This window comes from Populus alba, chromosome 10 (assembly GCF_005239225.2).
Source record: "Populus alba chromosome 10, ASM523922v2, whole genome shotgun sequence".
Taxonomy (NCBI): Eukaryota; Viridiplantae; Streptophyta; class Magnoliopsida; order Malpighiales; family Salicaceae; genus Populus; species Populus alba.
The window spans coordinates 10043253-10187431 of record NC_133293.1 but is presented as its reverse complement, the minus strand read 5'-3'; the positions used below and the strand labels follow the sequence as shown (position 1 = coordinate 10187431).

Genomic DNA, 144179 nt, shown 5'->3' with positions numbered 1-144179 from the left:
TAATGAATTACTATATCACATGATCCACTATTTATAACCAAAGTAAAAGTTCATAATATATGGAAACTTCTGTTTATTTAAAGAATTATTTAAAGTTCAATCTTTCGTAATCCTTTATATCTTGTTTTGGTATATTGGTTAAATCTAAAATACTGTGTTTAAATTGAATGAACTTAATTACTTGTTCTCTCTTTTCTTTCATCTAATCTAAACAATAAATAAATAAACTTTTGTTTAATAATGGATTGGTAGACAGTGTTTAAGGATTCAAATAAAAAAAAAAAAAATCAGTCCCATCTCAAGCATTAATAATATTTAAGGATGTCTCATTTTTTGTGTATCTATTACTAACAAAGGATCGATTAATTATAATTTTTTTCATTTTCTTTAAATATAGGATGTTTCTGAAATGATAAAAAGTAGCAGCAAAGTGAAGTTGGGCAACCTGATCGGCTACGTTATCTTCCCCTTCACCATTGGATTACGAAAGGATGTATTGGATCATGTTCGAAGTGCTAAGGCAACAGGAAAGAGGAAGAAAGCTTCTCTTGAAGCATTATACACATATTTAATGGCAAAATTCTTTATCAAATTCTTCAGTGCTAAGGTACAATAAATCTGCTAGAACACTCGACCCTTTATTATAATTAGTAGAGCTATGCTGATGATCCATTTCTTCCTTGCGAGGCTTCAAATGTTTTTTCTAGTCTCATTTCCAGTATCAATAGTTGTATTGGGGCTAAAAATAAATAAATAAATCCTATTTATTGTCGCAGTGGGCAAGCTTTCCAACTCAAACTACATTGTGGTACTCAAACGTGCCTGGCCCTCAAGAAGAAGTCACTTGTTTCGGCCATCAAGTGTCCTACGTGGCTCCTACCTGCTATGGGCAACCTAATGTGAGTAACATCATATTTTGAATTTTATTTTTATTTAAAATATATATATTTTTTATTTTTTATGGTTGTTTTTAATATGTTTGTGTTAAAAATAATTTTTTTAAAATAAAAAATTATTTTAATAATTTTCTAATTAAAAAATATTTTAAACTGTTGCAACTATCACAATTCCAAGCATATACCTTCCGAGACACCAAAACTAAAATGGCTATTTGTTTTTATTTTATTTAAGTATTAATAAACTATATTTCTATATTGCCAAATAAGATGATCCTAGACAGAACTTTTTTACGTTTTTGAATGTCTCATTTCATTATTTTTCAGGCAAAACTTCATTTACTTAACAGAGTTCTATAATCATTAATAAAATTTGACTATTATAAAAAATAAAATGGTCCCCAGACGTGTGTTCTAAAATTTGAATTTAGAAAATTATATGTATAAACTATCATTAACGTGTGTTCTAAAATTTGAAAGACACAAATGAGATGCAATTAACCTCTAACTTGAAGCAGAAAGAGTCTCGTAAATTGATCGTTACTATTTTTAAGAATATCCTCAGTTTAATATTGTTATATATGTTTGGTTTCAGGCATTAATGTTTCATGTTGTGAGTTATGTCAACAAAATGAAAATCATCGTATCAGTTGACGAAGGGGTAGTTCCTGATCCTCATCAACTCTGCGATGATATGGAAGAATCTCTTAAGCTGATCAAAAACGCTGTCATAGAGCAAGGGCTGGTAGATTGTTATGATTACTAATTAAATGTTGCTATGATTAATGACAATAAATTATTGAATGCACCATTGTACTATTTATTCTTATAATTTATGTGATTTTCACTCGTGGTAACCCGAGTGTGAAGGAATATTATAATATAAGTATTTTAGATTATCACTTATTGAATATTGATAATTAGATGTATACTTAGTATATATCAGCCGTGGTATGCTAAGATAATTTTTAAAAATATAATAAAAAGTATAGAAAATTATTTAATATTATTATTATAGTCATTTCTGGTTAACTTTGAAATTTCTAGATGCTACTCCTTATCTACCTTCAATTTAAAATTAAATCATTTTAAAATTATCTTAATATGATCTAATCAACTTAACCAATCCATATACAAACCAACCAACTTGTAAAAAATATCTGATGTTCAAATTAAGAGAAAAGGAAAAAAAAAGTGACAAAACAACCTATCAACTCAACTCTTTACCTAGCCGAATTTAAAATTAAATGGTATGAGAGTTTCCTTGATATAACCCAATTAACTTTACTTGTCTAAGAACAACTTAGTTAATTGGTAAAAAACTATTGAGGATGAAATTGACATAACAAAAAATACCACAACTAGACTCCGTGCCCAACCTAGGTTTAATTTTAAACCATGAAGAAGTTGGCCCGATATTATTTGATTGACTTGGTCTGTCTAAATGCATCATGAACAACCATTAAAATAAAATAAAATTAAGGATGAAAGTAAGACTATAAAGAATGAAAAAAAATAAAAAATAAATAAAAAAGGAGAAAATAAGAGGGCACCTGCTTCACTATTCAAATGAACAATGAAGCAGGTGCATTGCAACCTAAATCTAATAATAAATATAGGTAATAAGTAATGTTTTGTTAATGTTTTGAGAAAATAAAATGAAGATAATTAAGATAAAGAATCTATGACAAATCACATGAGATAGGCACAAAGTTGTATTTGATATTGGTATATAAAATAAGGTAAATATCTCTAACAAATGAAAGACAAGATATAACAAAATATAGAAAAGCATGTTATACACTTGATATATATTACAATCAACTTGCAATGATTACAATAATAATAAATATCATTACATTGAATTTAATTTATAATTAGCCTTGGTTACTGCTGAGGCCAAATTATTTTTTTATATAAAAAATAATAATTAAATGTTAAAATGGAGTTAAAAAATGATATAACAACTGGTCACGACGTATAATGCTAATTAGGGCTCAGCCAAAACAAGATATCCCACAAAACCCACAACTTGTATTATATGATTGAAATAACCTGATAAAAAAAATATATAATTTTTTTTTAATATGATAACTTTGTAAATCTAGGACCCGAGTCATTAGACCCGAAGTATCCAATCTAGAAAAATAATAAAATCCAATTTCTAATAAAATAAATATTAAAATATAAATTAAAAAAAATCAATCATACGAAAAGATTTTAAGAAATAGTAATTAAAAGCACCACCACCACCACCATTATTATTATTATTATAAAAACTTTGAACTTGATTTGAATGATAAAATTTAAAACTATAAACATTTGACAAAAAGACCAATGAAAACAATAAGAAATTTTTTTAAAAATAGACCATATTGAAATCATTATTATTATCATTGAAAAAACAAAAAATCATAAATTTGATTTGAAAGATAAAATTGAAAGTAATAAAAAATTTGACAAAAAAACAAAGAAAAAGAATAAAAAATTATAAGATGAACGACCAAATTGAAACATATTTTATATACAAATTAGAAACAAAAAAAATCTTTCACAAAAGGAAAAATGACCAAGATACTAAAATAAAAAATAAAAGGACTAAATTTGAATTTCAATAATAATGAGGTTCATAGTGCTTTTATAAGGGTAGGAGAGAGAAATAAAGAGAAAAAGAAAAGATCAACGATAATAAATTAGCCATATTTTTAATACACACATCACTAATTATAGAAGAGAAGACGACGAGGCATCAAATCATACATTGAAAGGCTGATTTTTACCACTGTAAGCTACCACACATGCTACCCAAAGTACATGGTGGCTCCCACACGCTGATACGTGTGCACAACACGTCAATAGCTTTTCTATATATATATATATATATATATATATATATATATATATGTTAAATTATACAACTACCCTTAATCAAATCAATAATTAACAAAAAAAAAAAAGAGTATGACCCTAATACCATTGAACTCAATGAATTAAATTACTTAGATCCAAAAGTACATATGTAATTCTATTATGTATTAAAAATCATAAATACCTACATACACCTACCCGAAGCTATTGATTTTTTTGACTCATGGGGTACTTTTGTTATTTTATTGTTTATTAAAATATTGAAAAATATAAAAATGTCCTCAAACAAATCAATAACGACTAATACATTACATGAAAATATCAAAATACCCCTGAATCAAAGGCAAGCTTTTTTTTTTTTTTTTTTTTCTCAAGGCTATTTTCACACATGTGCGGCGCCGCGACGATCGTCCACCCTCTCAAGGAAAGGAAGATGTAAAGGTCTATCTGGTAAAATACGAAGAGACAAGGAATTCTTGTCCCTTAGCAGTAAAATATGGTCTGTGAGTCACCACCTAGTATTCTGGTCACTAGAAACCCTAACTAGTTTCAAATATAGGGTACGAAGAATGGTTGCGTAAATGGAAGGTATTAACACCCCAAATACGCCCTACCTAAGATAGGTTGCATTGTTTTAATGTCTGATAAAATCTAAGGTTTTGTTGTAGTTTCTAATTGTTGGTTCAGTCTATTTAACATTTAAGAAAAGCCATCCTCTATAAGGAGATTCTTATCTTAATGGGGTAAAACTCAACTGTTCTATGTTGTCAACAAAAATACCCTTTTAATATCAGAAATATATTTTATGTATAAATTCATAATCCCTGATAGTAAAACAAAACAAAATAAAAATTTTGTTGTTTTTGGAATTTTGACCAATGTTCTATTGACTTTAATAAACTGGTTATTACAACCAAAATGCATGCTAAAACATTGTTTTTTGGTGTATGAAACACAATATGATTATTTAGTTTTGAGACGTTTGGACGTATGCATAAAAACATTTTTTTTTTTTTGTATTTTGGAAGTTTTGACGAAAACCAAGTATTGTAATGCCGAATTTGTATTTTTTTGAAATGACAAAAAAGCAGACTGAGATTAAACAAAACAGAGTAAAACAATACACGCGAGGAAATCACAAATATTGAAAAATATTTTTTAATTATTTTGTTTTTAGAAATGGACCGGACCCGACATAAATGCATGGGCTGGGCCAAACTTGGCCCAACCACGTGTGAATAGTGCCCTCCACTGTTCACGCACCTAAGTTGTGTATTATTATTACATTCTGCCAACTTGCTGGTCATCTAGGAAAATATTGATTTCTAGCTTAATTTTCATTAAAAAAAAAAACATGAAAACACTCCACTCAACATTATAAATATAAAGTTAACATTATAAACCATTTTAAAATAACTAATCAACACATAAAATCAATTTTAAACTTAACTAAGTTTATTTGAATATGCTTTTATGCGTGAGTGCTGTATTAGATTAAAGCTTAACTGAGTGGCTCCCAAATTCTCATAGAGAAGTGTAGGTGAGTGTAGTAAAGAGAACTTCATCTCGTGAAAGAGGGAAAGCAGCCACATGGACTTTGCTGCAACAGTGGCTAAGGCCCTGTATTCAGCTTTTGTGGATGACCTAACAATGGCATGTTGTTTTTTTGAGCTCCATGAGATAGGGGTTGGACCAAGAAAAATAATATAAGCTGAAGTAAATTTCCTATCATCCAAGCAACCAGCCCAATCAACATCCGAGAAACATGTCAAGACCGAAGTTGAAGTGTTCCTGATATTTATGCCATGAAAGATTGTGTTCTTAATGCAGCAGTCGTTTGGTGGCGGTCCAGTGAATCTGTGTTGGACGATGCATGAATTGTGAAAGTTTATTGACTGCAAAACTGATATCAGGACGAGTTAGGCTGAGGTATTGGAATGCACCAATCACTCGTCGATATTCTGTGGCATCAACTGGTGGGGAGCCATCTGCCAGCTTTAAAGGAATCGAGACAGAGTGAGGAGTTGTGACATCCTTAGCTCCATCCATATTGGTTTTAGTAAGTAAAGCGCGAATATATTAATGCTGAGTGAGAAACAAGCCATCTGTAGTAGGGATAACTTCAACTCCAAGGAAAAAATGTAAGGGCCCCAAATCTTTGATGGAGAATTTCTGGTCAAGCTGTGTAATAATACTTGCAACAAATGACATGTTGTTTCTAGTAAGGATCAAATCATCAACATAAATGCGACAATATGCAAGTATTAAGCCATCAAAAAACACAAAGAGAGATGAATCAGATTTAGCATTGACGAAACCAAATTCTAAGAGGGCTATTTTGATAGCAGAATACTAAGCACGAGGTGCTTGTTTGAGTCCGTATATTGCTCTTGTAAGACAACAAACGTGATGGGGGTGTTCCAAACTCTTGAAGCCATGCGGTTACTGCATATAGACTTTCTTAGTAAGATGCCCATAAAGAAAAGCATTGTTTACGTCTAATTGCCTGAGGGATCATCCTTGCATAATTGCAATGGTTAAGACAACACGAATTGTCACTGGTTTTACAATTGGACTGGACGTCTCTTTGTAATCCAGGCCTGGTCTCTAATGGAACCCTTTGGCTACTAATCTAGCCTTAAACCGATCAACTGAACCATCTACATGCTTTTTGACCCGAAACACCCATTTTCAGCCAACAATATTACACTAGGGGGGAGGTGGAACAAGATGCTAGGTATTGTGAGACATTAACACAGTCAATTCAGAGGACATGGCAGTGCACCAGTTAGAATCAGTGAGTGCTTCAAAAATAGTCGTAAGTTCCAAGCAAGGTGGAAGAGGGTTTTTTGTGACAACGAAGGATTTTTTCGGTTTGTAAATATCATTCATGGAATGAATTGTCATTGTGTGGGTGCGCACGTTAGTGTGCTCAGAAACAGTGGTAGCAGACACTTCTAATGGAGGAATATGGATAGAAAGTAAAGTAGGAGAGCAAAGAGTACTTATTTGGGAAGGAAAAGATGGAGGGGATGATTCATTCGCAGACAATGGATAGGCAGCAGTACCCAGTTCCAGAGATTCTGTTGGATAACGAGAAGGTAGGGAGACTAGTGGCAAGGAAACTGGAACATAAGAGTCTTTAGTTGCTGATGAAGGTAAGATGAGCATGGAGTTGATAGAGGATGATGTCTCAAAAGGGAAGGTCCCTTCGTGGAAAATGACATGTCGGGAGTGAAAAAACTTTTTGGTTTTTGGCTCAAGACAAAGATAAGCATTTTGAGAGAGTGAGTAACCCACAAATATGCATGGTATGGCCTTGGGTTCCAGCTTATGTTTATTATAAGGTCTAGTTAAAGGATAACATAGGAAACCAAATTGCTTGAGTTTGAGATAATTTGGAGTTTGTTGAAACAATTTTTCAAACGAGGATTTATTATTTAAAGTGGAGACGGGCATTCGATTTATGAGGTAGGTTGCACAATGAAAGGCGTATGGCCAATATGAGATGTGCATGTGAGCATCTGTGTGTAAGGTGAGACTAGTCTTAACAATGTGTCGATGACATCTTTCAGACATCCCGTTTTGTTGTGGGGTATAGGGAGAGGTTGTATACTGACCGATGCCATGAACTGATAGGTAGGATTTGAGACCGATATATTCGCCACCATTGTTAGAATAAAGACTCTTGATTTTGGTATTAAATTTATTTTCCACAAGATTTCTGAATTGCAGAAAAGTTGTTTGAACTGTTGATTTATGAGTCATAGGATAGAGCCAAGTATCTTTGGTATAGTGATCAACAAAAATAAGATAATATTTAGAGCCATCAATACCAATGACATGGGATGGACCCCAAACATCTGTATAAATCAAATCCAATGGAGCAGTGCTAGTGAGGCCATGATTATGAGAAGTTTGTCGATGGGCTTTATTTTATGAACAAGAAGAACAAAGTGATAAGGATTCATTCTTATTTATGGGAAAAGAAAAGGTGCGAATTAAATGATGGACCAATTTGGATGATGGATGACCAAGTATTTTATGCCAACCATTGGTGGTGGTGCGTTCATGGACATAGGCAACAATATTTTTTGGAGGTAGATCTTCTGGAAATGGGTACACACCGTCTACACAATCGTCTTTGAGTAGTGTCGCCCCCGTGATCCGATCCTTCACCAAAAAATAAGTAGGATGAAATTCAAGATAAACATTATTATGTTTGGTGAAATGATGAACAAAAATAAGGTTTTTTTGAATTGTAGGAACACAAATAGTATTACATAATTGAAAGACACGTTTAGGCGATGGAATAGATAATGAACCAATATGAGACACATGCAAACTTGAACCATCTCCAATAACCACCTCATCAATACCATCATATTCAGAATTAATTGTCAATTGTGAGAGATTAGTGCTCATATTATAAAATGTCGCGGAATCAAACAACCACTTTTGTTTCTTCTCTTTAACGGATACTGCATAATTTGCAGTAAATTCAGCAGAAGGCATTTTTGGTCATATGGCCCACTTGATCACACCACTAGCACTTAGGCTTGAATTTCTTATAGCTAGAAGGAGAAGGCCAATTTTTGTTGGACCTATTTATGCTTCGATTCTTAGGAAAGAAAGGCTTATTACTTGATTTATACTGCTCGCTCCTTGCCGATGAGAGTAATTTGTAGTGGGAATAAAGTTGGCTGCCGACTGGATTTCCAACCGTCAAAGATAATTTTCATGACCTACAAGAAGATCATGCAGATCTTCAAATTTAAGGTGTCACGAGCACGAATGGGTGCTACAATTTCTCTGAATTCGAGACCCAATCCATTAAGGATGTTGAGGGTTAGATCATTGTTTGAAACCGAATGATCGATGATTGCAAGTTCGTCAACAAGCATTTTAATTGCTTGAAGAAACTTAGTAACGGTGCGATTTCCACGAGTGCTCAAGGTTAAATCTTCCTTGAGCTGCATCGTCCGTGTTCTGGATTTTCCAGCATTAAGGTGGGTAAGTGTTGTCCAAGCCTCATGAGATGTTTTGTATGAAGTAAGAAGTGGAGTGATATTTGTGGAGGTGGAGGCAAGAATGGCATGGAGGATGAGTTTGTCTTGGTGAACCTAGTGGGAGTTCGCAGCTATGGAGGCAGAGTTGGTTGTATCAATGGCAAGGCATACTTTTGAACCAGTGACAAAATCAATAATATCATAACCAATAAGTAATCCCTCAAATTGAGCTCTCCATTGAGAAAAGGTGGAAGGGGTGAGTTTTGCGTTGATAATGGTGGCAGTATTGAGAGTGATGATAGGTGAATCAATGGTAGATGTAGAGATGACAACCATTTTGCAGAAAAAAAGAACTCGTTAGAGATTATAGCTCTGATACCATAAAGCGGATACAAAAACTATTGTAATTATTCTTGCTACAAAGGCACACACATCTCTATACATTTTTCATATCTTTATACAACCCAAAACCTTAAGTTTAGGCAATCAAAGATATGGAACAGAAAAAAAAGAAGAAACTAATTCTAAAATCATGGGAATACACAAAAATCATGGGAATACACAAATATGGTATTGACATAAATGATGATAGCTATACTGAAGGTGGCATTGGTGTGATTGCTTTAGTTTCCTTAATAATGCGCGCGCGCGCATATATATATATATATTGAAGGATGTAGAAAACTAAACTTAGCTAATCCTAATGGGTTTTGTATAATAAACCCTAATATAATAGATACAATACTAATAATACAATTGATATCTAGACATGGATCTAGAATTATGTTTGATTATATTAATTCAATATCCCCCCGCAAGTTGAATAGGAAAGCAATAACATTGAAGTTGTATCGTACAAATGTAAATTAAGATGATGAGTGGTTTAGTGAGAACATCGATAATTTGATCATTATAAGTAATAAATTGAACCTGTTAGCGCCCACATTAAGGATGAAATGAAAATCAATCTCCTCGTGTTTTATGCGAACATGGAGTACTAGATTCAATGTTAGATAAGTGAGTCATAAGTTATAACACCGTACTAGAAGAGTAGTTGTACAAGAAATTCCAAGTGTAAGAAGTAGAGACTAGACCTATTGTAATTCTACAACAACATTAGCAATGGTTTTATATTCTGCCTTTGTAAAAGACCAAACTAACAATGCATTGTTTACTAGATTTTTAAGAGATCAAGTTTTGAACAAGAAAAATAGCACTATCACTAGTAGAATTTCATTTATTAACACTACTAGCTCAATGAGAATCGCTAAACCCATTGAGAGAGAGATCACTCTTAACATGTCAAGTGCAAACTAAAAGGTGAAGTACTACGTACATAATGCAAGATATATTTAATTGACAGCAAATGAATATCAATTAGAGAATGCATAGATTAACATACCTTGTAAACCACATAGCAAATGTCAGGTTATACGAATGTGAGATACTGGAGAGCATCGTCTAATTGTCTGAATTGGTTAGGATCCAGATGAGGAGAACCAATTGATCTGAATAAATGAGAACCTACTATAATTGGAGTAGCAATTGGTTTACACTCAGACATTCCAGCTTTCTTTAGAAACTCAACAATGTATCATTGCTTTGAAAAAAGTAAGCCATCAGTAGTGGAAGAAACTTCAATACCATGAAAATAGTAAAATGGACATATATTATGATAAGTATTGCGGGTTGGACCATGACTATGTTGTTGATGACCTTTTTCACGATTATGAAAACCTCCACAATCACCAAAGAAAGTATTCTAGAGTAGGGGCGCTCACCATTATAGGAAAAGATAGATCATCCTTGGGCTTATTGGGGTATAGTAAGATGAGCTACTAGGTAGAGGGTCTCGAAATCACTCTCTTACCAAATAGAAAGGTGCTAAAAAGTGTTTCTATATATAAAATCATGGCTTAACAATAAAAAATGCAATTCAATAAAGGATACCGATTCTACTCGATCCGTAAGAGTAGCTACAAGAGACTTAGACTCTACACGAAGCCTTCTAAATAGGTAAAGGTTGAAATATGAAGGATTAAGATGTTTATCAATAGTTGTGAGTTCATCATTAGAGGCTTTTTCATGTTGAAAACAAGTTGTGACACTTTCATCAGGCTCTTAACGAAATTCAACCAAGGCAGAATGTGTACACATAATATGTGTTGCAGAGATAGAGGCCAGGCTGATGCTAGAATGGTTCAAATGACAAGAGATGTGGTACAACAATAAGTAAAGACAGCAACTTAATGGAAAGGGAGGCAATTAGTGTGCTCATGAGTAATTAATCCTGTTGTACTTGCTATTTCTAACAAGTTCTGTAACAATAACTTCTAATATAATGAATAAACACATAATTATTTTTTAGCTTAGAGTTATATTTGATTATATTACCCATTTGATATTTGCTTGAGGTTTAACTTAGTATATGAGAAATCAACTGACTCAATACATTTTAGCATTCATTAGAGGAAATGGGTCTACAAGAGAGTTAAGAGACAGATCAAGATTGAAAACTTCGTCATGTTTCCAAAACTTTTTGGCACAGTTCATGTGAAGTTGTTCTAAGAAATATCAAGTTTCTGGTGCCTCAAAATTTCCAAGAAAACTTGGGATTATTCCCGTCAATGCTTTGTGGCCCAGTTCACGATAAACCAGCTCTGGAGCTAGGGAGGCTACTGAATTTGGTAATTTACCAGAAAATTTGTTATGGGAAAGTTCAATAATCCCAAGGTCAGTGAACGGTGAGAAAACATCAGGCATGGGGCCAGTGAGTTTCTTATTAATTTCGTTGACTAAGAAAACCCAGCCTTTTTAGCTTGCAAATTCCAAGAGGAATTTGAGCAGAGTCAGCTCGGTTAACTCCGATACCGGACTCGGTATTTACCCCGTGAATTGGTTGCCTTATAAACAAAGGGCCTCCAGTTGGGCCATCTTGTTGTTTTCTATATCCACAGAATGTTGTATTCGAGTTTGGGCAACCCGAATAAAAGATCCGGGAATTTACCCGTAATGTTATGGTTTTGAAAATACAAATACCATCAAGGTTCAGGACTTCGACTAGAGATGATGAGATTGTACCTGTTCAGTACCTCTTTGGTTCGTCGGGTAGCCCATGGAGTGATATGGTGTTAACCCGGTTGTCGATGGTGCAAGTTAAGCCATCCCAGGCAGGGGCGGAGCTGGTAGTATTTAATAGGTTTGTCGGGTAGCCCATGGGTTATAACCGGCTTGAATGCCAATAGACTCCATTGATGTTCGAGGCAGGCAGCTGGTGCGGATTGGAAGATGAATACGGAGACGAGGAGAACATAGAGGTGCTTCACGTTGTTTTTTAGAGGAACAAAAATGCAAAGAGGTGCTTGGCAGGGCTAAGATGGGGATTTATAAAATTTCAACGTTCATGGGTCCTCTTATTCTGGGCTCAAGCATCACCCATGCGCCGTTAGAGATGGGCATAGGCGAGGGAGGGGGGGGCTGGCAGGGGCCTTGGCCCCTGCAAAGAAATGCCCCTCCCTTATAAATATTTGTGACAAAGGAATAGATTTTCTTAGCTCCCTTCTAGTTTATAACCTGGCCCCTCCTAATTTTTTTGTCTTGTTCCGTAGAGAAATGGAATAAAGTCTCCTTTGCGGAAGTTAAAGACGCTGAGAAAATGCTGCTGTTTACCAAATGAAAAGGAAAATGTTGCTGTTTACTAAAATAAAAATATATTATTTTAAAAAATAACTATTACCGTAACCTCAAACATTTCATTAATTTTTTCTTAAAAAAAACGAAAGTGATAAGAAAATGAGCTGTGCACATACACAAAAGACTACATTCCGTAAAGGGCTTTACGACATAGTTCATCCCTGTACTCACTATTACAAAGTACTTTACAACCCTATTCATCCCTGTATTATTAACACATTACAAAGTATTCAACTAATAAATCCATACACCAACAAAGGTTTGATTGTGTCCCTCTTCATCAACAAATTGCATAATATCAATCCTCTGTTAATTAAGTTGTTAGCGATCGAGGAACAACTATCCTCTTCATTATGTGATTGGAGTCTGTTGCCTTGCTTGTGAGAGAAGATGATTTCTTGCATCCTCGAATGGAATTTCCCCATAAAAATTGAAAGAGATGAGTCGATTTGCTTACGAGTTTTATGATAGTATTCGCTTGTGAGAGAAGATGATTTCTTGCATCCTCAAATGGAATTTCCCCATAAAAAATGAAAGAGATGAGTCGATTTGTTTACGAGTTGTATGATAGTATTCGCTTGTGAGAGAAGATGATTTCTTGCATCCTCGAATGGAATTTCCCCATAAAAAAAAGAAAAAGAGATAAGTCAATTTGCTTACTGGTTGTATGATAGTAATTTATGTCATTTGATAATGATACAAGATGATGTAAATTTTGATTAAGAGTTTAATGGTGACAAATTGCAAGAGCATTAATGGTGGCAGGTTTGGTGTTGGGTGAGTTAATTAGTGTTTTACAAGTAGTACAAAAAAAAAATAACAAATAGATGATTATTGTGATGGGTTACACATAAAAAAAAAATCTTCATAATCTTCTTCATAAATACATTAAAAAATTGAGAATTTTAAATAAAAAAATGTGTAGTCAATTGACTCACGGCTCGCTACAAATTGGATCAAATATCTTTAAATACAAAAATAAAAGTATAGTCATTTCCAACACATTTTTTTATGTAAAAACAAATTTAATTATGAATCAAAAGTCTAATTTATATATTTAATTAAATACATCAAGAATAATATGTACAATATAAAAAAGAGTTATCAAGACTAACCAAAGACTAAATTAAAAAATTAAAAGATAGATGGAGATGAAAACATCTAATTAATCTCATTTAATGACTATATATAAACTCAATTGGGTTTACTATTTTTTAAAATAAAGTTTATTTAATTAAAAAAATTAAAAATCTTAAGAAAGTGATTAAATAAAATTCAAGGAAAAAAGATATTATTGTATATAAAAAATATTGACTAATATTAGAAAAACATTATATTCAAAACCATGAAATATTAAAAGTTATTTTATAAAAAAAAATATAACAAAAAAATTAATTAAAATTAAACGCTAGGCATACCATCCATTTACTCAACTAAAATATTTTTAATTAATCTAAGTTTAAGTAAAAGTAAAATAAATAAATAATAAAGGTTAAAAGGGTTCAAATTCTAATCTTTAATTATTTTTCTGTATAGAACAGATGACTTGTTGTTAGTATCTTTTTTCTTTTTTTTTTTAAAAGTCAATGATGCATCATTCATCTGCCTAATTTTCTACTATACCATTGTAGTGACTCGAAATGGGTTTTTTTTACCCAAAAAATCTAATTTTTAATTTATTTTCAACTATAAACATAAAAAATAAATCCTTAAACCAAAATAAAAAAAAACTTAGAATCAATAAAAAAAACAATTTAGTAAGAAAAACCTCCTTCATCACCAATCTATTTTTTACATCTACATGGAACATTTAAAAACACCTCAATGGCATTTATCTTGTCTATGAAAATACTTTGACACAAAACTTACCTTTTTTTTTTTTCTAGAATCGGCCTCTTTCACTCTCCTTCACCATTTTATAATGACTCTCTTCTCTGTTAAATTTAGGGACTAAATTGTGCATAAAATAAGTTTTATACCAAAACATATAATTGTAAAACTAGAAGGATTGAAAATGATTTTTTGATATTGTTTTAGGCTAGAAGGTGATGAAACTATTTTTTTTAAAAAGGTTGCCATTCTTTTTCTTTTTAAATTTTGGTCTCATAACTCTAAATCTTGTTTAAACAACAAAATTGTTTTATATATATATATATATATAATTAAATATAAACTAAAAACCAAGATATTTTTTTGTGATTGCGACAACCCAATATAAATAAAATCAAAATAAATTATTAAAGTAAATTTTAAAAAGAAAACAATGTCAATGTCCATAAAAATGTTAATGTGAAGAAGACGAAAATTAGTTTTCAAGAAGAGAAATTTATTTCTTCATAATTTTAGATTTGGGTATAATATTAATATCAAACCCTGTTATTGATGTCCATCGATAGAAGACTAGATTCATGAAAAATGTGAAAAACACCACCTCCATTGATTATAAATCGTCCTTGAAACGTCGAAATTGATTTCATGACCACGACCGAACATCAGGCTGTCTCGTGGCTGGTTGATGAAAATTAAAGCTAGATGTCCAGGTGGCGTTTAATGTTGACAAAGAACTTCAACTTTATTGCCACTACGGTAATAATTTCATACATAAAATATATCAAAAAGATTCCCATACATTATCATTTTCAATCGTGAAGTAACAAAAGTAAAATAATTTCATTGAAAAAAAGTGAAGAAATAAAAAATAATGGCATCTAGTGTAGTGATTCTTTGGCCCTCGCCTTAGTGCTCGTTTGGCATTATGGCCAAACCGGTTTTTTAAAAAAAGTCAAATATTTTGTTTTTTGCTAAAATTGAATGCGGTTTGTATTTTTTGGATCGTTTTGATGTGCTGATGTCAAAAATAATTTTTTAAAAATAAAAAAATATTATTGGCATGCTTTTCGGCACAAAAAGTTATTTGAAAAGCAACCGCTACCACACTCCCAAACACCCTCTTAACATGGATAGCTGCGTTTCCAATCTTTTCCTCGATATAAAAGTTTTCATGATAATTTTAAAAGTATTTTTTAAAAAATTTAAAATTTAAAATTTTTTTATTTACTTTAAATTAATATATTTTTAATATTGTCAAATTATTTTAATATATTAATATCAAAAATAATTTTTTTTTAAAAAATAATATTATAATATATATTTTTATATAAAATATTATTTAAAAAACAATTATAAAGACTCCTCCATTAAAATATGTAAACTGATGTCTTGACAGTAATAAATCCAGAAGTCTCCATGATAAAGTTGATGTCTAGTCCTTGTCAAGTCTCTCGAGGACGATACCGTTTTAAACGAGTTTCACGACATTTTCCACAAAGGTTCTCTCATACACGACTCTTTTATGTCGGTTTAGCGAAAAAAATAATTTCACTGGAAATGAGCCGAAACCTTGAAACGTTTTTACACCTTCAATTTGGATTGTTGTAGTTATTCTAATTATATTTCTTTTTATTATGTTTAAATGAAAATAATAATAGATATCATATTTAAGAAAAATTCTTAACCCAAGTTTTGTTTAATTTTTATAGCTTCCTTTATTTTTGTTACAATTTAGTGTTGATGTATATTGTTTGTTATTGATTGACAATAAATAAAGAAATCTATCTTAAAACTGAAATAAATAATTAATACGAGTTTTGAAAAATATATGATATATTTAAAATTCTCCATTTATGTTGAATTTAAAATTTTAATTATTTTCCATTTTTTAAAAAAGAAAAACAAATTGCATCACTTTATTTCATTATTTTATTAAAAATTATTAATTAAAAAAAAATAAAGATCCAGATCATATATAATACATCTACTATATTGTCATAAGCTTTTGAACAATTTAAAGGACATTGTAGTAGAATGATATAGTACTGTATAGATAGTTTTTTTTTTTTTTTTTCATTATTGTTTTATGTTATATTTTATAAAAACAATATTCCATATGCTTCTTGTTGATCACCCAGGTAATCTTCTAATTAATAAACTATACTTAATCGTTTCTACCTTTTAAGGTAGAGAAACTACTTAATAAGAACTTAATATCAAGAAAAGATGGGTAGAAATCTTGAAAAATCAGTGTATGAGGATTTAAAACCTCGAACCCTATAAAAAGATTCTATGCTCTTAGTTAATACAACACAAGAAAAAAAACAAGTTTTTTTTTTAAGAAGGAGAGGGATTATTGGCATTAAAGTGTAGGAAATCAAGTGGATAAATTGCAGAAAGCATGTAAATAAATAAAAATGATAAACTAAATAAATTAAAGGATTGAAATCATACATGTGGGGCTGGCCATCTTTTACAGTTACTATGTGACCCTTTATATATCGGTAAAAATATTGAATTCTATCTAAACATGTAAATCCTAATCATATACAAATGTTCATATGAAGTAAGGGTTTTTTATTTAATCCTAATGGAAACTAAACCCCTTTTTAATTGATATTGTTGCTATCCAATTTTTGACCCATGTTTTTGATAAATTTTCAGTAAAAATAAAAAATAGCAAAAAACAATGAAAACCCCAAAAAATGTATTTTTGATATATTTACATTATTTTTAGCATTTTCAATGTCATTTGAGAATAATTTAAATTTTCAAAGGTATTTTAAACGCGTTCAACTTTTAACGCGTTGATTTTACAATCACTGATTTTCCTTATAGAGTTAACATTGATACTGCTCGCTTTAAAAAATACAAAAAAAAAAAAAAAATCAAAGTTGACAAAAAATAAAGAAGTTGAGGGACCAATGTGTTTTGGGGACCAAGCCACTTTATCTATAAATAGAGGTTACAACATATACAAAAGGGGGGAGAAAATGGACAAAGGGGAGCAATTTTTTTAGAAAAGAAAATTATGGTAACAAAAAAAAACCTAAACTTAAAAGCTATCTCTCCCAAACAGCAACTCAAGCCCCCTTCCCCCCACCTTTTTCCCTATCTTCTTCTCCTCCCAGACCCCCACACACCCAGCTCCTCCACCCAACAACCCCACAGCTGGTCCATTCCTCCCCATCTCCAAAAGACACCAGTTGACTGCCACACACTCCTTTCATCCTCATCTAGTAGAACCAAAGAAAGAACCTCCAACCACTACTTCCACTCATCTCCTCTCTCGACCAACCGAGATCATTTGCCTAACCAGACTCGTCATTACCCACTGACATAGGAGACCAGCCCCACAACCGCTCCTTTTTTCCTTAGGTCGAATGATTAGTACTTAAAAGTGTATTTTTTATCAAGGTTTTATATCATCATTTCGCACTTGAAGTATCAATAACTTCTTAACTAAAACATGTTTTATAATAACATACCTGATAATATAAGATACCTTTAATTTATGATAAATGTTCATCTTAAATGCAAGCCTATCACATAAATGAAAGGATTGATTGATGAGTTTAAGTATTGAAATTGAAAGGACAAAGAGAGGGCCAAACTTAGAAAAGAGATGTTGGTGCAGTTCAAACTAGAACACTGTTTGGTAATTGGGTCATATCTGGAGTTGTAGATCTTGGATTTTAGAAATTGTCCTCCATGATGCAGGAGTCATTTACCCCATCACGGACAGTGAATTGGTGGCGCCTATCTTTTTGGTGCCCAAAAAGATTGGAATTACATTGGAAGAAATACAAAATGATGCTTATGAGAATGCAATGATTTACAAAGAAAAGACTAAGAGTCTCCATGACCGAATGATTACAAGAAAAGAGTTTAATGTTGGAGACAAAGTCCTTCTTTATCATTTGCGTTTGAAACTTTTTCTTGGAAAGTTGCGCTCTCGTTGGATTGGACCCTTTGTTGTTTCTAATATTTTTCCTTATGGTGTAGTTAAAATTATAAGTTTAGAAACCAACAAAGTACTCAAGGTCAATGGGCATCGCTTGAAACCTTTCTATAAAGGTTGGACGGCAGAACTCATTGCTTCTACAGAGTTAGCTGAACCAATCTATGAAGAATGAGCATGCAACATGTCAAGCCAATGACACAAAACAAAAGCGCTTACTGGGAGGCAACCCAGCACATAAAAAAAAAAAAAAACAGATTTGCTTTCTTTTTCCCTTATCTTTTATTTTTCACATTTTACTTTTTTCATTCTCCTATAGTCATTTTCTTTTATTTCAACATTGAGGGAAATGTTGTATTTTAAGTGTGGGGGTACTGAGAGAATATTGGTTTTCTTATTTTGATTTTCTTTGTTGTTTAAAAAAAAAAACAAATTTCTATGTTTGATCTTTTGAACTCCTATTAGTTTATGAGAATGTGAGTATTATATATGAGAATTAATTGAGATAGATGGAGATATGAATCGAATGAAGGAGTATGCATGTAAGTTGTAAGGTTTAATTGGTTTAGGGATTGACTTTGAGAATATGCCATGTTGACTTTATAGTTAGCTGAACCAATCTATGAAGAATGAGCATGCAACATGTCAAGCCAATGACACAAAACAAAAGCGCTTACTGGGAGGCAACCCAACACAAAAAAAAAACAGATTTTCTTTCTTTTTCCCTTATCTTTTATTTTTCGCATTTTTCTTTTGTCATTCTCCTATAATCATTTTCTTTTATTTCAACATTGAGGGAAATGTTGTATTTTAAGTGTGGGGGTACTGGGAGAATATTGGTTTTCTTATTTTGATTTTCTTTGTTGTTCTAAAAAAAAACAAATTTCTATGTTTGATCTTTTGAACTCCTATTAGTTTATGAGAATGTGAGTATTACATATGTGAATTAACTGAGATAGATATAGAGATGAATCGAATGAAGGAGTGTGCATGTAAGCTAAAAGGTTTAATTGGTCTAGGGATTGACTTTGAGAATATGCCATGTTGACTTTATAGTGTTATACCAATGCAAGCTTTTGAGCCTTGAACATTATATTCTTTGATTGTGCATTCTTTCAATGATATGTATCTCTAGAACTTGCTTCATATCTTGTTGAGATTACATTCGTATTACACATATACATGAAGATGATAAAGGCATCAGGAATTTTAACCTCTTGAGCCAAAAAGCCAACCTAAAGCATATTATCTTTAGTGAACCCCTTTTGAGCTTGTTTATCTTTTCTTTGCTTTATCCATGTATAAGCCTTAACTTTATATATGTTTTCCTTTTCCCCCCGGCCAAGGATTAGTAGAGCATATACTTGTGATATTTCATGGAATTATATGAAAAGAAAGAAGAAGTGATGCTTGATGAAAAGATGGGCAAAGTTGCGAAAAAGAAAAAGAAAAGGAAAAGGAAAAGGAAAAGAAAAAAAAAAGAAAAAAAAAAGTTCCTTTATGTTCTTAAGATTTTATGTTGAAAAAGCTTGAAATCAAAAGAAGTTAAGCATTGGTGATTAAAAATGGAAAATTTATGTGCTTTGATGGAATATCTTGTTTGAAATATTATTTTTCAGAATGCTCTACTTTCTTTGGTTTAAACCTTTTCTTTTACTCTCTTTTACCTCACCTTAACCTTAGCCCTATTACAACCAGAAAATAAGACCTTTTGATTCATGCATTGTTTGTAATATTTTAGTAATGGAGATGAGATTAAAGAGTAAGCTTATGGTAGAACATATTCATTGATTGAATTTGAGAGATTTAAACACATAAGCCTTAAACACATGAGTGTTGGAGTGAATATCAATGAGAGGACCTATCACTTTGGCATGACATAGATTTCATTTAAATCCCAACGATTAATTGAGTTTTGAAGTTTGCATGTAAATAAATTCATGAAAATTTATACTCTTTATCCTTCTTAATTGTGCTCTTGTTTATAATGCAGATATTCTTGGATATTGATGGGAGATTAGGAGATTGGTCATAGTGATTTGGTTTAATTTAACTTCAATTTGATTTTACCTATCCTTTCTCGAGGACGAGCAAGAGCTAAGTGTGGGGGTATTTGATGCAACCATATTATTCGATAGTTTCACCCATATTTAACTAGTGTTTTGCATATGTTTTATATATAAAATGCATTGATATTCTTTGTTTTATGTTTTGAAGGCACTTTTAGATGAAAGATGTAAAAAGGAGTAAATTGGAGGTAATTGACATATTTGACCTTCAATTGATGTTTTGTGCAGAGAGTGAGCTCTAAAGGTCAAAATGAAGTGATTCGAGTGGCATTAAAAAACAAACATCCATACCTTTCTGGACATCTAAGGCAAGACAATAAAATAAGGAAGAGCATGGAAATCGCAACTTTCAAAGTCAAATTTTGCAATCTGCCAGTGTTGACCTTCGGTCATTCCGACTTGAATATCTAGAGCTAAAGAAGTCCAATTGATGCAAAATTAATTTTGTTGGATTCCTGACTCAAAGACCTATAAACGCTCCAAATTTTAAGAAAAAAACTATGTCATATGAGGGAGATATGAGTTTTCAAAGATGACAACTGAATTCTGCTAGCAAACAGGTTTCGTGAAGAAACGAGTCCAAATTACATTCCAAAGCATCTAAACTGATATCCAAGTTTTTATTTCAGCAATTTAGCTCCTCTAAGTCAAAGCTTGAAAATTTCATGCAAGACTATTTCTTCATTTTTAGGAAAATAGTTATTGAAGTACTTAAATGTAAACAGTCTACTAAAGAGAGGACTATTTTGTAAAATAGAGACTAGGGTTTCATAGGATATAAAATGAATGAGAGAAGAGAAGGGGGGGCAGCCAGCCAAGAGGAGAAAAATGCCTCCCCTACTCTAAGAAACCTAAAATCATACATTCCTCCATCTTTTTGATTTAGTTATTCAACAAACATGCAAGACTAAACTTGTTTTCTTGGTTGCAAGGACACAAAAACCTTAAGATTTTAAGAACTATGAGATTTATTTTACCTTTTCTTTTCAGTTTATATGATGAATATGTTTGTTCTCCTATGCTTATTTTTCCTATGATTGTTTATTTTAATTGCTAGAGTGGACTCTAAGTTTTTATTGTAGACAATCTATTGCTAAGTTTGATATCAAAACCGGAGTTGTGGTATATGAACTTGTGAAGTAACCGAGTTTAATAATTATGGCAGATCTATGTTATTAATCTTAGGGAGAACATTCAATCAAATCAAACATAGACTGCAGAGAGTTATGCTTTATTGATTAATAAACTTATCTAGTTCTTAAGGCTGCCATTGAATTAAATTACTAGTGCGGACACTGTGGTTGTTTGATGGTTAGGGTTAGTTATACAACGGATTCATTAACTAACCAATGTTAAGAAGAGATAATTATTCAAAATATAAATTGATGTTTCGTTTCCATGATCAGTTCTGATTTCTAAAGGTGGATGTGTGCTTGCGACCAAGGTTTGTTCTCTTGATAATTTTCTGATTTTATTAAATTTTGTTTGATAGTTTTCTGTTTTTGCTTAAGCCTAGATAATCTCCAACCCCCCCCCCCCTAAAATTGCATATCATCTAGCATAAAAATCTAACTTGAACCTTCATCGTGGGATCGACCCCTTGTTTGCTCTATACTATTTTGTGTGTTGTGGTTGAAGCTAGGGTAATTAATTTGTGCGACCGCAACATCGCAACATCAGCATTAAAATGCAAAAGTAAGGAGAAAAGGCATACTTGAACTGAAAAACATGAAGAAGACTGAAACTTTAATAGAGCAAAACTCCCTCTACAAGTGTCTGTTTCCTGCATTGTTAGTGAGGAATCAAAGAGATAATAGAGGACTTTCAGATTCATTAGGTTCTCCCTTAATAGAGATAATGCATGATTTCATACGTCGGTAATGGTCGTGCCACATGTTTCCAAGAGCTGCCAAGATTACCTAACTATTGGAAGGTTTTCCAACAACCCTCAACCAACCACAAAATATTGGAAGATTAACATGATGTTGTAAATATTGTTGAAAGAATTGAATGAGATATGAAGAAGTGAAAGATCGAATGTTTTGCCATGGATTCTAGAACAATAATGAGAGATGAATAAGAAGATGGCTCTGAAGGTGAGAAACCTTAGTTGTGTGTGATTAGTACTTAAAAGTGCATGTTATCAAGGTTTTATATCATCATTTTGCACTTGAAGTATTAATAACTCCTTAACTAAAACAAGTTTTATAATAACAAGTTTGATACTATAAGATACCTTAATTTATGGTAAATGCTCATCTTAAATGCAGGTCTATCACATAAATGAAAGGATTGATTGATGAGTTTAAGTATTAAAAGTGAAAGGACAAAGAGAAGTCCAAACTTAGAAAAGAGATGCTGGTGCAGTCTAAACCGGAACATTTCTCGGTAATTGGATCATATCTGGAGCTCTAGATCTCGAATTTAGGTCCATTTTATATGGATTGAAAGGTAAGACATATGCCTACAACTTTCATGCGGATCCCAAGATTTAAAAAGGCCGTTTTGAAGTCCAAATTGTAGGAACAACGAAGAAGTCCGAATCTGTCTTGCAGTCCAAACACTGTTCAGTGTTCAGCCCATATCTTGAGTTCTAGAAGTCCAAATGACCTCATCCTTTTTTTGTTGGAAAGATGAGATAATTTACTAGAACTTTCCTAAGGATTCTGTGAAAATTATGATGTTAGCAATGACATCTTGTTCAGACAAGAAGATAAGGATTGTCACCAAGTCAAGATGTGGCCACCCACTCATCAATTAGTCAACAAATCAATAGTTCCAAATTTTGACCTATAAAAGGAGGCATTTACCATGTATTGAGGCATCTTGGTATTCAGATCAAGATCATGCTCTTGCTGTCTTTCTTTGTATTTTGTAATGTTTAAGTTTTATTTGATGTTATATTAATCTCTTGTTTATGCTCTTCATTTCCTTTCCTTTATTTGTATAATTATGTTCTTATCTTGTTTATTTATGTTTCTTTCTTTCATTATGTTTAGCTAAATCTATTATGTCAAGGTGAAAAGGTTACACTAATGGTGTAAGAATAAGTATAATATAAGCTTAAGATGGACTTTAATGCTTGATATTAACATGTTTTATATTTATTATCTTGCTCACTCTTAATACCTTGCTTGTTAAATGGTTAATCTAGATTTGTGTTGAACAACCCTTGATACAACAAATGCTTGACACTTTCAAAGCCCAACTGTATGGTATAACCTACACCTGTGCTATGAAAGGAACTTGATTTGTTGTTAATATAAGTTATCACCATGAATACCTGATAATATTTACAAGTATTGGCATTACTCGAATAAGATAATTAATGTAATCATGTTAACAATTATAATCTGATTGGAACCTCCTTTGTGTATGGTTTCCAGTTGAGTAATAAGAGTTTATATTATACTTGTTTGAAGTACCATTAGAGGATCCTCTAACCTTGACATTTGTTTTTATCATTGTTTAAACCTTACATTAATCTTCCATCTCAAAGTTCTCATTAACTTCTTCCTCTTCTTTTATTATCACTACTACTACTACTACTACTACTATTATTATTTACATTCTTATTATAATTTATGTACATTAAGTATGCTCTGTGTTTGATCAAGGATCTTGACATTGTTGGTCTTGCCTTGTTCATTCGCATCAGAAATCTATTTATATTATATAATATATCTATTTGATCTTTTCATAAACTCAGTATATAGGCTGAAAACCTGTGACCCGATCTTTTAGATCATTCTCAGGTATAACAACGCCACGTACTGAGTATTATTATTATTATTATTATTGTTATTATTGTTGTTAATATTATTGTTGTTGTATTGTTATTTATAATTTATACAATTAACCTCTCTGTGGTTTGACCCCGATCTTGTCGGGTTATTTATTACTTCGACACTCTTACACTTGGGAGAAGACGTCAAGCTTTTGGCCGTGTTAGTGTGCCAGGTCTTATTATAGCATAAACTTGTTTTCGTCAAGATTAACATCCCTCTACCACTTGAGTTTGTTGACTAGCATGTGCCAGGTTCCAGATTTGTTACCCCTATTTCAACAAATTTCATGCAACCACTGTGGTATAATTCAGACGAGATGTGAATATCATGTTGGGTTCCTAGGCCATTTTAGCTGAACAGATGCAAGAGTTTCAAGAATCAAACTCGGTTTATGAAAGATCATGTCATTTGTCGCACGTCAAAATCCGTGCGGCGTCTGCTAGCGATTTTTTTTTTATTTGTGTTTTGCTTGGTTCGTTGGAGTCACAACCTAGTATTATGGTCACTAGGAACCTATGGTCTGCGAGAGTCTGAGTAAGGGACTGGTTGTGCAAGGGGAAGACGCATCACCCCCAGTGCAACCTACCTAAGGTAAGCTGCATTATTGTTTGATTGTTTTTCTAGGTCGAGTTTCTAGTCGTTGGTCTTTCTAAGGTTCAAGGTAGATCTATCTTCATGAGAAAGTCTATACCTTATTGAATTAAATCCTAACCGTTCTAAAGTTTGAATGACACTTATTTACACCTTGTATCTTTAATACTTGAGGGTGTACCTTATCATATAATTTTACACCTTTCAAATATTAAAGTCTACATTTGGATCCTAGAAAAAAAAGATTGGAAAAAGGTTTTTGATATTTTGGCCAAACCCTAATGGATAATCATAAACTAGTTATGATATCCATTTTTTTGGATTTTCAAAACGTGAGAAAGATGCAATTTTTTTTGAAAAAAAACATGCTCGGAAAATTTTTAGGACTTGGCCGTATGCGATAAAATATTTTTTTTCTTTTTGAAATTTTTTTTTAATATTTCAAAAAAATCGGGTATTTTAATACCGGACTTGTATCTTACAATGTAAGTATACAACCCAATATTAAGCAAACTTGGTGGAAAAATATTTAAGAAAACCACAATTTTTTTATATGATTTTTTTTGAATATTTTTGAAATTATTTTTAAAAAAAGGGATATCATATACTGCATGAACAATAGACATGAATTATAATTCACGTCTACTGTTCATGCGTGAACAGTCCACTGTTCACTCAGCAGAGACGGCGAAAAAGAAGGGGAAGGTGAGCAGACCACCTGGCGTGGCGACGATGGCTGGCTGGAGGAGGAGGACCTAAAGCTGGTGGTGGAAACAGCGGTGGAGTTGGCTGGAGCGGCTGCAGCTGGAAGAGGAAGAAAAGAAGAAAATCTGCAGCAGGAAAAGGGAGGAAGGCTGGTTTTTTGGCTTACTTTGGACCCGATTTTTTCCTCCCTCAGGCGATCAAATCTGACTCTATTTATAGGAAGTGGAAGAGGGCAATCTTTTATACATTGGGGAAAAATTTCAGCCCTTGATTCAGTTGGGAAGCATCCCAACCGTTGGCTCAAAGTGTGCACCTCGAGCTGGAAGAAAATCTGCAGCAGGAAAAGGAAGGCTGGTTTTTTGGCTTACTTTGGACCCAATTTTTTCCTCCCTCAGGCGATCAAATCCGACTCTATTTATAGGAAGTGGAAGAGGGAAATCTTGTATACATTGAGGAAAAATTTCAGCCCTTGATTCAGTTGGGAAGCATCCCAACCGTTGGCTCAAAGTGTGCACCTCGAGCTGCCGAATTTGGCAATCCAAGGCTGCAGACTACCCGAGGTGGCCACTTTGGGCCAATAAACAGAGGCGTTTCAAAGTTTGTCGACCTGACCGGACCATTCCCCGGGATAAAGGGGTTTCAGGTGGACATGTTGGTGCACGTTTTGTTGGTTTTGGGGGCCATACGAGTCAGAAAACGCACCTGGAAAGCAGCTCCTTGGGCAGCTTTGTGGGGAAGAAATGAACAGTAACCAACCGAATTTTTTTTTTTTTCAATTTAGTCCGTGTTCTTTCAAATTAGTTCAATAGAACCCCTAATTGACCCTAAACCTTTGATTTAATGCAATTTTGACCCCTAATTTCAATCAATTCACTTGGTAAAAATTAAATTTGGTCTCTTAAACTTTCAATCTTTTCAATTAAGTCCAAATTAGGCTCCCAAACTTAATTTTTCACCAATTAAGCCCCAAATAAAATTAATTTGACCCATTTAAAGTATAATTAAGTCCTTGCACTTAATTAAATCCTTCAATTGGACACAAATTAATTCTTAAACATAATTAAAATTTAATTTGGCCCATGATTAAATCAAATTGGCCTATTAAAAATTTAATTATGTGATTGGACTTAATTTTTATGCAAATTCATCCAATAATCATTTCATTTGACCTTGTCTTTGCATTTTGTTTCTCCATTTTTGGTCATAATGGGGTACAATTTGGTCTTGAAATTCCTCTAAAAATTGCAGCTTGATTTCCCAGTCTGCTCTCTTCACGTTGCTAGCCTTTATTTTATTTTTTGATTTTTATTTTGAAAAAAAAATTGATTTTTGGGGAATAACCCAGAATTGAGTTATGACATCATCAATCATTTTGTCACTAGAACATCCTCAGAATGACAAGTAATCAGAATTGATTGGCAAAACACAGATATTATTAGAGAAGCTGACTAAAAAGGGGTTAATTGTCAATCATCTTTTCTATGGATTTTTGCCATTTTGCATTTTGTTTTGGGATCACATCTCATCCTTTAACGAAACATGTCTTTTTTTTTTTGTCTCTTTGTTATTTTGAAAGCATAAGATGTTTATTTCAAAGGTTATTTTAACAAAATATTTTTGATCAAACTCCAACATGCAAAGTTTAATCCTGAAGATTAAAAGTATTTTGATTACAGAAATGACTCGATGCTTGAAAATCTTATGAGGTGACCAAATAATTTTGAACTCATACATGAAACTAACCACACATCATATAGCTAAGTTTTAACAGTATGGATAATGACATGGAATGGATTCAATTGTTATAGACTCGTGAATCATGACTCTTACAAGTCCTAACCCTTACACGAGATGAGGTCAAAATTTATCGTTTCTAATCGAACTTGCTTGAAAGGAGAAAAGGCCATTTTTGTTATCCCTACACTCTCTTGAAATATATCCCTTGCAATCCCATTTTTAGCCTGATAGAATGTTTCTTTTCATAAAAACCCTGACTAGGATCTCACCCCACATTAGGCGCAATGAGAGTTATGTTATTGGGAAGGATGAAGACACTGATAGAATCAATGGTAAAGGGAATGTTAAGAATAAAAGTCCAATGTGTGAGAGAGGGCTAAAAGAAAGAAACCATAGACTTGGAGCACGTGAGAAAACTTTAAGGAAGGCTATGGAAAAAAAAGTGAAAATTGCCTACATTTAAAAGCAAGTCAAAATGGAATGGAAGGAGAATACCTATCAATTCTAAGAGGGATAAAAGAAGTTTCAATTGAAGAAAGACACAACAAATGCCAAAAGTAAAAAAAATAATAATCAAGCTTCATGTCTTTTGATGTGTCTATGAAAAAGCCTTTAGTGTCTTGAAAAAGATTAGATTAATTATTCATCAAAGAAAAAGTTTGATTTGCATTATGACCTATGTTAAGAGAATTCTGATCTTTGAGATTAATAAGGTTATATGTCACTTTCTCTACAAAGACAATAAGAAAAAAAGTTGATGAATAGTTGATGTTGATCCTAGGTCTTTGAAACCCTGAAACACTTTTTGAGCTTGTGAAATTTGTTTCTTTCATACCCATAAACCATAGCCCGCATTACGTGATTTAAAAGTCCTTTTTAATCAAGAAATAATCTGAACTGATAAATGGTGATCTCAAAACTTGAAGAGTTGTTCCATAAGAGTCATGGCTTCATGAATTACGCTACTGATTATTATGCATGGTGATAAAATTGGTGCTGAGAAAAAGAAACAATCTTTCTTCATAAAGCCTCGAGTTTTGACTCGGGCACCTTGTTTTTCTTGAAATTCACAAAAAGGTCACCTTATTCATAGACCATCAAATGATATACCCAAGATCAAAGATTAAAACTGATAGAAAGAACCATGAAAAAAGCTGTTTTAATCTTACAATTGGTCAATTTCTGTTTTCAAAATACAAGACAATCAAAGGACTATATTGAATAACGTGTGTTGGATCTTTGATTGAAGAAGCTTGATTTTCAAAAATACTTTCAAAAATTGACATCTCTTTGATTTCATTTCAACAATTAGAGTTGAATAGACATAACCTTTGAAATATGAGATTTGACTCCAGAACAAGAAAGATTATCAAACAAGAACATCAGTTGAATTTGCAACAGTTCTCGACACTCTTTGAAAAGTTGACCATCTGGAGGCAATACAGTGGACCTTGAGAAGGAAAACAATTAGTATGTAGATAAGTTAGGGGACAATGAAAGATAATTAATGGATGAATCAGTGAGTTGAGGACAATGGTGTTCAAAGAAAGATATGTAATGAACGAGCACATTCAAATCATATTAGGGGCAATGTTGTTCAAAGACAGTCCATGATCTAAGTGAACTTTAATAATAATTAAGAGTAAAGATGTGCTTGAAGGACATCTTCATACTTTCACCTGAGTTTATCATCTCCAACATGGCTATTACTTTTGATCAGGGTTATCACATAGTTGCATTTGAATGAATTTTGGAAGGATGCACCCACCAAGACTAACTATAGGACGATATGTTTTAAAGCTCAAAGGTGCACTTCACTGAATGAAAATGGGTGATAAAGTGAACATCATTAATAGTACCATGCATTTCTTTCCATGATATGATTTAACAAGATGAGAGGAGTCTATTAAGAAGAACATGGAGCCTACGACTATAAGCCTTTTAATGCAGCTATAAGATCCATGTCTGAACGACTTGATAGTTCTATGAAGGCTGATGATAACATATACTTGAAGAGTATTGTTTCAACTTGAGGCAAGTCCATGGCTGATTAGCAATCTAAGATGAGGACAACACTAGAAAACCTCTTTATGGTTGTTGGCAAGATGCACACAACCAATGAAAGAGTAGTTTTTGATAGAATCTAGAAGATGAATGACTTGTTAAACTCCTTCATGGTGAGTCAAGCAACACCACACTTGGGGGCAAAGTCAAGGTTGATAAACAACGAGAACAGTAACCATCAAAGACAGCCTAAGATAGGCATTGCATTTACAAATGAGTGATGGCTATCACATGAATGAGTCAATGCATCGAAAGAACAAAGAAGACTTTGGAATGCAAACAAAAGCACCTATGACGATAGAGCATCAAAGAAGGGGGGTCCTATATTTCAAATTAGATAAGGATGCATGCATGTCATCTAACATCAGAGCATTGCACATATTTGTGATTTGTTACAGGAAAATCCCCAATGAAGTCCAGCAAGATTGTGGACAAAAAAAGAATCATTAAGTTGATGATAACAAAGAATCGGTTTAGATCCTGGAACAAGAAGAGAATGAGATGAACCCTGCCAATAAAGAAATCTCAAAGAAACAAAGAGATCATCCCTGTCATCAAGAGGAGTCTTCAAGTCAACCCTACAATTAGAAAGCGTCGTTTGTCAGCCTTATCCTATTAGGACTTCGCATGACATTTGCCAAGTAAGCCATATTTTTCCATCTGGGTAGGTCACCCATAACAATGAGACCACTTTCCACTCTTTAACTGGGTAGGTCACCTATTACAATCAGACCACTTCACATTTTTTCCATCTTCCATTTGGGTAGATCACCCATCATAATGAGACAATCATCTTCTATATAGGTAGGTCACCCATCATAATGAGACCATCATCTTCCATCTAGGTTGGTCACCTATCACAATAAGACCATAATTTTTTCTAGGTAGGTCACCCATTACAATGAGACCACACACACATCTTTGTATCGGTTCTGATTAAAAGAAATTGCCAAATGGGATCTCAGGTTAACCCAACCACACACATAGTTTAGCTTTGGTTAAAGGGAATCACTAGATAGGATTTCAGGTTGACAGAACTATACATTGACTTTTGGTTATGGTTAGAGGAGATTGCCAGATAGGATCTCAGGTTAACCCAACCACACACAGAATTTAGTTTTGGTTAAAGGAATCGCCAGATGGGATTTCAGGTTGACCGAGTTACACACCAATTTTGGCTATGGTTAAAGGAGATCGCCAGATAGGATCTTAGGTTAACCTAACCATGCACCGAGTTTAGCTTTGGTTAAACAGAATCGCCGGATGGGATTTCAGGTTGACTGAGCTACACACTGATTTTGGTTTTGGTTAAAAGAGATTGCCAGATGGGATCTAAGGTAACCCAAAAGAAAAGAAAAAAGAAGAAGAAAGAGAGAGAGATAAAGAAAAAAGAAAGAAAAGAAAAGAAAAGACAAAGTTATAACATGAGTGGATCACTCAACAAGTTAGGAAGACCTTAAGTTTTCTTTACAAAGCTTACTATGCAAAACATTGAGGATGTTTAGCTTCATAAGCATTGTAAAAAGGGGGATCTGTTGCTACCCAATTTTTTAGCAATGTTTTTGATAAATTTTTAGAAAAAATAAAAAATAGCAAAACAATAATAAAAACCCCCAAAAATGTGTTTTTGATATATTTGTATCATTTTTAGCATTTTTAACGTCATCTCAGAAGAATTTAAATTTTCTAAGTTATTTTGAACGCGTTCAACTTTTAACACGATAATTGTATAATCACTGATTTTCCTTGTTGAGACAACGTTGATATTACTCGCTTTTAAAAATACAAAAAAAAAAAATCAAAATTGATAAAAAAATAAAGAAGTTGAGGGACCAATGTGTTTTGGGGACCAAGCCACTTTGCCTATAAATAGAGGTCACAACAGACACAAAAGGGAGGAGAAAATGGACAAAGGGGAGTAATTTTTTTAAAAGATAAAATTATGGTAACAAAAAAAAAAACTTAAACCTAAAAGCTATCTCTCCCAAACAGCCGCTCAAGCCCCTTTCCCCCCACCTTTTTCCATATCATCTTCTCCTCCCATACCCCCACACACCCAACTACTCCACCCAACAGCCCCACAGCCGATCCATTCCTCCCCATCTCCAGAAGACACCACCCGGCCACCACACACTCCTTTCATCCTCACCTGGTAGAACTAGAGAAAGAACCTCCAACCACTGCTTCCACCCATCTCCTTTCTCAACCAATCAAGTTCATTTGCCTGACTAGAATCACCGCTGCCCACTAACATAGGAGACCAGCCCCACAATAGCTCTTTTCTTCTTTAGGCCGAATAAACACAACAGCAACCTCCGTTGTCTTCTTACTAGTCTTCTCTCAGTCCCACTACGACAACAGCACCATAGCAACACCTCAATGCCACCTTCAACTCTAGTATTGCCAAGGCCACCGCCAGTAATCCAAGCACGATAGAACCGAGCCCGCCGCCTGGACCACCACTTCCATCTCCACTAGCCAGACCTGACAAAAGCCTAGCAGCTGGCGACCCCCTTGGTATTGCCGCCACCTGAATCTGAGAAGAATGAGAAAGAAAAAGAAAATAACAGATATGTAGAGAGAAGCAGATCCAAAATGGAGAAGAAGAGAAAGAAAAACAGATCTATGAACAATAAACAAAAACTAAAATCAACTGCTTGCTGCATTTTTGGGTGTTTTGCAGGTCACTGCCGGTGAGGAAGGGAAGAGGGGAGGAAGTCGTTCCAGATCCACCCCTCCCTTGGTTTTTTCTTATGGTGGCGGCTCGTGGAGAAGACGCGCCGCCATTGTTCCTGCGTTCCCAGAAGTCCTTCTCAGCAATTCCTGGAGTTTTGGGGGCCTATTTTGTAATTTTTTAATTGTATTTGGTATATCTAAATTTTTTGTTATTTTGGAACATGTAAAAATGATGTATGCAAGTGTGAGTGTGTGAGTAAACATGCTAAAAGGTGATGTATGTGCGTTTGTATTTTTTATATGTATGTTTTCTTTTAATGTTAAAATTAAAAAGGACAAAAATAATTAAAAGAAGAAAAAAGAATTAAGTGTTAATTTGTATATGGTCAAGTATTTTAAGGACAAATAAAATCATGTTGTACTTCCTGTGAAAATGTAAGAATACGTTTCTACATATATTTTTGGATTTAATTATTGATTTATTAAAGCATTAAGAATTTGACTAATATTTTAAATTTTCAAATCACATCAAATCGCAAAGTAGCTTACCTCAGGTAGGGTATGCTACGGGTGCTAATATCTTCCCTAGTCACAACCAGTTCCTTGTGAATATTTGACAAGACCAGTACATTTGGGTTTCCTAGTAACCTTCAATCAAATACTAGGTTGCGACTCCCAAGAACAAGCAAACTAACGAAAATCACCATTGGATGCCGCGTTGGGGATGTGTGATAGATATCATGTGAATCTTGAGCTAATCTTGTGATTTTTAATTAATTATGTATTGAAGATTCTCACTTTTAATAAAACTAAGCTTTTTGGTTCTTTTTCCAGGTTCAAACTCTTGTAGTTGATCGCTTTCTTTTGGTCAATCATGGCTCCTAATTACTTGGTCGAGTTGTCAATTACTTCCTTAAATTGCCTAATCTATTAGGACTCTTTTATTGTAGTTGATTCCATTATATTTGATCAATCTCATCTTTATTTTCCTGTTTGCTCTTAACAATAATTGTTCTTCAACATTTAGCATATGGATATTTAATTTTACGTAAAAAATGCCTTTTATATTTTGTTATTTTCTAAATAAAAAATATTTTTTTCAATATTTATATATGAAATCAATTGATAAAATTAACTAAATATGATGTGGCAAGCCACACCATTAAACTAAAATCATCAATCATGTTTTGAAACATGTTTGAGATGTGATTAGTACTTAAAAATGCATATTTATCAAGGTTTTATATCATCATTTTGCACTTAAAGTATCAATAACTCCTTAACTAAAGCATGTTTTATAATAACAAGTCTAATACTATAAAATGCGTTAATATATGGTAAATGTTCATCTTAAATACAGGCCTATCACATAAATCAAAGGATTGATTGATGAATTCAACTATTGAAATTTGTGAAGATAAAGAGAGGGTGAAACTTAGAAAAGAGATGTTGGTGCAGTCCAAACTGGAACACTGTTTGGTAATTGGGTCATATCTCAAGTTCTAGATGTCGAAATGACCTCAAAGTTTTACATAGATTTAGTAAGACATAGGCCTACAACTTTCATGTTTTCATCAAGATCTAAAAAGGCCGTTTTCAAGTCCAAATTAAAGCAACAACGGAGAAGTCCGAATCTGTCCTGCAACCCGAACACTGTTAAGTGTTTGGACCATATCTGGAGGTCTAGATGTCCAAATGACCTCCATTTTTTTTTCCTGGAAAGCAGAGTCAATTTCCTACAACTTTCATGTTTTCCAATGGACCCAGTTCGGATGGTAGCATTTTTTTTTTATTCAGACAAGAAGATAAGGATTTTCACCAAGTCAAAAGTTGGCCACCCACTCAACAATTAGTCATCAAATCAATAATTCCGAATTTTGGCCTATAAAAGGAGGCATTTGCCATGCATTTGGGGGCTTGGTTGTTCAGATCAAGTTCATGCTCTTTATTTCTCTCTTTATATTTTTTTTTGTAATTTTTAAGTTTTGCTTTCATTAATATCTTGTTTATGCTTTTCATTTCCTTTACTTTCCTTAGTTAACTTGTATCTTATTTATGTTCTTGTTTTCTTTATTTATGTTTCTCTTCTTCATTATGTTTAACTAAGTTTATTATGTCAAGGTGAAAAGGTTACACTAATGGTATAAGAATAAGTATGGTGTAAACTCAACATGGACCTTAATGTTTAATATTAACATGTCTTATCTTTCTATCTTACTAATTCTTAATACCTTGCTTGTTAAATGGTTAATCTAGATTTGTGTTGTATAACACTTGGTACAACAAATGCTTGGCACTCTCATAGCCCAACCGTATGGTATTACCTACACCTGGGCTATGAAAGGAACTTGATTTGTTGTTAACATCAGTTAACATCATGAATTCCTGACAATATTTAAAAGTTTGGTGTTATGTAAATAAGATAATTAATATGATCATGTTAATAATTTATAATGAACTATTAATGACAAATCATCTGATTGGAACCTCCTTCGTTTGTGGTTTCCAAATTGAGTAATAAGAGTTTATACTATACTTGTTTGAAATACCATTGGTGGATCCTCTAACCTTGACGTTTGTTTTTATCATTGTTTAATCCTTACATTAATCTTTTATCTCAAAGTTCTCATTAATTTCTTCATCTTCTTCTTTTATTATTATTATTATTATTATTAGTATTAGTATTACTACTACGACTACTACTACTACTACTATTATTACTACTACTACTACTACTACTACTACTACTATTGTTACTATTACTATTACTATTATTATTATTATTATTATTATTATTATTATTATTTGAGTAATATCGTTTGTGGTTTCCACATTGAGTAATAAGAGTTTATACTATACTTATTTGAAATACCATTGGTGGATCCTCTAACCTTGACATTTGTTTTTTATCATTGTTTAATCCTTACATTAATCTTTCATCTCAAAGTTCTCATTAATTTCTTCATCTTCTTCTTTTATTATTATTATTACAACAACTACAACTACTACTACTACTACTACTACTACTACTATTATTATTTACATTCTGTTTATATTATATATATATATCTTTTTGATCTTTTCATAAACTCAGTATATAGGCTGGAAACCTGTGACTCGGTCTTTTAGATCATTCTTAGGTATAATAACGCCACGTACTGAGTATTATTATTATTATTACTATTACTATTACTATTATTGTTATTGTTGTTGTTATTATTGTTGTTATTATTGTTATTGTTGTTGTTATTATTGTTGTTGTTGTTGTTGTCTTATTATTTATAATTTATATAATTAACCTCTCTGTGGTTCAACCTCGATCTTGCCGGGTTATTTATTACTTCGATACTCTTACACTTGGGAAAAGACATCAATCTTTTGGTCGTGTCAAGTTTTTGGCGCTGTTGCCGGGGAGGTAAATTCTTGTACAAATTATAGTATTTATTTTGTTTTCTCTTTTCACTTTTCTTATATCTAACTTTGTTTTTTTTGTTTTGTTTATTTTTGTTTTGTTTTCTTCTTCTTTTTATTCTTTTTCTACACGTGCATGAGTGTTTGGTCACGTACATTAAGTGGTAGACTTTGTAGGGTATCCTCATCATTTTCAAAAAATATGGTCGAAGAAGATAACCAATCACTTCATAATGAGAATAATGAGAATAACCATGTTAGGACACTTAGAGACCAAATGAATCGCACAAGAACAAGTGCACCCTCATGCATAGTTTTCCCTCCTGATGCATCCCATTTTAATTTTAAGCTAGGTATTATTCAACTTTTACCTTTTTTTCATGGCTTAGATCTAGAAAATCCATACTTGCATTTGAGAGAATTTGAAGAAGTTTGTAACACCTATAATGACTTAAATTGTAGCATGAATACCATTAAATTAAAGCTTTTTCCTTTTTCATTAAAAGATAAAGCTAAAACATGGCTACAAAATCTTAGGTCAGGATCCATTCGTGCTTGGGATGAAATGCAACAACAATTTTTAAAGAAGTTTTTTCCATCTCATAGAACCAACTCTTTCAAAAAACAAATCACCACTTTCACCCAAAAACCAGGTGAAACATTTTACCAATGTTGGGATAGGTATCGAGACTTGCTTAATACTTGCCCTCATCATGGTTTTGAAACATGGAGATTGGTTTCACAATTTTATGAAGGGTTAACACCTAAAGATAGGCAAATGGTTGAATTGATGTGGAATGGAACTTTTGAAGATAAAGACTCTAATGAAGCAATGGAGTACCTAGACTTGCTAGTTGAAAATGCGTAAAATTGGGACACTACGGGCACTTATAAGGCACCAAGTAAAACCCAACCTCATACATCTAGTGGAGGTATGTATAACCTTAGGGAAGATCATGACCTCCAAGCCAAGTTTACATCTTTAGCTAGAAAAGTTGAGACACTAGAATTGAAAAAGAGTGGTCAATTAAAATATGTTCAAGACATTGTGTGTCAAATATGTGAAACAAATAAACATGCAACCAATGACTGTCTAACTTTTCCTTCTTTCAAGGAATGCCTCCATGAACAACCCTGGTTGGAGAAATCACCCGAATTTCAGTTGGAAGAGTGATAACAACAGTGCACAAACTTCATAACCACCATTTCAAGCACACCATAATTTCCAAAATTCTCATAGATATGCACCTCCTTATGCTCCACCTCCTAGAAGAAATCTTAAGGAAACATTGCATGCATTCATTGAAAAGCAAGAGACAATCAACACTCAACACTCAACTTACTCAAAGCATGACAAATATTAAAGATGCTCTTGCAAAATTCACATCTGCTCTTAGTTTTCAAGAGAAAGGTAAGTTTCCATCTCAACCACAGCAAAATCCAAAGGGGCAATACAATGCAAATGCAAGTAGTTCCGGAAGCCAACACATGGATCAAGTCAAATCAGTCATCACTTTTCGTAATGGTAAGGTTATTGAAAAACCCACTCTTGAACCTTGTGAGAAAGATGATGAGTCAATCTCTAAGGGTAAGGAAGGCGTTGAATTTGAACATTGTCAAGAAAAGACTGATTCTCCGCCAGCACTTCCATTTCCTCATAACATGACCAAACAAAGGAAAGTCAATCACAACTCTGAAATCCTTGAAACTTTCAAACAAGTAAGGATCAATATACCTTTGTTGGATGCTATTAAATAGGTACCTTCCTATGCTAAATTTTTGAAAGATCTATGCACTGTGAAGAGAAAACTGAATGTGAAAAAGAAAGCCTTTTTAGCCGAACAAGTAAGTGCTATTCTTCAGAATAATAATGCTTTGAAATATAAAGACCCTGGTTGTCCTACCATTTCTTGCTTTATTGGAGAACATAAAATTGAAAGAGCTTTACTTGATCTTGGAGCTAGTGTGAATTTACTTTCATATTCGGTTTTTCAAAGTCTCAATCTAGGTGAGTTAAAACCAACTTCTGTAACTCTTTTACTTGTTGATAGATCTGTAAAAGTGCCTAGAGGAATAGTTGAGGATGTGTTAGTACAAGTTGATAAATTCATTTACCCCGTAGATTTTATTGTCTTGGATACATAACCTGTTGAAGCATGTAATTCAATTCCTGTTATTTTAGGACGTCCATTTCTTGCAACTTCTAATGCATTGATTAATTGTAGGAATGGACTGATGAAGCTATCATTTGGAAACATGACATTGGAGATGAATATTTTCAACATTTACAAGCAACCTGGAGATGATAATGATTTACAAGAAGTGGACTTTATTGAAAAATTAGTTCATGATCAATTTCAAACCACTTCCAGTGAAATGGAGATTGATGAACCTGACGAGTTGCAAATGGTTTATTTTCAGGAAGAAGCAAAGGCATGTAATTGGAGACCAAAAATTGAAGAATTGCCACCATGATCAATTGAGTCTATACCTTCAAGTGTTCAACCACCAAAACCTGATTTGAAGCCATTACCATTCAATCTTAAATACTCATTTTTGGGAGAAAATGAAACTTTTTCAGTAATAATCTCTTTCGAACTTAATGCACATCAAGAAGGTAAGTTATTACAAACTCTAAAAATGCACAAAAATGTATTAGGATGGACCATAGCTGACATAATAGGAATTAGTCCTTTGATTTGCACACACGGGATTTATTTGGAGGAAAATGCTAAACCATCTAGAGAAATGCAACGAAGACTTAATCCTAATATGAAAGAAGTAGTGAAAAATGAAGTCATTAAGCTTCTAGATAATGGAATCATTTATCCTATTTCTGACAGCAAATGGGTAAGTCCTACCCAAGTTGTACCCAAAAAGTCTGGAGTCACTGTGATAACAAATGACAAAAATGAGTTAATTTCAACTCGGACTATTACTAGTTGGCGCATGTGCATTGACTATAGGAAACTTAATTTAATGACTATAAAAGATCATTTTCCTTTACCTTTCATGGATCAAATCCTAGAAAGAGTTACAGGTCATGAATTTTATTGTTTCCTAGATGGCTATTCAGGTTACAATCAAATTGAAATTGCATTGGAAGATCAAGAGAAGACTACTTTCACATGTCCATTTGGTACTTTTGCATATCGAAGAATTCCTTTTAGGTTCTGTAATGCACTAGCCATGTTTCAAAGATGCATGCTTAGCATATTCAGTGATATGGTTGAACGTTTTCTTGAGATTTTTATGGATGATTTTTCTGTTTTTGGTGATTCATTTGATGATTGTTTAACTAACTTGGAAAAGGTTTTGAGCAAGTGTGAAGAGAAGAATCTTGTACTGAATTGGGAAAAATGTCACTTTATGGTAACAAACGGCATTGTACTTGGTCACATTGTTTCATCGAAAGGAATTGAGGTTGACAAATCTAAAATCGAGCTAATTGTCAACTTACCAACACCAAAATCTGTTAAAGATGTTAGATCATTCTTAGGACATGCTAGTTTTTACAGAAGGTTCATTAAAGATTTTAGTGTAATATCTAAACCATTGTGTAACCTTCTAACAAAGGAAAATGTTTTTGAATGGACTGAACAATGTGAAAAAGCCTTTGTGAAACTTAAAAGCTTGCTTACTTCTGCTCTTGTCATTCAACCTCCTGATTGGTCACTACCTTTTGAAATAATGTGTGACGCTAGTGATTATGCCGTGGGTACTGTCTTGGGACAAAGAAAAGATAAGAAACCTTATGTGATTTACTATGCAAGTAAAACTTTAAATAGTGCTCAAATGAATTACACTACCATTGAAAAAGAATTACTTGCAGTAGTATTTGCATGTGACAACTTCAGATCTTATCTTGTTGGCTCACCTGTTGTTGTTTTTAGTGATCATGCAGGATTGAAATATCTTCTCTCTAAGAAAGATTCTAAGGCTAGATTGGTGCGGTGGATTTTGTTACTTCAAGAATTTGATATCACAATCAAAGACAAGAAAGGCACCGAAAATGTTGTCGCAGATCATTTGTCAAGATTGACAACCGATTCGAGATCTGACATCACACCAATCGATGACTACTTTCCTGATGAATCTTTATTTTCTATCTCTACAATGCCTTGGTTTGCTAATATTGTTAATTTTCTTGTTTCAGGACAATTGCCAGCTCATTGGAGTACCCAAGACAGAAGAAAGTTCTTGAACGAAGTAAAGAACTTTTATTGGGATGACCCTTATTTATTCAAGTATTGTCTTGATCAAATATTTCAAAGATGCATTCCTGACTATGAGGTAAGTATTGTCATTAAATTTTGTCATTCTAAGGCATGTGGGGGTCATTTCTCATCAAGAAAGACAACTGCAAAAATCTTACAAAGTGGATTTTACTGGCCCACCATGTTCAAAGACTCACATGCATTCTGCAAAACTTGTGAAAATTGTCAAAAGTTGGGATCTATTTCAAAACGTCACATGATGCCTTTAAATCCTATTCTTGTCATTGAGATCTTTGATTGTTGGGGTATAGATTTTATGGGTCCATTTCCTCCATCATTTGGTTTCTTGTATATATTGGTCGCAGTAGATTATGTTTCAAAATGGATAGAGGCAATTCCAAGTTGAACCAATGATCACAAACAGTGATAAAGTTTTTGAAAGAAAACATTTTAAGTCGAGCCATGATAAGTGATGGTGGAACACATTTCTGCAACAAGCCATTTGAGTCTTTAATGAAGAAATATGGAATCACACACAAAGTTGCCACCCCTTATCACCTTCAGACGAGTGGACAGGTAGAACTTGCTAATAGGGAGATCAAACAGATCTTAGAGAAAACGGTGAACCCTAATCGGAAAGACTGGTCTTTAAGACTTAATGATGCACTTTGGGCTTATCGAACTGCGTATAAAACATCATTAGGTATGTCACCTTATAGACTAGTATATGGAAAACCTTGTCACTTGCCTGTGGAAATTGAACATAAAGCTTATTGGGCTATTAAAGCTTTCAATTCAAACATTGATGATGCTAGTTAGCTGTGAAAATTGCAAATAAATGAGCTTAAGGAAATAAGAAATGATGCATATGAGAATTCAAGAATTCATAAAGCAAGAATCAAAGAGTTTCATGACAAGAAAATACTGAGAAAAACATTCAATGTTGCTCAAAAAGTCTTGCTTTATAATTCTCGACTCCATTTATTTCCTGGAAAACTAAGATCAAGATGGAGCGGTCCTTTTATTGTGAAACATGTGTATCCATATGGGGCTTGTGATATCGAAAATCCAAAGAATGGTAATGTTTTCAAGGTAAATGACCATCGTTTGAAAGTTTATTTTGATAATTTTTCAGTTGAAAATGACTATTGAATTGGTTGATCCTGTATATAAAGATTGATTCTTTTTCTCATATTATTTTTGTGTGACTTTTGTTTTGCTAGTTTCTCTCACCCTTGTCAAATGGCGGATAACAGTACTCCGTGACTCTTAAGTCGGTTCTTTTAGTTTCCCATGATAACTGATATCTGTTTATATATTTGTGCAATTCTCTGCTCTTTCTTCTTTCTTTGAATCTCTCATCCAATTCTCATTTGAAAATGGACACCACTCTTGAAAAATTAAAAAAGTATTTTCCCGCTCTGCCTTAGAATGCGATTACAAAAATTTACCGTGCTAGATGTGCAAGATTGAGGTTGTTAATGAACCATGGAATTCCTGAAGATATTCGTTGGCTGATTAAAGCAAAGGTCCGGTTATCAGGTGAGTCCTCCAATTCTTTCATTTCACACATGCCTGGAACAGGTAAAAGCACTTTTGCAAAGAAACGTCGTATAAAACGACTGAAAGTCTGTCACAGATGTGCCAGATGGACTTGTAATGTGACATGTCGTTCTTTAGGAATGGTATCTATAAACCATGAAGATAAAATACAATTCATTAAGGATGGCCTGAGTAAGGGGTCTTTAGATAATCTTCTATTATCTCTTGAGACGCACCCTAGTGGAGATGTGCATCATGCAATTTATGATTTATAGCCCCAATTCCATAAATAACATGCTCAACTTAGTCTTGGGAATCTGACTAAAAAAGACCCTGTTTGCCAGTTTTTAAGAAAACTGGATGAGAAGCCTATCCCCGACCCATAGAGGGCGTTTAAGCCGTTCTTGGATGTAAAACCAAGGAAAGATGTGAGCCACATCACAACTACCTGTACATACACCTGCTTTTTCAAAATAAATAAATAAATAAAGAGAGAGAAAGAGAGTGTGTGTGTGAGACTACAGTTGGCCTACATATAGGTGGTATGATTGCATTTTCAATTTCTCATCTATAAATTCTTCTCTTCCTTCCCTTCGTTTCTACTCAACCCATACATTCATCAAATACAGACGTGTGTAGAAATGGAAGGTTCCTCAAGTAATCACATAAACAATATATGTGTTTTCGGTGGATCCAATCCTGGAAAAGAAAAGGAGTTTTTAGAATCAGCAAATCATCTTGGTCAGGTACTAGCTGAGCGAAAGATTCATTTAGTGTATGGAGGAGGCAGCCTTGGGTTAATGGGGGGAGTGTCAATAGCTGCATCTTTAGGAGGTAGTCAAGTTTTGGGGGTTGTCCCCAAAGCTTTAGCACAAGGGGACATTATTGAAAAAACAATTGGAGAGGAATTATAGGTCCCCACAATGTCTGATCGACTGAATGCAATGTTTAACCATGCTGATGCCTTCATTGCCTTACCAGGTGGTTTGGGCACATTGGAAGAGATCTTTCATATTTCCTCTTGAGCCCAACTGAACATTCACCATAAACCCATGGGTTTGTTAAATGTTAATGGGTTTTATGATAGTTGTTGTCTTTTCTTGATCATGTTGTGGAACCCATAGGTTTCTTGATCTCTGCTGCTATTGCTGAACAATTGATTGACCAATTACAATCTTTCATCCCAGTAATTAATCTCTCCATGAGTCGCATAAATTGGTCAACTAAGGAAAGCCGTAAAAAGCTTAGATTGGATTTGAGTCTTCGTTTGTAAAAACTTTATGTCTTTTGGTTTTATTATTGTGTTTTGATGTTTCTTATATTTGTTTAAGTGTGTTTCAGGTTTATCAATGTTCGTTATTTCAGGTGATGTCTTTTATACTCTATCTTTCTACCTTAAGACATTGAGGACAAAATCTTATTTTGGTTGGGGGGAAAGGGTAGTGGTTGATATTTTTTTTTTAAAAAAAAAACCTGTGTTTTCTATTTCATAAACTATTTGCAAAACTGTTGTTACTAGGATGGCAGAGTAAAAGGAGTTCTTTTGTTAAAGTGACTCTTGAGATGCATCTTAGTAAACATTCTTAACAGGGTCTATCAGAATACTTCTTGAAATATTCAGGTTTACAGACTCTCGTATTGGTAGCACTTGATTCTGCTCATATGCTCATTTAACAAGTATTTTTAAATCTTCATTTTCACACACACACTTTATCATATGATTGTGGATTGCACATTGGATTAATACATTATTTATGTTCTTTTGTTAAAGGTAACAACTAAGGAAAAGGGATAGTACATAATTTGCAAAAAAAAAAAATAATGATAATAAAAAGTTAGATAAGTTTGGTTTCGTAGCCTCCCTAACCTAAGCAATTAAGCCCGAAGGGGTGTTTTAACACTTAATACCCTAAAGTCAACTAACTTGGGAGTTATTGGCCCAACGCTTGTTACATAGGTTGAGAAGAAAAGTTTAAGGGAATCAAACATTGCACTATCTACATATCAGTATCTGTAACCCGAGTTGCTAAGCTCATAGGGGTGTCTCAACACCTAATGCCCTAAGACCAACTAGACTGGGAGTCATTAGCCTAAAACTCGTTACATGGGTTAAAGATGCATTGTGTTTCAAATTGTATGTGTATATAAATAAATAAATAAAAAAAGAAAAAGAAAAAAAAATAATAATCCCAACCTAAGGAAGTTAGCCTTAAACATTAGAACAAAAATTTGTTTTTCTTCCAAGTAAAGCCCCATAACTATATGTTGATATTTTGAGCATAAAAGAAAGGTTTAGTAATATCTTGTTTAAGAGGTATTGAGCAGATATATGAATTTAATGAGAGTTTGTTTATCTGGATAAATTAAAGTAAGTTGAATGATGAATGCCTTGCTTTATGGAATTTGCAAATTGTTTTTCTATTTTAATGCTTTGATTACTAGGGACTAGTAATAAGCTAGTTGGGGGGTGTGATTAGTACTTAAAAGTGCATATTTATCAAGGTTTTATATCATTATTTTGCACTTAAAGTATCAATAACTCCTTAACTAAAGCATGTTTTATAATAACAAGTCTAATACTATAAAATGCCTTAATATATGGTAAATGTTCATCTTAAATGCAGGCCTATCACATAAATCAAAGGATTGATTGATGAATTCAACTACTGAAATTTGTGAAGATAAAGAGAGGGTGAAACTTAGAAAAGAGATGTTGGTGTAGTCCAAACTAGAACACTGTTTGGTAATTGGGTCATATTTCGAGTTCAAGATGTCCAAATGACCTCAAATTTTTACACAGATTCAGTAAGACATAGACCTACAACTTTCATGTTTTCATCAAGATCTAAGAAGGCCGTTTTACTGTTCAGTGTTTGGCCCATATCTAGAGTTCTAGAAGTCCAAATGACCTCCATTGTTCTTTCCTGGAAAGCTGAGTCAATTTCCTACAACTTTCATGTTTTCCAGTGGACCCAGTTCGGATGGTAGCATTTTTTTTTTATTCAGACAAGAAGATAAGGATTTTCACCAAGTCAAAAGTTGGCCACCCACTCAACAATTAGTCATCAAATCAATAATTCCGAATTTTGGCCTATAAAAGAAGGCATTTGCCATGCATTTGGGGGCTTGGTTGTTCAGATCAAGTTCATGCTCTTTATTTCTCTCTTTATATTTTTTTTGTAATTCTTAAGTTTTGCTTTCATTAATATCTTGTTTATGCTTTTCATTTCCTTTCCTTTCCTTAGTTAACTTGTATCTTATTTATGTTCTTGTTTTGTTTATTTATGTTTGTCTTCTTCATTATGTTTAGCTAACTTCATTATGTCAAGGTGAAAAGGTAACACTAATGGTGTAAGAATAAGTATGGTGTAAACTCAACATGGACCTTAATGTTTAATATTAACATGTCTTATCTTTTTATCTTACTAATTCTTAATACCTTGCTTTTTAAATGGTTAATATAGATTTGTGTTGTACAACACTTGGTACAACAAATGCTTGGTACTCTCATAGCCCAACCATATGGTATTACCTACACCTGGGCTATGAAAGGAACTTGATTTGTTGTTAACATCAGTTAACATCATGAATTCCTGACAATATTTAAAAGTTTGGTGTTATGTAAATAAAATAATTAATATGATCATGTTAATAATTTATAATGAGCTATTAATAACAAATCATCCGATTGGATCCTCCTTCGTTTGTGGTTTCCAAATTGAGTAATAAGAGTTTATACTATACTTGTTTGAAATACCATTGGTGGATCCTCTAACCTTGACGTTTGTTTTTATCATTGTTTGATCCTTACATTAATCTTTCATCTCAAAGTTCTCATTAATTTCTTCATCTTCTTCTTTTATTATTATTATTATTAATTTCTCATTATTTGTGTGTTATTGTTTAAGTAAAAAGGTTCCTAATTTATTTTTTGCCATTTATAAAAAAAGGGTTCATTTAACTTAAATAAGTAGTTGTACTTAATTGATTAAATAACTAGTTGTACTTAATTGACTAATATAAATTATTGTTTTAAAGGAACAATCCTGAACTTAAGATAAAAATGAAATCAAACCTAGCTAAAAGGCCTAAAATGGCTAAGGTTCTTGTTTACAAAAGAATGTGATATGTATGATTAATGGTTGAAAGATATAAGATAAATTATTCATATATAGAAATCTTTTAGAATTGACACCTTAACTTTTTCATTTTAATAATTGATCTAATTATTCCAAATTATACCTTGTGCTTCAATTGTGGACTTTGCACCATTATTACGAGACTTTAAAGATTTCCTCATCTTTTGTTTTTTTTTTTGTTTTTTTTTTTATCATTTTCATTTCACATGTTGTTCAATTTCTTGGTCTCTTTTATAACATTTTTATCCATTTTTTTTATTTTTTAAAAAATTACATTTATTATATAAAAACTTCTAAAACTTGCTTTTAGTATGAAAGTTGATCTTATTCTGGCTTATTATCCAAGAAACATATTTTAGGCTAAAAGAAGAACTACAAGGGATATATATATAAAAGGATATATCCAAGATTATCTTTTTTCACCTCAAAGTCAAACGTGCTCATGTTGACAACATCTTAGTCTTAATTCATTGATAAGGAAAACCATGAGTTTAACCTTAAAGAAAAAGTGGTTGGATAGGTCCGGTCATAAATCAAATGCAAACTATCTATCATTATTTAAGTTATCAACTCTTTTGATCATTATTTAAGTTATTAATCATTAGATTCTATTTTGGGCATGATTGTGTTATTTTAAGCAAGACTTTTCCTTTATGAAATAAGGTAGGTGTCATAACCCATTTTTAGATTATTCTCCAAATTCACCTTTTCTCTTCCAAAAATAAAAAAAAAATTCGGACTAAAAATAAAAAAATCCAAAAAAAAATAGAAATGAGAAGAGGATGTTGGAGCTCCTAGAAAATGGCTAGAAATTGGTTGAGGAGGTTTGATAATACAAAGATTGAAATTTGACAATATATTTTTGCCAGATGAAGAGCCCTGTTGATAAAGAAAATTTAATTTGAAGAAAAAATGTCTAAAAACAACTATTTATAGACTCAATTAAATTTTATTGAAGGTTTAATTGAATTTATATAGGGTTTGATTGCAAGAAAAAAATGATTTTTAAGTCAATTTGGGCTTTAAATGAAAGAAATTAAAGTTCAGGGGTCAAATTTCAATTTTTAAGAGTTTATTTGGTCAAATCAAGAGTTTAATTGCATAAATATTGAAGTTTGAAGGCCAATTAGAGATTTGATTGAAAACATCCAAAACCAAGGACCAAACTGTAAAAGGAACGAAAATCTAGGGTTTGAATTGAATTTTGCAGGGGTAAAATTAAAAAAAATTAAAATTTTGAAGCCAATCAAGAGTGAAATGGATCAAAATTTGAAAGTTTAAGGCCATCAAGGGTGTAATTAGAGATAAATCACAAATTAAAGGACTAAAGCGTAATTTTCAAAAAATATACCATTCATCTTCTTCTCCAGTGAGGCTAGTTGGCCACCTTCCCAAGGCATTTGATGCCTCGTTCCTTCACCAAATTAAACAAAACAAACATGTAAACAATCACGTGACACCTGACTAAATGCCAATGTAAACTATTTGGTTTGATCGAGGCTTCAGAGGTGGTGGCATCACCCTAAATTGGCCAACCTGATTTGCCATTTTCCTGCACAAAACTGACAGTTCATCATTGCTTCTTTGAACCAATGGTTGAGATGCTTTTGGGTCAAATTAGGGGCTGGGATTTGGCACTATAAGAGACAAAGTGTCCCTCTTCCACCGCCTATAAATAGATTTGATTTTCATGCTCCAGGGGTGGAGAAATTTGGATCCAAAATCAGCCAAAAACCAGCCTTCAATACCCAATTTCTGCCATTGTGTGTGTGTGTGTGTGTGTGTGTAGTTCCAGCCGTCATAACACATTACCATTAGCCTGTCCGACACCTTATCCACTACCAAGAACAGACACCAATATCATCATGAGCCACGTCCTCCATTGTTCTAAGTGAATAGTGGAGAGTTCTCCAATGTTCACTAGGCTGGGCAGTGTCGGCCCAAGCCAAAATTGTTGGGTCGGGTCCAGTCCGGTCAAAAATTTCCAAAAAAAATTCCTTTCAAAAAATTTCTTGATTTTCCCGCGTACTTTTTTTTTTTTTATCAATTTTGCTTAATATTGGTTTGTATTTTTATAATGTAAAGATACAAATATGGTATTAAAATACCTGGTTTTCATCAAAACATTGCAAAAAATTATAAAACAAAAAGTATATTTTGCTTTCATGCATACGGCTAAGTCTTTAAAAGATAAAAAAAAAATCATATCATTTTTTCATACGGAAATCACATAAAAATTCAAAATATATTTTGGCATGCATTTTGGCTTTAATAACAAGTTTATTATAGTCATGAGAACTAGACCAATATTTCAAAAATTTCAAAAAAATATATTTTGTTTTCTTTTAATATATAGGATTATGAATTTTACACGTCAAATATATTCCCGATAGTAAAAAGGTATTTCTTTTGTTAACATAGAACGATTAGGGTTTTTTACCTCATAAGATAAGGATCTCCTTATCGAGGAATTTTCTTAAACCCTTGATAGACCAACAATTAGAAAACACGACAATTCCTTAGTTTTTTTTTTTTTTTTATCAAACAATCAAATAATGCATCTTACCTTAGGTTAGGGGTGCTAATACCTTTTCTTCAAGCAACCAGTCTCTGTACTCGATTTCTGAGACCAGTTAGGGTTCCTAATGACCAAAATACTAGGTGGCGACTCCTATTCCCGTTTTTCATTGATAAAAGACAAGAATTCCTTGTCTACCCCATTTTCCCAATATCTCAACACTTAATGCTGAAGTGGAAATTTCACTGCGACGCCGCACACGTGCGACATTAGGAGTGAAATAAAAGGGACTATCAAGACTTTTTCCTTTAAAGGCTTATTGAAAGTGGAAAAGAAACTATAGGATTAAAAAGAGAAGAGATATCTTGGACTCTTCCTTCTTAGATTTATCAAGATTTGATTTGAAGGGTAAAATCAATTATTATTATTAACTTGGGTTCGACATCCCCTTCCAGACCAAAGAAATGTGAGGCCAGAAAGGGACGCATGATCCAAGTTTCTTAGGTTTGATTGGGGTGCAGACCCAACTCTGTTGGATCTTGCAATCCCACCTGACCCAAGGCTCTAGGGTCCGACATCCGGACCCAAGGATGATACGTCTGGTGTTATAGCTAGACCCAAGGCTTTTGAGTATGATGTTTAAGAGGGGCGCACTGCTTTTGGTTCTGGTGTTGCAGTAGACCCACTTAAACTTGGGTCAGACAAGTTAAATATTATTATTATTATTATTAAAAATTTTATTATTTGTGTTAAAATTTTTATTATAATAAAAATTAAAATTTTATTACTTTTATTATAATTAATATTATTAATATAATAATTAATAAATTTGAAAAAATATTTTTAATATTGAAAATAACCATAGATTTGATTTGAATGGTAAAATTCAGAATTATCATCATTGTTGTAACCCATTTTTGGGCTAAATAAATAAATAGCCGAAGAAGGTTAGAAAAATAACAAGAGGCATAAGCGCTCAGAAAATGGTCGAAAGATTGGTCAAGGAGGTTAAAAAATACAGAGATTGGATTTTGGCAGTATTTTCTTGAAGGATGAGAGCCCTGTTGAGAAGGAAAATGTAAATTTTTGAGGAGAAAAGCCCAAATTTAGATGTTTATGGACTTAATTGGATTTTATTTGAATTTATAGAGGATTGGAGTGCAAGAAAAATTGATTTTTAAGTCAATTTGGGCTTTAATTAGAAGAAATTTAAGTTCTGGGGCCAAAATATATTTTTTAGGAATTTATTGGGTCAAATCAGGGGCTTAATTGCATAAATATTGAAGTTTAATGGACAATTAGGGGTTTAATTGTGAAAATCCGAAACCAGGGACCAATTTGGAAAAAGCGGGTAAATATGGGGGGCTGTCTTGATTTGATCCAGGGGCGTAATTGAAGAAATTGGAAGTTTATTGATCAATTGAGGGCTTAATTGCGTAAATCAGAGGCCAAGGACCAAGATGAAAAACGCGGCCAACTATGGGGGCGAGGACCGAATTTGGCAGGGACGTAATTGAAAGAATCAAAAGATAATTGAGGGCTGAGTTGAAATTTTGCGTATTCTGGCACCATTTTTTAAATGAAACGGCGCGTTTTCCCCAAAACGACGCCGTTTCATACACAAAAAAAAAAAAAAAAAAGGACCGAACGGTGCCGTTTTGAACGGCACTATTCCCCTTTCTTCTTCCTCCTAGAACGTGCAGCAGCATGGACGAAACCTTTGTTTAATCAGTCGGTGCCCCTCTCTCCTCGCGTGCGCTGACAGACCAAGCCCATGCACCTCGGACGATGCGAAGCCAGGAGGGCCACGCCGTGATCGACCACGCTCACCGACCAGCCGACCGGCGCTGCCCCCCACGTTGCCCCAGCTCAACCCACCTTGTTCTGCTCCCCACGCTGCCCATGCAGCCCCGCTCCTTTGCCCGCCTATAAAAGAAGAGGAAAGATGTGAAGCACGAGGGAGAAAAAAACCGAAACCAAGAGAGAGAGAGAAACTGAAGGAGAGAGAAACAGTGGACCTAAAGAAATAAACACCTAAAACTCAAGAAAACGAAACTGAGAAAAGGGAGAAGAGGACAGAAGCCGTGGGAGAGTTTAAAGAAAACGTTAACCGAACACGACCCGAGAGGACACACCCGAACTGTTGGGAACCGTCGTTCTGAGCCGCCGACCTCCGCTGCAACACCGTCAACCCGTACGTTCGACCAGCAGCCTCACCTCCGCCGTGCCAGGTATTTTTTCTTTCCCCCCCCTACGTTTTCATTTTATGTTTGTTATCCTCCTGCATGCAGAATCGTTCTGCATGCAGGAGGTAGGGGAAGGGAAAATAATTCCCTTCCCCGTGGGTTTTTAAACTGGGCCGGGTTTCCGGCCCAGTTTTGTTATTATTTATTTTGGGCCAGACCGAGTCTGGCCCAGTCTAAAGAGTTTTTTTGTTGGGCCGAGATCGGCCCGTCCTCCTTGCGGGCCGAGATCGGCCCGTCCTCCTTGCGGGCCGAGATCGGCCCGATTCTAGCTAGGTTGGGTTCGGCCCATTCATTTGGGCCGGCCCAACCCGAATTGTTATTATTATATATATTATGAATTATAGTATATTATTATATATATGTGTGTGTATATTGTATATATATATATATATATATATATATATATATATATATATATTATATATAAAAAAAAATATATTTCAAAAAATCTTAAAAAAATATTGTTGATTTCCCTGAATAGTTTTGGCAAAATGGGTTAATGTTGGTTGGTATTTTTATACTGTAAAGATACCAAACCAGTGCTAAAAATACCCGGTTTTCGTAAAAATATCAAAGATTTTCCGAATAAGAAATGTTTTTGCTTTCAAAAAATACCTAAAAAATGTTGTTGATTTTTCTGCATTTTTTATTAAAGTGTAATAATATTGGGTTGTATTTTTATACCGTAAGGATACAAGCTCAGTATTTAAATACCTGATTTACGTAAAAAAAAAAAAAAAAAAAAAAGAATTGATAATAATAATATTTCCAAAAAAATTTTGTTTTGTTTTAAAATACGGCCTAGTCTCTCCAATATATATATATAAATATTATAACATCATATTTTCACACAACAAAGGAAATTTTCAAAACAATATGTGTATTATCATGCATTTTGGCTTTAATAACCAGTTTATTCAAGCCATGAGAACTAGGCCAATATTTCAAAAATTCTAAAAAATCTTTTTGGTGCTATTAGTAGTATTTGGGATTACGAATTTATACGTAAAACGTATTCCTAAATAGTATTAATAAAGTTTTGGTATAGACATTAGAACGGTTAGGATTTTACCCGATAAGATAAAGACCTTCTTACCGAGGAGGATTTTTCTTGAACCATAGACAGACCAACAACTAGAAAAACACGAAAATACCTTAGATTTTATCAGACAATAAAACAATGCAGCTTACCTTAGGTAGGGCGTATTTGGGGTGCTAATACCTTCCCTTTACGCAACCAGTCCCCGTACCCGATCTTTGAGACCAGTTAGGGTTCCTAGTGACCAAAATACTAGGTGGCGAATCCCTTTCCATTTTCCACCCATAAAAGACAATATTTTCTTGTTTCCCCATAGATATAGATAGATTTACATTGTAGATAAGAAAATGGAACAACCAATATATTTTTTCGCCGCGACGTCGCACACGTGCGACAGAATGGCGACTCCACTGGGGACCTTGTAGACTAAGCTTTGTTTTTGTCTGATTTGTTTTTGTTTTCGTGTGTTTATTGTTAATATGCCTTTCCATTTATTTGCATATTTGTTTTTTATTTTTTTTACGCGTATTATTTATGCATTGTATAAAATTGTCTCATGCATCACTTGCTTTTATTTTGAGAAGCACACACAAGCTTTAAGTTAAGTGGGGAATTAGCGATTTACCCTAAGACTATTGGTCAGGGTTTAAATGCGTGAAACACCCAACTCATATCTGAGTGCCTGCTTGGTAATGGTGGGCATACGTGTCTTAACTGTTCCTTGCAACGCCCCCATACTTCTTTACGAAGAACGTCACTGGGCAGATATGAGACCCTTTCAGACCAGATAGAAAAACTACCCACTCTCACTGATAATTAGAGCTTGTCCTTAGGTTGCGAATCTTACTTTCATTTTGCATCACGATTAATAATTCGAATTCATCAACCCAGGTTTTTGAGCTGAAATCATGACTAAGTACCTCTCTTTCCAAGAATATGGACAAGAGTCTGAGTTGGCTCAGATTGCCGAAGGAAAATGCCCAAGAATCGATACTAGTGGTTTACCATGCATTACCAAGGTAAATCACATGGTCAACGACTTAGGAAAGTTGCTGCCTATCATGGAATATGTCGACGAGACTTTGTTTGAAAGGAGATATGGGAGAATTGCACAGATAATGAGGTTACCTGTACAAGCAGCGGCGATCAAAGCCCTTCTGAGTTTTTGGGATCCAAGTTATCGGTGTTTTACCTTTGGAAACATCGATATGACACCCACCTTGGAAGAATATGAGAGAATTCTGGACTTTCCAAATGACAGCCACAGAATCTACCACCGACGCAGATTTGAAGACACAGCTTCGGAAGTAGTCAACTTATTAAGCTTAGGAAAGATCAGCCAGTGTAGAGTCGCTGAAGGGGGTTTTAAATGGAAGGTCATTGAAGCCCGAATGAAGAAAAATGCCGAAGAAGGCAAGTTGGGAGACGAGCGTTATAGGTTGGTGGCCTTCGCCATTTTTGGGCTAGTGTTGTTCCCTTCCGAAACTGGGGTCATCAGTTTAGAAGCAGCAAGTGTCTTCGTCGAGTATGAGCGTGACCGGATCAATCCTTCCTCAGCCATCTTGGGGGAAACCATGTTATCTCTTAGTCACTGCCGGACACATGGAAAAGGGGCAATGAGATGCTGCGTCCCTATGTTGTACCTATGGATAATTAGTCATATCGAAGCACCGAGAGACATCTTCAACAACTTTTGGTGGTTTGACTTGCGACCATTAAAGATTACCATAGATGAGACTTGGAAGAATTGGGATGAGAAGGCATGGAGGGATAAGTATGCAACATTGCCAAGTAGCAACTTCAAATGGAAGGCACCGTGGATGAACAACGTTATTTGCACAATGAGCTGCGGAAACAAGACATGGGTTCCTCTAATTGGTGTAACCGGTTACATTAGCTATGCGCCCGCCCTCGTAACAAGGCAGTTTGGCGGAATGCAATATACGCCAAGAACCTTGGGTTTAGCTGATTTCATTGGGTTATTCAAGCACCAACCGTTCATCCAAGAAATGGAGCTTATCCGACAGGATTGGGAAAGACCCGTGAAGGTGAAAAGAGAAGAAGGAAGCAGTTTTGAAACCTCATTCAGCCATAATTATATAGTTTGGAGGAATGAAGATTTTTCTGAAGTGAAGGGTCTCTCTACACAAGAACAGTCTGAGGCGGCTATGGAACCACATAAAAGGGAAAGAAAGGATGATTTAAGAAAGCAGTTAGACCAGTGTATAATAGAACTCAACAGAAGTAAGGGGCGACAACAACTGTTAGAGAACCAGCTAGAGGAGGAAAATACGATGAGAGTTTTCCTGAATCAGCGGTTAGAAAAACAAGAGAAGCAGCTAATGTCTCTAAAGGAATGGCAGAAAAAGGCTGAGGTAGCTGAAGAGATAACAGCAGGGGTCCAGGCTGAGTTGAGGAGTCGAATAGCTGATTATGATGAGTTGGTCAAGAAGAATGGGATAGCAGAAAAAGAATTGGCTAAGGTTAGGAGGGCAACAAAAGGCGTGAATGTTGATAAGGAGACGATGGATTCTTTGAAGAAGGGAAGGAAACTTCTTTTAAAGAAAATAGAAGTTGAAAAGGAGAAGAATCGTCTAGCCAACCTCGATATAGAAGAAGGAAGGAAGGTTAGAGCTCAATACATGGTGCAACTAGAGGAAGAAAGAAATGCGAGAAGGGCCGCTGAGTCTGACATGAGAGATTACCAGAAGAGAGCTGAGTCTTCAAAAGGAAGAATAAGGGCTTTACAATCGGAGATCGAGGTACGAGAAGAAGAGTTAAGGGAGTTGAGAAGCCACTACTTCGAGATGGAAGAAGAGATGAGCAAGGCTAAGCAAGAGCGTCAAGAATGCCAAGACTACATGGACAGCTTCGCAGTTCAAATCAATTCTAAAATAGCAGAGCTGGACATCGAAAAGGAGGAGCTACAGAGCACAAGAGATAAGTTGGCACAATCAGAGAATATGGTGCGAGTATTGGAAAGAAGCAATGAAGCATTAGGAGCCAGCAACGAAGCAATAATCGGAGATAACGCTGTATTCCATGATAAGATAAGACATATGTCAAAACAGGTTGAGCACGTAGCCCGTTGTGCGGAAAGGTTGCAACAGCAAGCCACCGAAGTTGGAAATGACGGTTCAAAGTATCGAGAATACATGGGGGCCATGGTCTGTTTTATTAGGGATTTAGCTAATAGGGGAAACGCCTTTTAGAAGTAGCAATGTATAGGACTTCTCTTTTCCATTATTGTTTTGTATGAGCAACTATGTTATCTATAAGAAGTCCATGACGTATTTCCTTTCTTAATGTGTTGAGTAAGCCACTATGATAAGAACTTGGCAAACCCTCCTTTATGGTAATCCGGTCAACTCAGAAATCTTGTTTAAAGGTTGCGAAAGTCATGAATTGGCTCATAATATTATATATATATATATATATATATATATATATATATATATATATACACATTACATATGCATCGCATTCTCATCATACATTTTGTTTTTTAATTCATCATATGCATGCCAGATCGTGAAACATAGGTCCCATATCCAGAGTCCACCAAACCCGGTCAAGATCAAGAATGGAAAACGAGGAAAGAGCTCAATTAGAGTCGCACTACCAGACCGAGTTGGAATCAGTGAAAAATGAAGTTTCTCGACTGACCAGCCTGCTTGAGCAACTGTTAAGAACCAAGAACGGAGAAGGAACGTCTACCCAACCACCCATAGGAGCACCGTCAGTTCATGTCCCGGGGTTATCTCAGAACTTAGGGGCAGATTCAGCGACGGGGCAGCACTTTGCACCTGCTATTCCCATTCAGCCCCCTCAAGCTCGCACCACTGTAGATTTAACAGCCGAGGGGCCTTCCGATAATAGGTCCACTGGTTCTGTGAACGAGGACAAAATATCAGCATTAGAAGAAAGGTTAAGAGCAGTTGAGGGAAATGATTGGTTTGACCCCATGCGGGCGTCGGAAATATGCTTGGTACCAAACCTTACGGTACCAAAAGATTTTAGGATACCGGAGTTTATAAGGTACACTGGGTTGGAATGCCCGAACACTCATCTCCGATCTTATTGCAATAAGATGACTGAGGTGATTCATGACGATAAGTTAATGATCTACTTTTTCCAAGACAGTCTATCGGGGTCTGCGCTAAGTTGGTACATGAGGCTGGATAATGTCAAGATTAAGAAATGGAAGGACTTAGTGGAGGCTTTCCTAAAGCAATACAAGTTCAATTTAGAAATTGCTCCAGATCGAACGAGCCTCATGTCACTGGAAAAGAGAAGCCAAGAGTCAGTGAGGGCTTATGCGCAAAGATGGAGGGACGAGGCCACGCATGTGCAACCCCCGTTAATAGAAACAGAGATGGTGACTTTGTTCGCCAATACATTCAAGGCACCTTACTATAAGCATTTAATGGGTAGCTCATCCCAACATTTCTATGATGTTGTACGCGTGGCCGAAAGAATAGAGCAAGGAATTAAAGCTGGGCGCATAGCGGAGCCTTTAGAAAAGAAAGGTTTTGTTGGGAGGAAAAGAGAAGGTGACGTTAACAATTTGGAGGATGGGTACAAAGGCAAGAAAGTAAATTTTCGTAGTCCACAAGCACCTACCGCTCAAGTCTCACGCATAAACTTTAACCAATCTTTTTCACCTAACCGAACAAATAACCAACCAAACTACCAAAATCACTACCAAGATCACTACCAAAGACCACACCCAAAATACACTTCAGAACAACTGCCGCCTTTACCCATGCCATTGAAAGACATGTATGCCAAGCTGTTGAGCATTGGACAAGTAGCTCCTATCCCTACCCTACCACTACAACCACCATTCCCAATTTGGTACAAGCCTGAGTTGTCTTGCGAGTACCATGGGGGCAATCCTGGGCATGGGATTGAAACCTGCTATGCCTTCAAGAAGAGGTTATTGGAGCTTATTAAGACAGGATGGGTATCCTTTGAAGACAAGCCCAATGTTAATTCAAACCCATTGCCTAAGCATGCTCCAAATAGTGGTGGAATAGGCATGATCGAAGTGGGAAATCAAGGCAAGGTTTTGAAGGTGCCGATGAAAAGGTTGTACGACATGTTAGTACAATCAGGACTTCTAGAGGCAAAGGTGGTAAGGCAATCGGAGAGAGGTGACTACTGTGAGTTCCACGAAAGAGATGGACATCACATTGAGGATTGTGCAGAGTTTTGCAAAAAGATCGCAAAAATGTTGAAGATGGGACAATTGAGGATTGAACCCATGGAGAGCAGGCGTGAGGTAAGCATGATGGAAGGCCAAGATGAGATGGCAGGAGTTTGCAGGATCCAACAGACTGCAAATGGGCCCCCAAGGCTGGTCTTGACTAAACCGTCCTGCACAAAAGAGAATCACAAGTCCATGCCGTATAATTATGGGTATGCCTCCGATGTTCGAGCGACTCTTCCTTTGTTCCAGACGGAGATAAGTGGTTTGACCAGGAGTGGTCGTTGCTTTACGCCTGAAGAATGGAGAAAGGAAAAGGGTAAGGAAGTGGTAGACCTGGACAAAGCTCCCGAAGTTAATAAGCCGGTAACGGAAGAGGAGTCGAATGAGTTTTTGAAGTTGATCAAGCATAGCGAATATTGCATAGTGGATCAACTAAAAAAGACTCCAGCGCGGATCTCCCTTATGTCTTTGATACTCAGCTCTAAGCTGCATCGAAATGCCTTGCAAAAGGTATTGAATGAGGCATATGTACCTCAAGACATTGAGCATAAAACCATGGAGCATTTAGTAGGGAGGATCCATGCAACTAATTACCTCTACTTCACGGCTGATGAGCTTGATGCTGAAGGTACTGGACACAACAAGCCTTTATACATTACTGTTAGGTGCAAAGACTGTATTGTAGGGAAGGTGCTCGTCGATAATGGCTCAGCCCTCAACGTGTTGCCAAAGAACATTCTGGAGGAAATGCCGATTGATAAATCTCATATGAAGCCAAGTACTATGATGGCCCGAGCGTATGATGGCTCACCTAGGCCAATACTTGGGACTTTAGAAGTGGAGCTATATGTGGGACCGCAAATGTTCCTAGTGACACTTCAGGTTATGGATATCCACCCTTCCTATAGTATGTTGTTGGGAAGACCTTGGATCCACGCAGCGGGGGCAGTAGCTTCGTCATTGCACCAATGCCTGAAGTATATCATGAATGGGATGTTGGTAACTGTAAAGGCCGAGGAGGCAATATCCTTGATAAAGAATGTGGCTGTGCCTTTCATCGAAGTGGAAGATTGCAAGGATAACAATATCCATGCTTTCGAGATCGTGAACACCGACTGGGTGCCAGAGAACACCGTGCTAAGAAGGCCAAGGATCTCAGAAGCAGCCAGGATGGCAAGCCTATGCTTCTTAGAACGCGGGATCCCATTTCAGTATAACTTTACTGGCAGGATACCAGAAGGGGTTAAGTCGGCGAGTTTGGAAAATGCTGCTCAAAGATTTGGGTTAGGGTATCAACCTAACCAAAAGGATTATCGGTGGGCTGCTGGTCGGAGAAGGGCAAGAAGGATGGCTAGAATTAAAGGAAGAGAGCCTGAGGAAGAAAAGCTAGAAATCCCTCACCTTAGCGTGTATCGTTCACAAAAGCTGCATTCATAATGCAACCTGATAAAGGAGCCGGAAGCCTGGGTCTAGAACTGGCTCATATGAGCATAAACACCTTGGAGGGAAACGAGAAGAAAAGGGATGACGTGAAAGCAGTCGCGGGAAAAGAAGATGAAGCGCTGCCACAGCTGACGATCCATACGCTAGAAGAAGTCTCCGCCAAGACCGTTGTACGCAAGCTGGCTCCAGGCGAAAAGTTTCAGAATTGGGTGACACAAGAAGCTCCAGTGGTTTTCAAAATGTAAACCAACTTTTGTTTGCCTTAGCATGTTTTTGTCATTGCCTATGTTTGCTTTGTTTTCTCTAGTTGACAATCAAGGCTCATGATGTCAGCTAGATTCTATATTTGTCGTAGAGCCCACCTTTTTTTCCTTTGAATGAATGTGAGATCATGCACTTTTTCAGAAATTGTTTTATATATATATATGCATTTACACCAAGCACTTCCCGCTTTCAGGAATCCTGAAAGCGGATCTCCAACGACATCACATACATTTAGCATCAAGAATAAATGGCCAAACTTGAACGAGCATGTAATAGCTATGGAAGAAGAAGAGTGGGATGAAAGCAATATCAGTGAATTCACCAGGCTAGTAGAACAACAGGAACATACTTGGAAGCCTGCCACCGAGAAACTCGAAACCATCAATGTGGGCATGGTCAGCTCAAGAAAGAGTTGAAAATAGGTACCCTAAATTACTTCTGAACAAAGGATAAAAATGATCACCCTATTACAAGAGTATTCAGATGTCTTTGCTTGGTCCTATGAAGATATGCCCGGTTTGGATACAAGTATTGTAGAGCACAAGATACCGTTGGAAGAAGGTTATAAGCCAGTCAAGCAGAAGCTAAGGAGGGCCCACCCGGACGTCTGGATCAAGGTCAAGGCAGAACTCGAAAAGCAGTGGGATGCTGGTTTTTTAGAAGTAGTTAGATACCCACAATGGGTGTCTAACATTGTTGTGGTGCCTAAGAAGGAAGGGAAGATTCGAGTTTGTGTGGATTTTCGGAATTTGAATAAAGCTAGCCCTAAGGATGATTTTCCCCTACCACACATAGATGTTTTAGTGGATAATGCTGCCGAAGTTCCACTTATTCCTTTATGGACGGTTTTTTCAGGATACAACCAAATAAAAATGGCTTTAGAGGATAAGGCGAAAACAACTTTTGTCACACCTTGGGGGACCTACTGCTACAAGGTCATGCCATTTGGGTTAAAGAACGCGGGTGCAACATATCAAAGAGCAATGGTGACTCTATTCCACGACATGATGCACAAAGAAATTGAGGTGTATGTAGATGATATGATTGCCAAGTCTAAAAAGGAACAAGATCATGTGGAAGTTTTGAGGAAGTTATTTGGGAGGTTGAGGAAGTATGAGCTAAGGCTTAATCCTGCAAAATGTTCATTCGGAGTTAAATCGGGCAAGCTGTTGGGATTTGTGGTAAGTATAGAGGTATAGAGGTGGATCCGGATAAAGTAAGGGCCATCCAGGCCATGTCGTCCCCTAAGACGGAGAAAGAAGTAAGAGGATTCTTGGGAAGGTTGAATTACATTGCTCGGTTTATAGCTCAGCTAACAACAACATGCGAGCCTATATTTCGGCTACTAAGGAAAAAGAATCCCGGAACTTGGAATGAGGAGTGTGAGGAGGCATTCAATAAAATCAAGCATTATTTACAAAATCCACCTTTACTGGTTCCTCCTGTATCAGGAAAACCTTTAGTATTATATCTAACTGTTACTGAGGTAGCCATGGGTTGTGTATTGGGTCAGCATGACGAAACCGGAAGGAAGGAAAGAGCTATTTATTACTTGAGTAAGAAATTCACTGAATGTGAGTCCAGATACACGGAGATAGAAAGGCTCTGTTGTGCGTTGGTGTGGGCGGCAAAGAGGTTGCGACATTACATGTTATACTATACCACTTGGTTGATTTCAAAGTGGATCCTCTGAGGTATATATGTAATAAGCCTTTCCTCTCAAGTAGGATTGCCAGGTGGCAAGTTTTATTAGCAGAATATGACATAGTGTATATGACAAGGAAAGCCGTAAAAGGGAGTGCAATCGCAGACCATCTGGCCGATAATGCTATTGAAGATTACGAACCTTTGGATTTTGAGTTCCCTGATGAAGATATATTGTCAATAGAAAAGGAAGAAGAAAAGACAGATTGGTGGACCATGTTTTTTGATGGGGCAGTAAATGTATATGGTAACGGGGCAGGGGCGGTGATAATCTCTCCTGATAAGAAACAATACCCAGTTTCGGTCAAACTACACTTCGAGTGCACCAACAATACAGCTGAGTATGAAGCTTGTATCCTCGGTTTAGAAGCAGCATTGGAGTTGAAAATAAAGAAGATTGATGTATATGGGGACTCAATGTTGATCATTTTGCCAGGTAAAAGGGGAATGGCAAACCAAAGAAGAAAAATTGAGACCTTACCAGGAATACCTATCCATGCTAGCAAAGGAATTTGAAGAAATTAGATTCACCCATCTGGGAAGGGAGGGGAACCATTTTGCGGATGCTTTGGCCACATTAGCTGCTATGACTACCATTGATCTCAAGTGCAAGGTACAACCGGTACACATTGATATTAGAAATGATCCAGCTCACTGTTGTTTAGTTGAGGGAGAGATAGACGGACAACCTTGGTATTACGATATCAAGAATCTTGTGCAGAATCAGGAATATCCGGTGGGAGCTTCTAAGACGGATAAGAAAACCTTGAGAAGGTTGGCTATAGACTTCTATTTAGATGGAGAGATTTTATATAAAGGTCATTTGATGGAACCTTGTTAAGGTGTTTAGATGAGGCAGATGCTAGAAGGGCATTAAGAGAGGTCCATGAGGGGATTTGCTCAACCCATGCTAGCGGACATATGATGGCAAGAAAAATCCAAAGGGCTGGTTATTTTTGGATGACACTAGAAAAAGACTGTATAGACTATGTCAGAAAATGTCACAAATGTCAAATTTACAGTGACAAGGTCAATATGCCACCCGCTCCTCTGTTTAGCTTAACATCTCCATGGCCCTTCGCGATGTGGGGAATTGATGTGATTGGACCTGTAAACCCAAAAGCGAGCAATGGTCATAGATTTATCCTCGTGGCTATTGACTACTTCACAAAATGGGTAGAAGCCGGGTCATTTGCTCATGTGACGCAAAAAGTGGTGAAGAAATTTATTGAGAGGGATTTGATATGTCGGTATGGTCCACCAGAAAAGATTATAACTGATAATGCCCAGAACTTTCAACGGCAAGATGATTAATAGAGCTTTGCACGAAATGGAAAATCAAGCATTCCAATTCTTCGCCATATAGACGAAATGAACGGGGCGGTAGAAGCTGCTAACAAGAATATCAAAAAGATTATTCAGAAGATGGTAGTCACCTATAGGGATTGGCATGAGATGTTGCCATTTGCCCTTCATGCATATCGCACTGCAGTTCGAACCTCGACAGGGTCTACACCATATTCTCTGGTATACGGTATGGAAGCAGTGATGCCCTTGGAAGTAGAAATCCCGTCGTTAAGAGTGTTAATAGATTCTGAGTTAGAAGAGGCCGAGTGGGCAAAGTGAGACACGAGCAACTGAACCTGATCAGTGAAAAAGAGGATGGCTGCAATATGTCATCACCAGCTTTACCAGAAACGAATGGCTAAGGCGTATGATAAGAAGGTTAGACCGCGGATGTTTCAAGAAGGGGATCTGGTATTAAAGAAAATGTTGTCATTACCCGGAGATGATCAAAGCAAATGGGCACCAAATTACGAGGGTCCTTATGTAGTAACAAAGGCATTCTCAGGAGGAGCATTGAAGTTAGCTAGAATGGATGGAGAAGACTTAGCTAGGCCTGTGAATTCTGACTCTGTAAAAAGATATTATGCTTGATGTAAGCCCTTAAATCAATACAGCAAAGTTTGGCCATTTATTTCTTTCTTCTTGCATTGATCTCACAACATTCATTTTCGTATTAATCCAAACAGTGCATGTCTTGGTGTTATTCTCATCACTTATTAAAAGGTTTAGCATCAGCTGAACGCATGTCTTCTCTATATAAAAGCTCAGACTAGGATCACACCCCTACGTTGGGGGCAATACAAGATGTTTTTTCGGAAGCTAATAGATTTGAAAACCAAGCTAAAGCATTTGACAAAAGCATGACAAAAAGGCAATAACAAGTCATACATTTTGAGAAAAGTGACTACTTGAAGAAAGTCAAAGACAATAAAAGAGGCAACACGAGAGATGAATCCAGCATACAAAAGCAAGCTCGTGTTAAGAAGGAGCTTCATAAACTAGAAAAAGATGATGGGGCCTATGTTTCAAACCAGGTACGAATGCATGCATTGCATCTAATCATAAATCATTGCATGTTTGTTTTTATGGTTACAGGAGGAGATCTTAGTGCATTCCAACAAGATTGTGGACGAAGAAAGAATCGTTGAGTTGATTCTAGAACAACAAGAAGAGAAGATAATAGCTTCCAAACCTTGCCCGTACGAAGAACGACATCAATATCAACTTTGGTAATAAGGAATCGCCAGATGGGATTCCAAGCTGTTTGAGATCGCCAGAAGGGATCTCGTATTTCACTATTGTGGAGGTCGCCAGATGGGACCTCATATTTCATGTTTGTTAAAAGGAATCGCCAGATGGGATTCCAAGTTGATTAAAGGAGATCGCCAGAAGGGATCTCGGGTTTCACTATTTGGAGGTCGCCAGATGGGACCTCGTATTTCATATTTGTTAAAAGGAATCGCCAGATGGGATTCCAAGTTGATTAAAGGAGATCGCCAGAAGGGATCTCGGGTTTCACTATTTGGAGGTCGCCAGATGGGACCTCGTATTTCATGTTTGGTTAAAAGGAATCGCCAGATGGGATTCCAAGTTGATTAAAGGAGATCGCCAGAAGGGATCTCGTGTTTCACTATTTGGAGGTCGCCAGATGGGACCTCATATCTCATATTTCATATAGGAATCGCCAGATGGGGTTTCCGATTTGATTAAAGGAGATCGCCAGAAGGGATCTCGTATTTCGATAATTGTCAAAAGAGGGCGCCAGAGGGGACCTCATATTTTCTATTTTTAGGGAATCGCCAGATGGGATCCCAAAATTTGAGGCCGAAGAGGATTGTCCGTAAAGAAGGAGTTTTCAGATCGATCAAGCTTCGACCAGATCAGTTTCAGAAGTTCAGACTGGGTTATCTTTATAAAACTTACTACGCCTTTGCTCTGTAAGCATTATAAAGAGGGGGCATCTGTTGTAACCATTTTTGGGCTAAATAAATAAATAGCCGAAGAAGGTTAGAAAAATAACAAGAGGCATAAGCGCTCAGAAAATGGTCGAAAGATTGGTCAAGGAGGTTAAAAAATACAGAGATTGGATTTTGGCAGTATTTTCTTGAAGGATGAGAGCCCTGTTGAGAAGGAAAATGTAAATGTTTGAGGAAAAAAGCCCAAATTTAGATGTTTATGGACTTAATTGGATTTTATTTGAATTTTATAGAGGATTGAAGTGCAAGAAAAATTGATTTTTAAGTCAATTTGGGCTTTAATTAGAAGAAATTTAAGTTCTGGGCCAAAATATATTTTTTAGGAATTTATTGGGTCAAATCAGGGGCTTAATTGCATAAATATTGAAGTTTAATGGACAATTAGGGGTTTAATTGTGAAAATCCGAAACCAGGAACCAATTTGGAAAAAGCGGGTAAATATAGGGGGCTGTCTTGATTTGATCCAGGGGCGTAATTGAAGAAATTGGGAGTTTATTGATCAATTGAGGGCTTAATTGCATAAATCAGAGGCCAAGGACCAAGATGAAAAACGCGGCCAACTATGAGGGCGAGGACCGAATTTGGCAGGGACGTAATTGAAAGAATCAAAAGATAATTGAGGGCTGAGTTGAAATTTTGCGTATTCTGGCGCCATTTTTTAAATGAAACGGCGCGTTTTCCCCAAAACGACGCCGTTTCATAAAAATAAAAAAAAAAAAAAAAAAAAAAAAAAAAGAGGACTGAACGGTGCCGTTTTGAACGACACTATTCACCTTTCTTCTTCCTCCCCGAACGTGCAGCAGCATGGACGAAACCTTTGTTTAATCAGGCGGTGCCCCTCTCTCCTCGCGTGCGCTGACAGACCAAGCCCATGCACCTCGGACGATGCGAAGCCAGGAGGGCCACGCCGTGATCGACCACGCTCACCGACCAGCCGACCGGCGCTGCCCCCCACGTTGCCCCAGCTCAACCCACCTTGTTCTGCTCCCCACGCTGCCCATGCAGCCCCGCTCCTTTGTCCGCCTATAAAAGAAGAGGAAAGATGTGAAGCACGGGAGAAAAAGGAGACCGAAACCAAGAGAGAGAGAGAAACTGAAGGAGAGAGAAACAGTGGACCTAAAGAAATAAACACCTAAAACTCAAGAAAACGAAACTGAAAAAGGGAGAAGAGGACAGAAGCCGTGGGAGAGTTTAAAGAAAACGTTAACCGAACACGACCCGAGAGGATACACCCGAACTGTGGGGAACCGTCGTTCTGAGCCGCTGATCTCCGCTGCAACACCGTCAACCCGTACGTTCGACCAGCAGCCTCACCTCCGCCGTGCCAGTATTTTTTTCTTTCCCCCTACGTTTTCATTTTTATATTTGTTATCCTCCTGCATGCAGAATCGTTCTGCATGCAGGAGGTAGGGGAAGGGAAAATAATTCCCTTCCCCGTGGGTTTTTTTTTTTTACACTGGGCCGGGTTTCCGGCCCAGTTTTGTTATTATTTATTTTTGGGCCAGACGAGTCTGGCCAGTCAAAAGAATTTTTTGTGTTGGGCCGAGATCGGCCCATCCTCCTTGCGGGCCGAGATCGGCCATCCTCCTTGCGGGCCGAGATCGGCCCATCCTCCTTGCGGGCCGAGATCGGCCCGATTCTAGCTAGGTTGGGTTCGGCCCATTCATTTGGGCCGGCCAACCCGATTTGTTATTATATATATATATTATGAATTATAGTATATTGTAATATATATGTGTGTATATTGTGTATATATTTTTTCTACTAAAAAAAAATATTTCAAAAAATCTAAAAAATATTGTTGATTTTCCTGCATGTTTTGGTCAAAAGTGTTTAATGTTGGTTTGTATTTTTATACCGTAAAGATACAAAACCAGTGTTAAAAATACCCGGTTTTCGTCAAAATATCAAAGATTTTCAGAATAAAAAAATGTTTTTGCTTTCAAAAAATTTCTAAAAAGTCCCTAAAAATGTTGTTGATTTTTCTGCATATTTTTATCAAAGTGGATTAATATTGGGTTGTATTTTTATACCGTAAGAATACAAACCCAGTATTAAAATGACCGATTTTTGTTAAAGCATCAAAAAAATAAATATTTTCCAAAAAAAAAAGGTTTTGTTTTCATGCATACGGCCTAGTCTCTCCAATATATATATATATAAATATTATAACATCATATTTTCACACAACAAAGAAAATTTTCAAAACAATATATGTATTAGCATGCATTTTGGCTTTAATAACCAGTTTATTTAAGCCATGAGAACTAGGCCAATATTTTCAAAAAATCAAAAATCTTTTTTTTTTTTGTTTTCTTTTAGTATTTGGGATTACGAATTTATACGTAAAACGTATTCCTAAATATTATTAATGAAATTTTGGTATGGACGTTAGAACGGTTAGGATTTTACCCGATAAGATAAAAGCCTTTCTTACCGAGGAGGATTTTTTCTTGAACCATAGACAGACCAACAACTAGAAAAACACGAAAAATACCTTAGATTTTATCAGACAATAAAACAATGCAGCTTACCTTAGGTAGGGCGTATTTGGGGTGCTAATACCTTCCCTTTACGCAACTAGTCCCCGTACCCGATCTTTGAGACCAGTTAGGGTTCCTAGTGACCAAAATACTAGGTGGCGACTCCCTTTCCATTTTCCACCCATAAAAGACAGTATTTTCTTGTATCCCCATAGATATAGATAGATTTACATTGTAGATAAGAAAATGGAGCAAACAATACATTTTTCGCCGCGACGCCGCACACGTGCGACAACATGTTATAAAATAATATATTTTAAAAATTATGTAAAGCCTGACTCATCTTAACAAATTAATATGAAGATAGCTTGACTTGAACAATTGCATAATTCAAATTTCAAATTAAATCAAGTGAGATTTGACTTGATATGACTTGACAAGCCTAATTAATCAAAATACAACTCGATCAAAACCTAATTTGATCAAGTTGAATAACTTTGTATAACTTTGTTTTTTTATTTATCTAATCATACAATAATAAAAGTCAACTTATGCAGCAAAGCAAATAAATAAAAATCTTAAAAAAATATTTAAAACAATATGAAAAGGTTGTACAAAAAAGATACTTGTTAATGGCTTAATGCTATCAAAAACAATTTACTACAATCTAACTCTGAAACAAAGTAAAAATAATAATAATTGTTTTTGATAAAATAATATTAAAAAAATTCTTAATTAATTTATTTAAATGAATTGTAATTCAAATTGACAATAAAAAATGCCTAAAGGAAATATGAAAAGGGAAATCTTTCGTGTGAAAGCCAAAAATAAAATGGAGAAATGAATAGAAAAAAAATAGACATTTAGATAAACAAACCCATGACAGCAAATCAAACCAGAGACAGAAAAATACAATGAATAGCATGTTGTTTGGTAGTTTGGTTGTAGTTATTTTTTAAAGTGTTTTTTCATTTAAAAATGTATTAAAATATTTTTTTTATTTTTTAAAAATCATATTTAATATCAATGCATCAAATGATATGAAAACATAAAAAAAAAATATTAATTTAAAATAAAAAATCTTAAATTTTTATAAAATTATTTTTAAAACACAATAATAAACCTAATATTACCTGAGATGATTAAGCGTTATCCTAAAATTTTGTTGCCGAGAAAAAATGAAAACAATTCTAAAAAATATATCGATAAATAAGTGTGTTTGTATTTGAGGTAGAGGTTGAGGTTTGGGTGTGAGACCCACTAAAAAGCTATAAAAAGTAAGAGAAAATAGCTTTTGTGAATGGGTTTTGTGCATAAATAAATTGCACCTAACCACAATCTCAACCACAAAAGCTAAAACAAACACACTTAATTAAACTGCGTCTAATGTTTTGAGCGGTCAATGAAGGGACTGGATAGAGCGAACGAAGGCAAACATTAGTGGACACATTTAATAGACGATAAAAGGTCAAAGTTGATCGCTAGCAAAACAATGTTTAATTTTGTTATTGAATTTTTAGATATTTTGAGCATATTTATTTTTATATTTAAAAAAAATATCTTCAAAATAATTTTAATTGTTTTTATATTAAAAATAATTCTTTTAAAAAAACATTATTATTTTAATATATTTTCAAATAACAAAACACTATAAAAAACAACACACAACCCTTTAAAAAACTCCCAATGACAATATAAAACATGTTACTTTCTTGCTTTAACGCTGGTCAAACTTTTTTTTTTTTGCCGTATCAGCTTGTCGGCCAGTTCTCTTTTTTTTATTCGTTTTAAGCATAAGTTTGCACAGTATTTTAGAAAAAAAAACAACGAATTCTCTTAACGGTGAAATCTTTATTAAAAAACAATACTCAAAACCTTGTATCAGATTGGCTCCCACCACGTGGCAAACTATAAAATTAGTGTCGAAACTTTAACACTTTATCTATCATTGGAGATATTGCTTTTTCATATTGAGTTTTAAAAATATTTAAAAAAAATTAATTTTTTTTTTATTTTAAATTAATATATTTTTAATATTTTCAAATTATTTTAATATACTAATATCAAAAATAATTTTTAAAAAATAAAAAAAAATAATTTTAATATATTTATAAATAAAAAAAAACACTTTAAAAAACAACCACAACTATAATTCTATACAAATCTCATGATCAATTTCTCTTTTTCGGCAAGAATGAATAGATTGATTTCAAGGACACCTTGTAAAATATCATCTTGAAAAAACGCATTGTCTGACAAGCTTTGCAGCAGAATGCGCGAACACACGTCAATAAAAATTACAAAAAGAAAAAACACATGATGATGAATATCCAAAGTGATCAATTACATGCTGCAATATGAGGATCTAAGCAATTTGGGAGAGAGAACTCAAATTCAAATTTGTAGTTGTGTATGTTGGTCCCAAAATAGAACCATAATATGGCTTTGGCCTAAACTTTTCCCACTACACCGAGTCTATTTCCAAGGTTTTCATTTTTTTTTTCCTGTGAAATAGCAGCAAGTCTTTATTTGAAAATGTCTAGCAAAACATAAGAGTGTTTGTCTATAGAATTCCTATAGTTTTTTATAACTTGGTCTCCTTCCTTGAGTAGACAGTAGGTTGTAAAAGTAACTCTCATGCCCAAAGTTGATAGTTTTATTCTAATATCCGAAATATAGGATATGAAGCTAAAACTTACGTGCTTTGAACATGCTAACAACAATAAACACAATCTCATATTAAGTATTCTAAATTAAAAATAAGTGTCATCTTGTTATAACCAAAACTTTGCCCGCAGCACAGAGTCTCTTCACTAGCCATCACTCTTATTTTTGGCATATATAACTACCGCTCTTCGTCTAACAATGTCTTGCAGTCTTTGTCAGAAGAAAGTCTTATACCATCAAATAATTTTCCTCCTTCATTGAGTAGATATTAAGCAAAACCTAACAGGATCAAGAGATCTCAAGGAGTAACTCAGCATTATTTAAACAGGGTGAGTGATGCATGTCTAAAACAGCCAATCAAAAAGAGTCATAATGAAGTTCATTCGATCAACAAATCCTGACAACATCTAGAGATCTCAAGGAATAAAATCACACAGCGGTTGCAAGCAGCCATAGCCTAGGTGTCAGCTGTGCAGTGCGGATAGGCAGCTGAGGGAAGCCAAAAATGCGAACATCAATCATGTGCAGGCACATTGGAAAAAAAAAAAAAAACACAGTTGATCAGCATGCGGGCATAAACAACATGGCTGAAACAGTTAAGGTATTTGACTGAAGAGAAGCTTTTTTTGCTGGCTGAAACTTTTCCAGCATTCAACAAAGATGAAATGAAAGACAAACGTTGTAATGATGGTCAGAAAAACCTTCATGATTTTATATGATAAGCACATAAAAAGCAATGCAAGATGGAGGCAGGTCTGGTAGGGGAGTGGTATGCTAAAAAGATACTTGTAAATGAGCATGTTTAAGTTATGAAATTTTTGTGTCCAATCATGGTAGTCTTGCATTTGAAAAAAGGTAGATCATTGTGCCAATGTTGACAAAGCTGATTTTAAAAAAAAGTCAGGTGGAAAAAAATCAGAGAGCCAATCTTAGGCTATCAAAAGCATAACATGGTTTTTCTTCGTAATGAGAAATGATGATGTAGAACTTCAAAGCTGGCCACCTTTTGCTGGGGATGGCGTTGACGCACACATCCTCTTAAGAAAAAAATTTGAAGATCTCGCATTATAGAGAGCAGTTGTTTCTTAGCCAAAAAAGAATAATGAAGAGAACAAACACAAAAGGGCATAATGACATCTTGAAGTGGCAAATTAAAATAAAATAAAATAAAACCCAAAAGGCAATGAGCAGCGCAGGTCTTGAATCGAATGACTGGAGGAGAAACGTTTATTTGACGCAAAAAGAACAACCATCAAGAACTTGATAGAAAGAATCATTATTATCTTGCTGGAAAGAAACAATCTTTTTTTCTGTTAGAAGGTTATGAAAATGAAATACCAAGAATAAAAAAAAATAAAACTTGCTGAAAACTAAAACCAGAGACAGAAGAAAAAAATAAATGAAACTGAAAAAAAGAGGAGAGAAATAGTAGCTCCTCACCTATTTTGTCAAGAGCCAACAAAAGCTGCCACTGAAACAACATGCAAACACCAACAAAAACCAAAAGAAAATTAGTTTTCTATACCAAAACACCATCAATATTGATTCCAGCACAACAAACTAAACTAATAAGCCTGGGCTAAAAAAAAAAAAAAACAATTAAAGAAATCATGTTCATCACACAAAACCACAACTAAATAACGTTAACAGACTAAATAATACCACGACAAATCATATGATTCCTAACTGTTTCCACCATCCTCTTCGTCACTTCCGTCCTCAAAAACATCAGCCAAAGACAACATAGAACTCCTCTTTTTCCGATTCTACAACCGAAGCTCCTTCCCAGCAAAACAAACATATCAATCAACAAAACCTAGAAAATAAATACTAAACACAATAATGAAACCCATCCTTTCTGTAGCTTTTCTAGCATCCCCTTCTCTTCCTCTTCAAACACACAAAACAACAACGACGTTGACTAAACACCTTAGCATTTTTAACAGCATTAATAAAAAAAGAAATTAGAAAAAGACGGCATGGAACTTTATCACCTTCTCTACACATTGTTTTCTTGTAATCAAACCAGAAATCTCTTTCCTAAATGTAATTCAAGAATGTAATAGAACAAATTAAGCACAGATAATCATCAAAACAAACCCAATCTCTGCTGACCAACAATTAATCAAGCAAGAATGGTTAAGAACCTAAAAAGGAGGATTTCTCAGAAAACCTTGGAGATTCTACCTCAGCGGAACTTGACCCGAATTGGAGGATATCGGGTTAGCCCCGAATTGGAGGATATCGGGTTAGCCCTTAGCAGAGGAGGACTTGGTTCTAGCTGGGTGTTGTTGGGGTTTCATCGAGGGCTGATTTTAAATGAGGACGTGACTGGTTTCTGGCTCTAGATCGTTCCTCTTTTCTTCTTTCAAGAAGAAATCAAATTCCTCGATCAAGATTGCTTTAATCCAGGCTGCCCGCTGCTGCCCTCCCTTTATTGCTTGCCTCTAGCATGGCAAAAGGGACCAAAAATAGCTGATACCTTCCCTCTCTTTTTTTCTCCCGATCCTCTTTCAAGTTTTAAAGCGCCCCTCCTCATCTCTCCAGGCTCTCCTCTCCTTTTCCCTCGGTCTCTTCATTTGTAAAAAAAAAAAATTCAGAGTGAGACTTTAGCCAGTTAAAAGGGCAAAACTGTAAGCACACTATTAAAGTCCACGGTGAAACTGAGTGTGTACCTGTGCACCAAACAATAAAAAAGCCACACGTTTTAGTGTTTTCGGTAATAAATATCAGTAGATATGATATTGAAAATTAAGTGCATGGTAAAATAATAATAATACTAATGAAAAGTAAGTGCATGGGAAAATAATAATAATAATCACCAATTTGATTTGTATCGTTGTGATTAATTGTGTTGAAAACATGTATATGCTTACTGGGATCAAATAGACTCATGTATTGTCCAGCCATAAATAATATTATGAATTTGGAAGTTGCAACTGAATCTACGATGGAAGTTGAACAAGAAGATATACATGTGTGAAACTTATTTTGGCCCAACAGATCCAAGCTTGAAATTCAGCCCACACTCAACATTATTTTAAAAAGAATATTGCAAGATAATTTGCTTTTTTCCCTCTTCTTTTTATTCCTCTTTGCTGTGACTTCCTCCCATATATACCAAAGATTTTAGTTTTAATCTGAATTTTTAGTTTAAGGAATGTGGAAGAAACAAGTAAGTATTTTTTTCTGTTGTTTTTTTAATTAAGACATTGATTGTGAAAGGATGAAAGAAGTATTTAGAATTTTTATATTGACTTGATGATAAAATAATGTAAGACTTTTAATTAATATTTTAGGGTGTTAGTGGATATTAAACAGCTAATTGTATGACTTGAATTATGATTATTTTTTTGAAGAACATAATATTATTTGTCAAAGTACGCAGATTTAAAGAATATATTGGAATTCTAGAAATTCTGATCAACTGGTCAATCTGAACTGACTAACTGTTGTAATGATGGTTAATGGTTGACTGGTTGATCTAACTGTAAGGCTTGATAAGTTTGAGTTATGTTAGAAATTGATCGAGTGAATCAATTCGAGTTTATAACTATATTTTGATTTCAAACTTAGAGTTTTAATCTTTTATGTTATTTGTTTCAAGTAATTTTTCAGTGTTTTTTCGTATCTGTTATAGATTATGTTGACGTTTCTCCTAGCGATTTTTAATAGTTTATGGTTCTACGTTCGTTTGTCTTTTGCTTTTGTTTTTAGGTGAGTGAGATAATTTTTAATATACATATAGTATAAATAATATACGTACGTTTATTATATGATGAGTACAAATGATTAATTCATAAATATTTATATATATTGTTTTATTACCTGAGTACTCATCTATTCTTGATTTTATACTCATATTTTGTTGCATTAAAATTCTATTATATGATATTTTGTTTGTTTTGATAATTATGTAAATATTTATTATTTTTTGACAAAGGACTTGTCAATAACTCCATATTAACAGAGCATAGTTAATCCATGTGTACATAGTATTTCGTATGCCTAATTAGCGAAAAAGGTATCAACCCGTGGAAACCGATCTTTCCACAGTGGTCGTCTGTGAATGTCATTTGAACTTATGTTAATATGCCTAGTATGTATATTTATATCAAGATATATATGACTTGCAAATTATTAATATCTAATATGTATATTAAATGTTATTTTCTTAATGAGTTGGTTGAACTCACCTTTCTATTTTAGTAGGTTGATATTTAAATGAGAGTTTTGTTACTTTATTGGTTGGCATGTCTTACTTGTTTTTGCGAAGCTTTTCTCGTGATTTTTATTCAATGTTTTAGACGCTTTATTATTATATTGTTTTAATTAAGGTTGGAATTTTAAAAAATATTATATTTAAAAGATTAAGAAAAGCTATGAAATTTATATATAAATTTATTTTATGATATGTATTTTAAAAGGCCTGGTGTAGATAAAGTATCTTTGTAATACCATTTCTGCATTGTTGGTTATAGACCGGAATTTAGGTGGTGACATTTACCCTTTAACATGAGAACGAGATCCTCTTTATAACCAAAGTATAATAAGAAAATTTAGATGTTCATTATAAAGTGACAATTGGTAAAACACTGGCTAACGATAAGATGATAAGCGGTATACTCTGTAGCAATGGAATTAGAAAAATCATATGTCATCATGGATTACAAAAAAAAAAAAAATCAAGATTGCGTTTCTGATGCTGTCTGTTTTTGTATTTTAAAATTGTAATTTAATTTATTTTTATTTTTTTTACTTTAAATTAATATATTTTTAGTGTTTTTAGATTAATATTCTGATATAAAAAATATTTTTTTAAAATTAAAAATAATTATTTTAATTTATTTTTAAATAAAAAAATATTTTAAAAATAATTACTAACTATATTTCCAAACAAAACATGGCTAACAAACCATGATTCAAGCCTATTCTTCTTAAAACATTCCAGATGTCCTAAAATTCAATTGAAAATCCTCCTCCAAATCTATTCGTTAGTCTTATCATGATAGATATTCATCCACACCACGAAGTTATTTCTTCCCCTTCGTATTTGACGAAGAAGTAAAAGGCAAAGAATGCACAATTAAAAGAAAATGTCCAAGCCTGATCAAAGTTAGATACCAGCTATGTACAGTGCCTAGACTAAATGTATGTTTAGTATTACAGTGAAATATTATTTTTAAAAATAATTTTTAATTGAAAATTTAATAAAATATTATTTCTTATACTTTTTTAACTTTTTTACATCAGTTAGTTGAGAAGTTTTAAAAACACATAAAAATATTAATTTAATATTTTTAATATGAAAAATTATTATTAATTTTTGAAAAACAATTTATAACATAAAAATAAATACTCATAAAAAATGATTAGTTGAAATCGGTTTTTTACCATTTTTCTAATTACAACAGAACCAGGACAAAAACCGAAAGCTTGATTGGAGAAAACAAATTCATCCTGATAGATAGCCTTTTGCATGCTCTAGTTCCCCCCCCCCCCCCCCCCCCCCCCCCCGTTAAACAAGAGGCTTGGATACTGCCCGACAGCTTTTGCTTGCTTGGTTGAAGGGTTTGAAAAGGGGAGTTCGGACCGGGAGAAAAAAGAGGGTAAAAGGCGTTGAAGAGTCAAGAATGCCTTTGGGCGTAGCTAAACCATATTCTTCACAAGGAACTCGAGTACCCTGCTGCATAATACGTTTGGTTGTTTTTTATATATATATATATATATAATTTTTTTTTAAAGTATTTTTTATTTAAAATTATATTAAAATAATTTTTTAAAATTTATTTTTGATACTATTGTATCAAAACTATATAAAAAACTAAAAAAAATAATTTGAAATAAATAAAAAAAATAAAAAATTATTTTTTTTACTTTATATAAGATTGTTCTAGTCTCATGACCTACGTTGTGAACTTTATGGTTTAATCTAGTTGACTCAAGTTATTTTTTTAAAAATTATTTTTATTTAATTACATCCTTCAACATTTGATTGATTAGAAAATAAACTTTATAATTTATTTTAGCTTATTTTCTATGAGGTTATCTTAGTCTAATGACCGATCATGGATCTGGTCGGTTAACCTGAGTTGCTTGGGTTATTTTTTTAATCTCTTTTAATTAGATTTTTTTTTAAATTTCATCATTCAATGTTGGGTTGATTGAGAATTGAAATTTATAATTTGATTCGATTTACTTTGTATAGGTTATTTTTGTCTCATTATCCGAGTCGTGTATTTGACTGGTTATCTTAGACTGACCTGAATTAATTTTATATGCTTTCATCTCAATATTAAAAAAAAAATATTATCCTAAACTTTTTTAATAAAACTATTATTTTAATCCATTATTTATGTTGTTTTTTTGAACAATAAGCTCAATCAAGTTCCATTAAATTAATTTTTATAAGTTTAAAATTAAAACATATTAAGGATGATCGAATATTTTAAAAAAATTGATTAGACGCGCAGCTTAATTCATGTAAATAATCTAGTACTTCTGAATCCAGACAATCATCAAATCGCCCCGCCTGATTGTTATCGATGGGAGCAAGATAGTGTCAGAAACTACAATTATTGAAAAATTAATCTATCCAAGTGGATTTTTCTACAGTAATCCTGGAGTTCCAACTCATAGACAACGAGTGTGCGAGCTAAACCAATTATGAATACAGGTTCGGTGGTCAACGAAAGCTCAAATATTTTGCTTTCATCTCTTTCAAATTTCTAAGTTTTCTAGTTTTTTCAAGGGCAGTTGCTGGGAAACTCTTCTATCAATTGCATCCGACTACCTTGGACGTTAAGCAACTTTGCTCCGAATTGGGAACTTCGCCAGGACAAAGAAACCAAGGTCAAACAAGGTGGCCACGGCCTTAGAACTTTAGCCGCCACAAATATTATTTTTTTCCAATAAAGTATGCAGTCCTTGTTCAGCACTCCAGGTAAAGCAAAATTGACATGTAAATGACTTGGACCCCAATTTTGTTTTGTTTCGTGCTTTAATTCCAGGTAATTTCTTGTGACCACACACACACGCACACATATATATCAGTCAAGTACTAGCATTTTGTTCCGTGTAAAATTATCGAGCTGCTGCGTCTTCTTGATACTTTTTTCAATTTAAATACATATCAACTCCTCCTTGAATTACCAAGAGTCTGAAGCTTCTTTCCTCAAAAGTGTTCATATAAGCGGAGAGCACAGATGGAGCGAAATTCTTGCACACCAGACTTGTTAAAAGAGGGTGGCGATGAATTCTCTGATATCTCACTCCGGCCACTGGATCTCTCCGATATAGATGATTTCATGGTTTGGGCCACTGACGCGGAAGTTGCTCGTTTTTGCTCTTGGGAACCTTACTCTAACAAAGAAGCTGCCTTGAATTACATCAAAAACTCTGTCCTGCCCCATCCCTGGTTTAGGGCAATATGCCTTAACAACCGGCCTATTGGTGCCGTTTCGGTGACCAAAAATTCAGGCAGCGATATCTGCAGAGGCGAACTTGGCTATGTTCTGGCTTCCCAATATTGGGGCAAAGGGTTTGTAACAAAGGCAGTGAAGCTGGTGGCTAAAACTATATTTATCGAGTGGCCACATCTGGAAAGATTAGAAGCTGTAGTAGATGTACAAAATGGAGGCTCCCAGAGGGTGCTAGAGAAGGCTGGATTCGAGAGGGAAGGTGTCCTGAGAAAGTATTATATGCTGAAGGGAAAATCTCGAGACATGGCGATGTTTAGTCTTCTCTCTACTGATCCTCAAATTTGATTGTTTCGTGAATTATTGTACTGGTTTCATGATATATAGTGTGTGGAATGTTAATTGTGAGTGAAAAACGATTCCATCAGAGAGAGAAAGATTGCTTGGAAATGAATAAATTATAGAGATGTTTAATTATGTGCATCTTTTGTCTTCGGTTTTTTTTTTTTTTTTTCACCATGCCTTTGACAAGGTCTTCTCGAATTCAATCCCTAACAATCTAAATCAACGGAATATATCTCCTTCTCCTCCGTGTTTCCTTTTCGCCGGTCTCTCTCTCTCTCTCTCTCCTCCTCTAACTGGGTTGTTTTCTATAAATAAAAAACAGCTGAAGGACACCGTCCCAATATCCAGCCGCTGCCACTTCTTGAATGCAGGTATGATGTACAGCCGCTCCACCACCAGTCCTCCACTTTCTCACAAACATTTTCTTACTTGTTCTATCCATTGCAAATACGACCCGCTGTTACTCACAAATGACCATCTGGCTATTCACAAAGAAAAGGAGAGAAAAAACAAATAAATAAACAGCACTTGGCCTTGGTTGAATCTCTCTTTTTTCAGTGGGAAGTCTCTTGCTCAATTTTCCCCATCAGTTTGATTGAATTTGGTCTATAAAAGATGTTTGTTCGACTGGGAATAATTATTGTTAAATCAATTGTTTGGGATTTATTTTTACCGTATTTTTTCGAGGCGACATATCTTTCATGGGAGAACTAAAAAACCATGTGAAATTAGTCTTAAGTGCGAGCTGGAGAACAGTGGTGTTGGTGGTGCTGGACTGATACCATGCGCGATGTAGTAATTGTTATTATCACAATATTGTATTTCAAATAAGGTAAGAAATCAAAATACTTTTCTAGCTATACTTTATAATAATTGAAGTTTAATTTACAATCGTGAACATCAATAATAAAAAATGACAACTAACGATAAAAACATGTAAAATTAGCATGTTATAATCATTTGATATTACATGTAATCTTTCTCCAGAGTATTAAAAAGATTATTTGAAAATAAGTTTTATTTTATTAAAATTTATTTATTTCATTTAAAATTAAATTTTTTATATTGTTTTGATGTATTAATATTAAAAATAAAAAAAATATTATTTTAATATATTTTTAAATAAAAAACATTTTATATTAAAAAAATAAATTTCTTAAAAAAACCCTAAGCTGCTTAAAAATCGGTCCTGTTTCGACCCATTGCTATACCAAAGAAGATGGACTCCTAAACATTAGAAATTATTGATTGTTTATCTCAGAGAAAGCGCATTTAGTGGTAAATCACCATAAAGAAATTTAACAGTCCTCCACCCCGGCGTCACCAGTCCACCGGTTTACCCGTGTACAGTTCGTACACAAGGCGCACAAAACGCCCTCATCCTGAATAAGTTGACTGTGATAATTGAAGAAAATCTCACTCTTTCTTTCTAAACACTGAAAAACCTCTCAGCTCACCAATGGATCCACTCTCAGCACTCCGCGACTTCACCATCCGGGGTGACCTAGACAAAATCATCCGCATCAACGACGAATTCCGCTTCGGCAACGAATATACCTTCCCTTGCTCAACCAAAACCGCTTACCGTTCCAAACAAGGCAATCTCTACACACTAGAAACCCTAGTTTACTGCATCCAAAACACCAATATCAAGTTCACCAATTACCTCCAAGACGCCCTCGCTCTCGGCATCCCCCCTGTCACTTACATCGACTGGAAACCCGTCAAAGAATACCTCTCCGGAAAACTCTCTTCTACCGACTCCATAGTTTTCCCTCTCCCTCAAGAATCTCAAAACCCTAATCTTAATTACCGCCCCGATGATCCCATGCTTCTTGATTCTCGCATCGATGATTCCGCCGCTGCTGATAAGTTGAGCAATGTGAATGAGGGAGTTGAAAATCACGTGTCTTTGATTTACGCCAACGAGAGGCCGTTGAAGGATAGGGAGTCGTTGTTGGAGTGTAAGAATAGGGATTTTTATGGGGTTTTGGTTGCTTCCACGCGCCGTGAAGAGGAGAGGCATAAATTTGAGAGTCAACAGAGGAAAGATGGGTTGGTGGCGAAGAGTAGGTTGATGGGAGCTGATGAGAGAGGAATTGGGTATGGTGGTGATGAGTTGGGCTATGATTCAGCGGCCAAGCCCAAAATGCATTTGAAAGGAGGGAAAATTGGGGAGGGGGTGCCCATAATTTTGGTCCCAAGTGCGTTTCAGACTTTGATTACGATTTATAATGTGAAGGAGTTTTTGGAAGATGGGGTTTTCATACCGACGGATGTGAAGGCTAAGCAGATGAAAGGGCCGAAACCGGAATGTGTTACGGTGCAGAAGAAGTTTAGCACTGATAGGAATAGAGTGATGACGGCTTATGAGGTGCGGGATAAGCCGTCTGCACTCAAGGGTGATGACTGGGATAGGGTTGTGGCAGTTTTTGTGCTGGGGAAGGAGTGGCAATTCAAGGATTGGCCCTTTAAGGATCATGTTGAGATATTTAATAAAAGTAAGTGAAGTTTTGTGCTTGTTGGATTGCATTGGTAGTTATATTTGGGATTTGTACTTAGCTGGTGATTGGTGTTGGCTGATTCTGTAGGTTATGCAAGAGTGTGATTCTTATAGTTTAATATGGTTTATTTAAAATACTATTTGGATTCAATTGGCATGACATAAATTGCTTAAACTTATGCAGTTATTGGATTTTTCATGCGGTTTGAAGATGATAGTGTGGAGTCTGCTAAGATTGTGAAGCAGTGGAATGTAAAGATTATCTCGGTGAGCACTTTACCCCTTTGATTATACTTGCTTTGTCGGGTGGCACCCGGTACTTTTACCCTGTCTCTTCCACTTCAACTTCCTTTTGCCATTTAGCAATTATCGGGAATTGGCATGTTACATGTGCAGATCAGCAAGAACAAGAGGCACCAGGATAGGGCTGCAGCGTTGGAGGTGTGGGACCGACTAGAAGAATTTGTGCGCTCGCAATCACACACTTGAAGCGTGTAGACTTTTAGAAGTTCGTATCTATGTTTCCCCCCCTTAAATGCTATCTATATTTGCGTATCTTTGAATTTGACAAACCTATATCAGGGTATCCGTTAACATATTTCTGGCATATGGTGAATGCATTATGTTTGGACAGTGGGTTAAACTAATTGATTTGAAGCATATGTTGTTTGTGTGCTAATCATTATCCACCAATTATCAGTTGCCACTTACTAATGAATGGATGTGGATAGAGAGTAGAAATATTGGAGTGAGTAACAGAAACAGTAGGGAAGCAGTGCTGGAAATGATTTGGGTTTTAATTTGGAATCTGATGGACATAATAGATGAAACTGTGCAGCAAAGCCGTTTCTGGCTCTCCCAAAGCTTATGGTAGGAATGCGATATAGCATTTCTGGTTAGATGATACACCTTTCCATGCAAACCTTCTTTATTTCCTAGGTTTTTATTTTTATTTTTTTTATGGTGATGTGTGTACAGGCTGGAGCTATACTTGGTTTTCTTCTTCTTTTTTTCCTTTTTTTTTTTGTTTTTTCTGTGATTTTGATTGACTGTTTCTGTGTGTGAATAATATACCGGTGTGAAAGTTTGTATTCTCAGTGACATGAACAAGAATACCTGTCCAAGCTGTAGCAATGTGTAAATGTGGAGTATGGTAGTTTTCACCTTGTTGACCATCTTGTGGCACGACCTGAAGATTTTTATGAATAGCCATTGATATCAATAATGCTGAGGATTCCATATTGATTGTCAGAGCAGATTAACTTTGCTTGAAGTGAGTGGATAACGTTAACAATTTTCTTCAAACTCATAATGGGGGTTGAATTACACGTGCTTGATTCTAGTTTCTATGAACATACTGAAAAGAAGAAACCCAAAGTTGGTTTGATAGGCACATGAATATTATCATGGATATTTGCAAAGACATTGTTTTTGGATGTGAGTTTTGAACATGTTCTAGAACCCGTTGCTCAGCTATCAAATTAGCTTGTTCTTTAACTAGCCATGTAAGAGCAATTGAACAAAGGAAACAACAAGGGTTAGACTGATGGTCTTTATTCTGTCCACCACCCTTCAATTTGCGACAGCTTGAACCAGGAAATCCTGCTTCATTCATTGGCAAGGTGATTGGCCATTGTAATAATTCAAACTGAGTTTTGATGTTGCAGTTGGCTTCATTCATCAGCCTATCCTAAGCTCAAAGATAGAACCATTGGTGGCTGTAGATAATGCAATTGGAGCTGCTTTAGTTGGGGCCTATAATTGTGCTTGATGTTCAGCATCCAGAGCTTTGCTACAAACTAACATCGCCCATGAAAAGAATTAGGATTTTTTTATTTCCCATTTACTTCTCTTCATAGTCCATAGATTTAAGAAATGATAAAGTTCATGCTTTGAGTCTTTAACTGTGCTAAGATACAAGGGTTTTGCTGGGACTTTTAGTTTAGTTAAAATATGGACAGGTTTTTTGAATGGTTTAACTGATGGCTATATTAATTTTAACTTGCCAAGAATATGGGTGGTTCAGTTCCTAATCCATTCCAAAATCAAAACTGATTCTGGTAGACTGGTTTGCCACCGATCATTTTTATAAATCTGTATTTTTAATGTGATCCGAGCTTCAAAACATTGTTTGTGCTGGAGTGTATGCCTGTATGCTAAGTATAAAATTTGAGGCATCTTTTTATGGGTATAGGTGTGTCAATGGAAACCATTTCGTAACCAGCTACAAGCCATTCAAAGTGCAGAGGCATCGTGGAAGGATGGAAAGCATGCCATGGCTGAATATGTGGATGCATGGTCTCCTGTTGGTTTCATTTTGTGCAAGTTAACTTCCAGTGGTTGGGTGCAGCTGCGAGCTGGAGACTTTGGTTTTTGCATGAGTGGATCTGATAATTTGTTAGACAGAATTTACAACACAAGGTCTGTTCTAATGATGCTTTTCCTCTGTAATTTTCTTTATTTAGTGATGTAACTTGTGGTATTAAATTTTAGGAATGTAACTGACATGGTTTGTTTCTTAGTAGGATATTGACTTCGGCACATATAATACTGCCAGATTAACACCTTAAATGAACTTGTTGATCGTTTTTTGTTATTATGCTATTCATTTCCGTTCTTTTTAGCTCAGCTTATGTTCAACTCCTTGTAAGTGACAAACTTTTAAACTCTCTGTTTAATGTGCTGTATGCATAGAACATAAAAAAACTGTGTACTGACGACCTATATGATAGATCATAAATATGTCTTATTAGGAAGGGAAGAGAGCAAACGTCTCTTCAGTAATACAAAATTACACCAACCTCTGATGAGGTCGCAAAAAAAGTATACAATACATGCACCCTCAACCGACACTCGGTAATATATTATATCATACAACAATGACCAAGGATATGCAACGTGTAAAGGTGAAAGTGTTGACTGGCTGGCTGATCAGAAAATCACTGTGAAGGTTGAACCATATGAAGCGGCAAAGAGAAGGAAGAACAGTAAAGAGATTGAGAAATCCATGGAGCTTCCATCTGATGTTCCATTTGTTTGTGTTGATGGTACAGTTTTGGATGCAGTTCCTACACCAGTGAATGTCACCTTGAGCAAGTTAATAACAAAACAGAGTCTAACATGATGAAAATACTTTTATGAGGATCTATTGGTGTACAAGCATAGAATAACTTGATCAACCATATGCTGTGTTTTCATAGCAATTAATCATATGCAATAAAAAAAGTTCGGTGTAAAGAGGCACCGACTTGTTTATTTATTTTACTTTCAGCAGTTGCACTATTTGCATATAATACTGTACCTGAAGGGGTGCTTGAAGCTTCTGGTGTTCCCGCAGGTGAGGCAGCTGGAGAGGCACCTGTCCAATACAATGTTATGAGTTAGCATCAGATCAGAATGAAAATTTTGAAAATGTGCAGTGATATTTTCCTTCTTGTGAGATTTCTCGTTTATTTTAGTTCATTCTCGTCCCTGACTGTCGTTCAGGGAGATCTAGCATCCATTCTTTCAGATTTTGGCAGAGTTTTGACAGGGAAACTCAAAGGAGAAGAGTTTTAAACTTGAAACCTCTTGGGGGAGGAGGGGCACTGTTGCCAATTGAGCTGTAGCTCACTGGCAATTCAAAGAAAGTTGAAGTTGCAAAGAGAGAAGTAAACTAAGTTCCAAGTTCCTTACCATTGCAGCTACTGATGGGTGGAGTTTGCACATTGCAAGCACCAGGTAAGGCTATAGCCTGAGTTTTGTTGACATTGATCCCTAGTGATGAGCCACCGCCATTAAGAACCTGGCACAAGCACTGGGGTGATGATCGAACAACACTAGCTAGCTGAGTGCAGCATTGTGAGGATGGAGTTGAGGAGTTCCCTGTAATGTAATTTAGGCACGGTGACATGCTGATTAAAACATTTGTACAATCTGATTGAGCCATGGCTCCCGCCCAAAGCATGGTCACCAGGACCATGGCCAAACCCATTGACATCGCTGTGTGGGCCATTGAATCTCTTCACTTAGGTATTGGAAATGCTCGTGGAACGTGAAGATCTCTTGTAACTATTGAGTTTGATTAGCTTGATGGAACGGGGAGAAAAGGGTATGGCATTTATAGGGATCTGATGCAAGAACAGGTAACTGAGAAGATCCGTTATGTGGGTGACCAACTCTTCCTGATTTCCAACGGTGGGCTTTCTAGTCAACCAGGCCAGCTTCGACCTCAAGCTGTTCATACTCGGAGACCCTGGAAATTTGCTGCGAGTCTTACATGTGGAGTTCTGAAGGTCGGCTTTATGGGCGAACAACTTCTACTGTCTGACGTGTCTTCTGGTACCAAGCAGCTTAGAGGCCTCTTTCTATATTTTAAAAAAATATTTTATTAATTTTTTTTATTAACTTTAAATTAATATATTTTTAGTATTTTAAAATTATTTTAATATGCTAATATTAAAAAATTAAAAAAATATCAATAACATATATTATAACATAAAATATTATTTAAAAAACAACCATAACTATTCTCCTAATCAATCTACTTTTCAAAGCATCAGACTTCTTTGTTCTTGCAGACATGCCCCAAGCAGAAAGCGTAACGTGTTTCGGACTCCATCCTTTACAGGAATTTGGCTCTGCACCTTTCCCTTTTTATTAGAATAAAAAAGACGTGATTTGAAAGCAGAAAATTCTCGAGGAAGATCAAAGAAATTGATTGCCCTCTCCTATGCTGACAACTGTTATTAAGACTCGTCTGCCTTAAAACCTAAGAAAAGGTGATGTATTCTTTCAGTGAACGAGGATCAAACCCTGTCTAGGAAAAAGTATGGTGGCAGCTATGCTTCTTCGGGCTTGCGCACACTTTGACTAATCCTACAGACCCTAAAGTTAACGTAGGCCTCCAGAACCATATATCTAATTCTTACAAAGTGAGGTTTGGCGCTCTTGTGGATCGATTGGCTATATGAAAAAATGTTAGACATTGCTACTTATTTAGTGGATAGCATTTGGGACAACCCAGGAGTGCTCAGGTAACTACTTGGTTTTAGAAACAAAGCTAATTTATTATCTGCACAGTGCCATGATATTTTTTTTAAAGAATGTATATGAATATAGTGATCAATTTGTACAATAAAAGATTCTTTTTAATTATCTAAATAAAAAAAAAAAAACCCAATTTTACTAATTGGGTATATTGTATAGTTTTGTATTATGAAAGGATTTTTTTTTACATTAAAAGCTTTGTTTAATGAAGAATACTTGGGCAATTAATTTTCTTTTTCATTTCAATCACTAATCTCGTTTCTTAACCTAGATTCTACTTAAGGACTACCAGCTCGAAGTGGAGCCGCCATTTGAGGTAGGTTAAGCCACACTTGCCTGGGCCAAGTAGTCGTAGAGGGGTTTATATACTAGCTTGACACCTTCAACTAACCTCTTGTCACCTTTAGTTAAATTAGTCCTTAATATATTTTTTTCAATTCAATCACTCTCGTGAGCTCTAAGATCCTATTTTATGACCCAAACTTTTTAAGGCACATGCAATCCTGCTCTCTAGCCCAATGCTAACCTCTCCACCAATGGTGCAAACTCTCCTCCATATATCGAGGTACTTTGCTCCTCAAGGTAAGGTTGAAGTGACTTTCCAAGTACCTTCATCGCTAGGTAAAACAAAGTCTCCAATTCAAGCCAATCCAAAGAAGTTTAAGCCATTCAAACTCATTGCTTCACATCATTTCATTCCATTGCTCTTTTATGAACATTAACTTATCCTCTTGCTTTTATTGGTTTAAATATTAGATGGTTTTTTATTCTGAAATAAGACTTATTTTTTTTAGAAATAACCAATACCATAAACAAAATCTACATCCAAATCCATAAACTTCAGTTAATATATAGTTAATGAGAGCACAACTTAAATATTAGAGAGTCTTTTATTTCAACAAAAAAAACTTGTTTTTTTAAAAACAACAAACACGAGGGACAAAACCTACATCCAAGTCCATACATTTCAATCCAACACAACAATCAATGAGAGCCAAATCCAATCTTGAAGTATTCACAACCTCACTAGTTTATGTTTTGACATTAGATTTCTTGTTTAAAAATAATAAGTGCAATTAATTTGATTTTCAATCAAAGATCAGCACTAATATATGATATATCAATTTTACGAAACTCCTAAAGTAAAAAAAAAAAAAACCGATACACAAACGCACACGCATGCGGGGCAAGTGATTTATCCTACAAGCTTCCCTTCATGATGTTACTCTATCCTCTAATAAAAAAATTACTTCATAATTGTTTTTCAAAATATTTTTCATTTAGAAATATATCAAAATAATATATATTTTTATTTTTTTAAAAAATTATTTGTGATATTAGTGCATCAAAAAATAAAAAAAACATTAAAATAATATTAATTTTAAACAAAAAAACAAAATTTTTTTTTTTTGAAATACTGGTTTGAACTGCATTCCCAAATGATCCAATGGATGATGGTCCTAATGCTGACACGATTTTTTGAACATGTGAGTATAGTGTTTTAAATACAACACTAGCAGACTGAATCGGGTAATCTAGTGTTGTGTTTTTCAATAACTGGGTTAAACCCACTGTGAGTGTTTAAAGCTCAAGCAGATTTTGATTTTGACTCGCATCACTTATGATTTAACTTGAAGGCTAACTTAGCGGCTCTTTCTATTATTTAGCTTTAGGCCCATGAAATGGTTTTGGGCTTTAATGGTTTTTTACGATAATAGTGTTGATGCTTAAGAGTTGAAACTTTGGTCAGTGAAAATGTCCATGGTTTAAAATGTTCAATTAAGATGATTTTGTTCTCTAAGCTTTAATTAAAAATATCAAGAGAATTTACATTCGAATTTAATCGCCTCTTAAAAATATCAATCAAGGAAATTGATTCCAGAATAACCTTATCAAGAGAATTTAAACCATGGCTACATTGAGGTATTATTGAAATAAATGTATTTTATTTATCCAGTTTTAAACATGTAATTAAGACAAACAGATAGAAAAAAAGTTTAAAAGTATTAAATCTCTCACATAAAATTTCGTAGAATTACAAAATATAAATGAACAGATACTAAATTTACTCATTTGGTAAAAATGAAAATTGATTTATATACTTATTGTTTTGCCTTGGAAAAAAAAAAAAAATTCTCCTATTGATCCAATTGTGCTTTTCAAGAATTTTTTTTTATTAATTTTTTTAGTGTTTTTGGATTGTTTTAATATATTAATATTAAAAATAAAATTTTAAAAACAAAAAAAAAACTATTTTAATATATTTTCAAATAAAAAATATTATAAAAAACAATAACTAACTAGTAAAGTGAAATTTTAAATTAAAATAATAACATAAGTAATGAACTTGCAAATTTCGAATTAAGAGGTCCTTTTTTTTATTTTTGTTTTTAAGCTTTGCTTTCTATATATAGCAATATTGCGAACTAGATCTGATCATGATATTGATGAAGATAAAAGCAAGCAAGAAAGGTTTTATTCATCACACCACACTTATAATTAAACAACGTAAATACTCAACACACATACATAGTAAAGCAAACATTACAAACTTTCGTAGGTAAAAACGTCAAACAAGCATAAAAGACAATAAGATCCCATATATATAGCACGCACGGGAAGCTCATAGCTAGCCACCCCAACTACAACTCAGTAGCTGCTAAAAGTTGATGCAGATGATGCCATGAACACAACAAAGAGAACGAGCTGAAGGGTCTTGTTTATGATGAGGCCATTTCCAGGGCTTCCTCCAGTTGCTGGAACTGCTTTAGATCCTCCTGCATTCATTCATTCTTGAAATTAAGATTACGAATTTTGGCAAAGTACAGGTCACTCAGAACGCTTCCCTTAGCCTAAGATCCTGATGTTGTTGGAAGCTGTACCTCTGCACTTTCTGAGGATGCAACTGAGTTGGTGCACTTTCTGACCATATCAAATTTGGTTCATTCTGATCTAATTGAGCTCGAGCCAGATTCAAGCTTAACATTAAGCTCAAAATATTGTTCAAGCTTTGTTCATCATTTAGTTTAGTTGGTTAATAAACCTAGCTTTTGCACAATTTTGAATTCATATTTCTGTATATAATTATATATTCAGGGATTAAAAGAAGGACTTGGACGTTAAGAATCAATTAGAACATCATTGTGGACATTCAGTCATTCATCTGATAATTAACATAATTACACAGATCACTATTTTTATTAGCGGATCAAAATGAGGGGCTCGTCTAAGTTTTGACAATCGACAAACAATTTCCATCGATTAGATGGAGAACTTGAAGAATTACCTGGCAAACCATCAGGAGAATCGGCTGGAGACATTGCAGTTCCATTAATATCTGCCAAAGCACAAAAATTAGATTATACAGTCCAAATTCTATAATAATGCATGCAATCACCGGAAGACAACTGTTTTTAAACTTACCATTGCACTTGCTAACAGGCGGGGTTTGTACTTTACAGGCACCAGGAAGTGCTAATGCAAGCGTCTCGTTGATGTTAAGACCTAATGAAGCACCACCGCCATTTAGTGCGGCGCAGAGGCATTGTGGCTGTGATAGAACAACCCTAGCCAATTGCGAGCAGCACGAAGAAGATGGAGTCGAGGAGCTTCCAGTGACATAGCTTAGGCATGGAGCCATGCTAATTAGAACATTGGTGCAACCTGATTGCGCCATGGCTTTAGCTGAAAGCATGGCCACGATAAGGACCATGACTAGACCCATGTTGATTCCTCTTGAAGCCATGTGATATGTGTTCTATAGCAAGGCTGGTTCTAGCGAGTGTGAGGAGTGGAAATTTATAGACGTGGCCAGAGAACTCTTCAGCTTGAGATAATTTGGTGAACTAAAACAGCGTCTATGAGGTCAGGTTTACAATTATTATTAGAGCATTAACCAACGTGTCGTTTCTAGATGTGAGGATTTAGGGCTTGGTTGTAGAAAGATCGCCATGCCTAGATCACACATGCTATCCTTGTGCTAAATGCATTTGCAAGGTGCTCGTTGACATGAATGTGTTTAGTGACATAAAAAGCGGCCTTGCAAACCCTAATGGACAGAAGAAAGTCTGATAACCTAACTTTCAAAAGCAATCTTATTTTGGATTTGTTCCTTTTAGAATAGATGCACTGTTTTCTACTTTCACAGGGCGTTTAAGATTAAGAGCATGTTTGATTTTATACTTTATTTTGTTATTTTTTGGTTTAAATTAATTTTTTTTGGTACTTTCAGATCATTTTTATATGTTATTTTTTAAAAATAAAATTTAAAAAATAATAAAAATTATTATTTTAATATATTTTTTTAATGAAAAACACTTTAAAAAACAACTACTAACTACTACACTTTCAAACAACCCTTTAAGATAGTGTTTAGAAACGCAGTTGAAATCATATTTTTTAAAAATTTAAATTTTATTTTGCTTAAAATTATTATTTTTTTATATTTTCAGATTATTTTGAATGTTCTTCATGTTAAAAATAATTTTTTAAAAATAAAAAATATATTTTTTAATATATTTTTAAATAAAAAATACTTTAAATTACAACTATTATTCTACTCCTATACACCTCTTAAGATGGGCACGATCAGGAGCCCGGCCCGGACTAACATGGCTTATACAATACATGCAATATCATAACTAGTTGGGACTTGGACATGTAATTGGGAGTCTATTATCATGTAGAAGTTGTGATCTCAGTGATATATCTTGATTCACGAGGATTACAAATGATCTGCCCATAAACTTCGTCTACTGAATGGATAAGGACGCACACAATCTTGGTGTAGGAAATTTTATAAAAATATTTTTTAATTAAAAATATATTAAAATGTATATTTTTTATCTTTAACATCAAGATATTAAATCCAACAAAAAAAACATTTTAGTGACCAATGAGAATACATTTAGCACGCGTGAATCAGTTCGAGTTCCATGTAATAATTTCTTGACAAATACTAATCATGGGTGAAGTAAGGATATAGGTCTGCATATACAAACACATGCATGCCCAAAAAAGTGAGATTGATGGTTGATTTTCTAAAAACGAGCAAAATCATAATTTTATTGAAAAACAAAACCCATGATTTATTTAATTGTTCTTGTTCTTGTTCTTATGCATGTAGCTGGGGCCAAATTGGTGCTGAGGGATAAGAATTTCAAATGACCTTCGGATTTTTAATTGATTAAAGTCCAAAATTTAAGCATTTGTATTTATAAAAGGGCTAAGGCTTGAGATTGTCAGAAGGGCGACTGATTGCATACATAAACCCAACCCATTTACGCCTATGAGTATCAAATATTAGCACTATGTCTTACAGCTCTCGGCCCAAATAAAGTCAGGATTTATAGAGAACTCTTCTTTAGGCAGGCGAGTTCGTGGGTCGGGGTTGGTATCATAATTGTTTAACTTACTATTATTTATAATATTTACATTAATCAACTTTGACGTGGATCCAACTCTGTTTTTTTGAACACCCTTAACCCTTCCTTTACCAAACAAACAATTTTAAGTGGTGAGAAAACTTGGATTGAAGTAGTTAAACTTGTTAATAAATTGGTAGCTTTAGACGATTCTTATTGGCTGAGATCATAACTTCTGATTTGAGTAAATGGCTAATAGTAGGTCGACAATAATTTAGAAAAAATGGATTGCAGGGGTCAAAGCAAACTTGTTCAGAATTTGTAACCTTCTTATTGGTTGAAATCAAGGCTTCTGAGTTGCAAAATAGCCACTTATAGCTCGACACTAAATTAGGGTAGGCCCATCAAATGCCCAAGTCAAAACACGACTCAACAGGTGTCAAAATCAAAATCCTTCGTCGAACAAAGTTAGTAAAGGTAGTTGAGCTTCAAAACCAACTTCAAATACGTTGTGTAATTCCCTCAATTTCCCTCACCTTCTATAAATTCCTTTCCCTCACCATTCTTTTTCTCCAACACAGAGATTTCCAAACTCTAAAATCCAATCATCTACTTCCCGTCGGTTCTGAGCACCATAATTCCCTTTACTTTTCTCCTCCGAGTACTCCCAGCTGCAAGAGCACACCGGCATGGAGCGTTTTGTGCCCGTTTCGCGTCTGATTCCGTTTCTGGCTGTAGCTCTGGCAGTCATAAGTTTGCCTGTTTATGGCCAGATCAATACTGCATGCACTTCTTCGGTGCTTGCTACCTTCACACCATGCATGAATTTTCTTACAAACAGTACCGGTGCCAATAGTACCTCACCAACAGCAGATTGTTGCGGTGCTCTTAAGAACCTCACAAGTAATGGGATGAACTGTTTCTGTCTTATTGTAACCGGCAGTGTCCCCTTCAGCATACCAATCAACAGAACTTTAGCCATTTCTCTGCCTCGTGCTTGCAACATGCCTGGTGTCCCAGTTCAATGCAAAGGTAATTAATTAAAACACCAAGGATCTTCTTCTTCTTTTTATCTGTCTATTAATTTATTGATTTCTTTTTAATTATTCAAAAGCTGAGTATTGATATATAAGTAGTAAAAATACTGATGTAAAACTTTATTGCTCTTGCAGCCACAGTTTCACCAATTCCTGCTCCAGGTATGATTTTTGAACCATCGATCGTGATCTTTTGATCCTCCTAAATGACCATTCCAACCACAGTTATGCACTTGAATAAATCTAATGCTGATTGTTATGCAATCATTAATTGGGCAGAGAGTTCTTACAAACACTTAATTTAAGATGATTTTATTTTATTTCTTTTAATTAGTTCTGGTTCAAGATAGTTAACTGTATGCTTATACTCTGATGATTGGCAGGCCCTGTCACCCTTGGGCCAACTCTCTCACCGGGAGCTTCTCCATCTGCTAGTCCTGAAGGTAATTAGACTCAGTAATCTATTGGTCATATGTCTATTGTATTTCAATGCATATATGTAATACTTAATGGTTTAAGCGTTAATACGGAAAGAGTTTTATTCCTTATGAGCAGCTCCTGTTGTTCCCGAGCCAACACCATCCACTCTCCCGCCAGTATCTGATACGACACCTCTCCTGACGCCACCATCATCTACAGGGGATACTGGGGCACCGACATCAACTACTGGGAGTCGCCCAGTTCTAACTCCACCATCAGCATCGGCGCCCCCTCATAGCCTTTCGCCATCTCTTCTACTATTTGCAGTAGGATTTGTACTCTTCAAGTACTACTAGATGTGGTCTTTTACATTTGTTGAGAGATATTCTTTTCCGAGTGTGAGCTATTGTTTTGAAGCTTGTTTGTTTGATTAAAAATCATTTTGGGTGATTATTTATTAAATAATTTGTTATTATTTGAGTATTTTGGTTTCTTTTGGAAGGTTGGTGATAAATAGTTGGTCATGATTTCGCCCGCCAACGCTTATGATTTTGCACTTCAAAGTGAATTTAAACAGACTAATAGGATATATTAATATCGAAGAAAATCTCATGGCCAGCTGATTTTTCTTGTCCTGCTAAATTACATCATAAACGATTACCAATTGCACAAAGACTACAGACTCGAATTCCAAACCAGATGGGAAAAAATAAATCAAAATTCAAGCCTTTCTATTCATCCCACAGTCATGCTTTATCCATGCCCAAGTCATAAAGATTTAGCCTTTCGGTTGGTTAAGTAAAATCTACTGATGGGTACCTTCACATTTCCATGACCCCTGACAATCTGTGTGACTGGTCCTAATTCACAAACCGATACCTTGTTACGGGCATGCTTTCAGATGTACAGCCAGGATTACCCATTTAGCTAGTTTTGGAGCAAGTAATTACTCTTTAGCGGCTCAATTAAGCATGGGAAAACGAGAGGGTGACACTGTAATAGCATCTTTCACAGAAACAGGAGCTGCTGAGTATTGTTTGCTGTTGCGTGCTTTGTGAAAACATTTATGGTTGGCAACTGAGCTCACACTTGTTGCGTTCTGTTTTTCATCACGAGAAACATAACTGTTTAAGATTACCAGAACTCATTCACTGTGTAAGATGATCATGTTAAGGAAATGAGAAGGTTGGGAGGGCAGAATGGAATGATGCGCACAGTTTACAGCTTGCAAACTACTCCTGCAGTAGCAGTGCTAGTTTTATGGACACCAAAGATCCTGTCATTTGTTTTCAGCCATGAGCTCTCAAGAACTGGTTCCCTTCTGGTTTATTTGGGGCTTGGCTTTTGTGCTTGTCGTTTTAACTCCTGCTGTCAAATGTCAAATCCAAGGTTGCTCTATTCAGGGTATTGATTTGGGGTTGTGTTTCAATCAAACTAGTAGCTCCTTGTCCATTAATAGCACCTGCTGCGAAGTGCTTAACAAAGTTACACTTATTGGATACAATTGCCTGTGCTTGCTGGCAGCCTCATACCTTCCTCCCTTGAGCACCTCAATTATATTGCCTTTGCCAAATTGCTTCATATCTGTGCCTCCTTTGACTCTCTGCCAAGGTAATGCGAGACCTCAATCCTTTCCTTTCTAAATTAGGTCACAAATAGGTTAATTACTTCCTCTTCTTGAATATATCTTCCATGTATCTTATTCTTTCCTTTCCTTTCCCCCCTCCATGTGCAGTTCCAGCTCCGAAGCCAATACTGTTTCCACCAAATATCCCTGATGTGCTTGTCTCTCCACCTCCAAGTGAGATGCAGGTTCAGTTGAACTCAACTAGAGAAGACAACTCTACAGTAGTGGCAAAACATCCACTTTCATCAACAGAACATGTTTTTCCTAAATTGATTCTGTCAAGGGAGACCGGAACATCAAATGGGAGGGGAAAAACTGATACGATTTTGCTCAAACTCTTAGCATCGTCCTTCGCTTCTTATGGTTGTATGTTATTAGCTTAATCTTCTCTTCTCAGCCTTAAACAGAATAAACAAGCATGTAAAGTTCAAAACATGCACGCCATCGCTTTACGCTCTCTAAGATTTTTGGTTAGAAAATCTTGACAGCAACGTTGGATTTTTCTGAGAATTGTTTTAATCATACCAGTCTCTCCATGGTTTCCTTCAGATCCTTTTAACCCTTGAAATCGATGACTGGTAATCCAATTACATTACACTGCTGCGATCTCCCTCATTGAATTCGAACGCATTGCTTGGTGTTGCACAAAAGGCTGGTGAAAATTCTGTCTCTTCGTTTCTTTCTCTACATATTGTTAAACCTCTGCACACAAAGAAAGCAGACGCTAGATTTTGAGATAGGCTCGCCTGGCAGATTAAAGAAGAACAAAAAGCTCCCTTGAGAGTTCAGGAACTGTTTAGTCGATGAACAAGCATTCTTCTTCTATAGCAACTGCAGCCCATTGTTAATTATAATAACCGATCTAAAACTCGGGTTACGTGTTTATTATGTCAACATGTAGATTAGCAGATGAATCTATTTTTTTTTATCAAAACAAAGTTATTTTAATAAAAAAAGAAAGAAAAGAAAACTAGTTTAAAATAAAACTCCACCCATCATTCAACAACTTTCTTCATGTGTTGACACCCGTCCATTTCAATTAGCGTTCACTAAAATATACCTATACTAGTATACCCATAAAAAATAAAAGTTAAAAAAACTAATTGACTTTTATTATTATTATTATTATTTCAACCTTTTATTTATTAAATTAAAGGGGGGAAAGGTGAAACTGAACCTGTTCATGTAAACCCCATAAACCATCAGATGCTAACACCACAAACTGTGCATCAGGCCTCTCCTCTTCCTCAAAATATAGACCACTCAGTGAACTGCTAAGGATTCAGGGTTTTTTTTTTTTTAAATACAAATACAGAGAAATTGATGGTCCCTCCACTAGAAAAAAAAAAAACGCTGTCGTTCAGAAAAAAGTACACTGATTACAAGGGCATTTCCGTAAACTCTTGGGAAAGAAAAAACGAAAATCCCCATTCCCGCCATTCAAACTCACTTCCTTTATAAAGGAAACGCCCATAACTGATTAGTAACGAACAAAAACTCACACTCTCTAAAACGTGACTTACATGACGATCATCATTTTCCCAGCCGTTTTAATCTCCATGCTCCTCCTCCTCACCGCTGCTGTACCATCGCCAGCGTCACCACCTGGCTGCAGCGATGAACTGGTGGCCTTCTCTCCGTGCCTCGGCTACGTCTCGGCACCGCCAAACAGAGTCACAGACACGGCGACTTCTCGGTGCTGCGATGCCTTCTCCAAGGCATTCGATTCCAGTGACGGTAACTGCTTCTGTTACCTAATCAAGCAGCCTCTAATCTTCGGATTCCCATTGGATGAATCCAGAGTGATTGCTTTGCCTTCTGCTTGCTCTCTATCAAGTCCTGTATCTTTGGACTCGCTCTGCTCAGGTTCAGATAATTAATCCGAATCTTTCAGTTAATTTATCCGTTACTACTATTAGATCTTTCTCTTCTTTTTTTTCTTCTTACATTTGTTTGTTGTTTTGTGAATAATTTGGGAAAATTTAAGACTTAATTAGATACACAGTCATGTAGATATATATTTCTGTTAACGGATTAGGCGCAAGTTAGCATTTCTGTGGATGGAGGAAAATAATATGCTGAGGTCAAGTCCAGGGAAATTAAATTCTTTTGATACATAAGTTGCATATGCTTTAATTACTCTTTACTACAAACTGCAAAGTGAATAAATTTAAGGGATTAATTAAACTGCATAGCAAGTACTTTTGGTGCTGATCATTGAGGCTGGATTGAATTCTTGATTTTTAGTATGTGATTTCATGATATAAATTGACAGCAAGTTTTCATTACCCACTATTATAAATAAATACAACTATAATTCACTAGCAGTTAGTTATTTGCATTCTTTGTGTTTCAGGGTCACCAGCACTGCCCCCTCTCCGAGGCTCGACAGCTTCAATGCCTGGTAATCAAGCTTAATCATTTCTTCTTCATTGACATTTTATAGAATCAATGGGTTATTTGTGTTAAAAAAAAAAACATCTCAATTCTAATTTTTGTTAGAAATATGCAAAAAGATAAAAGAAGTTTCTGTCGCAATTTTGTAGGTCCTGATGATCTTCATCAATTAGCACCAAGTTTGCCGCCAGAATCTGTTGACGGATCACCCGCAAGCCCAGTTTCACCTCTAGCACCAGCATCGCATTCATCAGCAGAGATACACAACAGCAACGGCTGGTTTCTACCTGGAGTCCTAACTTCCATTGTAATCTTCAATCTGTATTGTTGCAATCATCGTATGCTTACCACTTGATTGGCATTTGAACTGTTGCTGTAAAAAGTATGTCAGTGGAAATTGGATGTTCACAGGAAATTTTGAATTTTGAGATGGCAACCGTTGTTATTATTACTATTTTTTTTTCTTTCCTTTTTGGCAAGAGGTAAAGCATTCTTTGAGACCTACAGCAACGTCTCATGAATCTCACCATTTCTCTTTGAAATTTTCAAAATTATATAATGTAGAAGTAAACTTTCTGCAAATACAATTGATCAAATTTCATGCAGCGAGTCAAGGGGGATCCTAAATCATACAATTTGAGCTGGACTTCTTCACTCTTGATTCATCATATGTTTTCTAACACAAGGACAGCAAAAGAGCGCCACATGCAGGACTAAAATCCAAGCCAAAAAATCAAATACCCGGGAGTGCGTTTGATTAGTTTATCGGGACAAAAAAAAGAAAAAAGATAATTGAGATAGAAAATACAAGATAAAATAAAAAATGAAAATAAAATTTTATTTGATATTGATAGACAGGATAAAATGATTTGTAGTATGTTTGGTTGATTGTAAAGAAGACATAATAAAATATTAAAAAATATATTTTACTCTCAATCTATATTATTATCAAATTTATATATTTAAAAGAACAATTAGATATTAATTTTTTTACTTTTAATTTATATTGAGAATTAAATTTAATGGTAGTACAATAATTATTTTTGTCCACACACATCTTTGTTGGTGATTTGATAATAAATTAAAACAACTTTATAATATTGTATAATTTAATTTATTTATATGCTTTGCTTATTCTTAAAGTGTGATTAGGGAGGGTGAATTATTTTACCTAATTGCATTATATTGTATATCCATAAATTATATTGGGTTAGCTACCTGATTGCATTTCTTCACATGAGAGGGGGAGGTTGCTCTATCATCATCATGTTGACCAGAGAATGTGGTTGTTGGATGAATTTTCCAATAATAATCATTTTTATAGAGAAAATGCTGTCCACCTCTTGGCATGTGATCATATGTATTATTCGATCAATTTGTTTTAGCTCGGAGATTTTATCACCGAAATAAGGTGTATTGAGCTTTTGAGCTCAAGGTCTACAACCTCATTCAGGGCAAATGGTTTTTTGCTCCAGCGATTCCCCTGCTGCATCACATTTGTGATGTAGTTTGGGAAGATGGCCCTCTGCAAATTATATGCATTTATTTTGCTTGAGAAAACAATGTTTAGATGTTACTTGCCTTCTATTTTTTTCATTTTTCACGCTTGAGAATTAACGATGAGAGTAATCAATGGAGTCTCCTCATTTTTCCATTTATAATTATTTTATCCATGCAGGACGTTTGCCTGCAATCCCAGTTGCAGTGACGGCTGCTGGTCTAGAACTTGAAGATATTGATCTTTTTGAGATGAATCAGGTAACAGGAAAATGAATACTTTACAGTTATTCTCAGAATCAAACACTGCTTTGGGGTCTAAATAAATTTTGTTGTTCCTCGTCCAGGCATTTGCTTCCCAGTCTGTAAATTGCCATAAGAAGCTGGAGCTTGATCCGCAAAAGATCAATGTCATTGGGGGTGCAATGGCCAATGGACATCCTCCAAGTGCCATAGGTAATTTCCTGTAAAAACATTATGATTAAAGAAAGATAATAAGAAAAAAATATACCTAATCGTTGATTGAAAAGAGAAGAAGATGGTTGTTACTTTCGAACAATTTTGGTCTCTAAATATAGTTTTCATTTATTTTAATCCCAAATATTAAATTAGGTTAATATACCAGGTGTATTCTCTCACATATTATTTTAAAAAAATTGCTACGTGCATTCATATTTTCTTTTATATAACTTTTTTCCTAGTTTGTGGATGAAAATGCCCGTCACACCATCAATTTTATTTTTTCAAAAATTTAACAAGACTGAACAGAATATATAAAAAACAAATAATTTAATAAAAATTAAAATAACTTTTTTTAAAAAAAAAAACTAGAAGTTTTCATTTTGCTTATTAAATTTGTTAATATTTTATTTTTAATGAAAGAAAATGAAGATTTTGTGTGAATTATACATTTTTCAATCAATATATATATATATGCTCATATATAGAAGTTTATAAGTTCTCAATTTTTGAGGATTAAAAAAAAAAAAAAATTAGAGTTTGCTCTACATGACGTGCACTTCATAATGGTAGTGAAAAGAATAATTAGTTCACTCATGGAAAATTAGGTTAGGGATAAGGTTTTTATCCGTCATAAAGAGGGGAAGATTCCATCTTTGAAGCTCCGATAGAGAATTCCGGTGAGTCTCTGCAAAACCCTTGGATTTGGAGAGAGAGAGAGATATCGATTTTGGCCTGGAAGCAAAATAAGCGGGGAGAGGAGAGAACTGTCGGGTTTTAATTCCTTTTCCTTCTAAAATGGCCAACGAAATTTTCCATCGCTTTTTTCCATAATAATAGCAGCGTTGTTTTATTTATCAAATTCAAAGATTAACAAGCCCAATACAATAGTGAAAGATATTCTCCATTAAAGCATCAATTGTGCAACAAAGTCTCTGAAATTTTTTGAAGATCCCCCTTCATAGGCATTGTTGTGAGCCAGTTCCTTCAACTTGAGAGCATTTGCTTTGATTCCTTCATCAGACAGCAATTCGTCCACCTTCCTCTTGATTTCATGCCTCGTGACCATCCTATCCTCGTCAGGGTTTATTTCCAAGCCAACCTTCCAACCATAACATACACAACTCTTGTTCCAAAACTGATCTCCAAAGTACGGCCAACATAGCATCGGAATCCCCATGTTTATGCTCTCCATAGTTGAGTTCCAACCACAATGAGTCATGTAACAGGCAATGGAAGGGTGAGCCAACACCTTTTCTTGCGGTGCCCAGTTGACTATCTTTCCAAGATTTTTTACTCTATCTTGGAAACCATCGGGATATTCAATAGAAATCCCATCGATGAAGTCTGAACGAACAGCCCATAGAAATGGTTTTCCGATGAGTTCAAGGCCAAATGCTAGCTCATGAAATTGCTGTTGACTGAACTTTGATGTGCTACCAAAGGCGACATAAATGACCGATCCGGGAGACTGTCCGTCAAGCCAAGGTAAGCAAGTCAGGTCCCCTGACCGAAAGTTTCCAGTAGATTTCCCATCATGGGCAGGCAATGGACCAACAGAGATTATGTTCGGAAGCAAGGCATTTGCTGAAGGGTCAAGCTCGTCGAACCAGTTACATAGAACCCAGTTGGGAACCTTCAGAATTTGATTAACAAGAAGAAGGTACTGAAACACATCCTTTTGGTTGAAGTTGGACTTGTTTCCTGGTCTCTTCCAAATAAGATCAGCACTATCCATGGCTGGTAAATTTGGTGAAAGCTGTATATTCTCATTCTTCTCCACAGTACCTGCAAATTTTTAGTTTTTCAATTAGAATTGTTATATGAAATATTCTAGCTCTAACCCTTCTTTAATTACTTGTTCTCCATCCAAGTCCCAACAAGTCATTTACATCATTTGTGGTTCATAGACTTACCATCATCAGCATCTATAATGCCAGCCTCAATAAGCTTTGGAATGTGAAGTATCAGTGCCAGTACTCCTGGTGCTGAAGGGAAAAAGATGGCATGTTTTAGCCCCATCTTCTCTGCAATCTCTATAGGATCCCGACTTAGAACCACGTCAACTATGAGACAAGTAATCTGGCCAATGCCAATTAGCTCATCTTCATTGCTCTTCCTAATCAAGTTCTCCAGGTGACCAGGAATGACGTGTAAGAAGCTCTGGACTAGTCGATTATCATCTTTGTGGTCATCTTCTAGTGCTAATCCATCAGGAACAGAAATAATCCTCATATGTTCCTCCTCCTCGTCAACCTTCTCTATTTGCGAACGTATGGACTCTGTAGTTAAGAATGTGACCTTGCTTCCATGTCTAACAAGCTGGTGTCCTAGTTTCATAAATGGTGCAACGTGTCCTTGAAGAGGTAATGGCAACAGTAGAACATGGGCGCTGGCTTGATGAGGACTAGTGGAAATGGAGGTGTGTTCCATGGTGTATATTTCACTCTTTATTCAGTCTGGTCTTGTGATCAAGAAGTTGTTTATATAGGCACTTTAACCTTGTTTTCAAAAATGGAGGTCACTGGGAATACAAATACAAGAAAATTTAGTCGAGCTTACGTGTGCGCATGGGATGCTAACTATAAGGAAGTCCGAGAAGCTCATTGGTTAGAAGTTCTCACTGTGTTTCAGTGAATGGATAGACTACAACTCTTCTAATCATTCAAGCGTCATGACATTTATTGTTGCACCATGCAAATTTTGTGATCAAGAGACTGCTACGACACTCAATTTCGCTTCCAAGTAACCCGGAATCTTGTTGATACATATAACCGTGCCGGGTTTATAAAAAAATATAAATAAAAATTAGTTAATTTAATGGGTTCACCTGTTGATTTTATTGTAAAATATTAACTTATTTTTTAAATTAAAATAATACTATTTTAATTTATAAAAAAAATTAAAATTAACTGATAACTTAAAATCTGATAACCTGAAACTAAATTAACTATCAGACGGATTTAAAAACACAGGAAAAGCATTCATGTTGGGGCTCTATAACATCTATTTCAGGAACATTATTTGTCTAAGTCCAATTTTTACTAATCCTCTAAATTGCTTTGATGATGTACAATTGGCAGAACCAAAAAACAATTAAATGATTTTGTGATAAGTTTTAATTTTTTGGAATGATACGGCATGTCTTCCAAATCATTGTTGATTCATTTTTTTTGGGGTAAGAGAAAAAAAAGCTCAAAGTCCAAAAAACAAACAAAAAAAAAAGCCTATGACCAAACCAGTTTAAGAAAAAAGAAAAATTGATTGGTAATTACAACGTCCGCAAATAATGTTTTAATAACCATTATAATTTTACGTTTTGGAAAAGGTACTTCACGGGTTCCCGCTATCCGTGCTATATATATTTTATATATAAATATATTAGGTATTTAAGATTTCTTTTTAAAGAATTTGGATGATAGTCCCGATAAACTACCATGAAAAATATTAATAAGATCAATTTATTTAACCCGAGTTAAAATCCACGTCAATCAATTTAATTTGAAATTTGAGATTTGCTGTAGGTTGACTCACATGCTAGTTTGAAAATCATATATAAATAACTTTTAAAATCTATGAAATGGATTATTAGAACTAAAACATCATCTATAAAATAATAAAGTTCCAACTTCTCAACAAATTAAATATTAAAGAATAAAATTAAAAAAAAATTCAATATCACAAAAAAAATCTAAAATAAAAATAGCAATCTCGAACCAGCATTTTGACTCATATTCTGGTGCTCAGCTGAGTCGAGTTCCAACAAAAAAAAAAAAGGAGAGTTGACTTAGTATGATCTGGTCAAAAAATGAGGTTGACCAACTACCCAATAAGCTAAAAAGAAAACCTATTCAAAACTCTTTTTGATCCATTTTTTTTTTAAATGTTTCTTTTAAAAATAATATTTTTTTTATATGTTTTCTTTTTTAATGTGTTGACACCGTTAAATAACTTGACTCAGGATCAACTTGGTCAACTAATTTGACTTATGACTCGGAACTTGACCCGAATTGAGTTTAAGCTTACGTCATAGATAACATTTAAAACTTGTTACATGGGTCACTACCATGAAAACACTATATATGAGAAAATCAAGAAGTCTAATCCACAATAAATTAAATGTTAAAGAATAAAATTAAGACAAAACAAATCAATTTTATGAAATGATTTAAAATTAAAAAAACAATTAAAAAATAAGGATAAAATAAAAAACAAAACAAATTAAAAGAGAGAAGAACAATTCTTGATTGGAGGGTTAAATTGAAAACAAAAAAAATTAACAAAATGATTAAAAAAAATCAAAAGTATGAGGGAAAAATTAGAAAAAAAAAAATAAACACAACAAACTTGGATTGAAGGATAAAATTGAAAACCACCAAAACTTTAACAAAAAGACCAAGGAGAAAATTAGAAATTAAAAGAAGAAGACCTAAATTGAAAAATATTATACATGCCAAATTAGAACTGAGGACTAAATTAAAATTAAAAAAAAATCATAAAATCAAGAAAAAAAATTAGAAATCAAAGCAATAAAGGACATAACTGAAAAAAATTAAAATACCCCATATTGGAATTGAAGGACTGAAATGAAAAAAAAAACTTCTATCAAAGGATCAAAAAATAAAAAAAAAAAAAATAATGGCTGAAATTAAAATACAAACAAAAAGAGGACAAACATGTGCATTTATTGGGGAGGAGGGAGAAAAAAAAAAACAAGAAAAAAAGTTAATTAGGCAACAAATCCACTACACCGACGACAACACGCTTACACCAAATGGAGAACATGGCAGCATTTCCAATAACATAGAAGAAAAAGTTTGTTCAATCACCAAGAAGCTTTCTATACACCGCTTAAAAAAACACGACACCTTCCACGCTGAAATATGATAAGCACACATCAACTTCATTAATTAAAAAATTAATATTTCAAGGGGGAAAAAAACCGAATTACCCTCCATTTATCCTAGATTTACCATAAAATATATTTGAAAAGACCAAAAACCTCAATAAGCTCATGATCAATTTCTCTTGCATCTTCGTTGCAAGGACAAAGTTAAAGTTAACTTCTTTATTGTTCTAATATATAAAAAAAAAGTATAGAATAAGTTTCAAATTTTTATTGGTCAGTTTTGCTAACCATTTCGAAAATTTTTATGAAATCAAAAGTAATTAAATCATTTTATTGTTTAAAAATTATAGAAAAAACACACCCGTATAATCTTCTGCATAAAAAAATCAAAATACCCCAAACCAAGGCTAATTATTATTATTATTTTTTTAGAAAAGACAGGCGTCATTTTAATAACAATGCTCTTGGCAATTTGCATAACCATGAAAAGAAATTGCATGCGAGTCATTTGAAGAAATAAGTAAATAAATTCAGGTATATAGGCAGATAAAAATCTAGTACAATGGCACTACGAGAATCAGAGATTCCAGTTCCAAAGAGCTTTTCTAGCCAATAGAGACTTGAGAAGACCTGGTTCTTCAGAAGTCCATGACATTCCAAATTGCAACTCTGGAACGTCAGCACATATAACCCCATAAATAAGTACCGTAATAGCATTTGGAACAAGTTTTACGCAATCAGATACAAGTCACAAAACATTCATTGTCGGCCCTTTTAAACATCAAAAAGAAAATGAAAAAGGAAAAAATAACTGCAAGTTAAACTCCCAAAGCCTCAGGTTGGGCTGTTGGGGTGTCCTTGACAGATTCACGCCAGGCATACTCCCTTGCTCCATCCCTATCAACAATCTTGATCACAAAGTTTGGCGGTGCCATAACCAACCTGGATTGAATCTCCGCTATACATTTATCGACCAATTCAACTGCTTCTTCCACTGACATGCCACTGTGGTAGTGTCTGTCCATCATGGAGAGACAAAAATAAGACCCGTAACCAAATGCTCCCCTGTCAACCTTGTGAAGGGTAGCGATGTAGTCAATGTAGTATAGAGAGGGACCTGTCTCTTTGTCATAGCCAGCCAGCAGGATGTTTACCATGTAAGGGTTCTGAAAGACCGAAAATTAGAATCAGTCTTGAGTGACCAAAGAGAGCATTTGGTTATAAGAACCCAGATAAGTATCTTGCATGACCACAAATCATGGATACCAAAACACAGCATGTGCTCTCTACCAAGAGTGTCTATTTGCAAGATTTCAAAACATAACAACAATGAAATGCACAAAATAATTCTACTTCAACCTGGATTGAATTATGAAATACTTGAAACCTATGTTCAGTTGAAAAGCTCTCCAGAAATCCACTAAGACACAGATTATAGAAAATTAAGGCAATTTACAATCATGAATGTGCATTATAAAACTAACACAGGCCATAAATGAACAAGTTCCCCTGTATATATTTTATCTGGTTGCCTCATTGCTCAGGAAGAAATTCATTTCTTAAGTATCAAACCAGAGGCCACCACAAACTAAACTTTATTGGTATGTCCTTTGACAATGGGAAATTAAAAACCGGTACCATGGAGGATAATCCCTTTTATGGAGGCAAGGGAGATTTTTCAACAGGAGACAACTTAAAAAACCCACAAAAATTATGAACTAAATTCTCAATTCTAAAAAATACAACCAGAAAACTCACTCTTGCACACTAGACAGCTATCTCACTGATCACAAATTTCAGCATTCTTTGGCACAACAGTCACACATAACTGAATGAAATACCTTCTTTTAGATACCAAGGGCACAAAAAAAATAAGTTTTAGCTTAATGGAGTTCCCAAATCCAAATAGACATTCATAAACCATGCTTTAGTTTACAGACGCGGTGCTTAAGATTTTTGTTAGTTAACTAATACCCGAGTGCTTCTACATTTTTTTATGTTTGTTTGGGGGTGGGGGAGGAACTAACATCTCAGCATTTAATAGCTTGTAATCTTAGTTGCTTACAATTACATGGATGACTTGTGGAACTCAGGTGCCTTAAGGAAGCTCTTCTGTATAAGGATGTGGTTTGTTCTTTTTTGTTTTTTGTTTTTATTATTATTATTACTATTAAGGGGGCAGAGGTTTTCAGATCATATTTTTACTCCCATCTGAACGCCCCAAATAAGGAAGAAAGGATCATAACGCAACACATACTTTCTTATCCTTCTCTCTTTCCACTTTTTTGTTCTTCAAGAGCATTCTTTGCCCTCCAATGTTGACGGATTATCAAACTTCATGTCTAAAACTCTATCCCTCCACAGATCATTTCCTTCTTTTTTTCCTTTAATCACCCTAGACCCGTATTTCTATGCTCTAAATGACCCCACCTAGCAAAACAGCCCCTACCTCTCAATCTCATAGGTTTTTCTATATCATTCCTTCTCGATCATTATATATCAAGTGGTCAAATTTCCTGATACTGTGATTTATAACAGAAATTTAAACGATAAAGGTGATAGTTCACACTCTTATTGCTCAAATCCGAAGTTTTAAAATGAGTGAACATGCAATACAGGGTAAAAAAAAAAATCAAACCAGAAAACCATCGTGGGAATGTAATCTCCACTAACACCAAAGCAGCCATTAATCAAACAAATCAAAGAAAAATCTACATTACCAAAATTAGGTAATCAAATTCACTTAGGTTTGATTAGTAACCAGAACGAATGGTAAAAACCACTCAAACCCATTCACTGAACATAGTTTTTTTTTAAAAAACCCTAAAACCCCAAATCTGAAATCAAATTAAAAAATAATTACCTTTCTCAAAGCAGTAGCGAGCTCTCCACGAGTAAAGTTAGCAGCAGCTGCAGTGGTCAAAGGAATCCCATTACGAAACTGATACAAAGCCACGTTCTTCTGTATATACTCCGTGAATTGAACTCTGAGAAAACAAAACCCAGAAAACAAATTAGCCAAAAAAAAAAGAATAATCATTTATTAACAAGCTAATATTTTGTAATGGGCAAGTAACAAACCGGTCGCCTGACTCGCCGCTAGCAGCAACGAGCTTGTGAGAGTCAAGTTTCATAATCTTGTCCTCGTTAGTTTTATGAACCAAGATGCTGTTAACGGCAGATGTGTCTGATGCTACGATCACAAAACCGTCACCTACTAGTCCAAATACGCACTCCATTTTTATTTTATTTTTGTCTTTCTTGATCTGGTTTTGATTTGTTTCGGGGAGGAAGCGAGGGATATATTTTTATCAAGGCCAAGGAGCCTGCTTGTTCAGCAAGAAGGCTAAAGCCAAATTCGGACTTAGAGGAAGCAGGGTAGTTTGGTCATGTCACATGTTCTAGCAGTGGTGGGCTTTCTAGGCGTGGCAGTTGCTGAGTTTAAATATTTTTTATACTGTATTTGCTTAGGCTGGGCCCCTGTGTTTGTTTAGGTTTGGTGCCCTTTAAGAGAGTGGGCCTTGGGCCTTTCTTTTCCAGTGAAAGGTGTGTTTGAAAAGGAAAAGTAACAATTATTTGAGCCATTGGAAGAAACTTTTTTAGTGATACAAATGAACCTGGTTATGATACGCTTAACTTTGATTTATTGCGGTGTAATTTTTTTTTTTTTAAAAATATATTAAAATAATTTTTTATTTTTAATATTATTATATTAAATGATCTAAAACATATAAAAAATAATTTAAAAACATTAAAAAATAATCTTGCCGCATAAAAAACACTACTTTTAATTTTAATAATTTTAAATTTCACTCGTTTTTTTTTAAGGTTTAAGTTTATTATTTAAAAAAATATATTTGATTCATATATGGCTTAAACTCATTTCAAACTCAATTATTTTAAGTTGTGTGATAAACTTAAAAACAAGCTAAACTTAAAATTTTACGTTATTTGTTATATCATATACTTATAAAGTGTAACGAGAGGAAAAAAGTGAACATAAAACGATTTTATTTTTCATCATTATAAGTTTCATAATATATGTTTCAATTCTAAATAAACAAATAACTATCCAATAGTGTCAATTAAAAAACAAATACTCAAATTCATATTTTAGGGCTAATAAACCTCATGTGATAAAAGTTTTTGCCCACAAGCCTATTACCTAAGTCGCTAATTAGCCTTGACGAGCTAAACTTAATTAAATTCAAATTTAGCTTGTTTATAGAGGGAGCCTTAAAAATATATTTGTAAAAAAGAAAGAAAGTATATCATTCCAATTATTAATAACAAAAAAAAAAACCTAAAACTAAGAGGTTCTTATTGTTCAAAATAAACAGTGTCCTCTCATGAAAACAACAATGAAGCTACAAATAATATAATAAAATGATGTAATTTTAGTTAATCAAATATTTTATCCCTATGATTTGACATTATTGTTTCGATCCGGAAGAAACTTACACAAAGTTTCAATATAATAAAATATTCCTAGGTCGGGTACCATAGCTCGCTCGTGTGGGTCTTGCATGTGCTAACTTGTTCTCTCTTTTTTGTTTTTTTATTTTATTTACTCGTTTTAATTTTAAAAATAATAATAATGAATATTAATTTATCATTTTTATATATTTGAATAAAAAATTAAAATTTCATGTTATAATCATTTATTTCTTTTCTAAAACAATATATAAAAAAATGATCTTTTGAATTGAAATTTTTGACGTTGTAAAATACCTTGAGAAGAGGAGCTAGTTTTCGCCAAACATCAAGATCCACAGATCCAACTCCAAAAATAGAGATCATCACGCAAGAATCGTCGGACGTCTCCGTCTTCGGAGGTTCACCACCCGCTCTATCCACTTGAAGCCTCTATAAATTAAAACTGATTGCGTTCCCTCTTTTCACATCAAGGGAGTAAATAAACAAACATCAGCAGTGCAAACTAAGAAGATCTTGGAAAATGGCATACAAAGTTGCTGCACTGTTGGTCTTGTGCCTTGTCCTTGTCGCTGCAGTTGAGCTTCCTAAAGCTGCCGGCGATCAGTTCGGATCCTGCTTCAACACCTGCGAGCAGCAGTGCAAAGCTGATGGCCAAGGCCAGACCTTCTGTGAAATGAAGTGCGACACTGACTGCTTTGACAAGGAGGTTGCCGGTAAACTGCATATCAAGTTTCCTTGAGAAGCACAAATGTGTAAGCTTGGTGGATCAGTGGCACCCTTTATCCATGTAAACGAGAGAATTGCATCAGATGATGGAAGGATTCATTAACGATTTGTATTCTTTCTCGTTTGTAAAAATAAGTTTATAAATCTACCAAGTTTTTTATTCTCATCTTCGATTATCCTACACAGAGCCCGTTTACCTTGTTATCGCTATTGCTTTTTTTTTTTTTTTTTCATTTAATATATTTCAAAATATATTACGGAGCTAAATAGCACCTTTAGTAATGAAAAGATTGATAATATGGAGAAATAAGTATAAGGATTTGATTAAATTTTTTTTATGGGGATTTTAAGGGAAGAAAATACAGGGATCTCTCCGAATTCATTAACTGCTTAAGAAAAGGATCATGTAACATGATACATATACCTCTCCCTGTTGGACTTGTATTTATTTAAAAGAATTAATTAGTTTACGGGCTCAAAACAAGTCATCATGTCATATGAAATAATTCGTTAACTAGATGGAGACCCGCGCTTGGCTTTTTTATTTAATTTTTATTATGATTCTTATTCTTACAATATTTTTTAAATTGAAGATAAATATTCAAATATAATTAATTGGATTATATTACGACCTTATTTTTCACATTGTTGTTATTAGAAAATCTTATATTTGGTTTCTATATATTATTATTAAATGGCGAGGTCTTCGTTACTAGTTCTAATGGAAATAATATATTAGAAACAAGATAGTAGACGGTTTTTGTTTTCTTCATGTTTTAATTCTTTATAAAAGTTTAATATCTATATCTATGTATTTTACAGCCAATTTGAAATATTATTTAATTCAAATTAACGAATTAGTTTGGGGAATAATAAAAAAGAATTAGTCTTTAGCTTATTCTGCCTTGATTCCTCTCCATTCTCGTCGCACTAGAAAATAATTTCGAAAAGAAAAGGAATAATTGTTCTGCTAGCTTATTATTCTTCTTATTCTCCTTTCAACAAGCATCGTAATAGCGGGGGATTACACAAGAGTTCCATTGAGGGTGGTTGAATTGGTCAGGGGAGGCGGCCACCTCCCAGGACATTGCGGAGGACCTGGTGGTGGGCAGGGTGCACCTTTCTTGAATGCACAGCGACATTCCCAGTATGGGAACGGACCGCCTGGACCAACGCAGTAGGCTTCGATAATTCCATAACCTCGGTAACATGGCCTGCATATTTCCAAGCACTGTCGTTTGTCTGGACAACCACCTCCGATCGTGGATAGATAGCCACCCCGGCAATCTCCGGCCTTAACAGACGACATATTGGTTGTACCTGCATAAGCACAATACATTAACGCACAACAAATTTAATTAGGGCCAAAGGATTTCAAGGCATGACAAAAGGAAAATAAAATCAGAAATAATAAAAACTTAAATATTGTTTTTGAGGGAATTAGGAGAGATTAGACCAGCAGGATCTGGCTCAAGATTTTATTCAACAAACCTGAGACGAATACAAGGACAAGCAAAAGCAAATGGCGGACAGCGACGACCTTGACCATCTCCATCTTAAAAAAACTTGGGTTAGAACTGAATCATCTCAGTGGGATTTTATAGCAAACAAGAAATTGCATACACATGCATAACCGTAACTGGATAATCCTCAATCATCAAAATCTATAGATTTCTTTCCTTTTATCATCGATATACTTGACATATATAACTGTACAGTTTAAATAGATTTCTTTCCTTTATTCATTTATCTATTTTTGTCTCGATTGTAATCCCAACGTATTAATAAAATATCTCTATTTAGTTTTTCAACTAACCTCTTGCAAAACTCTTAATAAAAACAATGTTGATATCCCTGGGAAAAAACATAGTTTTTCACAAAAAAAAAAAAGAAAACACTTCTGAAGAAATCAGTTTGTTGATGTTATAAAATCCAATATGGGTTTTTGACTGTTTGGAAATAGAATAATCACGAGTTAATGTCAATATTTTCTTTTATAGGGTTTACGAAGTTAATGATTAGTGATAAAATTAAGACCTAACACCAGCAAAAAGTTTATTTTGGTGGGATTTAAGGATCATCCAATAATAAAATCAATGAACTTTTTAATAAAAAATTATAATAAATGTAAGAATGAATTTTAAATTCTAAAAACAAAAATATCTATTTTTATTTGTGTATGATAAGTGCTCTAAAAATAAAGTATGAACTTATAGAAAATATAAAAAATATGAACTCTTTACTTGGATGGTTCAGAAAGTATATATAGCCTTTTTAATTTTGTCATGTTGCTTAAATGAAGGGTTGCAACATTTTCCTCATATCACATTAATAAAATATATATATATATATATAATATATATATATATATATATATATATCTTATACAACATTAATAGAGGATAAATATTTTTTATATATTAATGATATAGATATATTTATATAATATTAATATTAATAAAAATATAATAGATTATTATGAGACTTTCATACCATGTAAAGATATAATAATTTTTATTTTTTAATATTTTATGTTAAAAAATATAAAGTAAACAAATAATTTCCTGTGACTTTTTATTAAACCTAAAAAATTTATCAATTCCATAGTTATTTGGATGTGGAATGATTAAAGTGATGGTTTTAACTTTTATCGGCTAAACCAATTGAGATATCCGCATCCCGCAGCTGCTTGTAATCATTAGGTGAAACCTCGAAGAACTTTCCAAATTTATTGGAGGATAAAGGCCGCCGTTGATTGAGTAGATTGATAGGTTCTTTCCCTTCATGGCTGCGTTTATGCTTAGAGGAAGAAGCGTGCTGACTCAATGCCTTGAGCTTTTCATTATCGTCTGGGTTAATCAAGTATCCAACAACCCCTGCCTGAACCTTCATCACATCACCACGCTCCAGGCTATAAGATTCTCTCTTCCATTGCGACACAAAGGTCATAGTTCCCTTTCCTGAAAAGAAAAAATAAAAAATTAGTAATAATATTACAATCAATTTATGCACGGTCCAGGCCAAATTTACTATAAAATTGATAGAAGACTCACCTCTTAGGACGAACAAAACAGCATCTGAATCACAATGGTGTGGGATAACAAAGGTGTTAGGATTTGCCTCAACGATTTCAAAGCGATAATTCTCAAGGCCGCGGAGAAGCTCAGACTTCTTAGATAACCTCTCAAGAACTCTGAAATGACCATTTTGGCTCCTAAATTGTGACTTGAATCTCTGTGAATGGAAGGAGTAGGGATTTTACCTCTGTTGCTCCTCATGTTGTCTGCTTCCTTCATTTGAGCTTCCTCTGCCTCTTCCGTGCTCTTTCTCTCTTCTTGTTCTCTGTCTTTCCTCGTATTGCCGCTCGCACTTCCTTAATTTCATATTGGGGTTGCTGGCGCGGTTCTTGTTTTTGGCAGAGTTCACGGAACTTATCGAATTCTTCCCGAGGACCCTCATCTCTTCCTCGTTGCCGTCTTTCTTGCTTTCGTTCTCTCTCCTTGATCGCTTCCTCTTCGCAGCGTTGCTTTCATTGTTGAAGCTCTCCTCTTCCACGTTCCTCTCTTTCGCAACGTCGTTGGCAGCGTTCAATCTCCCATCGAGGACTCTTTGGGTCTTTTGATGCTTCACGCTGTCCTTCCCTGCTGCCTCCCCGTCCCCCCTTTTCGTATTTATGGTCGCATCGACTTGCACATTCGATTAGTCCTGAGAACTCCACAGTCCACAGTACTACGGCAACGTTCTATACATCGGTCAAGATCAGTTTTTGGGTATGGGACCTCATAACTCAGACAGGATGACACAAAAGAAACGCAGAGCATGCAGTGGAAGGAGAAAGAATATAGGAGACTTGCAAGCTCTGATCAACATGGTTTAGTTACTTCAGTGAATGCAATTGAAAGAGGGTTTTGTGATTTTACACTGGTTGAGAGAATCGATGAACTAATTTATACAAGGTGGATGCTAAGCATGCATGTAAACACTGACTTCCAGGTTTGGCATGCAAGAAGACACGTACGAGTAATGTTAGATAGCGAGTGCAGCCAGAAGAGATGACTGTCTGCCTGTCTCTTGACAAATCAACAACGGTCAAAGGAGCTGCAGCTAGGCGCGATCGACATCCCAACAAAATCTTTGACGTGGTACGGAAATGAAGATGAAAGTTACTAGCGGGACAGTATGGGGTTTTTGGTTCATCTGCAGAAAGATATATATGCAGCCAAATATCGTAGCTCTAGCATTTCCATGCTTATCTTAGTTTTGTCGATCGTAAAGAAGACAAGCACCGTGTAGTAAATAGTAATTAATGAAACGCCAGTGATCCATTCCAAGAACTAGAAGGAGACGAGCCAGTGATTGAATGCATGTATGGAGATTAATACGTCTATCCATATGGTTTAATCAAGAACTGATCCAGATCATGTCCGCCCTGACAGTCCATCACATGTTCCTGGACTTGTCCAAAATCTTTTGTGGCCTTTTGGACTTTCAACAACCCGAATAAGTTGAGATACACAGTTATTAAACCCAAACTTGATGAGTTATTGCATAACCTGGTTAACTTCTTTTTCTAACACGTGTTGATTTATAAAAAAATAACTATTTTTAAATCTATCTTATTGATTTGACGTCTCAACTTATTTGATTTTTATAAAATAAAATATTTTTTTATTTTTTAAATTAAACATCTTTATTTCAATTAACTCACCAACTCAATTAATCTATAATTTTCATCATGGATAAAATTGAATTTAACTATTATGATTATATTTAGTATTTTAATGATAGTTGCTTTTTAAAATATTTTTTATTTAAAAATAAATTGAAATAATTTTTTATTTTTTAAAATTTATTTTTTATATTGATATATAATGAAGATTTGAAAACATAAAAACTAATTTAAATAAAAATAAATTTCTTTAAAAAAAAACTTTTAAAATATAAAAGCAAAGGCTCTATGTCAAGAAGGGAGAACACTTTTTTTTTTTGTGGTGACACTTGTACATCCACACACATCAATCATAATGAAGGCCGACTAATTAAATACCGCCTTGATATTTTCCAAATATTTAGTGTGCATAAAACAACTATAAATATTGTGGCTTGACTGTCTTCTATTAATTTATGCCGAGAAAAGAAATGGTTAATGAATTGAATTAATGTGTCTTTGTAATGCATGTTTGTTTGCTGGAAAATAATTTTTTTTTGGAAAGTGAATTTCGAATAAAATAAATTCTGAGAAAGTGAATTCCGAGAAAGTATTTTCCGATGTTTGGTAGTGTAATGAAAAATAAGTTGGAAAACACTTTTCAATATTTGGTTATGTCCTGGAAAATGAGTTGGAAAATAACTTATTAATATTTTATTTTTCTCAAGTTTATTAAAATAATGAGAAACAAATCTTACAAATTAAAAAGTTGAACGAGAATGAAATTGAAAAAAAAAATTCATAAATTATCTCAAATAAAATAAATAATAAAGATCAAATTTAAAAAATTTTAAAAAAATGAAAGATGAAGAAATTAAAATAATAATAATCAATATTTCATAAATTATTTCAAATAAAATAAGTAACAATCAAAAGAATGAGGACCAAATTTGATACATAAAAAATTTTCAATAAAAAAATGATAAGGAAAAAGCAAATAGCAATTATAAAAATAAGGATCAAAGTTAATATAAAAATAAAATTTTAAGAGATGAAATTGAAAAATAAATATTCAAAACAAAATATATATAGCAATCAAAAGTTTGAGGATCAAATTTGATATAATCAGCAAATAATAACATTTCTAATTTTTTCACAACTTCCGAAAAATGTTTTCCCCCTAAATTTTTCAGGAAAACACATTCTTGAAAACCAAGCCAAATTTTCATTTTACTGAAAAGTGTTTTCTATTAACCAACTTTTCTAATGGTAAATAAACACAAGAAAGTTTGGAAAATGATTTCTCGGAAACCACTTTCTGAAAAACAAACACTGCTAAAAGAAAAACACTTTCCTGAAAATCAAGCTAAATTTTTCTTTGACTGAAATTCACTGGAAAGTGTTTTCCATTGATCGGAAAGTATTTTTCGTTGACTAATTTTTCTAATAACAAACAAACAGAAAAAAATTTGAAAAATAGATTTTCATAAACTACTTTTCAGAAAACAAACATGGACTAAGTGAATCAATAATCCATCCAGCATTAAAAAATTATGAAAAAAGAAATACGCTTGGTGGGGGACGTACGTGGTATCATTCAATGGAGGAATGGACACTTGTTGACTTGCATGGAAATAGTCACACAAGACACAGCTGGTTTCTAAAATGCGGCGACCTCTATCAGGCAACGGCCTTTCTTTTTGCGCCGCCCACGAGTTGGTTTCTAAACTAAATAATTTTTTTTCTTTTTGGCGGTTTTGATGAAGCTGGTGCTAGAGAATATTCAGCTAGGATGAAGAAGGCAGAAGGACGTCCCTTTCTACAAGATACCCGCAGGCTGGGCGGCTATATATTTAAATAATTGACTGAAATTTCATTTAGTTGCAGGGGGGCATAGCTGGAAGGTTTTTTTACACGGTTTGCCCTTTAACATTCTAGAGAAGATCAATGTAATGCTAATTTTTCATAATGGACATGTCGGCGAATGTTGTACAGTTTCAATTGCAGCTATAGAGAGATCTTGTTTTTATTAGGATTATACTCAATTAACAACCGTATTTTCTAAATTCAATTACATTTCGTGGTTCCTTTGATAACAGGCATGCGTTTGTGCAGTTTTTCTGATTATATGGTTTTCCGGCACCCTTCCGGGACCAGAAAACTGAATTTCTAAAAGGTTTGCCCCTTGCTTATATATGCGCACAATCATGTAATTGTAAAAGTAAATTTTAAGAAATGAAGGGCAAGCAATTAGAGAGATTTATTATCAGTTTATATTTGATTTTCAATAAACTAGAGAACAATGAGAATCTTGCTGTTTTCTTGCTTTCCAAACATCAGAGACTGCCGGACAGAGTAAGCTCTTGCTGATTTAAGAAACAGAGAAACAAGAGTAATCCCTTGGTATGTGCTTAATGCCATGGACAAAAGAGAGACATGTTTTTGCCTTCACTGCTATTTGCTTAGCAAATGTTGCTTTCACCTCCCACTAGCTAAAAGTTTACATGTAGAAACTTCAAATATTAGTCAGATGCAGAGGTTAGTGGTTGAGTTGTGTATTTTACTTTATTTTCTTACATCATTAAAATTTAACAGACAGATAAGATCAAATGCAAAACAAAATGGAAGTGGAAGTAGCAGAAATCATCACTTTCCAGAAACTCAGATGCGCGACATGTGTTCTGTTTGCCTTGCAGATAAAGAAGAGACAAGAATAATTAATGCTGTCTTTTGCAGTGAATCATGAGCCTGAGAAAAAGCAAGCATGATACTTTTGATCTGTATACAATCATAAGCTTCAAACAGTCTGCTGTTAGTTCAGGAAGAGCTATCATTTCACCTTTATATTTTTATTTTTATTTTCTTTCTCCAAAATTCAGTTTTTCATTACAGAGAACTGTCGAGATACTAAATTTGTTAATTAACAATGTATCAGATGTGCAGAACAATGCAAGCCTTAGCTCAGTGTTTTAAGGCTGGAGGTTGCTGATCCATGGGGCAGGAGCCGCAGGACATGTGAACTATGGACTGGAGTATTAGCCATTGAGTGTAGGAATTAAAGGATTTATTAGAGATGATGGATAAATTAGGAAATTAGCATATAAAATCAAAATAAATGGAGAAATGGCAACCTTGAAATTCAAAAGTAGAGACCATGACCGCTATAAGTTACCAGCTCCCTGCAGTGTCTGTATGCCATGGCCGCTGTAAATTCCTTGAAGAAGCTAAGCACTCGCTGATGCTCATGTTGCTTATATGCACTCCCTCTTCACCAGATAATTGTCCCTCAAGCTCAACAAACTCGGAGACTTCTCACATTGATCTTCGTTCTGATTCAGAAGATAAGGAATTTAGATACAACAAAGATTTTGATTCACTTCATACAATCCATCAAAATCAGTTTAAATCGTATTTTTATGATCATCAAGTCCATTGCTAAGCCAGAGGAGATCCTGGAATTGGAAAATGCAAAGAAGAAAGCTGTCCTTAAAAACGAAGAAGAAAGATACTATGAAGGCCACGAAAACAAAAGGAAGAAAAATTAAAAGTAAATAGGAGAAGTTAGTCCCAATGGAATTGATTGAGGTGTCGGTTTCTGATCATGGAATCAGAAACAAGAACAGTATTTTTTTTAATAAATTTTTGTTGCATTTGAAAATAATAACATTTAATAAATACAGTGTTTCTGAAACACAATAAGATAAAATAAAAGTAAATTGGCAGTCTGTAATTATATATATAAAAAAAAACAACTCACGTGCTACGGAAAGCATAAGAAAAGAAAGATGAACAGCCCCTTTATCAGTCGGAGCATGATAGGAACGTCACTCTGCTTCCTTTCAACCGGGGACCAGCTGCAAATAACTAAAGGAGGAGCAAGCAAAGGACCTGCAGAAATTAATGGAGAAGAGACAATGAAACTGCTAGATTCAATGGCCTTCTTCCTTTTTTTCTGTATTTTTTAAAGTGCTTAATTAGTTCTCTGATTTGTGACTTTAAGTATTCGTTAATTTCTTGGCAAATGTCATTCTTAAATTCTGTAAGATTCAAATGTTTGATTTGCACTTTTCTTTTGGTCAGATGTACAAGGAATGCTTTTTCTTTAACAAAGGAATGGTCTCTCTCCTCTCCTAGAAATTCAAGGTTTTTTTTATTTTTAATTAATATGGTATTCGAGTTTATTTAGATATATTTTGATTAATTGTACAGTCATCAAGTTAATAATTATATAAATTTTTAATATCTATAAAATATATAAAACTTAAAGTGATAATTTTTAAAAAATAAATTTAAAATCTAATCAGTTAAATTATATTAACATTCATTTTCTTTTGTTTGACTAATGATAATAGTAGAAATAGAATGTCTGTTATGATGAGAAAAAAATCATGGTATAATAATGTTTCCACAACATCCACACCCGATGTAATTGGTTTCATCATCGATTTTTTTTTAGTTTCAGAATCTTGGCTTAATCAGCTGATTGTTGGTCAATTATTGCACTAAAAAAGGAGGCACAAAATCGGTTGAACGAGTAAATACAAACCTGTTGCCATAATGATAATCAGTCAATTTTTTGGTTGATTTTACACGAGCAAGTAAAGAAATGTTTAGAAGTACGGTAATTTAAAATACATTAAAATAAATTTTATAATTTTATAATATTAGTGTATTATAAATAATAATAATTTTAAATAAAAAAATATTCAAATTTTCTTAAAATACTATTTAGAATACAATTTCAAACTGTGCCTGACTTGACCACCCAGAATAGAAAGTTAAACAAAAGGAGTATATATAATGATGGCTCATAACTAACTTGACCACTCGAAATAGAAAGCGAATCACGGCGAGGTGCTCAGCACTCCCGCATTAAGACAAACTTGGCAAAGCAAAAGGTGAGGCAAATTCTGACATGGAAGGTGAAAACTAGATGCGAAACTAGGTAAGAAATTAAGGTAATATTTAATACAAGGTAGTATCCTCTGATGTAATCCATACAGGTGGTCACAAATATGAGAAAATGCCACACAAAAAATTGAAAAAGTTGTCCTCATTTTCTCTCCCCATTAGACTGCATTATATTCTCCTGTTTAAGTGGAGATCCTTGAGTTAAAACTCCAACCTCAAGGAAACGACACTGGAGAGCCGTTGATTATTTATTTTGAGGAAAAAAACTGTTCATTACAAAGCTGGGAAGACGCTCTTGGTTAAGAACACCATATTTGACGAAGATAAAGATTATTTCTTTAATTATCGTTCCTGACGAGCATTTTGACGTGGACTATGTTGCCAAAATAAGATCCGTTACTAATGAAGTCGGAAAGAAACTTCAGTGAATCTTATCTTTGTGCTGATAATGAATTATGCTGCACTTACGTTTGATTCGCCTGAAAAACAAACTCGGGTGATCTGGATTGAGTTGCTCGCCCAGGCTAGTGAGCTGGCGCCCAGTTCACCGGGACCCTTTAGCCTAAGCCCGATCCTTTTATGTTTACACACAGCAATTACCATTTCAAATTTTCAATTTGAAGGAAAGCATCATTACTTCAATGGAGTTAATAGCTTTGGACATTCTGTATATATTTAGGCAGCTCCATTTCCATTTTCCTAATTTTCTTCCTGTGTAATATATTTGGACGGCACCATGTGCTGAACCTCTTGAAGTTTCACATTGTGGATTGTGAAAAAAAGTTTGGAGTGATTGATTATGTCATGGCATCCACTCCGAAAGAGTATTTATTCTCTGTAAATCATGGCTTCCAATACACCTGCCAAAGCTGTAAAGGAAAAAAGAAAAAGCTAACAGCAGAGTACATGTGGATTATCAAGAAACCAACTTTTCCAGTAAATCATTAGCAACGACAGGAGGAGCAAGAGGCATTCTCAAATCTATCATAAGTTTCAATATATATAATTTTTTTCCTATCACTTTGGTAATGAATATCCATCGGATCTTTACTTGGTTTCTACATTGAAAACAAAAAGGTGGGTTCCCTAAATGATTGTATTGAGCATCCTTCATCTTCTTTCAGTCATCAAAATTTAAAAGTGTTTCCTAAACTAAAAAAAAAAAGATTAAAAAAAGAAAAGAATCATGAATAAATTGATCTTTAGTCACCAACTTCGCAGTTCCTGATGGGTTGAGTTCATCCTGCCCAAAAAAATAAAATAAAAACTTCCATTATTGCTTGGCCCTAGTTATCTTGAAGTATAAAAGCAACCATGAAAACAAAGTAAGAGATTGTACCGAATCATAATGAAAAACTGAGTGCTTGTACGAGACTTTGACAAAAAAAGGTAGGTTTTAGTCAATCTGGTACCTCAGTTATGTACCAAACAGCAACTGGAACGTTATGCTGATCGAAGTTACACGAGCTGATAATGTATGGAGTTAATTAGTTGACCAAATTACAAATATTTACACCTGGAAAAAATGAAAGCGCAAATAAGGTTAGGCAAGGAAACGAAAACACACATTAAGACCAAGAAAAGGAAAAAGAGAGGAGAATCAACCTTTTTCAGTCAGTGGGCAACGGAATGTCTCTATCACCCTTCAGGGAAAAATTTGTTCAAAGTGATTCCCGCCTGCAAATGGGGACCAAATGCTACATAAGCATAGGAACAACCAAAAAAATTTCTCAAGAAAACTTAAGAAGGAAAAGGGATTTTATTGTATGGCATACTTCAATAATATGCCAAGTATATATTCTGTTTTTGACCTTCATTTTCATTTAGATTCACAAAAGTCCATGTTCTCGATAACCAAAAGCAACAAGGTTTCTTGTGAGATGTACCAAGGGTATCTGTTGGGCACAAGATCTGCAGACTAAAGATGCTTTTCTGAGGACCACCATAATAGTGATTCCTCACATCAAATCCATTTTCGTATCCCTTCCCGTCCATTACAATGGAAAGATGGTGAAAAGGGAAAAACATTATGCGATAATAAAAAAGTAGAAGGAAGTTTCACCTGAGTGATTGAGGATGCCAAACCATACTTCATATGTGGAGAAAATTGTAATACTTGAAAACATATTTACAGCCTGGTTGTAGCCCAAGAGAAACACTCGATCAGGGAAAAGAAAATAAATTGCAACAGCATATGTTCATAAGCACAACTGCACAAGCAAGATGGAAAGAATTAAATGAGGGATTACGTGAAGCATCTTGGAGCCTAACTACTTGGTTCACAGAAAAGTGAGTTTGTGCGATCACATTTGGGTGTTTGTCTATGCGCATGCACACTAGTGAGAGATAGAAGGGGAGAAAGACATACCAATCTCATCAACCTTCAAAAAAAGTTCAGTTCGGTGTACCCATGCGAGTAAGGGAAAAGCTCCTCCACCTCAATTCTGGAACTAGAATAACTGGTGCTTTTCCTCAATTGGTCGTGGCTCGATTCAACCTCTGCCCAAAATATACCATAGACAGGCCTATGATCCGAGAACCGAGATTCCCCGCGTACATAAGATAATTGATGGAGGCCTTCTCCATACCATAAAATTCTATCGCACCTTCAGCGTAAAATTATTTAATCAGCAACTTTGACCAGGTGTGGCACATAATCTTCAATTTTTTTTATAGCTTCTATAATCACTCGTTATTCTTTTTTTGCAGTTAAAACAATGTTTATTTTTTCAGTTCCATATTTTCTTGTACAGTCAGGCAGGAGGGATGTTCTTACCAAGCTGGGGTTCGACGTTTATCCTTTGGATGCATATCATCTCCTGCATATCTGTCAGAATTAGTTGAATACTTGTACGTTGGAGGAAAATAAATTTTCCCCTCATTCCACCCCACAAAAACACGACCTCGCCTCTGCTCTATCCTTAACTGCAACATAAACATCAGCAAATCAGACGGAAGCTGACACAAGTCATAAAATTGAATGATATTTTTGAAACAGAGAAAGGAAACTAACAGAAGAGATTATGGAGAATATAGGTAAAACATGCCTGGTCATTTTCTAACAATGCCCTCCAATTTTGCATCTCAACTAGTGCCTTGGCAGCTCGGTAAGACAGGGCAATACGATAATTCAAATCCCCAAGCCAAATAACTCGACTTCAACAAAGATATAGCAACATTAAAACTTTGAAAACAAATGTGGAATAATGAAGAAAAGGGCAGTGTGAACCCTATAAATCATTCATTTATACATGCATGTGAATTTTGTTAAAAATGTTGAAAAATCTCACATGATAGGTTTTTTGTTGGGACATAACTCCTCGGGATTGTCAAAAGCACAACTGCTTCATTTTAAATGTTTGGTGAATTATACTAATGCATATGATATCCAAGCAAAGTGAAAAGCGTTGTAAAGGTTACTTGATAGCTGATGAGGGTGGTCTTACTCATGTTCAAGGATTGTTTCTGGGGACTTCTCATCTCCCGCGTTATTAACCCGTGGAAACCTTGTCTTCTTAAGAATCTCCATGACATCTACATTCCTTCTTAACTCATCACCTTCCTTCTGTCCAGAGGTTAAATGGCTACAAATGAAGCAAAAGCTTGTTTGGTGCAAGGACATGCTGACAGAAATAGATCCCTGCGACATCAAACAAAATATTACTTCTGTTTTCATAATAGTTAGTAATTCTGACTAATTTGGAAAATCCAAGTAATAAAGTAAATAGTGACACTCCATGATTCACTTGACCAATACCTTGTTTCCTAGGTAACCCATCAATCCTCTGCCAACACAAGATACTTTCATGTTTTTGACGTGATCCCTTAATTCACTCTTCACCCATATTGTCAGGAATATGCCAACCATTTGCTTACTTGCCACTAAGCAGTACCTTGAATGCCCTGGCCTCCCGTGTCCCTCTTCGGTAGATGCAGAATAGGAACCTGGTGAATATAATACAGTACTTGGTGATTCCCCGGGCCCGTTATCATCATCCAAAGAGCTCCATCTGGAGTAATCACTGGGCCTGGAGTAATCACTGGGCCTTGAGTAGTCACTAGACCTGTTACCCCATCTATTGCTAGGATCATAGTCACTTGGCCTGTGACCGAATATTACCTGATCACATACACTGAATCGCCGATCAAGTCGTGGCTGTGGAATTGAAGGATCGCTGTCCATTCTCCAGCTATGGGTTGTCTGGAATGACCGGCGATGAAAGAAAGAAGCATTCTTTTGTCTAGATGATCCCTCGAAATCTGCATCTATTTCTACGATTGGCTCAGGGATTGGAGATGGTGTATAGCATCCACCACTTCCACTAGTTCCGGGAAGATTGTTTAGAGTCTTTCTGATGAGAGCCAGCCATTTTTTGGCAGGGCCATTGTCTTCTGCACCCAGAACATTACCAGCATTCAAAGGAACTATCTCTTGAAACCTGATACACAGATAAGTAGAAATACTTCCATCACTAATGGGCAATCACAGAATTTAGTTATAGGAATCGTAGATAATGACCACCAAATTATACCCAAGAACATAAATATCTGCCGGAGGTGAAGCATGAAGCCAGTCATCAAGACTTAAATTACTCGGAGGGGATCTTCCAGCCACGTTCCATGAAGCTACAAAAATACTGCCCAAAATAGAAACAGAAAAGCAGTTGATACTTAAACAGGAAAAAATGCATATATTTAAGGAAGAAAACTGTTGGAAAAAAGAAAATCTAAGACACGATACCTGTGGTTTTGAACGTCTATGATACGAGGATGGTCGAGATTCATTCTACCTCGACGGAACTGCTCTGGATTCTTGCTAAATCTCTCTGCTTCAGAGTGAGGAAAAATAATTAACAAGGACGGCATTAATCAGAATTTAAACCCAATTGAGACATATTCACCCTAAGAAATCTTTAAATTCTGATGGTACCGCACCTGTTTTGCTCTTTTTAATTGTACATGGCTCCCTCTCTGAGAAGCTAGTCCTGTACTCAACTTCACCCCCTGATGAAAGAAAATCACTTGTAAAGTCGATCCTAATTTTTAAAGAAAGAGTAAACTGGAGATGAATGTGGAGAAGTTGAATTGATAGCAAAAACAAAACGAGATAATAACGTAAAATTGTGATCAGCAGATGCAGTATCGCTTTGGTTGCAGAGAAAATGCAGGATCAAATGTAAATAGAAATAATGAAAATTTTTATTTCTTTCACTCCTTGGAACTCAAAAACAAAAGCCTCCATCTAACTCGGGGTGGTTCTACTATTTAGCAGAGGTGCTTAAAGTTGGCGGTATTTGAGATTCACAATGCCATTAGGCATCTAATTCACAAGGATATTCCTCTTTCTTTTCTCTGTTTTCTCAGAAACCAACCAGAGGACGAGAAACTGTACTATAAATAAAGTGGATTCTTTGATTCCATTGAATCAAAAACCCCAACTTTGATTAAAGGTAGTCATCACGCAGAAGCCCAAGAAAAGAAAATGCCAACCTCCGTAAATATTATCAGCTTGAAAGTCCTCATTTTTGCTCTTGATGTTGAACCACTTTCTGACCATTTTCTTGGACCAGGAGAGCTTTACCCAACAAAACAAAAAATCAATTAACTAATGAAATCCAAAAAACATCATAATTGCTCAATAATAAATAAGGGAAAAAACAGAAATACTTGTCAATGATGTACAGGAAAATGAAGTGAAAAACCTTGCTTTTCTTGGAATTCCCATCAGTCATTTTTCACTGTTAATTCATATAGCTCTTATTTTACTTTCTGCCCCTCCCCGGTTCCCAAGCTTTGATTAATGCCACCAGAAAAAGGTCACTAACTCAAAAGATATAGAACTCCACAACTGGAATTCTCCTTCCACAATTTATGAACTTTCAGTATATCAAGCTCTGAAGCAAGTCAGGAAGGTCTTTACTCTCTACAAACTCTAAAAACCTCAGAAAGCAACCCCAAACCCAGCCAAATACACTCAACCACGAATGGATTTCTTGGTCTCGACTAGAAATGAATCAAAAGGGACCAAACAGCAAATGGGTGTTCTTGGTTTCCTCTTGTAGTTAGACTTTGTCAATGCGCTAATGAAACGCTTATGAACAAGAAACAAGAAGAAACCCGCAAAGTATGAGAATGCAATTAGTCAAGAGAGACAAACGCTTTAATGCATGGAAGTGAGATGAGAGATTCTTGAAGTAGAACAAGACAATGTAGGAGACATAGATAGAGAAATAAAGGAAAGCAAAGTTTTTTAGACAGAGAGATATAGAGAGAAACAAAGCTTATAAGCTTCTCTCTCCATGTCTCCCTTTGAAACAAAGAGGCCTCGTTCTCAGCAAACAGCAAAGTATCGATTTTGAACAGAATAAAGTGCAGCGTTAGAGAGAGAAGAGACAAGAGACTTGGTCTTCAGGACTGCCTTTTTCTTTTTCCTTTTATTTTTTATTTTTTATTTTTTATTGGAACTTCAAATTTCAAGGCAGGGCCATGATGGGACAAACGGGCAGTCGTTTAGTGTAGGATCACTTGCAAAAAAACGGCAAACAAAACCTGCCCCCGGTCAGCGAATGTGTAGAGGGTGAGAGACGGCCAATAGTGGGGGGACGTGTATTTTAATAATTATTGTTTTTTAAATTATTTTCTTTTTAAAAATTATTAAAAATATATTTTTTATATTATAATGTTAAAATAATCTAAAAATATTAAAAAATAATTTAAAGTAAAAAATAAAAATAAAAACTTTAGTTTTTTAAAATACAAAACAAACATTTTAATATCCATGAATGTTAATAGGTACGAGATGGATTTTTTAATATTTATAATATATTTATTATTTATTAAATAAAAAATTAAGGCTATTTATACAGTATTTATCATATTTCAAGAATGTGTTCTTTATTTAACTGTTATTTAATAAAAAATAAAATAATTAATATATATATATATATATCAATATTAAAATTTGTATATACTATACTGTAATAAAAAAAAACAATTCTAAATGTTATATAAATATATTTTAAATTAAATTTGTGCAGAGTTGAATCTAATATATATTTATATTATATAAATATATTTACCCACCCAATTTTAAAATATTCGTCCATTCAGTTTTGAATTAAATTGACATTTCTAATTGCAAATATTGCCCTTCTCTCTGCTCTTCGCATTTTCGTATTCAAAGAGAAAGCAGTTAAAAGAAGGAAAAAGATAAAGGAATATGACTATGTGTAGCAGCAGTACTACCTATATATGTTTTGTTTATATCTCTCTCTCTCTCTCTCTCTTTATATTTTTCCTTTCTTTCTTTTTCGTTAGTGTTATGTTTGGAGTATCGACAAAGAGAAGCCTCTACTATATTGGCTTTCCCTAATATATATATATATATATATATATATATATATATATATATATATATATATAAAAACAAAAATATGTTTGATCAATTTGGGTAAATTCAGATTAATATGTAAAAGATTCACTATTCAAATAATAAGATAAGATAACCTTGTATAAAACAAATAAAAGTATATATTTTAATCTAATTTTCAATCAACTAAATATTAAAAATACAATTAAAAAAAAACATGAGTTAACTCAAATTAACTTTTTAAATATGGACCATGAAATTGGAGTAACTCAATAGAAAGAAAATTAATATATATATATATATATATATGTATAAAAACTCAAATCCCAATCAATTCAATATTGAGGGGTGAAATTGAAAAATAATTAAAAAAAAAAATAATTGAACCATTCTAGGTTAACTTGCTAAACCCCTGACTAATTCTCAATAAACCCAAATATTGAAAGATAATTTTTTTTAAAAAAATCAATTATAGAAAATTAAAAAAAAAACTGAGTCAATCAGGTAAACATACAAACCTGTGATCTAGTTTACAAGATTAAAATAACCTCAAAGAAAACAAAATTGAAATAAATCACAGGGTTCAATCCCCAATAAATTTACTTTTAAAATATAAAATTAAAAAAATATTTGTTTTTAAGAAAAAAGATACAACTATTGATCTACTAAATGATAGTTTACAAGGAGATGAACAATCATCCTCTTCTTCAATTAATTTTTGTTAACTAAGTATTTGACTCACACTTTGTTGCGAGTTAAATAATTTTTCTCAATAAAAAAATAAATATACAGTTTTTCCAGCATGTTTTTGGATATAAAAGAAATTATCAATCATAAATCAAAATGTTTATACATGCATCTAATTAGTTAAATTAATATTTGATAAAGAGATGATTGGGATTAAGATATTCGACCTTACAACAAGGATTATGTACTAATAACTTTGTGTTTTAGAATAAATATTCTATTTAAGTAAACTTGTATCCATGACAATAAAAGGTAAAAGAAATCATTAACAAAATTAAATTAAATAAAACTATGAAACTCAACTATAAAATCATCCAATGTTGAATTGAAAAACTAGAAAAAAAATTTAAAAGCAATTTAATGTTAAAGGATGAAATAAAAAAAAAACATTGATTTATCAAAACCAAGACAGCGTAGGCGAACCTTCTGAATGTGAGTTAATTTTTAAAATTCGCAACTTATAAGATCTTAGACATTGAATCAATTAAGAAGTTTAATTTTAAATCAATTTAATACTGAATGATAAAATAAAAAAAATTAAAGAAATTATCAAAGTGAAAAGATATAGTAATTAAAAGAATAAAAATCAAATTTGATAGGAAAAAAAAACCGAGAAAGAAATTGTAAAAAAAATTAATTTTAAAAATAATTTTAAACAAAACGAATAGCAATGAAAAAAATATTAATTAAATTTAAAAAATAAAAAAATTGAAGGGGATTGAAATTGAAAAAATCTACAATTTTATAAATTATTCTAAATAAAATAAATAATAATTAAAAGCACAGAGATTAGATTTAAAAAGATAATAAATTAAAAAAAGCTATTTTAAAAGAACTGATGTGAAATTCAAGGAAAAAAAAATTATCGATGCCAAAACAAATGGCTTTTGGCCACACCGCTGCCTCGCCATGAAGACAATGCTAAAGACAATTCAAACTCCTCCGTAGAAGTAGAAGGTGACATTAAATTGACCAATTTGAATCTCCTTTTGGCTCAATCTCGGGGCTGTCTTTGAAAACAAGGGCATCCTCTCATTTTTTGCAAATGTTTCCATAATCAAATATAATTCTCAATCAATCAATCAATTTCGAATATGTTTATTTGATCTTTTCAATACGTTCTTCTTTTATTATTATTATTATTATTATTATTATAAATATGCAATCTTCTCCTTTTGGAGAGGACAGGTTTCATAGTAATATCCCACTTACAAAACAAACTTTTCGTGCTTAAAGAAAACGTCAAAGAGCTATATTACCATCATTTTTTTATTATTATCTATTAATTTATATACATCTCAATTAATTTTATATATTTTAAAATTAATAATTATATATATCTCAATAACTTCAAATTTTTTTTAAACTTGTAATTATTAAAAAACAAACTTGTTGCATGCTATCTATCATTCATAAATCAAGAAAGTCTTTTGGTAGAACTGTTGTAGGTGCATGTTTTAAAACACCCCGTACTTTTTTTTTTATCCTAAACAAACTTATTTCTATTTTTTAAATTTATTTGATGTCTTTCTTTCTTAGATGTTTGCACTGTTGAGTTTGAAAAAAGGGGTCTGACATATTGTCACTTGCTTATTTGGTTAGGCGCGGAATTTAAATGCTATACCCCAGCTGATATTGACTCAATTATCTCAGCTGAAATCCCAGATAAAATTAGAGACCTAATTTTTTTCTACATTTATGATTCACGGTCCATATTCATTCTAGAACACCAGCTGTTGATCGCATTCAGGTCCACCTCTCACTTTCATCAAAGCATTGTCTTTTCTGGTCATCAACGTTTGCCGTCAGTCCAAGATGAAATACATTTTTATTTTCTTCTTTGCCCATTTATCTCTACATGCAAGGACAGTTAAGTTTTCTACCGTGAAATCTAGGTAGCACAGCTTACCGAGTGAAATCTAGGAGGCACATGGGACAAGAAATGACGTGGAGATTTCACTTAACGCGTATTCCTCGTTAACAAAACACAGAAAATGCGGGTGAATCACCTTAAACATTCACAGAACATTATTTATAATGTTTTTTTTTTTTAAATTTTCACCATTATACAAGTAAATATATTTTTTCTTTTAACTTTGTCTTTTAATATTATATTATTTTAAAAATTATATTTCATAATTTTTTTTGGTTTATAGCCTATAAAATTATCATGGTATCATAAATCAGTTCATATTTAATAAGTTAAATTGAGTAACTTTTATATATATTTTTTAATTAATTTTTTTTTAGTTTTACCTTTCTGAATTAAAAACCAAGCTTTATTATCAATTAATGACAGGCTACAAGCGTGGGTGTTAGGTCAAGTGTTAATACAGTAAATAAAGGTCAAAAGGTAAGGCAGTAGAGAAGGCGAGTAGCAGTTCTGTACACTGGACTAGTCAGGACCGCTGACTGGATCTTCTTTTTGATATTTGCATTAAATAAAAACAAAAATTAACATGTAGGCGGCAAGGGGTATTTTAAAATTCTAACACTTTGATGAAAATTTTGGACAAATAACATTTATTAAAAAAATATTAGAAAAATATCAAGTTCGAAAATAATAACTATTACAAATAGTGGATAAACACAAACAGTTATCCCAAAAACCTTGGCCCTCTCAATTCAATTAATTAATATACTTAAAAAATCAATCAAAATTGATTTAGCAATCTTGATAATTTTACTCTTAATTAACAAGGAGCATCATTGTTTTCACTAATCCCTCTTATTCTGTTGATTAATGAATGATGGAAAACTAAATATATAATTTTCTTTGTTTTAATTTTAACGGCTGGATTATTTTTTTTTAAAGTTCACTATTCTTTTTTTCTCTTTGAAAAAAAATTATACTCTCTTGAATAGGATCGAGTAAGAAAACCGATTAAATTAAGAAAATAGAAAAAAATAACCCAAAAAACCAAACCATAAAAAAAATACCGATTAAAGCAATTAAAATTTTGAAAAGAACTGATCGGTTCGGTTCGGTTCGGTTTCAATTGTATAAGCCTGAAATCGAAAAAATCAAACCGAACCGAACCCAAATTGAAAAAAACCCAAGCTAAACCAAGCCAAAACCGAGCCAAACAGAAAAAACAGAGCCAAACTGAAAAAATCGAGCCAAAATGGAGCCATATCGAAAAAACAAAGCCAAACCAGTTTGAACCTTTTTTTTCCTAAAAAATCGAATCGAATCGAAACCGGTTGGTTTGAACCAGTTTTGGTTCAGTTTCAGTTTTTTTTATAAATTTTTTTATAAATTTAGTTATTTTTTTTTAAAAAAACCAAACTGAATAAAAAATTATCACTCTTACTTTTGAGTGATATCGAGTTTATTAATTCAAGTAGCTAGCTAACATCATTTAATTGACAGCAAGTTAAACATTAAAAACTCATTTTTTTTAAAGTGTAATTGTTGGATTCTCCAATCTCGTAATTGTTTTCGGTTCAAATGTAGTAATCAAAACATTAGAGTTTTTAAAAATGATGGGTGAAATTCCCTAGCCTTAAACTTGATGAAAACGAGACTGGATATATTGGCTAATCAAAATACTTTAATATAATGCATGACCCCCTCACCTTATTGTTGAAGAAAAGAAAGAGATGATAAATTAAGAGAAGTGTAGGTTTTCAATAGAAAAGAAATGGGGTATTTTTAGAACAATATTTTTTTATGTAGAATTATTATAGCAAATCAATACTCTTAAAAAAACTCCAAATTAAAGAATTAATTTAAATATTAGAATTAAATTCAATTCCAATTATTCTGAATAACCTGCTAAGCTGTAATAATTAATTACAAGCTATAGTAGCAATCTTGTAATAGGATCAAATTAGTGAATTATAGCTCATTTAATATTAGAATATTATTCTTCTCTGAAAAAAGTATTGATTTGGAGTCTCGTATTTATAACCATAAACATCAATACTAACCGGTGGGGATATACGGACAAGAACCTTTAGCTTAACAGATTTCTTGTCAAAACAAATGACATTCTCAGCTCTCACAGTGTTGATACCAAGAGCAACATCATGCCTACATTAAATTTTCCAAAAACAGAAAATCGACTGCTTCGCTTTTCAGCCCTTGTTAATGAAATGGACAAAAGGAGGAAAAAAGAAGAAGCAGTCAATGATCCTTGCCATCCTTTCATCAACGTTGGCAAGAGAACATAAAACTTGTAAGATTCCTTGCTGTTATTTTTACTTGCTTGTTTTTCCCTCACAAGTATTATATACACCTCATTTTACAAGCGCTGCGAAGCAGACTTGGCCTCAGAAGCTCTTGAAAGAAGGTAAATCTTCTTCACATTTGGTTGCACCTTTAACATCTTCTCCATGAAAATTGCATTGATCATTGCAAGAAAATATGTAATAATCCATGCTGTAATCAAAGGGAAAGAAAGGAACAAAGGAATAGGATATGAATTATTACACTCTTCGCTAAAAACCCAGTTGCACCCGTGACCAAAATAGTCTTGTCTCCTCAAGAAACTGAACCATACACTTCCAAAACTCCATTGCAAGAGAGGAAATTAAAGATAGAGATCAAAGTCTGTATTTTTGTGGGTGTATGTGTGTGTTGAAACGAATCTAAACACAAATGATTTTGCCAATTTCTAGCACTAATATTTCATATTGATAGCACAAGGTAGCGAAAGAGAGAGGGAGGGAATTTATGAGGTAGAGTGAAGGAAAGTAGATACAGACAGCGTTCACACATCGACCCACACTTTCACCTTCAGGTATTGTGACCAAAAGGTATTCGCATCATGCTAGTGAGATAACTTACTAGAGTTATGTATTCTCTTTGTTACCACCACGTGAAGTATTTTAGTTAGCTTTTGATTGTGTTCTTGCAGCGGAAGAGACGAAGAAATAAATACAGAAACATGTTTGATGAAATCAAAATGAGATTTTATCTTTATTTAAAGAATAATTTTTAACTAATTTTTTATTTTTTTAAAGAAGATATAAATAAAAAAAAATAGACAAAACTATATGATGGATCCAAATAAAATGAACCCAAAAACTCCTAAAAAATAAATCAAAAAAATTCCTCCAAAATAAATCTAAATAAAACATCCCTTGGGCTCAGGCTTGGTATCCCGAGCCCAAAGTACAGTAGAAGACCTAGGAAGAGCGAGCTTGGGTGTTGTAGCTCGAGCTTAACACCCAAGGAGCTTGGGCTCAAGCTACCATCTGAGCCCAACTCCTTACAGGGCATGGGCTCGGGTAAGAAATTCAAGCCCATGCAAGGCACCCCATGGGCATGGGCTTCCATGCTTGAGCCCACCTGGCTCGAGCTCAGGAGCGCTCTAGAGCCCAACATGCTTGGGTCCAAGAAGCATGTGTAGACCCATTTCTTACCTCTAAAAACCCAAGCCCAGTGTATTTTGGTTCAGGCTGCGCGCTCGAACCTTTTTTCACCACTCGTGGGCTTGGGTTGTTACACCTGAGTCCAGCATGTTTGGGTCCAAACATGTGCTCGAACCTACTTTCACCTATTGTTGACAACTCAAGCCTGGCGTGTTTGGGTCCAAGCAGCGCGCCTGAACCCATTTTCACATATAATGGGTTTTGACACCTTGTTTTGAGCGTAACACTTGCCAAAGAATTTTTCTTGAACCCCATGCGGGTCCCTTAATATTTTATATTGATTCATTATATATTTTTAGAGCATTTCTTTCTAGAATATTATTGCATTTTATCTCTCTCTCTCTATATATATATATATAAAGTTACCGACTTTATAATCGGAGAATCCTCATGTCCAATAAAAAAGATTTTTTACAAGTACTAACTACCGATCACTTGACTTATTAGATATCACCTGCTATCATTTATCAATCCTTTAGGTTTTTCATATCAAGTCACTAAATACCTTAACTATGAAAAATGGATCAAATTACTTGAATTAAAAAAAGTTGAGAATAATTAGGAGGCTTAACCTAATAGGTTAGCCAACCCTTTCTATATATATGAGTAGGGCAATATACAATAGTAAAGGTGGAGATTACCACATAAGAATATGACTACAATATTTCCTATATAATTACATTCTATAATACGCCCCCTCAAGCTGAGGGTGGAAGATCAACCCGAAGCTTGAATCTAAAAGCAGTAAATGAAGCAGTAGGAAGTGGCTTAGTGAAGACATCGGCAAGTTGATCCTGAGAGGAAATAAAACGAATCTGAATCTCCTTCTTCGCAACTCTATCTCGGACAAAATGATAATCAATCTCAATATGTTTTGTGCGAGCATGAAATATAGGGTTTGCGGACAAATACGTGGCACCAAGGTTGTCACACCAGATAATAGGGGCAGAAAGAGTCGGAATATGAAGATCCGTTAACAAGTACTGAAGCCAGATAACTTCAGCTGTGCCATCGGCTAAGGCTTTGTACTCAGCTTCTGTCGAAGAACGAGCAACAGTGCGTTGCTTACTCGATTTCCATGAAATTGGCGTCTGACCAAATAACACAAGATAACCACCTGTAGACTTTCTATCCTCAATACTACCTGCCCAATCTGCATCTGTAAAACCGTGTAAAGCAAAGAAAGAGCTGCGAGTAATATGTAAACCATGTGATGCCGTACCACGGAGATAACGCAAGATGCGTTTCACGGCAGCCCAATGGGATTCTGTAGGAGCATGCATAAATTGACAGACCCGGTTAACAGCAAAGCAAATATCCGGGCGTGTGAAAGTGAGATATTGGAGAGCACCAACAAGTTGCCGAAAACGAGTAGCATCAGAAAACAATGGATCCGGCATAATGGTGGCTTTGGATGCCGAAATAGGAGTATCAACTGGTTTACAGGATAACATACCAGCTCGTGTGAGGATATCAAGTGTATATTTATGTTGACAAAGCATAAGTCCCAGACCAGTACACTGCACTTCAATACCCAAGAAATAATGAACATCACCCAAATCCCGAAGTTTAAATTCTGAGCTCAGTAGCTGAATGAGTCATTGTAGCAGAGTTCCATTATTACCCGTAAGCAGAATATCATCAACATAAACCAAAAGATAACAAATATCACTACCAACCGAGAAGATAAACAATGAGGTATCCACTTTAGAAGCACGGAAACCAATGGATAATAGAAAATCATTCAGACGAGTGTACCAAGCCCGCGGAGCCTGTTTTAACCCATATAGAGATTTATGCAATCGACATACATGACCTGGGAGTGCAGAATCAACAAAACCTGGAGGTTGTTTCATGTAAACCTCTTCATCAAGGACTCCATTTAGAAATGCATTATGAATGTCAAGCTGATGAATTTTCCAACCACTCGAAACTGCAATAGAGAACACTAAGCGGACTGTTGCCTGTTTGATAACAGGACTAAAAGTTTCTGAGTAATCAATACCTTCTTGCTGAGTGAAGCCCCTAGCAACCAGGCGCGCCTTATACCTCTCAATGCTACCATCAGATTTGCGTTTAATTTTGTAGACCCAACGGCTACCAACAACATTCATGGACGAATGAAATGGCACTAAAGTCCATGTTCTGTTTACGCGTAAGGCCTGAATTTCCTCTTGCATAGCATTATGCCACGCCTCATATCTGTTAGCATCAGGAAAAATAAGTGGCTCATGCGAGGGAGGAGAAGTTACCCGACTGAAGGAAGCAGCAGAGGTGGCTACCGTGGTGGTGATCAGCGCTGTCTTGGGCTGTCTCGGACGAAGAACCATGGGGTGTTTAGGAGCAGCGGGACATGGAGTAGCAACACCTGTACCTGGAATGTGCTGAAGAGGATAAGAGGAGAGATCAACACAAAGTTGCAGACCAGGAGGTGAAGCTGGGGAGGTGTGGGGTTGTGCCGCAACTGAATCCTGCAAGTCAGAACCTGTTCCTGCACAATAATCATTGGAAAGACAATCATGTGGTGATAGTATGGCTGTGTGGGGTGGTGAGGCAGGGTCGGCTAAATCAACGGGCAGGGGAGCAAGCTGGGGGGTTGCAGCAAGGGGCAAAGGTGAGTTGTGTGTTTTGCCGAGTTGGGAAGGAAGAGGCTGAAAACAGGAAGGGGGTTGCAGTGATGGAAGATAGGTAGGTGGAGTGGGGGGAACCGGGGGTGTTGTTACCTGTTCAGACTTTTGAAAAGGAAAGACACATTCATGAAAACGAACATGACGGGAGACATAGACACGACCAGACTCTAAATCAAGACACCGATAACCAAGATGAGACGAGCTATAGCCTAAAAACACACAAGGAGAAGACCGAAAATCTAATTTATGAGCATGATATGGACGTAAAAATGGAAAACAAAGACACCCAAAAGTGCGTAGAAAATTATAATCAGGAGTGCGATGAAACAGACACGCAAAAGGAGATTTATTTTGAAGAACAGGAGTAGGCATGCGATTAATAAAATAGACCGATGATTCCATAGCATAGTTCCAAAAACGCAATGGGGCATTACACTGTCCTAAAAGTGTTAGGCCAGTTTCGACAATATGTCTATGACGACGTTCAACTGTGCCATTTTGTTCATGAGTATGAGGACAAATTAATCGATGATGAATACCAATTGTTTGAAAAAATGTATTTAATTTACGATATTCACCACCCCAATCAGTTTGAACAGATTTAATTTTAAGAGAAAACTGACGCTCAACAAGTGTCTGAAAACGTTGAAACGTGGAAAATACATCAGATTTCGCAACAAGCAGATAATACCAGATATATTTAGTGTGCGCATCAACAAAGATAACAAAATAACGAAAACCATCAGAAGAAAACATTGGAGCAGGGCCCCAAACATTACTAAAAATTAATTCAAGTGGGGTAAAAGTTTTGTGACCCGTCGGTCGTAATGACAAATGGGATGACTTGCCTAATGGACATGCTTGACATTGAGTAAAAGATCGTTTAGACGTACAAATAATTTTATTATCAGAAACTAACAAATTTAGAATGCGAGGAGTTGGATGACCTAAACGACGATGCCACAAGTCGGCAGTCGCGGAAATGCAAGGAGACCAAAAAACTTGAGGAACTGACGTAGCCGAGGACTCATAGAGAACATAAAGACCATCATGACTCCGACCGGAAAGAAGAACTTCCTTGGTGACGAGATCCTTCACATAAAACACAGAATCGTGAAATTCAAAATAAACATGATTATCACGACAGAATTTCTGAACAGATAACAACGGTTTGGTAATGTGAGGCACACGAAGAACATTAGTTAATGTAAACAAGCGTTTGAGGGAATATAAAGTATTATGTCCAACATGGGATATGTCAAGGGCCTTACCATCACCAACATGCAAGAAATCATTACCAAGATAAGGAGCAGAATCAGTTAGAGTTGCAAGATCAAGCGTCACATGTTGATTCGCGCCGGTGTCGGGAAACCAAGTCGTTGCAGCAGAATCATTCGCAACAGCAAGGTGAGCAGAGGGCTGCTGTGTGCTGTTGCGAAACTGATAGCATTGAAGAGCTGAATGGCCAGGAGTGGAACATAATTGGCAGCGGACATGTCCAGACCACTGCCCCTGATTTGGCCGAAAATCTGCCGCAGAGGTGCGCCTGTTCTGCCGCTGATTTTGCCTCCAATCTGCAGCGGAGTGACCTCTGTTTGGGGCCTGAAATCGGTTGGTGTTTGAGCGCCAATTACCTCTAGAACGTCCCCTGTTTCAGCTGTGATTAGTCATGGCATAATAAGTAGAATTCGGAGGTGTTGGCAGCAATGGTGGCTGCTGCGGCAGAGAAGAAGAAGACAGCAGTGATGAAGAGTGTCGCACGTGTGCGGCGGTGCGACGATCGTCCACCCTCAAGGAAAAAAAATCAGAATATTTATTCTTGGCAAAAAGGGAGAGACAAGGAATTCTTGTCTCTATTTGTGAAAATATGGACTGGGAGTCATCACCTAGTATTCTGGTTACTAGGAACCTTAACTGGTCTTTAGAGATGGGGCACGGAGACTGGTTGCGTAAAGGGAAGGTATTAGCACCCCAACTACGCCCTACCTAAGGTAGGCTGCATTGTTTTGTCTAATAAAATCTAAGTCATGTTGTGGTTTCCTATTGTCCAAAATATGCATTACATGTAATGTCATACCCCGGGTTCTATTGTCCAAAAAAAAAAAAAGAATTAAATATCTGGAATACGCATTACGTGTAATGTCATACTCCAGGTTTTATTGTCCAAAAAAAAGAATTAAATATCCGGAATATGCATTACGTGTAAAGTCATACCCCGGATACTAAGAGACAAACAAAATAAAATTTTTGTTGTTTTTGAAATATTGGCCAATATTCTCTTGACTTTAATAAACTGGTTATTAAAGCCAAAATGCATGCTAAAACATTTTTTTGGTGTATGAAAAATACAATATGAATTTTTAGCTTTGAGACACTTGGTCGTATGTACAAAAACATTTTTTTCTCTTTTTTTAATTTTTTTGTATTTTTGTGGAAGTTTTTGACGAAAACCAGGTATTTAAAAATCAGATTTTTGTATTTTTAACAACATAAAAAAAATACCACCAAATATTAATCAAAATGACATAAAAATTACGCGGAAAAAAGTGTAAAATGCTGAAACAAATATTTTTTGATATTTTTTTAAATGGGCCGGATCAGGCCCAAAAATATGGGCTGGGCCGAACCTGGCCCAAAGAATGAGCTGGTTACTGTGCACATAGTAACCGGGTTACTGTGTGTACAGTACCAGAGAAATAATCTGCGGGTTACTGTGCACATGCACAGAACAAAAAAAAACGACGGGAAAGGCTACCTGGAGCGGTGGTGATGTTGGCAGCAACTGATGTGGCAGGGGTGGCGGCGGCGGAACTGGCTGTTCTCGGTGGCCGGCGGTTTTCCTTCTCTCTCTCTCCTCTGTTTTCTTCTCTGCTTCTTCCTCTCTTCTCTGCCTTCTCTCCTCTCTTCTCCCTTATGTTCCCTCCTCCATTTCCTCTCTTCTCCCTTCTTATTTATAGAGCCCGTGAGCATGTTTTTTCCATTGTGGAGCCAAGGAACGGGTCATGCGGCGGCTGGTCAGGCGCGGCTGTCCAGGCGTGCCTACCTCAGTTTCGGCGGTGTGGTAGGTGGTCGACCAATGTCTTCGGTCGGTGGGCTAGAGGGACCGACGGTCGGTGGGCTTGAGGGACCGACGTCATTAAATATGCATTCTTTTTCCTTCTTTGCTGCTGTGTGTTCGACGGGGAAGAAAGGGGAACAATGCCGTTCAAAACGGCACTGTTTTGAGATTATTTTTTTTTTGTATTTATTATTTTTTTATGGGGACCCAAAAATGGGTTACAACAAAGAGGATGAACCGACAGCCATGGAGTGAAAAGAGTTCTTGTGCAGAAACTCATGGGTAAGGAGATGGCTATGAAGATCAGCATACGATAGCGGTTCAACCTTGGTTATGAGACTAGTTACCAAGTCTTTGAACTCACCGTGAAGTCCACGAAACACATAGAGATTGAAATCTTCAAGGGACATTGGGCGACCAGCAGCAGCCAATTCGTCAAATAACGATTTGGCTTGCTGCATATGCATACTAACCGATGCATCACCTTGCCGAAGGTCTTGAAAGGAGCCATGTAGTTGCATGATCCGAGAATTAGATGGAGAGGCAAGTGCCTTCTCAAGCGTGCGCCAAACACAATGTGAAGTAGAACAATCGACTACAAGATGTAGCACATCCATGGAAAGAGAGGAGAGTAGAGCACTCAAAATAAGTTGATCTTGTTGCTTCCAACGAAGAAAAGAGGGGCTGATGGCAAAAGAAGAATCAGCCGAAGCATCAATCATATGAGATGGAGGACACGGCAAGGAGTCGTCAACAAACTAAAAAACACCTTGACCAAGGAGATATGGCTTCATCTGCATTCTCCAATAAAGATAGTTTGTGTTCGTAAGTTTCAACGACACAACATGGTGGGTGTTTGATAGAGGAACCATTGAAGATTGTGTTCCCATAAGAGGCAGAGAAACGACAGAGCCAGCAGCAGGAAAAGGGCTGGCCGGTGATGATGCATCACCGGTGGAGGGAGAGATTGGAGCAACGACAGCAGGAGGAGAGTCCATGGGGGAGAAAATTAGGGCCGGCTGCAAAGAGAGAAAATATTAGGAGGCTCTGATACCAAGTTGAGAATAATTAGGAGGCTTAACCTAATAGGTTAGCCAACCCTTTCTATATATATGAGTAGGGCAATATACAATAGTAAAGGTGAAGATTACCACATAAGAATATGACTACAATATTTCCTATATAATTACATTCTATAATAAAAAATTAATCAATTATCTAACATTTCAGTTTAATTTCTAGGCATCTTGAATTTTAAGACTCGTCACTATATATATATATATATATATTATAATTTTAATTTCTATTCTTATTTCATATCTAAATCATTCATTTTAATTGATTTAATTTTCATTGTTAAAGAAAGAAAAACGTTAGAAAAAGACTAAGGTCCAAGGGATAGCAAGAGACAGTATTAAACTAACGTAAGTTTTAGATTTTCTAAAGAGTTCAGAGGAAGTGAGGAAACCTTACTTACCAGACAATTCTTTATTTTATGAGCTATATCCCAAATCTTAGAAGGACAAAAAACTAGCTATGGGCACACGCTGCGCAGTGTCAGCAATTTTTTAAAATAATACTTTAGAATTGATCAAAACCACCCCTTAATCAATATGATAATTACAAAAAAAAATAAAAATTGAATCAAGAGACAAAAACACCCCTACACTAAGTTATAGAAAAATCTTTTTTTAAGCGTATATGTGTCATTTTATTGTGTTTAGAAAATTACAAACACAAAAAGGCGTTGAGTACCGATTTTAAAAATCTTAATACTAAGAGAAATAAAATCATTTTATTATGCATAATAAAAAATTAATATACCCCAATTACTATGGCAATGATTAATAAATCTTTGTGAAAATATTAAAATACTCTTAGTATTTAATTTTGTCTGGAGAATGGTAAAATAAGTAAAAATATTATGGATTGTTGTAATGTTTTTTTATATATTTAGATGCTTATGTTCTTTTTGCACTCCTTTGAAATTACCAACTAGTAGCATGTGGTACATCTTATGTGATATTTTTGACTGTCAATTTGGTTATTGGTTACTTTCAAAAAAAAAAAAAATAGCAATTGGGGGCTAGCTTTAAATCTCTTGGGATAATGCATATACAGTTTGAAAATGTGATGGCATCTACTTTTAAATGTGTTTTTATTTTTTAAAAAAAAGTATTAAATTGATTTGTTGATTTTGACATACTAATATAAAAATTAAATAAAAAATTATTTTGATAAAAACCATACATCCTAATATTAAACATAGATCGGTCCTGAATAAGATAGCGGATCTTAATTTTGTGCTTTCGGTCGGACAAAGTGTCTTAAAAATCGGTTAATCTTGCTTGATGCGCCGCCCGTGCTTGCTGCTTTTTGGGCGGCTCCTCCTCAGACATTCAACAATCCAATCTATGGATCCTATACTGAAGACCATAATTAAACAAAAAATCAATTTGGATTTGAGCTCCCTTAGTTCGAGCTTATACCTGACTGGTCTAAACATCCAAGAGGGCAGTGTCTCGTGTCTGTTAGACTCTTCACATTCGGCTCGTTGCTAATCCTCATGATTGATGGGGCTTGAACATCGATTAGCGACGATTATTATAATAATATTTGAGGATTAAATTTATTGACTCGACGGCGGATCATTTGTAGTTGCCGGTTGGGGTTGCACGGGGTGTAAACTAGAATGTCCACACTCCAAATGGAAATCCTTTGTGATCATCATCACTCACCTAGTCGAGTTCTGATTGGCGTTATTGCCATTCGGTCCCAGTTAGAGATGATTAGGGTTTGTATAAAGGTGTCTCGGAGTCCTCTGCTAACAAAATAAATCACACCTAGCTGTCCCATGACATGGTGTCTGATTTTACTTTATTCCTCGGAGCATTTCAGGTGGACAAGGAATGTACAGCCTCTATTAACATTTGTGCGCATTTGGCATATTTACAAGTCATGAAATTTAAATTTAGCAACTCACGTTTATCAATATAATAGCAATGCTCTAATTCTTAAAAAAAAAAAAAAAAAGACTGCTACGTGTCTGAAGTTTTACCCCTGATAAATTTGTCTTTTCAATACTCAAATTTTAAAAAAAATTCAAGAAATTACTTCTATATATTTTGCGCGCGTGTGTTAATAGTATACTTGAAACCTGATCATAAAAAAAGATTTACTCCTAGTTATACAAGCTTAATAAAGAAAAAAAAAATGCACCGAATTCACTTCTATGATCCGATCAATGGTATGATATCTATATCAAAGATGGAAAATTGATGACAATTTTGTTTTTTAGGGTTTGTTTTAAATTAAGTTCGAGGTCTAATAAATTCTAATGGTTTAAATAATTAGCATGCCCCTTTGACTATATATATATATATAATAATAATAATAATAAATAATAATAATAATAATGCAATATGATGATTATTGAATCCATATGGCATATTGTAGCCCCGGGAGGAGTTTGTAGGGCAGTAGTTCGAAGCTGAACCTCGAGTGGCAAAGACCTGAGAGGTGTATTTTTCTAAACATGTATGATGAGTGGACTCCATTGTGTCCAAATCAAGGTTATCTAATCAGCATGCGAATCAATTGCCTTCATGAAAATGGCTGGTGATGTGCTTTTACTTTTGTATGAAATTTAGAAAAAAAACACTTAGTCGTTTTTGCTTCTTCTATTGTGGGTCTTCGGGAATCATTTCAAGCAGTGAGGTGCAAAAGCGAGCCTTGAATAATACAAGGAAATTTGCAAAGTGGAGACTTGTATCAAAGACTAAAGAGAAATGATGGCCCATGTTTGGCAATCGGATATCTAAAGCGTCAATTAAAGAGATATATGGCCCTACAATATGCTACACTCTTCTCTCTCTCTCTCTCTTTTTTTTCCATTTGAAAACCTTGTTGCAGCTTAAATTAATGGTATCTCAGGGTTTCCGGGGTTTTGGATTCAACGAGGACATGATGAAAATTGAAAGGTGTTGTATGGATGTTTTCTTCGTGCTTTGTTGAATGGAAGGAAATTAAAAGAAAGCTTACGTTTGTATAGATTCCATGAAAAAAGAGTTTTTTTTTCATATAATATTTTTTTTAATACCAGCATCCGGGAAAAAAACAAGTGCATTTATCCATATTGTATGAAATTAATTAACAACACCACTTTCACTAAAAAATAATCATTGACAATTAGGCAAACGTTTCATAGATAAGACTTAATTACAGGAGGATAATTTAAAACACAATTATTGATATGTTTAAGGAAACCATAAGTAGGGAGTGCGGGAGATGAACAGGTGAGAAGATGATTATACGGATGGTCAGCGCATCTTATCTCCACAACGGAAAGAACATCTTGATTTCCTGGGTTTGTATCTTTTTTATGAATGTATGGGATATCGGAGAGATGGTAATGTGTTCTTCAGTATTTTTTTAATATTTATTTACTTTCTTTTCTTAACTTTTTTTTTGTTTTTGTCATTTTTTTTTCTATTATCATCATACATCCCTTACAGTAAAATTTTATTACTATCAACCCTTATTTAATTAAATGATTCAAACTCTGATCCTATAATTTATTAGCCTTATTTTTTAATGTCCTTATAGTCACAATTTGAAGACCATTTTTTTATTGTGATTTTTATGGCATTTCTCTTGTTTATAAAGTATTAACTTCATACTATATTTTTCAAGTTACAAACTCGAGTAAAGTTTGACCTTGATTTGTTTTATGGGCTATAAAGAGTTAAAAATTACTGTGTGAATTTATTTTTTCTTTGGTTATTATTTTCTTAAATAGCCTTGGCCTATTAAGGTTTTTTTTTTTCAAAATGATCATTGAGATTTCAATGTTATCTTTAAATATAGTTATCAAACTTATAAAGATTCTTGTTTATAATATCCAAAAAGTTTGAGGGGATGTTGAAAAAAACAAACCATGACAATATATTTTATGATTGCAATTCAATCAATACAATCATTAAATATAGAAAAAATCAAGTACCACATCAAAGAATGAGATCAAGAATTTTGAATGATTAAAGATTGTAATTTATTTCTATAATTAGTTGGTTGTATTTCTATAAATATCTTTTAATTGGTTGAATATAACCACATATACAATCAATAAAGTTTTTCATCTTTGACATGGTATTGAAGTAGTCATAAGTTCAAATTTCACAACTCCATTCTATTTGATAAAAATTAAGCACAAGATAATAACGAGTTTGTACAAGTTTCAAGCTCAAATAATTTTTTCTTGAAGAGATATACTAATAAAATAATATAAAATATGTTATGAGATCTCACTTAATATCTTGAGTTTTTGGATTAAAATGATTTTTTAATTTTGATTTTAGAGTTTTTTTTAATCCAACATTATAAAAATATACTAAAAAATAATATAAATTATATAAAACACATGATTTGATAGTTTAAATTTGTAGGTTTGATAAATTTTTATTTTTATTTTTTGCACTCAAGGTCATTATTCACTTTGAGGGGAAAAAAGAATGCGTGCTGACACAAGAAATCACACCCGGCCTGTTATATTTTAATACCTGCGAGCGCATGTGAGTGGCTTGTAAATCTGATCAGTGATCCAATAACTTGACCAATTAACTAACAACACACAACCTTCATAAAATCAAGATTCGGTCCTGATTCGGTCCTGGTTCTGGTGACATTGAAATCATTGATATTTTTTCTACAAAAGTAACCTCCTCTTCTTTGCTTATTTGTTTTATTACAAGATAGCCGGATTATACATCCCGGATTGGTAATTGTCCATGACGGAGTAGTAGCCGTTTGAACAAAACTTCAAAAGAAAAAAAAAAAAAAAAAGAATACTTCTAATGCCTTCCTCATGTATTATATCGTCACAAAACATTGTTTTACAATGACAGAAGAAGAAGGAGGAGGAGGAGGAGGAGGAGGAGGTTAAAGCATGATAAATTCCAATAAAAAGTTGAATATGAGGCTCGGGTGGATGAAAGGAGTGGTTGCAGTTCTTGTAGAAGATGAACGACGGAGAAATGCTCAATAAATGAATACATAGGAGTGAGGACCCGTCCCTGTCCTTCCCACTCCTCACCTTCCAATCAAAATTCCCATCGGAAACTGGCAGTCAAATCTCCTTCCATTTACGAAGGAACTCTAAAGGACAGCAATTCGATCAAGAGGTCCAAGGAAACACCGCGTTCAGGAATTCAACAAGGGAATAATGAGCCGACGATTCTACGTATCTTTCGCATGGAAAAATGAGCTTCACAGCACAACAAACTCGCCACCATCTTTGTCATCTCAGATGGGCCACAGTTTGTTTATTTATCAGAAGGTTGGAGAACTTGAGACCACATAAATTAAGAGCGTTAATTCTCTCGTTATATTACAATGGAGGAATTTTAAATCGTTGGAAGTTAAATCAGACATGATAACACTCTAATTTTTGTGAATAAATAATAAGACTCTCATTTAAAAACCAAAAAAAAAAAAAAACTTTAAAAAGATAGACAAAACTAGAAAGATGCATATTAGCATGGGCTGGGTTTTGGGAATTTTTACATAATTAATTAAGAAAAGTCTTCAACCATAAATACATAAGAAATTAAAGCATATGAAAAGGATAATATGTTATAAAAAAACGATTAGTAAATGAAAAAGTGTAAATGGTTGGAAAAAAAAACAACAAAGATAAAAAAAGCATCTAGAAAAATCTCTTGATAACAGTAAAAAAAAAAAATCAAAATAAAATATCAATAACAAATCACGGTATAAAACTTGAAAGATTGGATTTACTACAAAACCAAATTGTAAGACAATCTGTTATCTCCGGTTATTGTAATATAAACCAAACCACCGGATATAATTATTAACTAAGATAGTGTTTGTTTTTGCCTATTATATTTTTTATTTTTATTATATATTATTTTCAAATTAAATATTTTAGATGTTTTGAATCGTTTTAAAATAATATTATATTAAAAATAAAATTTTAATTAATATCATGATTAGAATCACAATATCAATTAATTTTTTTTTTGTTGTTACGGTACATAACCATGATATTTAACAAATATGATATTTTTGAATTGTAATATCAATTCAAAACTTTGTTATCTCACCAAAACTATTCACTATTTTTTTAAATTTATTTTGTACACTAATCACCCGATTTATCCCTTAAAAAAGCGAAGTTCACGGCAACATGCATAAGATTTGGTTATCAGGTATCATAATCTTTGGACCACAGTAGGTCAAAACAACACAAAGAATTCTGAGAAGATCTCTGCTTTTGTCTTTTTTGTTTTCTTCCCATTCTATCCTTGTCTGGGTGAATCTAACATCAAGATTTACGAGGCAGTCAAAGGAGGCAGCAGCATGTTTTTGATTTCCTTCTTTCTTTGAGATTCCTTTCCCCCTCCTTCCTTACGCCTTTTTTCCGGCTCGAAGGAGAAGAGACCCCATTCCTATCTTTCTCTTTACCTACGTTTTTTATGGCAAATTGGTTCTATCTTTTGTTTTTCCTTTTCAAAGTGTACGGACCCAGTCTTCTCCACATACATGTGGTGAGAGAATCTGCTACGGTTCCATCAGTCTCTCAACTCGCAAGTAGATTGTAAGTCTGATCTGTTTTTACGGGGGAAAAGTGTTTTTAAAAAAAAAAATAAAAGATTTTTTTTGTTGTTTTTAATTAATTTTTTATATTTTTTATATTGTTTGATTTGTTGATATAAAAAATAAAAAATATTATTTTAATTCATTTCTAAATAAAAAAATATTTTAAAAAATAAAATAGTACTTACAATACTAAACAATCCAAGTCTAAATTTACTCTTTTTTTTTTTGGGAAACATTATTTTTATTTTTTACCATACTTTTATATGCATGTTATTGTCATGTCATCCATGACATGTGGTTTTTTTGTGTTTATGTTTCTGTGTCGAAGTGTCTTCTACTGATGAGTAGTTTTTTTTTTTTTTTTTTCATGTTTCTTTTTTATCGCGAGAAGTCCATCCTATATTAAAAATTAATTTAGTTTAATCCAGTAAAATTAATTGTCTTGATATTCTCCAAAAATAATTCAAAAAATTGGGTCGTAGTTTGTCTGACCACTAAAAAGAATTAAATGCAATATACTGAAAATAAAACTAGAATAAGTAATTAAAGTTGGGATACTTCTTGTGTAACTAGCTAGGGGTTAGCAGAGACCCAAAATTCAAATGATCCTTAAAGTTACAGGTTATTTCATATAAAATCTTTTTTTTTCTCATATAATGTCCCGTTCTAAATAAAAAAATCAACATCTTAGTACACACACACAATATTTTTTTTTCAATGTAAATGATTTTTTCTTTTAATTCCACCACATTCAAAACTAATTTCATAACCTGGGCTCTGAAACGATTTTCCAAATTAGTATTGCAGAAAGGTTTTCGATGATTAGAGTACGTAGCCCAGGCAAGCCGCGCTGTCCAGCGGTTCTGCTTGCTAGTTTACAAACATCCTCACATTGAGCCCACTTTCACTGAGATCTAAAATGGTGAAAAGGTTGTAATAATTAGAAAAACATACTGGCCAATTCGAATTATTTCCGTTTTGTATCTTAATCATGAGAAGTGTTGTTTTTCTGGCCTTTTCAAGTGTTACCTCGAGTTTTAACGGAAGAGTTCCTTTTTCTGTTATATAATGATATTAAATAATTACAATATCATGCTGCACCAATTTATTATTATTATTATTATTAATTTGAGTGTCGGGTCAGCTTGTGTGTACCTCGACTAATTCTATAAGTCCTGAAACTAACAATCATGTAAGCTTCTAGTTGTCATCATATTAGTAACTATATGGCTCAAACCTGAGACCATAAAAAAAACAACCTTTTAATTCTAAATTTTTATAACTGGACCACCCACTAGATAGTTATGGTAGACCAATATTTGATTTTGAGAGAAGCTGCAACTATTTTTTTTGAAAAAAATTATATTGTTTTTGTTACAACTCATGCAGCTACAATGTAGAATTTCATATTTCATAAATTTTTTTTTATTAAAAAATACATCACACTTTAATTTAATTGATGAGGATCATGAAATTGAGTTGTTATTATTTTTATTAGTACGTAAGATTTGAAAATAGAAAAAAAAAACAGATAATATTTTTGAGTAAAGGGCAAGTAGTACTGTGAGGAAGATCAAATTAAATTCTACATTTGAACAGGGTAAAAAAGAAAATTAAGA

General features: G+C 34.5%; 11 protein-coding genes, 2 long non-coding RNA genes and 1 other non-coding gene across 20 annotated transcripts in view; 5 read left to right on the top strand and 9 right to left on the bottom strand.

Annotated features, from left to right (window-relative positions):
* The window catches only part of LOC118061586 (wax ester synthase/diacylglycerol acyltransferase 11), a 3790-nt gene extending 1988 nt beyond the window's left edge, over positions 1–1802 (top strand). Inside the window, exons 5-7 of the mRNA XM_035075081.2 lie at positions 398–607; positions 777–899; positions 1492–1802. Of these exons, the coding sequence (XP_034930972.1) occupies positions 398–607; positions 777–899; positions 1492–1662 (504 nt within the window). The 3' untranslated portion in view covers positions 1663–1802. The remainder of the gene's footprint in view (positions 1–397; positions 608–776; positions 900–1491) is intronic.
* Positions 1803–7671: 5869 nt separating this feature from the next.
* LOC140956015 (uncharacterized) lies at positions 7672–12228 on the bottom strand. Its single transcript, XR_012170937.1, has 2 exons — positions 10176–12228; positions 7672–7937 (listed from the first exon to the last, which is right to left on the bottom strand). It is a non-coding gene; the product is annotated as an uncharacterized lncRNA (long non-coding RNA).
* A 23681-nt stretch (positions 12229–35909) lies between these two features.
* On the bottom strand, positions 35910–36018 carry LOC118061627 (small nucleolar RNA R71). The gene has a single exon (XR_004689592.1). It is a non-coding gene; the product is annotated as a small nucleolar RNA R71 (small nucleolar RNA).
* Positions 36019–67968: 31950 nt separating this feature from the next.
* On the bottom strand, positions 67969–70330 carry LOC118061588 (uncharacterized). Of its 2 annotated transcripts, none has more exons than XR_004689589.2 (3): positions 70283–70330; positions 69536–69566; positions 67969–68584 (listed from the first exon to the last, which is right to left on the bottom strand). It is a non-coding gene; the product is annotated as an uncharacterized lncRNA (long non-coding RNA). The 2 variants fall into 2 exon arrangements; XR_004689588.2 differs by having other exon boundaries at positions 69758–70322.
* Positions 70331–75158: 4828 nt separating this feature from the next.
* Positions 75159–75990, top strand: LOC118061589 (uncharacterized). The gene has a single exon (XM_035075083.2). The coding sequence runs from the start codon at positions 75301–75303 to the stop codon at positions 75859–75861; it is 561 nt and encodes a 186-aa protein (XP_034930974.1). The 5' UTR covers positions 75159–75300; the 3' UTR covers positions 75862–75990.
* Positions 75991–77062: 1072 nt separating this feature from the next.
* Positions 77063–81859, top strand: LOC118061590 (protein CDC73 homolog). 3 transcript variants are annotated; one of them, XR_012170982.1, is made up of 5 exons: positions 77063–78359; positions 78546–78628; positions 78758–78869; positions 80556–80782; positions 81115–81859. XR_012170982.1 is itself a non-coding variant. In XM_035075084.2 (4 exons), the coding sequence occupies exons 1-3, from the start codon at positions 77318–77320 to the stop codon at positions 78848–78850; spliced, it is 1218 nt and encodes a 405-aa protein (XP_034930975.1). In that variant the 5' UTR covers positions 77063–77317; the 3' UTR covers positions 78851–78869; positions 80556–80957. The 3 variants fall into 3 exon arrangements, 1 of the variants encoding a protein (XP_034930975.1); XR_012170981.1 differs by having other exon boundaries at positions 81094–81859; XM_035075084.2 differs by lacking the exon at positions 81115–81859 and having other exon boundaries at positions 80556–80957.
* On the bottom strand, positions 81086–82447 carry LOC118061591 (non-specific lipid transfer protein GPI-anchored 26). The gene is made up of 3 exons (XM_035075085.2): positions 82037–82447; positions 81663–81719; positions 81086–81429 (listed from the first exon to the last, which is right to left on the bottom strand). Exons 1-3 carry the CDS (start codon positions 82353–82355, stop codon positions 81293–81295), a joined length of 513 nt encoding a protein of 170 aa, XP_034930976.1. The 5' UTR covers positions 82356–82447; the 3' UTR covers positions 81086–81292.
* Positions 82448–85902: 3455 nt separating this feature from the next.
* LOC118061594 (non-specific lipid transfer protein GPI-anchored 5) lies at positions 85903–87355 on the bottom strand. Its single transcript, XM_035075088.2, has 3 exons — positions 86813–87355; positions 86676–86726; positions 85903–86166 (listed from the first exon to the last, which is right to left on the bottom strand). The coding sequence occupies exons 1-3, from the start codon at positions 87132–87134 to the stop codon at positions 86039–86041; spliced, it is 501 nt and encodes a 166-aa protein (XP_034930979.1). The 5' UTR covers positions 87135–87355; the 3' UTR covers positions 85903–86038.
* Positions 87356–89311: 1956 nt separating this feature from the next.
* LOC118061592 (non-specific lipid transfer protein GPI-anchored 20) lies at positions 89312–90692 on the top strand. Its single transcript, XM_035075086.2, has 4 exons — positions 89312–89784; positions 89925–89951; positions 90173–90232; positions 90345–90692. The coding sequence occupies exons 1-4, from the start codon at positions 89442–89444 to the stop codon at positions 90563–90565; spliced, it is 651 nt and encodes a 216-aa protein (XP_034930977.1). The 5' UTR covers positions 89312–89441; the 3' UTR covers positions 90566–90692.
* A 2438-nt stretch (positions 90693–93130) lies between these two features.
* LOC118061595 (non-specific lipid transfer protein GPI-anchored 25) lies at positions 93131–94662 on the top strand. Its single transcript, XM_035075089.2, has 3 exons — positions 93131–93702; positions 94193–94240; positions 94383–94662. Exons 1-3 carry the CDS (start codon positions 93360–93362, stop codon positions 94586–94588), a joined length of 597 nt encoding a protein of 198 aa, XP_034930980.1. The 5' UTR covers positions 93131–93359; the 3' UTR covers positions 94589–94662.
* A 2200-nt stretch (positions 94663–96862) lies between these two features.
* Positions 96863–98622, bottom strand: LOC118061618 (UDP-glycosyltransferase 83A1). Its single transcript, XM_035075117.1, has 2 exons — positions 98106–98622; positions 96863–97977 (listed from the first exon to the last, which is right to left on the bottom strand). Exons 1-2 carry the CDS (start codon positions 98620–98622, stop codon positions 97097–97099), a joined length of 1398 nt encoding a protein of 465 aa, XP_034931008.1. The 3' UTR covers positions 96863–97096.
* Positions 98623–101545: 2923 nt separating this feature from the next.
* On the bottom strand, positions 101546–104370 carry LOC118061597 (proteasome subunit beta type-2-A). Its single transcript, XM_035075090.2, has 3 exons — positions 104120–104370; positions 103902–104025; positions 101546–102204 (listed from the first exon to the last, which is right to left on the bottom strand). The coding sequence occupies exons 1-3, from the start codon at positions 104275–104277 to the stop codon at positions 101857–101859; spliced, it is 630 nt and encodes a 209-aa protein (XP_034930981.1). The 5' UTR covers positions 104278–104370; the 3' UTR covers positions 101546–101856.
* A 4467-nt stretch (positions 104371–108837) lies between these two features.
* LOC140956022 (uncharacterized) lies at positions 108838–117755 on the bottom strand. Its single transcript, XM_073411912.1, has 4 exons — positions 117647–117755; positions 110189–110398; positions 109628–109887; positions 108838–109435 (listed from the first exon to the last, which is right to left on the bottom strand). Exons 1-4 carry the CDS (start codon positions 117753–117755, stop codon positions 108842–108844), a joined length of 1173 nt encoding a protein of 390 aa, XP_073268013.1. The 3' UTR covers positions 108838–108841.
* On the bottom strand, positions 116674–122135 carry LOC118061598 (type IV inositol polyphosphate 5-phosphatase 7). 4 transcript variants are annotated; one of them, XM_035075093.2, is made up of 14 exons: positions 121463–122135; positions 121251–121335; positions 120696–120764; positions 120502–120589; positions 120293–120397; positions 119518–120199; positions 119207–119400; positions 118808–118916; positions 118537–118685; positions 118129–118366; positions 117823–117970; positions 117366–117437; positions 117100–117276; positions 116674–117003 (listed from the first exon to the last, which is right to left on the bottom strand). In XM_035075093.2, exons 1-10 carry the CDS (start codon positions 121490–121492, stop codon positions 118144–118146), a joined length of 1734 nt encoding a protein of 577 aa, XP_034930984.1. In that variant the 5' UTR covers positions 121493–122135; the 3' UTR covers positions 116674–117003; positions 117100–117276; positions 117366–117437; positions 117823–117970; positions 118129–118143. The 4 variants fall into 4 exon arrangements, with proteins under 4 accessions (XP_034930984.1, XP_034930982.1, XP_034930983.1 ...); XM_035075091.2 differs by having other exon boundaries at positions 117823–117895; positions 121463–122134; XM_035075092.2 differs by having other exon boundaries at positions 117173–117276; positions 117823–117895; positions 121463–122134.
* Positions 122136–144179: the final 22044 nt, after the last annotated feature.

Bases quoted from the DNA above. Each gene is read 5' to 3' on its own strand.
- LOC118061589 (XM_035075083.2), top strand. From the start codon at position 75,301: ATGGAGCGAAATTCTTGCACACCAGACTTGTTAAAAGAGGGTGGCGAT.
- LOC118061590 (XM_035075084.2), top strand. From the start codon at position 77,318: ATGGATCCACTCTCAGCACTCCGCGACTTCACCATCCGGGGTGACCTA. The intron at 78,360-78,545 runs GTAAGTGAAGTT...AAACTTATGCAG, and splicing joins TGTTGAGATATTTAATAAAA to TTATTGGATTTTTCATGCGG. The intron at 78,629-78,757 runs GTGAGCACTTTA...TTACATGTGCAG, and splicing joins GGAATGTAAAGATTATCTCG to ATCAGCAAGAACAAGAGGCA.
- LOC118061591 (XM_035075085.2), bottom strand. From the start codon at position 82,355: ATGGCCCACACAGCGATGTCAATGGGTTTGGCCATGGTCCTGGTGACC. The intron at 81,720-82,036 runs GTAAGGAACTTG...TGTATTGGACAG, and splicing joins ACCCATCAGTAGCTGCAATG to GTGCCTCTCCAGCTGCCTCA. The intron at 81,430-81,662 runs GTACAGTATTAT...TCACTGGTGTAG, and splicing joins AGCTTCAAGCACCCCTTCAG to GAACTGCATCCAAAACTGTA.
- LOC118061594 (XM_035075088.2), bottom strand. From the start codon at position 87,134: ATGGCTTCAAGAGGAATCAACATGGGTCTAGTCATGGTCCTTATCGTG. The intron at 86,727-86,812 runs GTAAGTTTAAAA...GTGCTTTGGCAG, and splicing joins GCCTGTTAGCAAGTGCAATG to ATATTAATGGAACTGCAATG. The intron at 86,167-86,675 runs GTAATTCTTCAA...GAATGAATGCAG, and splicing joins TTCTCCTGATGGTTTGCCAG to GAGGATCTAAAGCAGTTCCA.
- LOC118061592 (XM_035075086.2), top strand. From the start codon at position 89,442: ATGGAGCGTTTTGTGCCCGTTTCGCGTCTGATTCCGTTTCTGGCTGTA. The intron at 89,785-89,924 runs GTAATTAATTAA...TTGCTCTTGCAG, and splicing joins TGTCCCAGTTCAATGCAAAG to CCACAGTTTCACCAATTCCT. The intron at 90,233-90,344 runs GTAATTAGACTC...CCTTATGAGCAG, and splicing joins TCCATCTGCTAGTCCTGAAG to CTCCTGTTGTTCCCGAGCCA.
- LOC118061595 (XM_035075089.2), top strand. From the start codon at position 93,360: ATGACGATCATCATTTTCCCAGCCGTTTTAATCTCCATGCTCCTCCTC. The intron at 93,703-94,192 runs GTTCAGATAATT...TTTGTGTTTCAG, and splicing joins TTTGGACTCGCTCTGCTCAG to GGTCACCAGCACTGCCCCCT. The intron at 94,241-94,382 runs GTAATCAAGCTT...GCAATTTTGTAG, and splicing joins CTCGACAGCTTCAATGCCTG to GTCCTGATGATCTTCATCAA.
- LOC118061618 (XM_035075117.1), bottom strand. From the start codon at position 98,622: ATGGAACACACCTCCATTTCCACTAGTCCTCATCAAGCCAGCGCCCAT. The intron at 97,978-98,105 runs GTAAGTCTATGA...AAAAATTTGCAG, and splicing joins CATTATAGATGCTGATGATG to GTACTGTGGAGAAGAATGAG.
- LOC118061597 (XM_035075090.2), bottom strand. From the start codon at position 104,277: ATGGAGTGCGTATTTGGACTAGTAGGTGACGGTTTTGTGATCGTAGCA. The intron at 104,026-104,119 runs GTTTGTTACTTG...TTGTTTTCTCAG, and splicing joins AGCGGCGAGTCAGGCGACCG to AGTTCAATTCACGGAGTATA. The intron at 102,205-103,901 runs GTAATTATTTTT...TCGGTCTTTCAG, and splicing joins TCGCTACTGCTTTGAGAAAG to AACCCTTACATGGTAAACAT.
- LOC140956022 (XM_073411912.1), bottom strand. From the start codon at position 117,755: ATGGACGGGAAGGGATACGAAAATGGATTTGATGTGAGGAATCACTAT. The intron at 109,888-110,188 runs GTCAGTGTTTAC...CGAATGTGCAAG, and splicing joins CTTGCATGCCAAACCTGGAA to TCGATGCGACCATAAATACG. The intron at 109,436-109,627 runs GTGAACTCTGCC...TTCCATTCACAG, and splicing joins GGAAGAATTCGATAAGTTCC to AGATTCAAGTCACAATTTAG.
- LOC118061598 (XM_035075093.2), bottom strand. From the start codon at position 121,492: ATGACTGATGGGAATTCCAAGAAAAGCAAG. The intron at 120,765-121,250 runs GTTGGCATTTTC...TTCTTTCATCAG, and splicing joins AGCTGATAATATTTACGGAG to GGGGTGAAGTTGAGTACAGG. The intron at 119,401-119,517 runs GTATTGGTCAAG...TTGATGTCGCAG, and splicing joins TGGGTTACCTAGGAAACAAG to GGATCTATTTCTGTCAGCAT.